Below are 144179 nucleotides of genomic sequence, written 5' to 3' on the forward strand. Positions count from 1 at the left end.
ATAATTGTTACCTGTGGAAGCAATTAATTTATCCCACAAAAACCAGAAGCCAAATTTCCTAAGATTACTATTATGCCACTAAAATCACACCTCTGGCCTCAAACGTCTCTGTTAGTTAATAGTAAAAGCTTTCCCTTGCTACATACGAATGCTAATTAGTCTGTGAGTTATAACTCATTATCATACATCAAAGATGCAAGTAGGATGAGCCATATATCAGGAAGACATAGATTACTCTGTGTAGTCTAAATATAAAGGGTAGGGATATGAAGACATGATCACCGCCCCCATAGAGGAAAAACAGACATACAAAACATCCATCAGAAAATCTACCACCAACCCCCACCTGAAGCACTCAACCAGATGGTTCTCAAAACCCACCTAGAAGTGTCCAGGAGCCTCACAACCATTCATATCCTGGCTCCAGCTGATCAAAGAATGAGTCCTCTATCACAGATGAGCTCAGAGGTTCCTTTAGAGGACAGACTACATGGTTTTGGTACAAGGTAACAAAAGTGACCTCAGTACATAGTCATGGATCTTTCTCTTCACAGTAGAGGAGAACTGAGAAGTTTGTGGTTATGCTGGGTAGACAAGAGGTGATCTAGGACAAGTGTCCCAAAGTACCCGAAAGGTAATGAAGACAGGGAAGCTAGAGAGCTTCAAGGTTAGCTAAACAACAACAACAACAACCACTTGAATGACCACTTTCCATACCTATCATATGACTCTTGAAACTGAAGCTCTTGCGAGTATGAGAGGAGCGGCCAAACCCAGTGTCTGACCAAGCTGTAGCTCCCATGAGAACACACAGTTCATTTTCAAGGGGCTTTTTTCCCATGTAGTTCACATTGAATAAATATCCATTGATTTTGCCATGGAAATATGAATTTTATACTAAGGATTGAGTCTTTGCTAATGGTATATGACATGGAGACCATACCCTTATGGGTTCTTATCCAAAATCCCTGTGATTGTCTTCAGCCCACATATTCTTCTGAACTTTTCATATCCAATCAATTAGATTTCTTTCCTCTCCTACTTGAGACTACGAGTGGCTTTTAATGACCGGCTTGATGAATAGAAATAGAAGTGATAGTATTTGACCTCCAAGGCTAAGTTGGGAAAGGTCCTACAGGTTCTGCCTATTTTCTTTCAAGATGCTTGCCTTAGCAACCGGGTCATCATGTTGTGACGAATCTCAGACTCTATTAACGTCATGTGGAGATGTTCAAATCTACAGCCTTTGCTGAGGTCTCAACCATCACCTAGGATCTGACACATCAGAGAGTAATACCTCAGGTCATCCTCCCTTTGGCTTTGAGTACCCCATACGTTGGCCCAGTGGAGTAAAGAGAAGCTGATATGATCCAAGGATCTCTGAAATACAAATCAACAAGAAAAACATGTTTGGGTTTTGAAACCCCTACTACATTTGGGGGTAACTGTTACATAACCACAGTAACTAAAATACCATATTACCTTGCCTAGATGTGCAACTTCCAAATTGTAAAACCCAACAAAGGTTGCAGATATGATATGGGCACAATAATCTTGTGTTTTAAATACATGATTTTGGTAAAATAAGAGATCCTTTGTGGGTAAGAAGTAAGTCTTTCCATGCTGACATTCTCAGGGATAGCATCTAAGATTTGTTAGGTCCTAAAGACATGGCTGTTAATGTTTAGTGAGTAGAAAAACAAATATGGTTCTAAGCAAGTCATTATTTAGAAAGTTTTTAGAGGTAGTTGATCATATTTTTACTCAACAAAGTCTGCTACCTAGAAATAACTTGGGATGTCTTATTATAATTATTTTCAGTTTATGAGCTAGAAAACTCATCAATTTTTCTTTCTTGGTCTTATAAAAATGTATCATGATTACATGTATACCTATCAAACTATGCCCCAAATCATCCTTGACTGAGTCCAAAACTCAATATATCTTTAAGAATAAAGGTTTTTTTTCATTACTGAGGATCACCAAATTAATTTAACAGAAGGTAATTTCAAAATGAAAGATTCCTGTGCTTCTAAACAGTAAAGTCTTCAAAGCCCATGGAAAGTAACAACGCAGAAACTTTTTAGCATCCATCGTAATATCTCTGAACAAGGAAAATTCTTACCATATTTGGAGTCTATGTTCTTATTCTGTAGGACAAAAAAATGTACATTTATTTTTCTCATGGTGATACTTCATGCCACACATACATTTAACCATATGAAGAGAAAGAAAAGCGAAATCTATAATGTCATAAAGGCATGAGCAGATAACACCCAATTATTTCTTTAGTGTTCTTCTGGAAATAAGTATTTTCATCCTTCCCGGGGAACGTCATAATGACGAGATAAATGAGGCACTAGTTTTCTTGCTTTACTGGCAAACACTTGTTTGATCAGAGTTTTATAGGTCCTTACTGCCTTGCCCTCCTCTAGCCTCATTTCATGTCAACTCCATAAAGGTGAGTTGCATATAAAAGAATCTCAGTATAACTCAAGCTCAGGGGAAACATCAGGGTGGCAGCAAAGTCCTTACAACAAATATAAATACTAACACAACCAACAAATTCAAGGGGGCACAACTCTGACAGCCCACAGCAAAACTGTGTCACAGTTTTGTACAGATGTCACAGAGCCCAGTGGGAGCACTGCCTCCAGACCCATTCCTTCCTGCTCTCCATAAATGTCATCATCTACATCTCCTGCATGTGTGTGTGAGTGCTCACACACACACTCCACATTCTTCTTTCTACCTCAGTTCATACACAGAATTTATTCTTTTCTCATGGGTGTTATCTTGCCACCTCTCCTTGGTCAACTAGACTGGACCAAGACCCCATTTATCTATTTCCTTCTCTCGTTAACTGGGTTCTTTAACGGAATTCTCCCTCTCAAGGCAAGGAGGGAGAAGAAGCTATGAGTCACAAGCATTGTCATATCAACATCTTCCACTGTAATTATGTGTTTGCTCAAGTGGTAGTAGAATATAGGTAGCATCATTATACATGTATACTGTTGGAACATCGAATTATACAAGACCTGGCTATACATTCAGATGAATAGGTCAGGGGATACATTTATACTTAAATATGATTTCAGCTCTGTTGAGGTCTGAATAAATTTTAGTAATGGTTTAAATATATGAGTAGTCTGGCATAGAGCTACCCCACTCATGAGGCCACCCCAATTTTACCTGATATCTCAGCATAACATTTTTAGACCAAAGCAAAAGTTTAGAACCTTAGAAACTGCCAGGGTCTTGTCAGTCAGGCAGAGTCAAGCACCCTCTTATATTTGTCCATCTTACTCCACCTCTGCCGTGTTCGGAGGCAAAGGAGGATCGGGCAGATATTCTTTGCTCACCCATTGAGTTATCTGTCTAGTTTTAAAATATTAAGGCTGTCTGATGTTTTCCATCTGCGGTGACTAAGATGGACAGGAGAAATGGCACAGCGGTTTGGCAGAGCTAACCATGAGAGGTGGAGGAAGCTTGGGCAGAGCAAGCATGTTTTTAAAATTACATGCAACCAGAGTGCATTTATTGGGTTTTCCTCTTAGATATCTGGTAGTCCTAGTAAGACTGCACTGGCTGGTTTTTCGTCAATTTGACACAAGCTGGAGTTATCACAGAGAAAAGAACCTCAGTTGAGAAAATGCCTCCATGAGATCCAGCTGTAAGGAATTTTCTCAATTAGTGATCAAGGGGGAGGACTCAGCCCATTGTGGGTGGTGCCATCCCTGGGCTGGTAGACCTGGATTCTATAAGAAAGCAGGCTGAGCAAGCCAAGGGAAGCAAGCCAGTAAGTAATATCCCTCCATGGCCTCTGCTTCAGCTCCTGCTTCCTGAGAACCTATTTGAGTTCAAGTCCTGATTTCCTTTGGTGATGAACAGCAATGTGGAAGTGTGAGCTGAATAAATCCTTTCCTCCCCAACTTGCTTCTTTGTCTTGATGTTTGTGCAGGAACAGACACCCTGACTAAGATATCAACCAAGGCTAGTATCTTGAGAATGGAAATTCTTAAGTATACGCTGCATCTAGAAACACACACAGACACACACACACACACACACACACACACACACACACAAGGGGGAGGGGGAGGGAGGGAGAGGGAGACAGAGACAAGACAGAAGCAGAGAAAGCACACAAATATACATGTAAAACATCAAGATATATATATATTTTTAATCTGTGAAAATAGTAGGGTCGGACAGAGACAGTCTAGAGCATGAAGATGCTTAAGTAGCTGAAAACATTGTATTTGTACAGTACAAATAGAAACTACATCAACCTGTCTTTTAAAAGAGTACTTGAGGTTAAAACCATATAAAATGTACTTGTCAGCAGATAGATACAAATAAGCTCAATCCCGAAGCAAAGTACTTATGGAAAATCAGAGGAAATTCTACACTGCCAAACTGAGAAAACAAGTAGATTAAAATTACAATCAAATGTTCACGAGCCAGGAAAACAAAGAGCGTTAGGGTAGGTAGGGCTCCAGAAGGGAGAGGGATGCTCTTCTTTTAAGTTGAACAACGCTAGTAGAGGTTGACTAAAAGAGTGGGCAGCAGAAGAGACTCAGGAGGTGAGTCCACACTCCCTCTCCACTGACTATCCTGGGAGAGACCGCCTGGAACTCTCAGGGCACAGGTATCAGTATTCCCTGGGAATGGACTGTTCAGGACCAAACCCAGAGCCAGCCCACTGCCATCGGAACTCACAGCCTACCCAAAGAGCCGAACACCCAGGAGAAATCTCCCTCCAGAGACCATGGGCCCACAGACCAACTGGAGAGACAAGCTCCAGTCAGAGACAACAAGATAGCCTAACATCACTTATAACAAGATGACAAGAGGCAAGCACAAGTCTCTAAGAAATGGAAACCAAGACAACCTGGCAACATCAGAAACCAGTTCTTTTCACCACAGCAAATAGTGGATATCCCAACTCATCAAAAACAACATGAGTTAGACTTAAAAATCATACTTCATGATGATGATGGAGAAACACATAAATAACATACTTAAAGAAGTACTGGAAATCCAGGAGAACACACACAATCAAGTTTAGGTCCTTAAAGAGGAAACACAAAAATCACTTAAAGAGCTACAGGAAAGCACAACCAAACAGGTGAAAAAATTGAAAAAAGAAATAGAAAGAATGAGGAAAACACAAAAGGAGACAACCCTAAAGTTGGAAAACCTAGGAAAGACACTGGGACTCATAGACACAAGCATCACCAACAGAATACAAGAGATGAAAGACAGAATCTCAGGGGCAGAAGATATCATGAAAAACATAGACACAACAGTCAGAAGAAATGTAAAAATCAAAAAGCTTCTAACCCAAAACATCCAGGAAATCCATGATACAATGAAAAAACCAAACCTAAGGAAAATAGATATAGAAGAGAACAAAGACTCCCAAATAAAAGGTCCAGTAAATATCTTCAACAAAATTATAGAAGAAAACTTCTCTAACCTAAAAAAGGAGATGACCACAAACATACAAGAATGCCAAATAGACTGGACCAGAAAAGAACTTCTTTCTAACACATAATACTCAAAACAACAAATGTTCAAAACAAAGAAAGAATACTCAACAAAACTGGAAAATCTAGAGGAAATGGACAATTTTCTAGACAGATACCAGGTGCCAAAGTTAAATAAGGATCAGATAAACTATCTAAATAGTCCCATAACCACCAAAGAAATAGAAGCAGTCATCAACAACCTCCCAACCAAAAAGAAAAAAAAAAATCCCAGGAACAGATGGGTTTGGTGCAGAATTCTATCAGAACTTCATAGAAGACCTAATACCAATTCTCTCCAAACTATTCCACAAAATAGAAACAGAGGGAACACTACCCAACTCCTTCTTTGAAGCCACAATTATGCTCATTTCTAAACCACACAAAGACCCTACAAAGAAAGAGAACTTTAGACCAATTTCCATCATGAATATTGATGCAAATATACTCAATAAAATTCTTGTAAACCGAATCCAAGAACACATCAAAATGATCATTCACCATGATCAAGTAGGCTTCATCCCAGGGATGCAAGGATGGTTTAATATAGGGAAATCCATCAATGTAATCCACTATATAAACAAACTCAAAGAAAAAACCCCACATGATTACTCTTTAGATGCTGAGAAAGCATTTGACAAAATTCAATACCCCTTCATCTTAAAAGTCTTGGAAAGAACAGGAATCCACATCTCATATTTAAATATAGTAAAAGCAATATACAGCAAACCAGTATCCAACATCAAACTAAATGGTGAGAAACTTGAAGCAATCCCATTAAAATCAGGGATTAAACAAGGCTGCTCACTCTTTCCCTACCTATTCAATATAGTACTAGAAGTACTAACCAGAGCAATCAGACAGCAAAATGAGGTCAAAAGGATACAAATTGGAAAGGATGAAGTAAAAATACCACTATTTGCAGATATCATAATATACTTAAGTGACCCCAAAAATTCCATCAGAGAACTTTTACAGCTGATAAACAACTTCAGCAAAGTGACTAAATATAAAATTATCCCCAACCAATCAGTAGCCTTCATCTACTCATTAGAAAATCAACACCCTTCGCAATAGTCACAAAGAATATAAAATACCTTGGGGTTACCCTAACCAAGCAAGTGAAGGATCTGTATGACAAGAACTTCAAGTCTCTGAAGAAGAAAACTGAAGAAGACCTCAGAAGGTAGAAAGATCTTTCATGCTCATGGATTGGAAGGATCAACATAGTAAAAATGCTTATCTTGCCTAAGGCAATCTACAGATTCAATGCAATTCCTATTAAAATTCCAACTCAATTCTTCACAGAGTTAGAAAGAACAATTTGCAAATTCATTTGGAATAATAAAAAACCTTCTGGGGGAATCATCATCTATGACTTCAAGCTGTATTATTGATCAACTGTGATAAAAATTGCATGGTATTGGTACAGAGACAGGCAGGTAGATCAATGGAATAGAATCAAAGACCCAGAAATGAACCCACACACCCATGGTCACTTGATTCTTGATAAAGGAGCTGAAATCATTCAATGAAAAGTGGACAGCCTTTTCAATAAATGGTGTTGGTTCAACTGGCAGTCAGCATGCAGAAGAATATAAATTGATCCTTTTTTATCTCCTTGTACAAAGCTCAAGTCCAAGTGGATCAAAGACCTAAACATAAAACCAGGTATACTGAAACTATTAGAAGAGAAAGCGGGGGAAGATCTTAGAACACATAGGCATAGGGAAAAATTTCCTGAACAGAACACCAGTGACTTATCCTCTAAGATCAAGAATCAACAAATGGGACCTCATGAAATTGCAAAGCTTCTGTAAGGTTAAGGACACTGTTAAGAGGACAAAATGGCAACCAACAGATTGGGAAAAGATTTTTACCAATCCTACATCTGATAGAGGGCTAGTATTTAATATATACAAAAAAACTCAAGAAGTTAGACTCTAGAGAATCAAATAATCTTATTAAAAATGGGGTACAGAGATAAACAAAGAATTCTCAATTGAGGACTATTGAATGGCTGAGAAGCACCTAAAGAAATGCTCAATATCCCTAGTCATCAGGGAAATGCAAATCAAAACATCTCTAAGATTCCACCTCATACCAGTCATAATGACTAAGATCAAAAACTCAGGTGACAGCAGATCTTGGAGAGGATGTGGAGAAAGGGGAACACTTCTCCACTGCTGGTGGGATTGTAAACTGGTACAACCACTCTGGAAATCAGTCTCCAGATTCCTCAGAAAATCAGACATAGTACTACCTGAAGACCCAGATATACCACTCCTGGGCATATATCCAAAAGAAGCTCCAACATCTAACAAGGACATATATTCTACCATGTTCATAGCAGCCTTATTTATAATAGCCAGAAGCTAGAAAGAACCCAGATGTCATTCAACAGAGGACTGGATACAGGAATTGTGGTACATTTACACAATGGAGTCCTACTCAGCTATTAAAAACAATGACTTCATGAACTTCCTAGGCAAATGAATGAAACTTGAAGGTATCATCCTGAGTGAGGTCACCCAGTCACAAAAGAACACTCATGGTATATACTCACTGATAAGTGGGAACTAGCGCAAAAAGCTTAGAATACCCTAGAAACAATTCACAGCACTTATGAAACTCAAAGAGAAGAAAGACCAGAAGGTGGATACCTCAGTCCTTCTTAGAAGGGAGAACAAAACACTAATGGGAGGCAATAAAGGGACAAATAGAGGAATAGGGATTGAAGAAAAGATCATCCAGAGACTGCCTCACTTGGGGATCCATCCCATATGCAGCCACTAAACCCACATACTATTGCTGATGCCAAGTAGTGCTTACTGGCAGGAACCTCATATGGTTGCCTCCTCAGAGGCTCTGCCAGAGTCATACTGATACAGAGGAGGATGCTTCCAGCTAAACCATCAGACTAAGCACGGGGACCCCAATGAAGGAGCTAGAGAAAGGACTGAAGGAGCTGACAGGGTCTGCAACCCCATGGGAAGAAGAAAATGATCAACTAACCAAACCCTCCACAGCTCCCAGGGTCTAAAACACCAATCAACATGTTCACACAGAGAGACCCATGGTTCCAGGTGTATATGCAGCAGAGGATAGCATTCTCTGGCGTCAATGAGAGGAGAGGCCTTTGGTGCAGTGAAGGCTCATTCTCCCAGTGTAGGGGAAGGCCAAGGTGCTGAGGTGGAGAGGGTGGTTTGGAGAGGAAGCACCTTCATGGAGGCAATGGGAGAGAGAATGGGATGAGGGGATGGGACTGGGGAAAGGGGATAACATCTGAAATGTACATACAGAGAATATCCAATAAAAAAAAAAAGAAGAGAGGCTAGAGCATAAGTAAGGCCTAATTGCTCTTGAGTTCCAATTCTCTATCTGTATGGTTTTCATAAAAAAAGAAAAAGGCTTTTCATAACTATCCTCTGCAAAGATGACCACTATGACAGAGTCACTTCTGGTGCCTTAGTCATCATTTAAACGTCAATATAAAACACGTTTCTATTTCACTTGCTCTAAAATTATAAATAGAAATTAAACAAGTAAGATTACGAGAGCAGTATAACCATGAACATGAATGCTTCAGCACATCGAATTGTGAAATCAGGAAATCACCCAAGTTCATACTGCAGTTCCTATTACTGTTGCTTCCTTGTTTTTTAAAAACTAAATTAACTGCACAAGATTTAGATCTCGCGAAAGTGTTCCCGAGCAGATTCGACTGTGAACGGCTCTGTAGGTGGAAAGTCTCTGGTCCCTGCAGCCATGATGGTAAAAGACATTTCCGGTTATGAGACCAGTAGCTCTGTACTGTCAGCTACTGCACCAGCGTAGACTGATCGTTAAGTGTATTCTGTGCCTCCAGGAGACTTTTCTAGAACTTTGGTCCATTTCTAATAGACTTTCTCTGGGTGTTCTAAAGCCCTTCCTGTGGTCAGGCACACCTTGAATATCTGATAGTTTTCCGGAAACTCTGACCTGTTTGTCAGGTTCGAATCTCACCTCATTTCTCTTAGCTGGATGTATGGGGGAAGCTATGGAAGGGTGAATCAGTGGTAAGATCTGTGTGGGCAGAGGCAGAGCTTCCCTAAGGACAGAGCAGGGAGAGGGAGAGGCTCGGAAGATAAGGAAGGCAATGGAAAAAACATGTTCCCGTGGGTCTCGAACAAAGGCTCAAGTGGGAGCAGATGAGGTCGTCCTGCTTTACCACTGCTCTGAAGAACTCCCAAAATGCTTCACGGCTCCCTTTCAAAGGAATGCTCTTTGCTTACATAAAAGGCAGAATAAATCAAATCCACAAAGCATAAGAGAGGAAATTAGCCCGCACTTACGTGATCTCTTCTCCTTGGCAACTCTCTCTGCTACTCTTTGTGCACCCTCAATCCCTGACCTGCATGAACCCCACTCCCGTCTGGTTTCAGAAGTGACAGCCTGTGACAAACACAGCAGGAACACCAGGCCTCCCAATGCTACGCTGTGCCACCGAGATACACCCCCAACCTTCTCCTCAGGTTAGCTTGCTCAGGATCCTACTGCCTGAGGGCAGCTCTCCTTCCATCTCAGTCCTAGCACTTGGGACCCAGAACAAACCACTTTGCACACAGAGTAAGGGACTGAGTCAGCAAATTACACTGTACAAGTTGCTAGCATCTAAACAATACCAACAAGGCCTGTATTGCTAGTCTCAAAAACAATAACATGGAGACCACCATGTTCTCAAACAGACACAATTAGAATGAGACCAGCACAAAAAGGTGGAGAAGCATAAACTCTAGCGTCCTCGGTTAGCAGTGTGGTGCCCTTCGCCAGCATTAAACTCACCAGTAAGAGGTGAGTGAGAGCCCAGTCAGCCCATCTCCTCATTGAGGGAAAGAACAAAGTGAAATCCTATTGACAAAAATGACTCCGTTTCTAGAGGACTGTTCACTTGCTCTTCGTGTGAAACCTTTGTTGACATCATTAACAAAGGGCTGAAAATGGAAGACATGAGACATGAAAGGCTATTTGTCTAGTTCAGTTTTTAGACCACCTGTACAACTACACATTCCCAATAATTTTTTTTCCTAGATGAAGTGGAAACTTCTAAAAATGTCTTTGTTAAGTCAGTTATGCCAAATGATGTTTTGCTGAGGCACACAGGTGAAAGGATGTTTTGCTGGAGCAGACACAAGATAGAATGTTTTCCTGAAGCAGACATAGGTGCAAGGATGTTTTGATATAGCAAACACATGAAAGGACGCTTGATGATAGGATATAACTACGACCCCACAGACAATAGGAGATGAGCACTGAGCATTGGTTTGGTTTGTTCCACCTCGCTATTCCTTGCTAATGATATATTGGTTCGCCTTACATAGCACTGTTGCACTCCACTAGTGGTGATACCAGAGAAACTCATTGAAGAACTCCTTCTGAGGTTCTGAACTGCTTGTGAGGTTCCTGTGGCAGCTTGTGGTTCCTTCAGGATGGAACTACAGCTGTTTCATGCCTGGTGTCTGCCTGCCAAAAGGACTGGACTGTACTTGCTGGTTCGTGCACGGTGTCAGCCTGCCTAGAGGACTGGTCTGCAGCTACTGAATCATCTTTGGTGTTTGCTACAGGACTGAACTGCAGGCAAAGGAGATGGAGCTTGCTCCCAAGGAGCTATAGATGAACAGGTCCACTTCTCTCACGTCTCTCTTCCACTACCTCTGCTGGGCGGTGAGCTGGAGGAAAGGTCGAATCCTTATTAAAAGTACATTGAAACAAATGTATGCCTATACCTAGAACTTTTTCTAATCCATTTCCACTAGGTTCTAGCATTGTGGTCTTTGGAGGAGGAGTTTATTACAGTTGGTCACTTCTCATGTACTTAACAGTCTTTCAGAAACTTTGATTCCAATTTGCTTCATTGAAAATTTGCCTCATTATGCTGCCAGACCCTCTTCCCCAGACCATCTCATAGATGGTTTTCATATTCCCTTTTGGGAGTAGTTTAACCACACTTCTCACACACAGTAACTGGAGGAGAAAGTATCTGGTATAAATTACAGAAAACTGCGTGCGATGTGTGAAGATGTTCTGTGGTGAATAAATTAAAGCAATGATTTCATGTAACACTTTTTATATTTGTGGTTCTTGTAGTTTTCGGGCCTAGTCCTGACGTCTCTGGAATGGGGAAATTAAATGGAAGAGATTAGTCTCAGACTGTATTCCACAGGCTGGAGATCAGCCAGCCATGCGTAGGAATATTTCAAAGTGGAAGCAAGTTTAACATGAAGGCCTTGCTAAGATTTAGGAGATGCTGGTATTCCGACAGGTGAAAAGAACTGATTTTAGCACCTCATCAGATACAATCAGCACTGGTCTAGTAGTTAAGGGAGAATAAAGGTAGCAACCGGGAAAGGACGTTAGCACCCTGAATATATGTGCAAATAGAATCACTAAATCAGAAGGGACTGAGGAACCCAAAATATACTTATAATATGAAGGGAAACTCAAATTTAATGAAAATGTCTATGTTCAAAAGGAACACTTTCTGATCTCTATGACTGATGAATAAACATGAAACTGCCTCCAGTGTAACACACACACACCACATACACATAGCACACATACACACACACACATACACAATCACATATACACATACACACACACACATACATAGAGAGAGAGGCCTGTTTGTTTGAGACAAGGTCTCTGGAGACCAGGCTAGTTCGGAATTTACAGTTATCCTCTTGCCTCAATCCCATCTGTGTTGGGATTAATTAGTGAGACTTAGAGTCAAGCTTTAAGTGCCGCCGATTTCATTTTTCAAAAATACTTTTATTTTTTTCTCCTCAGTACTTATCACTGAACCTACATTTCCCCCTTGATTTGCTTATTTATCTACTATCTCCTTCAGCCTAAGGTCTAAAATATAAGCTCTCCAAGGATGGAAAGTTTGTAAAATTTTTTTATTTACTTTTGCATACCCGGGCTTTAGAACATTGTCCCACCCAAAGTAGGTGTTGCTAGTCAGTCTTATGTCAGCTAGACACAGGTAAACCTGTGCCAATCATCATCATCATCGTTACCGATGACATAGGAGGACCCAGCCCACTGTAGGCAGTACCACCTTGAGCCAATGGTTCAGGATGCTGTAAGAAAGCAGGCTGACCAAGCCATGAATAATCTCTTGTGCACTGTGTAAAAGCAGCACCTGTCAATAAAGATCTGATGGCCAATAAGCTGTGGCAGGACTAGAGGGTGGGACATCTGAAGAGGGAGGGAGGGAGAGAGAGAGAGAGAGATAGAGAGAGGGAGAGAGAGAGAGAGAATGAGAGGAAGAAGGAGGAGGAGGGGGAGAGAGGGAGAGATGGAGGGAGGGAGGGAGGGAGAGAGAGAGAATGACAGGAAGGAGGAGGAGGGGGAGAGAGGGAGAGATGGAGGGAGGGAGGGAGAGAGAGATAGAGAGAGGGAGAGAGAGAGAATAAGAGGAAGAAGGAGGAGGAGGGGGAGAGAGGGAGAGATGGAGGGAGGGAGGGAGGGAGAGAGAGAGAGAGAATGACAGGAAGAAGGAGGAGGAGGGGGAGAGAGAGAGATGGAGGGAGGGGGTGAAGGAGGGTTGGGGATAATTCTGGGAAATACTCAGGCTCGAGATTCTCCACTGAGATGCTGGGGAAGTCAGACATAGGAAACTGAGGAGAGGGAACCAGCCACACTGCAGACATTGAATGGTCTAATTGGGTAATAAAGCTTAAGAACTACTTGGAGAGTAAGCCTAAGCTAAGGCCAAAACCATTTATAAATAAATGAGCCTCTGTGTCATTGTTTAAGAACCAGGGTAAACATTGACATGCCCAAAAGGTCGCACAAGAGGAACAGTCAGTCAGCAGCGTGCCCCAATGGCTTCGGCATCAGTTCGAGCCTCCAGACACCCGCCTTGAGTTCCTGCCCTAACGTCCCTTCAGGATGAACTAGAAGATACAAACCCTTTCCTTCCCGCGTTGCTTTGGTCATGGTGTTATATTACAGCGACAGGATCTATGACTAAAACGGTAGCAAATTGATACATATTTTTTAAAGCACAAATTCACTTATTTGATACTCATTCCCCTATACGAAATCAAAGTGACAGATATAATACACATTTACTGCCAAAATAGCTAGAGAATAAAAACGTGCAATCTGTTACTACAGGAAGAAGTTCCTTAAACTCACAAGGGTAGGCTTTGAGGTGGTATGAATTCTAAAAATATAAACTGGGAAGTACATAAGTAGGACTGTCTTCTTAAAGGTACTAGAGATGAGTTCCACGAGCACAGGAGTCATGCTTAATCATTTCTCCGTTTATATAAACGCATAACATCAGCTAGGGTAAGGTACTAAGAGCCAAATGGAAGAGCAGAGACAAGCCAGCCAGTAGACCAACCTGCTACATCTATTCACACCAGTTCTGTATGGGAGGTACAATTGTTGTCCCCAGATTTCAGGTTATGAAGTTATGGAAGAAGAGCATGCATTTCTACCAGCGCTCAGATGATGGTCTTCCAAGTTCTTAACCCACTCTTTGCTCCTGTGGTCCTGGAGCTGCCGAACGCTTAGCCGCCAACAGAGGGCAGTAGAGATGCCCGCAAGGCCTTCGCTTCAGGAAGACCCTTACACAGGCACTCACCCTATGCTATATACCTCCTGGGAGTCCCGCGGCCATCTTGGAAGGTTTCAAATACAAGGTCAGAACCTCAAACTTGGGAGTCCGGCATCATTTCTTCTCCTCCCTTCCTTTATTGTCTCCTTTTCTTTAGCCAAAAAAGTATTTTGTTTTGCCTTTTTTTTTTTTTTATCTGCTTTTGGCATCACTTAGATAGCACTTTATTTACCCAGTTTTATTTTTAAATCTTTTCAGACAAGGTCTCACTAATAAGCCAGGGCTGCCTTTGAACTGAGGGTCTCTGAGCTCTACCTCCCAGCCACCATGCCTGGGTTTTTTGTTGTCCTTTTGTTTTGTTTTCATCCCATGTAGTATGGCAATTTACATTCTTTTTATATATATACATATATATATATATACATATTTGCAGTATACATACTTTATACTAATTTTCCTTAGATGGAGTATTGTTAGGGGATTAGATCATAATAAATAAATAATAAATCAGAGTTTCAAATCCAGGTAGAAAATACTCTTCAGACGACTATGCGTGTCACCTGGCCTCTAGCATGTGAAATAACATTTATATTCACCCCAGTCTGAACACCTCGAATGTTGTAAGACTGAGAACTGTAATTAAAGGGGTCAACAAATTACTTCATCTCATCTCCTTATATATGCTATACACAAACACTATCCAATCTTCAATTTTTATTTTTCTAATTACTTTCACGTGCTGATTTCATCTCAAAGAAGTCTATAGCATTGGCGTGGTATAAATAATCGTTTTCACAGCAAAATCAGGGCCACGGGCAGCAGAACATCCGACAAGTCTTGTACGCAGGTCATGTAGGTCCTGTTGAGAACTCTGGGGATGCCATCTTTCCTTTCGTTCCAGAGATGGAGTGCAGATCGCAGACAGATCTTCCCACACAATCTAACCAGTGATACTGTAAACGAAAGGTCATTGAGCTATCACCTAAATGTGGTCCTTAAAAAAAAAACAGTATTTGTCCTTTATTTAAAAAAAAAAATAAAAGTATTTGCAGAACACAAACTGGACCTGGTGGGTTTCTTAAAAGGGAGAGTAACACGAAGGATGCAGGTTGGAGGAGAGGTGGGTGGATCCAGGTGGGGGAGGGGTGGGTGGGTCCAGGAGGTGTTGGGGTAAATATGATCAAAATTAATTGTATGCATGTACAAAATCCTCAATTAGTAAAACAAGACAACTGTATTTTAGAAGTTTGACAGACGGGAAACTCACAAAAGCACCACGCTGAAGACCGAGGCAGAGTTCATACTGCCGGAATGCAAGAAAAGCTAGCAGCGTCTAAAACCTGGAAATTTCTCTGGAAACTTTTAGTGGCGTTCACTAGAAACCTTGATTTCAGGCTAGTGGCACTGAGTTTAGATTGTTAGCCTCTAGAAATGTGTAAGAAGAGAACAGTTTTGAGATGTCAAGTTACAGAGATACGCTATAAGAGCTGAAGGAAACCAATATACGGAGAAATTTAAGTTTAAATGTACAGTTTTTTTTTTTTTGGTAGAAGATAATATCTTAATATGCCATAAGACTTAAAAACTCAATTTTATTAAAGGTAAGGCCATTCAGAATAAGAATATAAGATACATATGTAGTGAGGCCAATTGTAATATAAACATTCTATAAGGTTCCTATCCAGAGTCTAGAAAATCCCTAGGTGCTTGCATGACCAGTAAGCGTATGGAAATGTGTTCAGCACCACTTGCTTATTATCGGGGGATGTAAATGAACATCCCAACAAGACAATATACCACAAGCTCCGCATAACTAAAAGAGTTCCAACAGTACTGAAGTGTTGACAAAGATACAGAACAGCTCTCATACATTGTTAACGAAAATACAAACTGAAAAAAAAAAACCATTTAGAAAAACTGTAATTTACTAAATCTAAAACCATGCATATATTATAGTTCATCAGCTCTACTCATGTATATGCTAAGGTATGTTTTTATGCACCGGAAGATGGGACAAAAATGAGCAACAGCCATCATCGGTAGAATTTCTTTCCTAAGTGCTATAGTCCTTTAACACAACAATGTACAGCAACACAAAGAAATGAGCTGCTGATCCCAGTCAGGAGAGGAGGAAATCTCTGGGACATGGTAAGTAGAAGCGGCAATATGCAAAACAGTATATAATACATGATTCTACCAACATTTAATCCATCAATAGGCACATCCAATGACTGCTCTTCCAGAGGTCCTGAGTTCAAATCCCAGCAACCACATGGTGGCTCACAACTATCTGTAATGGGATCTGATGTCCTCTTCTGTCTGAAGACAGCTGCAGTGTACTTATATATGATAAATAAATAAATAAATCTGAAAAAGAGAGAGAGAAAGAGAGCTGTTAAAAAAAGAAAAGAAGATTCCATGTTTTCAATAGTGTGATAGGTGAATGAACATTTGTACTAGGAAAATAAAATGAGTGTCCACATAAGATTTATGTTCTTTACTATATTTAATTTAGATCTAAAGAAAAAACAGAAAACTTTAAAGAAATGGGACAATGGCAGACTAGCAATCACTTAAACAATGAGCATATGAAAACAAACATTAATATGCACTAAACTTGGAAACTGATCAAGAGAATTACATCCTATATAAGTACATTGAGTTCCTAAAGGAACATAAACATAAGGTCACACTTTTAAATAAAATTCCAAGAAATCCCATTTCACGGATATAATCTCTCCTTTTAAAGAAAGACTTATTTATTTATTTATTTATTTATTGTATATGAGTACACTGTTGCTGTCATCAGACACACCAGAAGAGGGCATCAGATCCCATTACAGATGGTTGTGAGCCACCATGTGGTTTCTGGGATTTGAACTCAGGACCTCTGGAAGAGCAGTCAATGCTCTTAACTGATGAGCCATCTCTCCAGCTCTGATATAACCTCTTATAAATACTTTCTCCACTATTTTAAATTACTATGTCTAAAAGTAAATTAGAATATGATCCTATATGAGGCCCAAGGATAAACTAAAAGACAAGGTCACTGTTGAGTTATCTATACTGTCTATGAGCCTTAGGACCAGCCATAACACTGAAAGCTAAGTATAATACTAAGGATGCCCAGAAACTATTTAGGGACTGGCTACACTTTCAGTTCCAGAGAATCCAAAGGTATTAACATCTGAAGATTGGTGATGCTCTTTTACTTCTTTCTTTCTGATTGAGGGCTAATGGAACTGTTGAAAGGTAGATAACATGAGGTGGTCACAATTATATACACAGCTAGTTCAAATCTTTAAGTTTCTCTAATCATAAGCTGTCTAGCATCGAAGCCACAGATTACCTGAGCTATTAAACACCTGAAATGTAGGTAGTTTGAATGGATTTGTTCTCCAACTGTAAAATAAACCTCATATACCAGCTTCAAAACTTTGTACAGAAGGAATATAAAACATCTCAAGAACATTCTGATACATGTCCAAATGATAATAGTTTAATGGGTTCGGTTAAATAAAATGTATTAATGAAATGAATTTGATTACTCTTTAATGTTAATACAAAAATTCAAATTATACATATGGTTCATGTTATATTTCTTTTGGGAAAAGGGGCTCTAAATAAAAATGGGAATTTTCATAATACTATTTATTTTTTTCTTACAACAGAGAATTTTAAGATTTATGTTACAGTTATTTAATGTTTTCTGGCCAAATTACCTGTCTTTGTCAAAGATTAAAACCTATGCTGAATCTTTATAATCAACCTGGTTTGGGAATGGTCATATAATAAGATGTCTGGCCTGCATGATGTCATGGAATACTTGCCCAGTCTTACCCCAAGCTCCAGAACATGTAAACCTGTGGTTCTGAAGTTTCTGGGAACGTGTAAGCAGTGAGCAGAGCTAGATCTGAAGAGTTCGCCAGGACACTTCAACCCAAACACTATATCCAAACAAACCAACACCGCTGACCCTCAAAATCTCTATGTGGAAGTCCCAACCTCTAATAAGACTGGATACGGAGATGGGGTCTTTAACTGATGATAATTAAGGTTAAAAGAAGTCAATAGGGCAGGTTCTTGTTCACAAAATTTGCAGCCTTATAAGAGGAATTGGAGGTCAGGGTGCTAGGGAACCAGCTTAGCAAGTAAGAGCCCTTGTTGTTCTTGCAGAGGATCCAAGTTTGATTCGCAGCCCCCACATGGAGGCTCACAGCCACCTGTATGTCCAGTTCTGCGTGATCTAATGCCCTCTACAGACCTCTGTGGGCACCAGACACACATGACGTTCATACTCACATTTGGACAAAACACACAAACATAAATTAATAAAATAACAAATCTAAAACATTCGTAAATAAAGGAGAGATCAATGGAGAACATGCAGCAGAAACGCAGCAATTTACAAGCAAGGAAAAGAGCCCTCCCCAGAAATGGACTGTATCAGACCTTGATCTTGGACTCCTTGCCGGGGTATGAAAGTAAAATATGTCAGGCCATCTGTGGTATTTTGTTAAGTTAACCTACACAGGCTATTACAGATATATACCAGTCGAGACAATCCCAGCTTGATATTACTTAACACTAACTGTAGATCTATATTTGTTAGATAAAGCCATGGTGGTGTGTACCAAGTAGAAAGTAAATAAAACTTATTGATTTTCCCTAAAATGCAATAGGACGGGCTGTTTCATATCCTCTCTACACCAACTCACTCATGAAACATCTTTGGAGAGTTTGGTCACAAGGGCAAAGAAATAGATTTTTAGATAGTCCCTTAAAATATCCCCTTAACTATAAAAAGAACATTCCCTTCTGCAGGTGCATTCCTACTTGAACTTAAAGTGATAACAACTTATTAATATCTTTCCTAGGAATTTGCAACTTGGGATGATACCTTCAATGATTTCATCATAGTTTAAGCATGATAAAATCTTACCTTATGCCCCAAGAAATGAATGCTCTGTATTATTCAACCAACATAGTACTCAGCCTGTGACCATTAGGATCACACTACACACACACACACACACACACACACACACACACTCGGTCCTGGGGTATAGAATGTTTTCTTGTTTTAGAAACATTCCAGACATCTTCGGGTTTTAAAAATTCTGGTTTTAAAAGGAGGTGGGGGAAGACCCAAGTGGGATTACTGCACAACGCATTGTCATACTGAATCCTTCATTGCCTCTTATAACTCTGAAGAGATCTAAGAAATTCACCAAGTGCACATTTAATTTCTTCCACACACCTTCCTGGGGAAGGGACTCCAGCCTCTGACGTCATCTCAAAGGAAGTAGAGAAAAGGAAAAATGAGAAGAATCCTCTCTTAAAGAATTTGCTTTATTGAGCAGAACGCAAGCTCTTAGTCTCATTGAGACCAACTTCCCATCCGCTTTCCCTTCATTTGCTCCATGTCTAAGGTCTATCTGCTGTCTCCAGTTAGCTTGATGCTCACTGGCTCTTTGGTTTTATTTCCAAGTAGGTTTGCACTGGTTGCTTCTAACATTCCCCTTTCCTTGGTAGTTACCCTGCTCTTAATGTCCCGGTTATATCAGAGTGGCTTCTGAATGGCTGTTCCATTTGACTATAACTCACCTCATCCATTCATCAGGAGAGCCCACCTCCAACCCTTCCCTGCTTTCCTCTCTATTCTCTGGAGCAACCTGACCTTACCAAGGTGCTGGAGCAGCAGCCCAGCCCTTCTTCCCCTTTGTACTTTAGTCTAGAAACCATAGATTTGAAGGAGGTACTTTTAAGCGTGTCAGATCATGTTCCTACACTACCATTCCCAGGTGATGTTAAAAAAAATCTTTTCTATTCCCGCTTAAAACATGGTAAGAAATGGGACCTACAGTAAGTGCACATTTGGCTCCCCAGAGAAAAATATAACATAAAACTCCCAATGGCCATTTGTGGACGTTGATTGTTTTGGTATTTCTGTGTCAAGTGGAGGAGTCTATGCACCTGCTATGACCACTGCTTCCCTAAGAGCCTGCACCCCCTTGCGTTCCTCACCTCTTACACCCCTGTTCCCAAAACACCATTCGAAGCACCCCCTCTGCATATAACTTCCCCCCTACAGCCCCCAGGATAGGGGTACAGAACTGAAGTTCGCTCCATCCCAAAGTCTTCTCAGCAGTACATTTTCAGATTTCTCCCCGCTTGCTCGCAGAGCGCGGATGGGTAAGTTTTTCACCCCCTGCTAAAAGTTGCCTAAAATCTGCGCCTGGCCCTGCCACCGCCCGGCTCAGACTGAGCGAGGGTTGGCCGCCAGGGAGCTGCGCGATCCCTGGCTTATTTCTAAAGGCAGGCTCGCCTCCCGGAGCGGCGGAGGGAGGCCCCGCAGAGCTCGGCGACCCCCCGGGGGACAGCCCCCCCCCCCGGGCCCGGGCCGCCACGGACGCTGAGCCGCGGCCTCCGGGCCACGCCGGCTCGCCCCGCGGCCGAGTCCAGCAGTGGCGGCGGCCCCCAGGGGATGGCGGCGTCCCGGCTCCGCCAGCAGGTGGCCCCGGGGTCCCGGCGGCGCCGCCCCCTCCGCCTGCGCGGCCCCTCCTCCCGCGGGGGCGGTCAGCGCCCCGGCCGCCGCTCCGCACCCGCCGCCGCCGCCCTCCCTCGGCTCGCCGCGTCCCCCGGGCCGCGTCCGCAGGCTGAGCCCAGGCGGGCCGCGGCGAGCACCCCGCGGCTCCGCGCCCCCGCCCGGCCCGACTCCCAGCGGAAAGTTGGGCTGCGGCGGGCTGCGTTCGGGCAAGAGCGAGGCGGCATGAGGGGGCACCGAGGGGTCGCCTAAGACACCGGGAAGGCGGCGCCGCGCGCGGGGACAACTTCGCCCGGGGCGCGCAGCCCCCGGCCAGCCTCGCGGTGGTTCCTCCCGTCCCTCGGCCTCCCCCCCCGCCGATCGCGACGCGGACCTTGGTCCCTGCGGCTCCGCGGCGGTGACACGAGCCCGCCTCAGCCGCCGCCTCCGTCTCCTGCCGCGCCGCCACCTTGCCCGCACCATGGAGTTCTCGGAGAGGAAAAGAAGCAGGAAATCCCAGAGCTTCAAACTGGTGAGCCGAGGTAAGCCGCCGGCCCGGGGACAGCGGCGGGAAGCCGGCGCCGCGCTCCGCGCACTCGGCCCCGCGCGCCCGGGCCGCCCGCGGGCTCCACGCCGGGGGCGCGCCCGCCCCGACCCCCCTCGTCCCCGCCCGAACCCCGGGCCCCCTGGGGCCGCACACGCCCCGCCGCGGGGAAAGTTGTGCCTGAGAGGGACCCACCGGGTGTTATTGAAGGTAAACAAGTCGGAGGGCACGTCAGGAAATTAGCAAACAATGACACCGGGGAGCCGAGCCCGCTCGGGGGTGCCGCCGCCGCGGCTGCGGCTGGGCTGGGGTGGCTGAGGGTTTGCCTGGCCGGCAGGCCGAGAATGGACTACGATTTGTTTTTGTTTTCGTTTTTATCCCCCCAAATATAAAAAAGGAGGGGAGGAAAAAGATGATCATTGTTCTTTTTAAGAAGAATCAGCTCATTAGGGAATCGAAGCTCAAGGCAGAAATTGTTGACATGCAGCATCTTTTCCAGTTGAGTGATTTGGGTGGAAAGGTAGTTTTAAGACTAGCTGAAATAACAGCCAGACAAGCGGCATCACAAGAGAGAGAAAAATCCAGCTAGGTCCTGCCGACTAACAGGTGCACAACACACTCTTTATAGGCGTTTCTTTTGACCAGGGAGGAGAAAGTTGTATAGCGTCTCCTTTGGGTTCTGCTTCTAGTTCGACTCCATCTTCCTGATTTGAGTCTTAAAAAATAGACAACTCTAGGTAAGGAACACACCTGTCAAAATGTATCACCTTAATAAATGAGAAGGGTGATACCTTTCCACCCCACCCCACAGTGGTAATGGTACAAGTCCTAATATGAGCCCACCCTCTTCAAACATCTTTGAGTCAACTTGGGTCAAAGCCAAATCACAGAAGCTGTCCACTTTGCTTGGGTGATTTTTTATCAGCATTATCTTCCGAGGAGAGAACCACATGATTGTTCCAAGGGCCCCAGCAAAAGTCACGTGTAAACAGGTGACGATTGGAGGGAGATCGCAAGGGATGGAGTTTTCCCGAACTCAGCCAAACTGAAATGAGGATTTTATAAAGCTCACTTTTGGCTAGCCTGGAAATGGTTTAATTATAGACATTTTTGAGAATCCGCTCATCTGTGTTTCCCCTAATTTAGTTTTTGCACTGTTTAATGATAGAGGCCTGAAAGACTGCAGTGTATGTATTCAAAATATTTGGCGACTCCTTGGTATCCACTTCTCCATCAAGAGTGTTGACTCAAGGTTTGTACTTAAGAAGTGTCTCCATGTGTGATGGCCCTGTTGATACAACAGGCTCCATTCTGGAACAGAGGCTGCTTCCGCATTTATGACCCCAGGGAACTCACTGCTCTACCCTAAAAGAGAGGGGAGTTTTGTCACATTGTCCTGTGACAGCTAAGGCAAACAACAAACGAACAAGGCCACCTAAACCTTGGATAGTTGTTAAAAGGCACCTCTATCTTCACACCGGGGTGATACTGCTTTGTAAAGAGCTACATTCCCAAAGTGCTGCGGCTTCCACGGGAGATTGTAAGATGTTGTATTTGAAATTTTCCTTTTTTTTTTTTTTTTTTTTTCTTTTCCTTTTTTAATCACACAGAGTGATTCTGCTGTGCAGGTGCTTTTTAAAAAAAAATTTTTTTTTTTGATGATAAACTAATGCATGTTCAGTAAGGGCAGTAGTCAAATGCAAAAGACTCGATTATGTGAAACATGAAAGTCATGCTTCTTTTCAAAGTATACATTTAAAAATTAACACATCAATATCTTTTTTAAAAAATATGTGCTTGCTTTTAAGATGAGCTTTTTCTGGGTAAACTGAGTAAAGAGGCCATTCTGAAACATACTGTTGACATGCTCACAAACATGAGTTGTGGAAGTAAATTTGGGAAACTCCTTTGGCATGTGATTTGGCAAGATTTTTTTTCCCCCCACAAATATACTGTGTCAAAGAACAGAAACCAGACTAATTGGTATCTGAGGGCAAAATTTACTATGGATACTGTAGCCAAGGATACCTGTTTTGTAAAGGCAAAGTAATATTTCAAGTTCCTGTGCTTTTCAGTGAGCAAAGTTTTGGTGATTACTATTGACTACAATTCCTGGAAGAGTTCTTGAAAATATTCCTGTAAATTATACATATGAGGATGGGAATCCTTAATTGCTTGTTCCTATTTGTTGAAGTCATTAAAACTCTAATTTTCGGTTATTTTCTCGTGCCAGATTATCACCATGAGGTGTATAAAATCCCAGGATTCAGCAATGATGTTAATGGGGAGACCAAAGAGACACAACCCATTTTCTTAGGTAGGTTCTTATGTCAATTAATTTCTCAGCAAAACAGCTTGGCATGGCCATTTGCAATTCCAGGGGCAGGGTGGTGGGGCGGGTTGGGGGGGGAGATTGGGGGAGAACGGGAAATGTCTGCCATTGCTTAATGCATGGCATTCTTTTCGAGACCTTTTATTTTACAGATTGCCAATAGATCCCTTATTAACATTGCTAAAAGTTGTAATTTCAGACATAAATGTTTATTAGTGTCTACACACAGTGCTAATTATCACTCAGTCACACAGCCAGATGCTGACTGCGCAGTTTCGTCACTCGGCGCTCACCCCATTTACATAGCGTATTCGCTGGCATGCTTCACTGGCAGTAGTTTGTGTAATTGGGGTATTACATCTTTGACATCTGGATAACAGAAATTCAATTTCCAGGAAGCTGCGATTTGTTTGGTTTTGCTTCTGCCTTGGGTGGGATAGAGGATGGATGTGCTGTCTTATTATAATGTCCTTTCACCTCTGTGGCCTGGTTGCTAATCCTGCCATGACACAATTAAATTAAATCTATAGTCCAAACATTGTAAGGAGAACAAAAGTGTGAGTGTCTGCCTCGACACCTCTTGACAGTGCCTCTTACTACTCAAGAGCTTTGCATTTCCTGGCTGTGTCTTTCTCGCCAACATTTGTGGTCAAAGAGAAAAGATGACTTTTTTCCTGTCACTACCCTTCCTGACTTACCTACCTTGGGGACAGAGGCAGCATCCTCTAAACCTTCTGACAAGTGCCCACAGATATGTAAGTAGCCCAGAGTACCCTGTTTGCCTGTGTATGTATAACTCAGGCGTGAGATGTGCACAAGAAGCATCCTAGGCGGACAGTTTGTTACCTGCAGCCTTTGAGCCAAAAATCAAACTGCCCAGGATGCTTCCTCTGAAAGTGCATAAAAGGCAAAGTGCAAGGTATATGGTGACATTCAGCTTCAACTTTGCCCATCCTGGACTCTCTACAACCTCAGGTAGTAGGGTGAGGGCCAGGTACTGCAGACACAGGAAGGAGAGCTTGTGGGAAATCAGGGTAAGAGTGGTTAAGAGCAAGGGCCAGAACTAATCAGTAACTGCGGATTCCGCTTAGATCCAGCTTGGTAGTTTTGTTTCCTTAGGATTCAGATTAAAACATTGTAACGACTGTGTATTTTCCCATGATCTCTTTCTCTGTTTTGGTTTAAGGGGGAAAAAAGGGTGCAAAGCTTGCAAAGGGCCAGGCAAAAGTTAAATTTACAAAGGTGAAATAGAGAGACGTGAGCCATTCCTACCAGAATGATCATCATAGACACTCGGGTCTCTGCAGTAAGGCAGGGAATAGTCCTAAAATCAGCACCACTCCCAGCACCTACTGACTATTATGAACACTGAACACCAAAATCAAGTGAGATGCTCTGGCCAAGAAAGAGACCCATCTCAGATTAGACTCCCTTCCCTGATCTGACCTGGGTAAGATAAATTCTCTGAGTACCACTTGAAACCATCTGAGCAAATGAATTTGCCTTCTGGTAGAAAATTTACATTTCTCATGCAAGTAGAACAGCATGTCCTGGATTGAGTTCTTGTCCAGCAAAGGTCTCCTGGCAGCTCCTTCCTATTAGTTGCCTGGAAAATAGTAGCGATGTTAGTAATAAATTGTGAGGCTGAAAGAAAGATGAAGATCGGGATGATGATGCTACTCGGAATTGAGTAAATGCAGGCTCTTGGACAGGACTAATGTTCTTTCTTCCTCGTTTGAATTGAAGATACAGGAATATCATTAAGGAATACCATGGAGTCCATCTTAACAGTGGTTTGTAAAAAAGCCTTTGACAAACAGTTCAGAGGCTAAGGAAGTACCTGGGGAAGATCAGATCTGGTTCCCAAAGACCCTCTAGGCCAATTAAAGAAGAAGTGCAGATGATTTGGAACCATAATTTCATAGAACAGGAAATAGAGACGACATCTGAAATTAAGAATTTTGATAAGAGTTTGTGTTACTCTTCTTAAAACATAGACTCCTATCAGGTTTATTTTGATATAAATAGGTATTGTGTGTTCATTTCTAGGGTTTGGCACTAGAAGAGTTTGATACTTAAATGCCTGAGAGTTGTAGAAAGTGCTAGCACATAGCTTCCTTGAATTTTCATAGGATGTTCTGTATTCAGACATGTGTGTGCTTTGCGACCCTCGTTATCTAGAAGATTCAAGTACGTGTCTCGGGGGAATAGAGAGTACCCTAGAATTTGGCAGAACTTCCCACGTCACATCTATTTCTTTGGAATATTTTTAGGCTGCTAACTAATGTAATACATCCGGAGTGGTAAAGTAGCTCCCTAGAATGATGGCTTGTGTAAGTGCTTTGGGAGTTGCTGACATGTTTTTGATTTGATTAAGGGTTAGAAAAGGTAACTTTACCCTGTGGACTTTTGACTTTCTCAAGCCGGTTCCTTGGAGCTACAGTAGAGACCTGAGCACTGTTTGAAGAGATACAATCTGTTTCGTCAACTCAACAAGTGTTTCTGTGAGGAGACTGTGAGCTGAGCCCTTTTCTGGAATGTGCATACGATCAGGAGTGGATAGGACAGGGACCCTGCTCTGAGGACTAAAGTCCTTTGGCGGGGTGGGAGTGGGGGTGTGTGGATAAGATAGTTCTGGAAGAAAGGTGCAGTATGCAGCAATCACAACAGCGGAAGTTGTTGAACGTTCAGATTTAGTCCCCACTGCACGTCAGTACCAGGGTCATCATCCTCATAATTAGATAAGGCTTAGAGATGTTGAGGAAGATGCCAAAGGTCACTCTGTGGGACTTAACCTAAGTGGAATCCTAGGGCAAGTTCTGCCTGAACTCCAAACGGTCCACTGTGTGTGTGTCTTCTGCCTGAACTGTAATTAAACGGCTGTTAGAAAGGAACAGGGAAAGGCTCGAGCTAGTTGCAAAGATAGGGTGGGGAGCTAGACCTTGAACCACTGAGATTTGCATAGGCAGAAGATTCCAGGTAGAAAGGGTGGTACGGGCCGACTGACTGATAAGCAGACAGGCCTGTCTACACTTAGATAGTAGGTGAGGGTTGCACTTGAGAGAGTATTCTGCTATCTGGGAGTCCTTTTATAATCAGGGCAGTTGTTCTTATCCCCAAAATAATGAGAACTGAAGCTCAGAGTGAAGAGGATGTACTACTAGTAGCAGAAGCTAACTCCTAACCTCTCTATCCAGCCACGCCAAGGATTGTTGAGGCTTTAGCTAGAAGAAAGACACTTTTCAATGAGGCAATGTATTCTTTGTAACTGTAATACAGGTATTAAATGCAGTCTCTTTTTATATGTTAGCTTTTAGTTCAGCTTTACTTTCCTAGGATATGAATCTGAGGTGTATTTCTTTTTCGGGTGTTCAGATGTTCAGGTCTCGTTAATTTATTCATTTAGCAAATATTTACCAAGCTCCAGTTGCATGTGTGCCAACCCCTGTGTGTGTTGGTCTTTTTCGTATTTCATTCAGGAGCACAGCTTTCAGCAGATGGAGTACACGGTTCAGTAGTGATGCCGTTTGACTGGGGTCCAGATCTCCAAATCTCGTAATGTCTTCCTTGCTAAGAACTGCCCCTACCGAGGGCTCGAGAATCTCCCTCGAGAGAAGACACATAAGACGACTCTAAAAGCTAGGGACTTGGTCTCCAACCACTATGCAGTGCTCCTCTGACTGCCATTCGATGCTCGTCTTTGGAGAGCTGGGATGGCCGCTCTTCACCTAGGCATTAAACATCTAGGTGCCACCTCAGTTCTTGGATGGCCCCCAAAAGTACTGCCTGAGGAAGGAAGGTTTAGGAAGGAAACCTTCCTTCCTGATGTTTCTTCATGTATCATGGCAAGAGTGGGGTGCAGCCTGAGGGTCAAGGGAAATGGAAATGGGCAGAAGCCTTAAATACCAGCATCTGGATCGAAACTGCTCCCATTCCTCTTGCCAGAAGCCTCACGCACAGCACCGCACGCACTGAATGGCCAGTGTACTGCCTTTGTATCCCTACAGCTTTTCCTCGGTGGCCCAGTGCGGAGACAGCTCTGTGTACTAAGAAGATGGCAAACATAGGTAGCGTTTATCAAAAGTCAGGTGCAGTGTAACACTAAGAACTTTGTACATTATTCCATTCATTGTCCTAACTAAAAACACTGCGGTTTCTATTCTGTGGGAGAATTTGGGAGTTTACAAAGAAAGCCAGTTGCTCAGAACTAGGATGTAAACTGGTGTGTCTTCCCACAAATCCCTCCCTTGGCCACATGCTATACTTAATTCCGATGCACTCCCCTGCAGGGTCCTTATCATGAACTACTGTCCCCAGGAGGGTAAAGGAGACTCTGAGAACCTCACATGCCCCCTATAGACCTGTGAACCTCTAGCTTGTTAGAGTACTGCAGTCCATGTTCAGTAAGCATTTGACGCCATGGTTTCTAAGAGGGCAGTCAGCACCAAATAGTGATTATATTCAAGCCCCCCCTCCCTAAAGACTTCAGAAGTGTTGTGGTCGGCTTCACTGTTAGAAAGTCTCCTGGGTACATTAGATACATTGTAGCTTCAGATGAAAAGTTAGTCATTCTTAAGTTGCTACTGTCTACCCAGAGGCAGGGGGCCATTACTCTAGCCTTGTCTGACCACTTGCATTAGCCACATAGTTACTACTACTGCTGTACTAGGAAATAGACCTTGGTCCTTATCCTGCTTTACAAATGGGAGACTCATCTTGGAGACAGAAGCAACTTGCATAAGGCCACACAGTGCTTAGCAGTTGACCACACTTAACTTCAGGTGTTTTGACACCCTGCTCAGAGATCTATTCTCCAGGACTGTCTCTAACCCTTTCCTTGTGAGCTGCTCATGTGACTTCTGCAGAGACCATAGGAGCATGTTTGTCTCTTAACTGCAAATTCAGCACCTATTGTTTGTCCAAGCCTGCTAGCACCTCCCTGCTTCCAAATGCCTGCTCCCCAGCAAATGGTACTTGTCTAGATAGAATGGGCAGCCCAGGGAGGGGGTACTGGATGGTTTAGACCTGGAGAAGCTCAGGAACCTCAGGAAGTGAGGGTTATTCATGGTCTCATGGACTCACCACGCTTCCGAAAAGGCATTTCCATCTGTAAATGAGAGATGTGGGTCTGCAGAAGTTGCTCTGAGTTGTGGAGCCAGTAACAAGAGCTGTGTTTGAATGTGGTCTGGCCAGATTCTTTCTGCTTCTGCTTCATATAGAAAGCGTGGCCCATCCTCCTCATCTTCCTGCTCTTTCTCTTTCTGGCTTACCTTTGCATTCTTCTTTTCTATTTTATTTTTCACTGGAAAAAAAAAGGGTCTTTTCTCATGGCCCCCAGGAGCTCCTTGCTTTTTTATCTCTGCCCTCTTACTAAGGCTGCTTCTGCTGTCTGCTCTCCTGCCATGCCTGTTCCAGTTCCAGACTCCTAGCAACATCCAGTCTGTTCTGACAGTGTTCAAAGTTCAATTCCAGTATTGCCTAGGCCACATTTAAAGTTTAATTCCAACATTGCCCAGGCCACAAGCTTTTCCGTTTATAGCCCAGTAGAGAGAAAGCAGACTGAGGTTCAGGAAACTTCAGTTTGGTCTCAGGTCAGCCATTAATGACCTTGAGTGGCTTCGGAGACTCAGTGAAGAGCACTGGCTTCTCTCGCACGGACCCAGGTCTGACTCCCAGCGCCCACATGACACTCACCAGCATCTGTAACTCCAGTTCCGGGGGAGCTGACCCCCTGTTCTGTCTTCCACAGACCCTGCATCCATGTGGTACACCAATACACATGTAGGCAAAACACCCGTGAAAATTTTAGAAATAAAAATTTTTTAAATGATAACCTTGAACAAAACCCTTGAGAATATTTCTTTATCGTCTATGATAGAGTAGCGCAGCCTGCCAGACTACTTCACCAGATTCCTCCTGAGCATATGCACAGTCCTAAATAGCATCTTTTCAAACTGGAAAGGTCTGTGCCCTTAATTTGTACTATATCTCCTTCCAAATTCAAAGTGTTTTCCTGCTGAAAATTCACATCATCCCCTTTCCGCTACTTACCATGCACTGCCTACCCTCATCTCTTTTTGTGCCTGGCCTTATTGTGGTCTAGGTAACGGTGCAGATCCTTTCTCGGACCTGTTTGAACAGTTGTCACATCAGACTGCTTGTTTATTTTCACCGTCTCTCCTGATCTGTCCTGATGTAGATGATCTAAACCTAGAGGCTAGTGTGGCCTAGATTCCTTTTCAGATCCTCGGAAGCACTTAGTACAGTGTGTTTATAATGGTGCTCGCACAGCAAGTCTTTGTTCATTTAAGTACATAAACATAGCAGACATTGCTGCATAAAGCCAGAGATCCATCTTAGAACATGAGACCCTATTGAAATTTTAGCAACAGCTGATAAACCAAACTTCCGTGTTTCATCGAACCTCGTTGAGGAACTTCTTGTAATCTACCATGCTTAGTGACTGTTCTGTTGCTGTGACCAAACGCCATGACCAAGGCAGTTCATAAAGTATTTACTTGGGGGCTTGCTTACAGTTTCAGAGGGTTAGTCCATGATCAAAATGGGGAACGTGGTGGAAGGCGAGTAAGCGGGGTGCCGGAGCTTTTCCATCCTGATCCTCAGTCAGAGAACAGATGAGACACAGAGAGTGCCTGGTTTCAAACTTCCAAAGCCCATCTCAGGATACACCTCCTCCAACAAGGCTGTACCTTTTAATCCTTCCTAAACACTTGGGAACCAAGTGTTCAAACATGCATGCCCCTGGGCACCATTATTGTTGAAACCACTATACGTGTTAAAGCTAAAATTTGGGTTTTCAGGTCTGTCAGATACAATTCGAAATATTTCCTTTTACAAATCCATAAAAATTCAAAACTGCAAAATATGCATGTAAAAGCTGGTGATATGTTGAAAATCAAAATTAAAAGGCCATGTGCTTTGCTAGTGCTGACATTGGAACCTTCATAGAAGCAAAGTGCTTGGGGTAACACTGATTTATTAGGAAACGGATCGTGCTCTATCTAGTTCTCAGAGTCCGCACCAAGCAGGTCTTTTTACTTAAAGAAAATAAAGCCGTGCGTCATACAATTCCAGCAATAAACCTAGCGGCCATCATCACCTTCCTGGGGCAACAGATCCCATGTGCAGAGTTACTAAAGCCACAGCGTTCCAGGGATGCCCTACAAGGGCCAGGAGAGACGGACATCACCCACACCCACTCTTGAGCACGCACACAGGTCATTATGTCTTCACAAAGGTTGCCTTTCCGGGGAAGGCTTTGTGTGGTCCAATAACTGCTAAGTGAGAACTGTAGATGTCATGTTTTATTTCTACATCAATTCTGATTAGGACATTAAAAAATATGTCCTCAAAGGGCAGAATATGAGACATGTTGATAATTTCTCCTTTCTGGTTCCCCTGATATATAGGAAAGTAAAGATTTTGGAACAGTGTATTTTGCACTAATTTTGGACATTGATACAAGAAACCTGGTGTGTGTGTGTGTGTGTGTGTGTGTGTGTGTGTGTGTGTGTGTGTGCGCGCTCGCGCGTGGATGCGTATTGCAGATTATTGGAGAGACAACAACCTAGAAAAGCATGTGCCAGAGCAGGGAGTCAGTCTGGGCATACCAGCAGCCCAAACATGCAGTCGTTGATTCAGGGAACACCTTTAGCTTCCTCCCGGTATCACACACACCTTGTCTTGCTCCCTGCCTGACAAACACTGTCATTTAATGCTTTCTGGTTAAGGCCACACTCCTTAGCATGATAAGGCCCCCAACACAAACTGTCTCCTTCCCGTTTATTTCTGACACTTCCCGTCTCAGCACCTATGCCCAGCTATAGCAGCCACTTTGTGCTCTCACAGTGGGCCTGCTTCCTCAAACTGTCATCCGTGCACCTTGCAACCCATCTGCCTTCTTCACTGGTTCTATGTCATTCCTGAAGCATCCTTTAGGTAGTCAGCGTGAACTCCCCTCCCCCCAGGCCCCAGCATTCATGGGATCCCTATTAAAGTAGAAATGTAAAAAGTGCAATTATGGTCCTCTGCTGCTACATTGTAACTAAGGGTTAGCTCTGTCCCTCTATGGTTCTCAAAAGGAAGGTCAACAACTGCTTGAGGAATGAAGGAAAGAAGAGTCTGATTTTAAACAGGTTTAAACTAAACATCCCATTTGAAACTTTGTTATTCAACTTTTTTTTTACCTCTTAAAAGTTCTTACCCTGGTGGAAATTTACACATATTTAGTAACTAACTAGACTCTCATTTCAGAAGTAAAACATGTGGACTCCAACAGTGAGATGTTTAGCTTTCATTGTGTATGTTTCCTATTTCATTAGGTTAATAAGAGCACCCTGCCCTAACTTGTCTCTCTGAAGTTAGAAGCTGTTCTGTGGCACTGTGTATTATTACATCTTCCACCTCCATGGCCTTAGATTCTCCTGGTGTGTCCACTGCTGACCTCAGTCTAGAGGAACCTCTTCTATCTTCTGTGTGGTTCTCTGTTATTTAACATCCCAGGCTTAGCAGAAGTCTCTTTATCAGGACAAGACTTACAGTTTTCCCAGTACAAAACTTGGCACAGGACAGGTTCCTAATAACTATTTCTGAGTGGATGAGTGAGTACCATGTTGAAACATGCTGACTATGATTTCCTACCAATTGTCAGTTAATCTGAGTGAGATACTACTTTGAGTAGAGAAGGTTATCCTGGATAGCAGTGTCCCGTGCAGTAGTGCAGTGAGCTCTTCTTTCTGTCCTTAACATGTTGGCAGCATAAGTGAGTATGAATGTCAGTGGGTTATAACAGTCCAACATGCTTTCCACGTATTTGATCTATAGCATAGTCCTTAGTAGGCTATGATGTGACATAGTCATTTGGGGGCAGTTTTAGCTTTGAACAGGAAAAACTACGGCTGTACGGCACCAGGCACGTCTGTTGTTGTGTGGCAATCCAAGAATATACGTACAGAGCTAGAATGCTGGACCACCGCCATCTGCCCGGATCTTGTCACCCATCGTTGCATATGTGGTTTCTCTGTGGAAACCCTGTTATGTGACATAGCACTGGCCCGGAACCCTCGGCTGGCTGAACATTCTTGGTTGTTTGGTTGTTGTCTTATCCTTCTTTGTCTCTCAGATGAGAGGCTCTGATGAACCAACTCAGTGTCAAGCAGGAGAGATGGCGGGCACATTCCATTCATGGTCAGGTTACTGTGCCTCCTCTCTGCACAAAGGACAGCTTATTACATGTGCACTTGACAACGTATTTAAAATCATTGCAAAGTCAGGACAGATTTTTCTTTCCTATTCCAGACAATCACTATCCTCGTAAATAAGAACCCATAAAATTGTTCTCTGAGCATTACATTTCTTTCTAAGCATGTACAAATATACTGTGTTGTTTGAGTTCCAAGGGTTTTTTACAATGTTTTTTTTTTTTTTTAACTTGGAAATCAAATTTTATATCTGAAAGGTTAATGGAGAAAACTAATTATGCTATCTGGTAACCAAATGTGTGATGAGACATTTGTCTCTGTAATTAACATCAAGGAACTTTTATAGTTGCATAAAATCTAGTGCTACATAGAGTATGCTGTGAGCATTTGTTTGGACGAGGTGTCCAAAACAGAGATGTTTATGGATGGTATAAAGTTGAGCTGAAATGGAATGCAGGTGTCTGCACATCCCTCAGCATTTCTCATTGTTGAAGTGGAAGCCAGAAGATTAATAACTTTACTTTGTCATGATGAAATAAGTGATCTGTTCTTGGAACAGTGGTGCGGTACATAAGTTACTCAGTAATTCCAAGAATTTATGCTGTTCCAGGAATAATATTCTTAACAATTTATTTTTACAGAAAAAATGTTGAAGCAACATAATAGACTGTGAAGTTGTGTGTGTGGTTAATAGAATTATATCTCAAACCTGACTTCACGCCTACAGAAAAATGCAGAGTCCTCTCCAAAAAAAGAAAAAAAAACCCTCAAGGTTAAGATACAACTAGAAAGCACAAAGTCAGGGGAGGCTAAGGCTCCTCCATTAACACTAACTCATTCTCATCGCACATATATAATTTTTTCGATTATGGCAAGACTTTAATGAGCACCTTAATATGCACCGCATGAGCCATGGCTGGAAGCTGCCGCCGTGGAAGTGCCGGCTTCCACATTTCTCCTAAGTTCAGTGTCCTTCCTTCGAATGCAGGAAGGGAGAGCCTGGTGCTACGCAGTGGAGATGTGTGGCCCCCACCTGACCCTGGGTTACTCTGATAATTCTTCATTCGTCTAGTCGAGGGAACTGTTTTTAATGTCTTCCACCTTGGATGTGCTAGTGGGATGAAACAGATACTTCCCTTGGGAAAAGCTTTCCTAAGGCAAGACGGGCAGAGGCAAACAGTGGCCCTGTGTGCCATCCCAAGCTTGCCTGATAGAGAGGAGAAGTTTCTTCAAAGATGGCACAGTTGCCAGTTTACTTCTTATGGATCAAAAATTTTTTCAAGCTTTCCTTAACTGAACCTTCCCTTCACGTCTCTTACTATAATTTACTTTCTAGTCATTGTACAGATGTCTGTTGAACAGACACCAATGTCAGACTAAAGAGATGGTAAACCCTGGCTTGAGATAAGGAAGCAAGGGTCCCAAGGAATTTGCAGCCTCTGGGGACTCAGGAACACAGCCCCCTAGAAAATGGCCTTTGCTTCCAGTTGAGTGTTTTTATTTGCTCCCTGAGTGTGTGAGTGAGGAGGTCTCTGTGTCTGTGTCTCTTTCTTGTGTTTTCTTGGTCTCTCTTTCATCTGTGTATTTATTTTGTCCTATTCTGATGTGTTCGTTTTGACCTTGTTTTATTAGATTTATTTTATTATTACCCCTTGGAAGCCTGTTTTATAAAGAGGGACAGAAATGGGGTGGATCTAAATGGGAAGGGAGGTGGGAGGAACTGGGAGGAATAAAGGGAGGGGAAACCGTAACTGGGATAAATTATGTAAGAAAAAAGTCTATTTTCAATAAAAGAAAGGGGGGGAGATGCCTTTTTAGCTAAGCCCTAAACATGGAGCATGAATGTGTGGCTGAGCATTTAAAGGGTCGATGGCACAAGTGCAGTGAGACAAGGAGGAACTTCAGACCGCTGGGACCGCCAGGACTGCTGGGACCGCTGGGACTGCTGGAAGGCCTTCACTGTATTTAAAGCAGTGGATCTGCTGGCTCGACATGACTGTCACTAACTAATTAGATCTATTGAGTTGTTCTGAAGGGAGGTCAGACATTACCTAGGTCATTCTAACCTGCACCCAGACCTGATTGCTACTTCCGTAGACATGGGGGTGGGGTGAAGGGAAATGAGCAAGGAGGCCAGATGGGGAGGCCAGTGAGCAATGTTGGGGGCTGGGGCTTCATCCTAAAGCTTTTGGCATTTCACAGCAAGGCGTGGTATGATTTGATTTGCATAGTTGGAAAATCCCACCAAGGTCAGGGTGAAACAGACTGGAGAAGAATGACGCAGAGGCTTAGTGATGACATCACTCGTCCAGTGATGATGGGAGTGGAGTTGTATGATGGGGAAGCATCCTGGCTGAAACAGAAGCTAAGGATTCAGTGCCTGGAGGAGTGGGGACAGGCGGAGGGGGGAAGGGACAGGAGGAAGAAGAGGAAGGAAAGGAGAGGAGGGGACAGAAGGGAGGAAAGAAGGGATAGGAAGGAGGGGCAAGGAGAGGAAGAGGGGAGAGGAGAGCAGGGGTGGAGGAGAGACAGGGAAGGCAGAAGGAAGAGGGAAAGGAAGGGGAGGACAGTTGAGGGGAGAGTAGGGGAGAGAGGAAGGAGGAGGGAGAGGAAGAGGAAAGGGGAGAAGAGGAGAGGAATAGTTCCCAGCTGTCTGACTTACACAGCCTATCTGGTAGCATTTACTAAGGCTTGGGATAGGTACAGTCACCGCAAAATAAAGCTGTGGTGTGGAAATTTTTAATCCCAGAGAGAAGAAGTTGGAGGAGGAAGGAGAAAACACGGTGGGTTAGGAGTCAAGAAAGCATGGCTCTCGGGGCTGGTCAATTGGCCAAGGGCAGAGCAGATAAAACATAATCAGTAATAGCTCGTGGTTATTGATAGGAAAGTAGATTCTAATAGCATAGAAGGTAGATTGTGAGATGTCTAGGAGAGGCTAGTAGACAACTGGATGTATGGGTCTGGGACCCATGCACTGCACTGGAGTGAGGTCTGCACTGGAGTGTACAGATGGTCAGTGGAGCAAGCGGGAATCAGTAACTCCAGAGAGAAGTGAAGGGCAGGAAGACACTGGAACAGGCATCCTGAAAAAACCAAGACATTAAAGGTAATGCTTTGCAGACCAGTGGTTTTGACATAGAAATGGGTTGTGATACCAGCTTAGTGGACTATCACCAACACTGAGAACAGTAACAGTAGCAGCCCCAGTAGCAGTAATACTATAAATAAATAAATGGAGATGTCAGCGTGCCTGAGTGCAAAGCTAATGAACTAATGAAATTCATGAAGCTACCATCACATTTGTGTGCAGGGTCTCCATGTTCTGGGTTGTCATGGAAATGTGTTTATTACTTGAATCATGGTCGGGAAGTTTGGAAGCTACTCGTTTAAGCTACTGTTGCTTAACTCTAGAGATTTCCCACTAGTGTCATGAAAGGCTGCCACCCTCCAGGTAACTTTGGGTGCAAGGTTACTGGACTTCATGTGATCTCTAAAGAAACAGGCAGCAGATGTGACCTGTTTTCATCATCATCAATGTTGCTTATACTGAAAGTAAAACCGTGTCATGGCATGTGCATTTACCTTGCAATATTTAAAGTCTTTAATTACTGAAGAAATGTCGGTCACGTTCATGTTTAGCTGATAGCTGATACCGATATGGAAATTAGCATCTTGGGAAGCCAAGCTTTGCGCTTGTGTATTAGAGTTCCGTCAGAAGATTTCTGTACAGTAGATTAGAGGATCAGCATTTCAAATGATATTGAAAAGGCTGTGTCTTTCCAAACAGTAAGTTATGAATATTTCATCTCTCATGGAATGAAGGCAAGGATTTTATTTACATTACTGTAGGAACTCAGAAGCATCTTGTTTTTGTCGTTGCTTCTCTCTGCATGTTTGTTGTTGCTTTTGGTTTGGTTTGTTGAGTTTGCATTGCTGTTTTTTCTTTTCTCTTTCTTTCTCTCTCTCTCTCTCTCTCTCTCTCTCTCTCTTTCTTTCTTTCTTTCTCTCTTTTCCCCTGTTGGTTTACTTTTCCCTCGCAGTGCTGGGATTTGGAGACAGCTCCTATCTACAGTCTTGTTATTTTTGCCCTGTGTGGATTGTCAGCTTTTTTTTTTTTTTTTTTTTTTTTTTTTTTTTGATGTGTCAAAGAATCACTAACATAAATACATCCAGGTTCTACTTCTCTGAATAAAACATTTGTTCTTCATAAAACTAACAGAATTTATATGAATCAAGTTTCTAATTTAAAAGGAAATTTATGAGCCTTGTTCTTTGACTGGATTATTAGCGCAGCTAAGTCAGAACCCATAAAGATGGTCCCGTAAAGACTCCATGGTTACTACCATATATGGTGACATAGCTGAGTGAATAGGGTGCTCATTAGCATCCAGATGATGTGACAGCAACTTCCCGGACACCACATATTATGGACACAGCAGGAGCCCCTCTGCCTTCACTGTCTACTTGAGTGGACTGGCACATGATGAAACACGTGAACCTAGAACCCAGGCACATCCCGTTGAGCTCTTTAGTCTGTGCTGCAGTTTTCTCCTGAGGGCAGAGCACAGACCAACACTGGAAGTTCTCAGCTAACTCTCAGACTGAGCAGATGTGTCTGGTGCGTATATCTCAGGATAGCCACGAATGCCGTTCAGCGTATCTGTAGATGATAATATGTTGTAAGGCCAAAAGGTAGAATACTTGCTGGAAAGCCTAGGACAGTGGTTCTAACCTTCCTAATGCTGTGGCCCTTTAATCCAGTTCCTTGTGTTGTGGTGACCTCCCCAAATATAAAATTATTTCATTGCTACTTTGTAATCATGAATTTTTGCTGTGATTATGCTTCTGCATGAATAGGGAAATATTGTCCCCGATATTTCCTTAAGGAAACAATGCTACAATGACTACCCTTGTGCCATGTCATACCCTTGTACCATGTCACAGACGGCTGTTGAACTCTTTCTGTAAGATTAATTTCAACAAGGGGGCTTGCCAAATTTCATTCCAAAAAGGTATTTTGTTTTGTTTTGCCAAATTATCTACCTACCTGAGACATATGACAGTGCATGTATCCCTACTCAAATATAGACTCTTATGATTCTGAGATTTTTGTTTGCTAAATTAAAGGACAGTGAATTTCACCTTAATTTTCATTACACGAATCATCAGAGACATAAGGAATGTAAAATAGCTATCAAATCCTTTATTCCTGTTGTGAAGTACTTTTTGTGTCTTGTCTAGTTTTCAGTTTATCAGAGCCCTCAAACATGCGACAGCATATTTACAGTCTGGATATCCTTATCTAGTATCTGACTCACCAGTTCACTAGTCTGTTGGCCAGGTTTATGCCTCTTTCCTGTTCAGTGGCATTCTGACTATGCTGTGTGGAGGAGCCCTTGGAGCTCTTGAATGTCCTCCAAGGCCTTACAGGAAGCTGGGACCTGGCAAGGCCTCTTCAGCAAAGCTTGCTGTTCATTATTTATCGGGGCTTCACTGAAAAGGGGGGTTAACATAGAAAACCGTTGCTTCCTCCTATCAACTGTTCTTTCTCAAACCATGTTTTGCTGAGTTGGAACCCCAGTCTTGCATGTTCATGGTAAGCACAACCTCTCCCCCTCAGGCCCACCCTCCTCCTCTCACACCCTTCCCATCACCACTAAGGATCGCTGTTGGGAACCTTGATAATATTTGCATGTTAATCAGAGTCTGGAATGAGGTGCTAATCTCAAGTCCTCTCATAGTGGAGTCTACTTCAAATTCCTTTTTTCCAATGCAGAGATTTATAGTGAGAAAAACTGTAGCACAGACATGAGGAACCTGCCTCCCTTCTGCCCTTTCCTCCCTCATGGCTAGCACTTGACAGCTTAAAGATTAGTCTTCACGAGAACATGGTTCCACACCAGCTTATATAGGTGTCTGAGGGAAACATTGGCGACCATTGGTATATTCCTGGTCAACATACCATTTCCCCCAATAAGCTCTGCACTCTTTGTGTTTACTTTAGCATGCCAATTCCTGAAAAATGCAAGGAGTGTGTGTGTCAAAAGGACTCTCCTGGTATTGTCAACCGTCTCCACTGTCTGGTTCCAGAACGTTTTCATCATTCCCAGCCGAAAAGCCTTCTCATTTTTACCTCTGTGCACTGCGCTCTGGCGCTGGAACTTAGGAACTGGAAGAGCTGGCCCTTTAAGCCTGTTGCCTACCCTCCAGCCTGGAAGCTATTTCTTTCATCTGCTTTTTTCCCTGTTGATAAAGAACAGTGTCCTACTCAGTCACCGATTTAGGCCTCTTTCCTGCTCAGTGGCATTCAGACAATGCAGCGTCATTAAGTCACTCAGTAATTACTTATTTCTTAAGTGAGACGACCCAATTCCTTTAACCTTCTCTTTGCTTCTTTTAATCATTTTTGTTGGGTTTTTCATTATCTCAAGTTTTTCCACGGCCTCTATAAAACAAAACTGGGCATGACAATGTAATACAAACCTGACCAAGAGGGAGGGAGCGTGGTAAGATTGTAACCAGCTTCCTGGGATTTGGGCCCTGCTAAGATGGATGGTTGCATACTGGGATAGGGAGAGTGAGGAGTGGAATTGTTTTTTTTTTTTTTTTTAATTGAACAACTTTATTTTAAAAAACAAAGATAAATGTACAGATTTTAAAAGCATTTTTGCATAATAGTATATGAATACATTTTTGTCAGTATTTAATTTTTTTTAAAGGTTTGGTAGTATGCCTTAAAATCTTACTAGTTACAATAAGCATAAAGTACATATAAAGCAAGATGTAACCTGGAAATAGTCAAAGTTTTCTTGGTGTGTAAAGATTAAGCATAAAGGCTTTTCTTTTCTTTCTTTCTTTCTTTCTTTCTTTCTTTCTTTCTTTTTTTTTTTTTTTTTTTTTTGGCCTTTGTTTTTCTTGAACCTCATATAGTCTGTAAGTTGTTTCTGGGGTGTTCAGAGCTTTCTGGGGTTAGTATCCAATTATCAGTGACTGCATATTATGTCTGTTCTTTTGTGACTAGGTTACCTCACTCAGGATGATATTCTCTAGATGCATCCATTTTCTTAAGAATTTCATAAAGTCATTGTTTCTGATAGCTGATTAGTACTCCATTGTGTAAATGTACCACAATTTTTGTATCCATTCATCTAATGAAGGACATCTGGGTTCTTTCCAGCTTCAAAACGATCATTCACCATGATCAAGTAGGCTTCATCCCTGGGATGCAGGGATGGTTTAATATATGGAAATCCATCAACGTAACCCACCATATAAACAAACTCAAAGAAAAAAACCACATGGTCATCTCACTAGATGCTGAGAACACATAGGCACAGAAATGATTAATTGCCTCAGGGACTGGGAGTTCAGGAGTAGGTTTCACACACCTTCTAGGTTAGAAACAAATGTAATCATACCACTGCTAATGTTTAAGTGCGTGTTTTGGACGGTCTCTGTGCTATTGTACATTAAGAAAGGATCTCCTATGTCTATATAAGGTGTTCCAGCAATTTTTGGAATTGTTAGTGGTCCTCAGATGTCCTCTGTCCAGAGAGGACAGACAACTGGGGAACTAGTACTGAAGTTTTGCCTCCTTGGTCAGCTTTACATGGCTACACTTTCAAGTGCCTACTTATTTTCTGTGTCTATCAGAACAAGGTTCTGGGGACAACATCATAGTTCAGTGGTAGCACAGATGCTAAGGCTGTAGCGTCAAGCCCAGCATCACAAATAAGTAAGCAAGGTCAGTGTATTCTCATGCTGTGTAACTCTCTTTTTGTAACTCCCTGGCTGCTGTTACTATCTATTCAGGTCCACAAGCTAGAAACCCTGGTGTTATCTGTCATTGGTTTTTCTTTGACATCCCTCCCAGGAGTTAATCACGAAGCCCTTTGGACTAAAGTTCTTTAATGTCTTCTGTCCTCTTGCCACTCCGAGTTGTGTCAAAAACTCATCCCTATGTAATCTTCAGCAACACTCACCTTGATTTCCCTCCACACATGAGTTTCTCCATCATTTTCCCAAATTGTTTTTCTAAAGGACTTATCTGATCATTTCTTATCTTTCTATTGGAACACAGTGAATTAAATTAACTAGTACAGTAGCTCATTGTCTCCAGAGTAAACGTCTTGCTCAGACTGGCATGTGAGGCCGCCGGTGAGGTGGTGACCTCGCTGTCGCCATGTCTTTTGGATTATGAAACTCCTGCCACACCAAGCTGCTACTCAGGAACAGTAGCTGGCAGCATGTCTCTGTGGACATCTAGCGTAAAGCCAGGTTCACTCTCTCCACCTGATGAGAAGGCGAGCAAGAATGACTTCGATCCAGGAGCTACAGGAAGAGCAGCATCTCCAAGGGAGAACCATGTTCTAGCTGCAGGAAGGAAACTCAATATGTCTCTGGCAGTTTGGTGACTAGGGTTCTAGGACACAGAAGAGAAGTGGTTGTGGGGCCTTGGAGAATTGGGAACGTTTCTGAGAGCAGCAAATCAATACAGACTGATTTGGGAGAGATGTTCAACTTGGAGGGAAGTGTTTTTCAGCTTGTGCCTGGTGATCATTGCATCTCTGAGACCCTGATAAATGCCTCCTGAAGAATTTATTTGATTACCTTCTCACATTTGTCCTATTAATATATTACTTTACTGCCTCTGTATTGGCATCAGTTTTCCCTAGGATGCTTTCTGTTTTATAAGCCAGTTCCTAATATATATATACATACATACAAACATACTTATAGATTGTTTAAAGATATATATATATACATACATACTTATAGATTGTTTAAGATATACATATATACTTATAAATTGTGTGTGTATGAGATATAGGTAGGTAGGTAGGTAGATAGATAGATAGATAGATAGATAGATAGATAGATAGATAGATGGATAGATAGATATGGGATCTATCTACATGTACACCTGCATGCCAGAAGAGGGCGTCAGATCCCTCCCATTCCATTACAGACGGTTGTGAGCCACCATGTGGCTGCCAAGAATCGAACTCAGGACCTCTGGAAGAGAAGATAGTGCTCTTAACCACTGAGCCATCTCTGCAGCCCCCTCTAGGGAACATTTACTATACAGTGGCACTCGGTGATCGGTAGTGCACATGCATGGTGACTTCACAAGAGAAAAGGACACATGAAGATGGAATATTATCTTTTCCTTGTGGTCCCCAGACTGAATGTCCTGTCAGGTGTAACCTGGCCACATTAAGAGCCATGCTGTGTGGGGCTGTTGTGAAGGAAGTGATGTAACAGTGTTGGCGTTGGATGAAGGGAGATAGAGTTCTACCTGTATTGTTTCCTGGGCTCGTCTCCTTCGGTTGTTCTCCTCCTTATTGTGTCCAGTCTCTTACCGGAACCTACTGACTCAGGTGCATCGGCTCACTGTGATACTCAGTGGGTCGATTATCATAGGTGACCGCTCAGATAGTAAGAGGCTCGAAGGACCCACCCATGTCCCTCTCCTCCCAGCTCCAGCTCTGGAGTTACAGGGGCAGACTGCCATGCTTAACTTTTGCTTGGTTCCGGGGATCTGAACTCAGGTCCTCACGCTTGCGCAGCGAGCACTTTGCTGACAGAGCCATCTCCAGAGCTCCAGTTACCCCAGTCTCAAAAGAATAAGGCAGCCATGTGGCATAGCTCAACTAGAATATGATTTCTTTTGTTTGTCTTTCCTAAGTAGATTAGTCTCTTGGAGTCAAGGGTAAGTGGAGATACGTGTAGGTTTGGGAAGACATCAGGAATTCACAGGTTTCTGTATAGAATCTTATTTCTCCAAATAACTTGCTTCTGAGATATTGTTTCCCAGGTACCTGTGCACAGAAAGGACACCGATGCATTAGACCCAGGAAGATTAGAAGCCAACAAATACCTTAATTTCAACCAAAAGAACCAAAGCACATGGAATCCACTGCGATAGATTAGGCTGGGGCCGATCTAATAAATGATTCAGAGGCATTAGGTGATTAATTAACCAGCACCTTGGAAACTATGGATAGCCTGAACCCCTTTCTGGACGGCTTCTGCAGACCCCTTAGGTTATCTTAGGTTACCAGAGCTCAGTTCCGAGGCAAACCTTCAAGAAACTAAATAATTTGTCTGATAGCCAGTGGCAAGTCAGTGCAGTTGAGAAATGAACCCAGATCTTGGGAAAAATTGCCCTACTCTATGTGTTCCACCAACTGTCACCTGCCCCTGTTGTGTAGACTGACTCGGCAGGCACCAGGTCTCATCCTGACCTTCTGCCCCATCTGTCCTGAATGTGCAAGCAAAGGGCTTTCCCTGTCTGCTGCCCGTCCAGGAGGCCCAGGGTTCCTTTTCCCTGGCAGCACCGTCAAAGACAGTGGCCTCAGTTTCTCCCCTTTTCTGGATACAGGGAGTATCCAAGCGCCTGTTCCTGAAGACTAGGTTATCCATTAAGGAGCCCAACGTGATTCCCAGGCCGTTCTTCCTCTGGACGTCCTATTGGTTTCAGAAGGGAATCCTGCATGTATATGCAGTTTTCTGTTCTTTAAAATGACCTGTCATCCGCCCACCTGGAGCCAGCTTCCTTCCTAGTCTCACTGCTATCACCCTCCCCTTCCTCTTCTGGAGCCTCCTCCTCCTCCTTTTGTATTAAATAAGATGTTTTTATTATGAAATATATGTTTTTTGGAGGGGGCTTAATTGGATATTTTATTTATTTACATTTCAAATGTTATCCTCCTTCCCGGTTTCCCCTCCGCAAGCCTCCTATTTCTGCCCCCTGCTTCTTTGAGTGTGCTCCCCCGTCCACCCACTCCCACCTCAACACCCTGGCAATCCCCTACCTACACTGGGGCATTGAACCTTCACCGGACCAAGGGCCTCCCTTCCCACTGATGTCCGACAAGGCCATCCTCTGCTACATATGCAGCTGGAGCCATGGGTCCTGTTTGGTTGGTAGTTTATTCCCTGTGAGCTCTGGGGGATCTGGTGGTTGCAAACCCCTTCAGCTCCTAGCTTTGCCTTTCCCTCGGAAGATGTCTTGACCTGGCGGCCACCACTTACTATGAGGCTCTTCCTGTATGCTTGCCACCTTCTTTCTTCCTTTACCTCAGGCTGCCTGGCATTCTAGGCATCAACACAGCCAAAAATGGAAACAAACAAAAGCCCCAAAAACCTCCAGTTGTACTTTTTGTCTTAATCCTCATGGGCTCAAGCTCTAGAACTTTGAAACTATATCCTTGACAAAGCACTGTTGCTCTTAGACTGTTCCAGAATCCTCATACCTTTTTATTCTTTTGTCTTTTTTCTAACAGTAGCACTTTATCATGGAATCCTATCTTGCAAACACAGGTGAACTTTGGTCACCAGCATCTCTCTTCCTGTGATGTATAATGTCAGTACAGGAGGTGCCCTGTGAGCCTGGCTGAGGGCTCTCTCCAGGGAGCCACAGGTAACTGGAAAGACAGCACTTAGCCTGTGCCAGTGAAGTGCACAGCCTTGGGTACCCCATGGCCAGTCTGGCAAAAGGATCAAGAGTGGGAACACAGAGGAAAGATGCTTTCTCCTGCTGAGCACAAGCTGTTAACTGGTGGGGAAAGCCCGTGCCTGATGCTGAGATTCACACTGCATCTGCAGGGGGTGGGGCTACTTTCAGAATTCCCAGGGACTCTTCTAGACACACCCCGCCCTATAGACTATCGAGAATGGTATAAATGTTGTTGACTCTGTGCTATTTAAATCACACTTGATCATTCATTATCATAAAAGATGGAATAGAATTTACTGTTTCTGGATTTTAACTTTGCTGGTATTTGAATTAGAAAAAAAAAATTTGTTTTTCCAATTAAGGTATTTCTCTTCTCAAGAATGTGTTAACACATAATATAAACTTTGGAATGTGTTTTTTCCCCCTGTATTCTATTCAATATGAAAGGCAGAATTTATATTTTTATTACCATTTTTAAAATTGAAGGGGCTGGGGTGGTGCTTAGCAGTAGAGCAGATGCTAGCATGAATTGGTCCCCAGACTCCACCCCTAAAATTTTGAAGTTACTTATTTCAAAATAGCTTATAAAATTTCCTTACACCGTAGTTGGTAAGAAAATACATGAATAAACTGAATATCTAACTAGATACTACAGCACCTAGGTTTTTTGAGCAACTATCAGGTTCTGCCTGGGAAATCTGGTTCATGTGATGCTAACTACATTAAAATATCATTATATGTTTACTTGTGATGTTACTTTGTTTCTAATAGTATCTTCTGTATTTTTCTCTTCCTCACATTTTAAATTTTAAGCATTTATTAGGATGACTTTATGACTGTATGTGTGGCTGTACTATGAAATAAGATTTTCAGTGTTTCAGTTAGAGGAAAGTACACTTCCTCTCTAAGATAATACCCTTACTTAGAGTTCCATGTAGTGTGGCAGTGTAGCACACATCCAGAACGGAGCAGGCCCTGGGCTTAACCTCAAGAGAGAAGACGGGGTATTTGTAATAGCTTGCAATATCTGTGCAATTGTGTATTAGTAGTATTTGTTAAATGTAGGTATAGCATAGAGGTACCTTAGCTCTCTGTTTTGTTTTGCTTGGGATGGGGGGACAGGGTCTCATGTAGCTCTGGCTGGCCTGGAACTGGCTACGTAGACCAGGATAGCCTCCAGCTCACAAAGATCTGCCACCCTCTGAGTGCTGGGATTAAAGGCATGCACCACCACGCCTAGCAGAATAGCCTGGGTTTAAAAAAAATTTTTTTTAAATACTCCCTGAGGGAAAAAGAATCGTAATAAAAGAAGTTGAAAATTTAAAAACAAATGAACCAACAAGCAAAAAGCAGGTCTGGAGTCTGGAGGCTCGGAAACTAACGTAAACAAATGTATGTTGCTGAACTGTGACTGAAAGTAATTAAAAGTAGCTAATGATGGTGATTTTTAAAACGTACCCATTTTTTTCATCATCAGAAAAGAATCAACAGCCTTTCTGTCTCTCCCCTCCCCCTCTTCCTGTCCTTGTCTCTCCACCTCTCCACATGTTCCCAGACTACCTCTCCACTTTTTTCTCTGTCTTTCTCTGTCCCCTTTCTTCCTCTGCCTCTACATCCTTCCCGAGACCCCCTTCTTATATTCCCCCCAAAACTTCATTTTATACTAGGAAAAAGAAAAAGAAGTCACCGTATGTGACATGAAGTTCAGACACAGCGTCAACCTTCGCCCAAAGTACAGAGTTGGCACGTCAGGAAATGTGCAATGGGTTTGGGTTGGAGGGTCCTTCGTCGGGGTTTGGTTTCCAGAGGACAGTGGAGAGGCTCCACTTCCCTTCTGCAGATACAGCCACTGTCTAAAGTGAGCAGGGATCCACGGAACAGCCTCGTTAGGACCCTGGCTTTGCAGACCTGCAGAGTGCCTGCCTTAAAGAGCTCCACTTGAAACCTTTTTGCTTTGGCCTCCGCTCGGCGAGGCTGAGCAGAGGGCGCAGGGTAGTTACCAGTTACCCGCCTGCCATCCACTGCAGCTGGACACGGGCTGTGGCTGAGCAGATGACTCTACCTGCTGGTCCCTCTTTGGTCTTCGGTCACCGCTTTTCTGATGACCCCCTCACTCATCAGATACTTCCAAAGAGAAACTGAAAGGTGGTTTCTGATCCTACACTAGAGAAAGATTTTTCTCAGAGAGAGGACCTGGCCAGGAAATTATTGAGATGAGGTGTGTCAGGGCTGTGATCTTCAGTTTTCCTTCCTTCGGAGTGTGGACCCCACAGTATCCTTTCCCGTTTCCACAGGGCTGTCTGCTCCGGAGGCTATGGTGGGGTACTGTTCGTGTTTTGTTTCCTTTAGCCAAGGTGTAGTGCTGACTTTGACCCTGTTTCCGTTAGGAGACGAAAGCATGGAGATTAAGAAACAAATCACGGGGATGAGGAGATTGCTGAACGACAGCACAGGGAGGGTTTATCAGCGCGTCGGCAAAGACGGGGAAAAGCTAAAAGAAGAGCCGCAGGATGTGGATTTGGTCTGGCCTCCGCGGCTGAACTCCTCCACCGAGGCCCCGCAGGGCCTCCACCCTCCTTCACGTGGCGCCTGGAATGAACTACCAACCCAAAGCGGGCAGTTCTCAGGGCAGTCTGGCCCGCGTTCTAGAACCTTCCAGAGTCAGCCCCACATCTCTGCAAGTTCCAACGGTATGATTATCACACAGTATTTAGAGTATCCTGGTGGGTTTGTTTTATTCCTAAATACTGAATTCGTCCTTTGAGATCAATCTGTGACACCCTCCACTGGTCACACCCGCCTTGCTGGGTTCTTTGTAATTTTCCTGTGTGGGGCTGAGGATAGATAGAACTCAGGATTTCACACATGCTCGACCACTCAGCACCAGCTCCCGCACCGTGTTATTTTTAAAAGGCCAAAGGGGAGGAGAGAAAGAAAAAGTTTGAAGTGTATAAAAACTCCAGAACTGAGAGTGTCTGAGGAAAGCCAGTGGGTCTGTGTTTAAAACACACACACACACACACACACACACACACACACACACAGAGCAGGTTTCAACCAGAGTTTTAATGGAATCAGAATTCTCATCCACCTATGATGCGCTCAGCAATGAGTGGGCACTAATTCAGAAGCAGCTCCCTTTCCCGCTAGTAGAAGCTTGCTGGCTACATTGTGTTACTAATGCAAGCTCTTGCTTAGCCCTTTTCTTCACTTCATCATCAGAGAGTCCGAGTTGGTGATACTTCACAGCTTCAACTTCCTGCGGCTCTTTCCTTTCCCCGGTCACGGCGAGTTGCTAAAACTCAAGCAAAGTTTGCCTTTAGAGCAACAATTCTCAACCTGTGGGGCTTGACCCCTGAGAGTCAACCGACCCTTTCACAAGGGTCTCCTAAGACCGCCCTAAAACACAGATATTTGTGATACAATTCATAACAGTAGCAAAATTACAATTATGAACTAGCAAAGAAAAAAAGTGTATGGTGGGGCGGGCACCACATCACGAGGAACAGTATTAAAGTTGTCACGGTATTAGGAAGGTTGAGAGCTTCTGGTTTAAAGTAAAATTTCTTTAAAATCACTGACTCTTAAGTTGGAAGGGGGTTCCATTTTTATTTTTCAAAGCTTAGGAGAAAGAATTGATGCTTTCCTTGATAATATTAATTTCCCATCTGGTGGCACTGGATGTTGTTTAGTTTATAAATTATGAGTGGACATGCAGATCTGTGGTTCTGATAGAGACTAAAGGAAAAATAAGGCATTTCAGATTCCTTAAAAAGTTAAGAATTTCTGTCCTCGAATTTTCATTTTATGAGATCTTTGGTAAAAAGAAAATGTTTCGATTTTTTTTTCTTACACACAATTCACAGTAACCAGTTCAGGGACAGAGAAGCCATCCTGAGACACTGCTGAGACAGTCAGGGACCCTCGAGATATCTGGTGTCTTTCCTTCCTCCCAGTATTTCATAGGCAAGTATCAAGTTCTCACGCTGGCAGGCTTCCAGGCTAGAGGGGAGCTGCTCTTTAAAGACTCCTCCATAAAAATAAAGTCAGTTCTCTTAAAAATTGGAAAATGATTTATAATGAGCTGAAAAGGGCTAGTTTTGTCCTCTAAAAAATCATAAAGCTAGTGCTTAGATTAGTGCCTAGGGAAAGGCCTCTTAACTCTGCCCCAATGAGAGAAAAAAGGGGCACTAGGGTATATAGCAAGTGTGACCCTCCATGTCAGGGATTTTGGGGTGACGTTCTACTCACCAACACACAGAGTGATGGATTTACCTTAGAAACTGATACTAATATCAAAAGTTACAAGCATTTGTCCAAATCAGGGTCAAAAATAGATCTTTTCTGTCTACTGTTTACATCATTCCGGTACAGATGCACTACACAGGGACTGAAGAGAGAGTTTAGTAGTTACAGAGTCTGTCACACAGCATGGAGGCCTGAGTTCAAATCCGAGTAAAATCCAGATGGAGTTTTGTAACCCCGGCACTAGCAGCATGAATTCAGAACACTGTTGGCCAGTGGGTCTAATCAGATCAACAGGCTGAGTTCCTGAGAAATCCTGTTCTTCAGGAAGGACACCTAACACGGACCTTTGCCCTCCACACTCATGTGCACATCCATGTGCATATAGCACATGCACACACAGACACACAAAATGTACTGTACAGTTGATCCATGAGTAATGTGTGCCAGAATTATATTTTGTAGAGATTTGCAACATTGGGCAGACCCTCAGATGAATGTCACAACCTAGAACCAATGAAAAAAAATATGTGGAAGTTAGACATCAATGCATAAAACATGTCTATAATATCAGTTCTTGTTTATCATTATCATTTATTGCCAAAATACATACACTTCTTATTATTTTAAAAGTCAAGATTTATTAGAACATAGGCACTCAAGCACTATATAGACTGCACATGACATAATTTACAGTGAGGAGAAATGTAAACGAATGTTAATTTATTAGCTGCCTCCTGTTACCACTGTCAGGAGTTAGAAATCAAAGTGGGATGTTTGACTTCACTTGGGAATGTGCCCCGCCCACTTCCCACCGTCCCTTAAGGATCAGTTGGATAGAGCTGTGACTGGCCTGTGTTTCTTTGGGCTCATTGGTGATTCTACAGCTGAGTCTCCTCTCTTGGCTTCCACTCGAAAATTAATGCTTATGCGTGTCCAGAAGTTACCTTTAATTCTCGTGTGGTTTTATTGTGGTGAATGTCAGTATCTACAAATAGTATCACAGGAGTTGGATTCTACCTGGTGTGTGATAAAACAGGTCATTGGAACAAAGCCTTTCACTTGACCACCCCTGCCTGCCAGAAACTTAAGCAGCAGCTGCCTCAGTGCATGGTAAGCAACCTGGGGCTGGAGAGGTTCAGCTGCCAAAGCATTTTACAAAATGTTGTGTTTTAGTTCACGGATGTGGGAGAAACAGAAGAGAACAGTTTTGTTAAGGAACATACACTAAACATAAACAGGGCGAAGGAGACTAGTTCAGGCATCATAAGAAACATGGTGGAGAAAGGAGGGATTGTCCTTCATGAAGAAGAGCAAAGACAGGCCCCTCCAAGCAAGAAAACGCTGGCCTCTCCCACCCCGCCCCCTGCTTCTCCTCACCCAGCCAGAGAGTTCTAGAAGTTTCTGTGTAGCCGCAGCTCTTCATTGCTTCTTTGTGTTGGGGTGTCTTAAGTTTTACCATGAACTCCTGTAGCATGCAGACTAGCAGTGGTTCTGCAAGGCCATCACAGAGCTGGGACCCCGTGTTTTCACTGTTTGAGAAGGCAGCGTGAGTGTGTATCGTGACTTGTCAGAACCTCGCAGTAGACAGGCCCACCTTGTGTGCCCGCATTCAGCCCCTGTGACGCAGCATGCACCTTACAAACAGAAGCCTGGATACTTAGATAAAGTCAGACACCCCACATTTAGGTCGTGAAAATTACTGGGTACGTTTTCTTCTGACAAAGTTTCGATGATAATTGCACACACTTCAAAATCCCGTCAAGATATATGTTTTTTCCCTTTTCTCTGTAATTAATTTTTGCATGCTTCGGAAGTGCATCATTCTTTTCTTTCATGCTTAGGAGAACTTCCAGGGGTGAATTCGACAGTTGGATCCAACTGCTGTACTTGTAACTGCCAGTCAACCTTGCAGGCCATTCTCCAAGAACTCAAGACCATGAGGAAACTAATGCAGTTTCAAGCAGGTACAAAGATCGCCTCTGCTGGTTGTGTGCAGCTGACGCCTTCGCTGTATGCATGGTCCTTCTGTCCCACACTCCTCCCGCCTTGCTGTCTGTCTGTCTCGCTGTGTCTTTTCAAGAATTCATTTTCTCTACTCTTTTAACAACCTGTGATTTTTGTCATATTTTATTTTAGTTTAGTTTAGTTTTAGCAAATCAAACAAATTTTGTTATTGCCCCTTATACCGCTGTTGGGCGCATATGCGCGAACTCGGCATACTTCATCTCCTGATCTCCTGGTACTTCACAAATGCTAGTTAATTAAATTTTGGAATATCTTATGTGAAAGAGCCCTTCAGGAAATGCAGGCTTCTCTGTTGAAGATACTCAAGGACATGAACAAATGAGAAACACTTACGAGCCCCAGGCTCTGCCTGTGACTTTCTGCTTGCACTAGGACAGAGATGTTTAGATCCAGCTTGTGTCTGCTCTGTGTGCTTCCTTCACTTGTTCTCTTTGTCACTGGGTAAAGGGAACAGCCAAATATGGCTTGTTCTGCTGGGGATCGAACCCCCAGTTTTTCACCTTCTAGCCGGACAGCTTCTAGTCTCGCCGCTGTCATATGTGAGCGAGTATTAATGTCTGATTCACAGGGTTGTTTTTTTAAGTGTGACAAACATAGCAACAGTCAGTGAGACTTGTAAGGCAGACTACACACCTCTGTTCTTTTAAGAGCCCCACAGCATGTGGGAGAAGTTTGGAAGTCAAGGTCTTTGTGTTGTAGCTCATTTCCTAATTGTCACAATTGGCAAGGAACCTGGAACTTTTATCTTGTTGCATACGCAGAAATAACGAGACCCTCTGGACAGCAGAAACTGTTTGGTGCTGTTCGTGTGGAACAGCAGGACAGCTGCCCAGGCCTGTGGTGACGGGCCTGCTGACCCTTCACACAGTTCACAAAGTCATCTCTCAGAAAGTGTGCCAGCTTCCAGTAAGATCCTCACATTCGGTGATGTGGTTCTGATATAAAAAGCTGAGTGCTTACACATATCAGTCACCTGAAATCACATTTTTAAAGAAAGCAGAAGGATTTATTTCTGGGAAATACCTTTTTAAGGACTAAACGTGGTTTCATCCCAATGCAAAAATGAGCATTTGGTCGATAAGTCAGTAAGCTCTTGAGTTGCCTTGTGCCACCATGATAATCAGTGTTTTTACTATCCTGGCAAAGGTTGGATCTATACACGGGCCACAGAAAGAAAGGTTACCTTATTCTGATAGGCTCTGTTCACAGAGGGAGAATTTCTTAGTACTTAAGAAAATATGCATATGAAATTATAATGACTTATTTTGTTACTTAAGCTCCTTACTACTGAAATGGCAAACTACGGATTGTGCCCGTGTAGATCTTTTACTGGAGCGTTTTTAGAATCTATTAAGTAAATGCTACCTTGTCACTGTGTTTTCTCTCCTGAGCCTTTGCAGATTAGCACAGCAAGTGGTTCCGGAGCTATGAGGAATAAAAAAAAAAAGCTTAAATGGAATAAATGACTCTCCTTTATTTTTCTTAAACTTAAAAAAAAAAAAAAAAAAAAAAAAAAGTGTGGGCAGATTTACTTAAGGGTTATCACCCATGAGATTTAGATTTAATTTCTATTTTGGAAGCTTTTCCTTTATATTCCAGGAGGATGAGGACTTAGGCCACTCAAGGAGAGCTGAGGGCAGGACTTGCGGGGAAGCAGGATTTGCTAGCCCTCTGTCTGGACACCAAAAGCACTGGAAGGAGTGAGCTTAGAAGGGGCTTGGACCTGCGGGCCACAGCTGAGCTGCTCCTCAGTGATTGCTGGAGTCCCTTCGACCCTGGGGACAAGACAGGCTATCCTGGAATCAAGATGCATCCGGCTGTCTGCAGGAATCTCTGGAGAAACCCTGTGGCCCTACCCCAGGGTGTTCAGACCTACTGAGTCCAGGACAGATGATTAAGGATTGGGGTACTTTCCAGAATGCCACACTGATTCTAAAGTGCCGCTGAGGTCTAGAACCATTGTCAATAAGCACCACATGCATAGTCAAAAAGGCCACGATCCAGACAGCTGCTTCCAGAACTTAGCGACTGCCTTCTAGTGCAGAGTTAAAAACCTATTTGAACCAATATAAATATTCTTGATTTTCAGACTGGTGAGAAATTAGTAAGAGGAAGCGATCCATGTTGATGTTCCTTTAAAGACTTAATTTTCTTTTTTAAAATAATTTTATTTATTTGTTTGTTTGTTTGTTTGTTTATTATAAGTACATTGTATCTGTCCTCAGACACACCAGAAGAGGGCATCAGATCTCATGGCAGATGGTTGTGAGCCACCATGTGGTTGCTGGGATTTGAACTCAGGACCTCTGAAAGAGCAGTCAGTGCTCTTAACCGCCAAGCCATCTCTCTAGCCCAGGACTTAATTTTCATGTGGCTTGTGTTTATAGATTTCTTTCTGTTTAGAAAAAAAGGCAGGCTTTTCTAGTGCTCTTATTTAGGAAGCCATGTTGACGGATGAGAAGTTGATGCAAATTGAAACCATATTTTCCTCTGTCCCATTTCATCAGAGTGGTTGATAAATGCTCCTTCTCAGAGTGTGCTTCAGAAAGGCAGACTTGCTCTCTTGGCTTCTTTAAGTACATGTTCAGTGTGAGTACTTGGTCATTGTACTATTTGTAGATTTGCTAATTCACTTACAACTGTGGTTTCCACTTCTCATTATGTAAAACTGAGGTCTAGAGAAGCAGGCAGCCTGGTTTGACACCGGGGAATGCCGTGTGTAGAGATGGTTGATGTGCAGAGAACGCTTGAGGAGGAAGGACAAGATAGCGAATGAGGCTTTTCCATGTGCTTACCCACCCAGACCTGTTCTAGACAGAATCCGTCCACACTGCTTCTCCCAGCCTGGCCCATGTGATCATCAGCCTGGCCCTTGTTGGCTGTAACTCATCAGCTCAACTCCCAGTGACATCAGGGCTTTTGCTAGAATGGGCTTACCGGAGAGCACGGGCATCTGTACCTAATTTAAGTTCTGGAGTTCTCGTTCAAGCCTGCCACACGGTTTCGGAGCCATGTTTTCCCACAGCTCTGAGCTCTTTGCTTCCGTACTGGCCCGATGACCCAGTGTGGTCAGTGCTGTTTCTCTGTAATTAGAACTTCAGGGTTTCCAGTGAGCTGTATGTACCTGTTCTTCATCTCAAGGGAGCCTCACCTCAGAGTCAGTTTGTAAATCACAGAGACAGGCCGGGGTAGGTTTTCCTCAGACACAAGTGCCTGTACCATATTTGTGTTTATTGTCCACAGTTGGAACTCAAAACAGACAACAACCCCCAATTTCCCTTATATGCTCCCAGCGAACCGCCGCCTCCCGCAAGAGAAATAAAAAGAAGAAAGTGCTCCCGAAGATTCTGGAACCTGTGACCACTGTGAAACCAAAGCCCAGTCCCTTGGAAACTGAGGAGCCAGCAGCCATGGCCACAAGGCCACCTGGTCCCCAAGCTGCAGAGCACACCTCCACTGAGGAGAACCATGTCTTGGGATTTGGCATTGTTCTCGAATCGCCATCCTCAGATGTAAGTTGATATATTCTGGCTGCCAACCTGGTTGGTAGAACTTTCTGGAACCTTATAGTATTAAGACACTGTCCACTTAACTAGTTCTGTCCCAAACAAGTAGGTCGGTTTGCATGTGTGAAACAGGAGGAAACTAGTGAGAACCTGAAAAACCGTGTGCCTTCCTTGTTCAAAGACATTCCGTTTCTCATCTCCAAAAGAAAAAGGGTGTGTTATAAACAATCTGCTCACTAATTTCTCTATGATTTTTAATTTCCAAGTGGCAGTTTTCAATTTCCTCAATGTAGAAAACCAAGGGAACATAATTAAATCTTTTGTGGATGGGCATGAGGAAGCAGAAGCATGCAGATAAGGTCATACCTTTGTGGAAACACAAACCAAGAATAAGAAAGGAGCAGTGGTGCTAATTCTGTTTTATAGATGCAAAGCCACACTGCTAATTAGGTGACAGTGCCATGCCATTTACTCCACGTAATGATAAGTTAATGCTCTGCAAAGGTTTGCTATTTTAATATCTCGGCCAGAACGTTGTTGCAGACTGGGACGGTAGATTGCATCCGAGATACCCATCTGACATGCTGTTTTATATTCATGGGCCCATAAACGAATTTCTATCATAACGTGCTGAATTTGCAGCTGCATACTCTACTTACAGTATCTCCATCTGAAGTACATTTGTATTGTGAATCCCAACTTGTTGTCAGAGTTCTTAAAATAAACAAGAAACCCTGGTCTGTTGTTACCAGATTGCATAGGACAAGACTCCTGCTGAGACCTCCCACAGACTCCTATGGGATTGGAGTTCCATCCGACCCTCCTAAACTTTAAATAAGAAACAAATTGCTGATTTCCTTAAGGAGTCTCTTTTGAGCTAGAGGAAGACAGTTTGCTAGCATGTATCTACGGTTGGGCCTTTGATGGAAAGAATCATCCCTGTGTTTTCAGTCTAGAAAATCTTTGCACTTTCACCCACCCTTCGTGTTATAAGAGGCATTTGTTTTTACCATATGGATGTGCTATAGCCATTAAACTCTTCTCAACTAATATTTAATCTACAAAGTAATGAGGTCTGGTATGGGACCAGCTCCCTTGTTTGATTGTATTGTGTCACTACAACAGCTAAGGCCTGGTTCAAACCCTGGGTGAATCATGTATTTGAAAACAGATCAGTCTATAATAATTCTAAATTCTTACAAAGTGCAGCTAGGCAGTTTTTGATAAACTGTCATATTTTCCTTCAATCTCTTTACATTCTTTTGGTATGTTAGAAAAAGTAGTTGAGACTGAAGATCATCTCCTGTGTGGGTATGTCTACTGCCATTAATAACTGAATTTTCCCCTTTTATTGCTCAGTTCCAAGTGCATTTTTAGAGATAAATTGGGGGTCTGATGAAGACCCTGTGTACATTTACAAAATAGATAGATTTTTTTTATTAGTTTTACCAGCATCAGAATTTGTTTATGTAACACATATAAACAGTTTACATTTTATTCATGGCTGGTTCTGGTACTTCTTATAAAAAAAGATCTTTAAATGATTGCTTGATTCTCAGAAAAAGGCAGGAGAGGTGAGTGTGTTATCTTCACAGCACCCGTCCGATCCCTTCAGTACACGAGTGAGCCGAGAACCTCACCTAGAGAACTTAGCAGCGAGTCCCAGTGTGCACTGTGAAAATGCTTTTCATGGATGGTACTCATAGGTGACATCAGGCTGTCCCGAGCGGTTCCTGGGAAGAGGAGCGGGGCTTGAATCCCAGAATGGACTCTGTGCTAAAGTGTCCAACTTGGGTCCCTTTCTGATCTTTTAGTACTTCTCAGCTGTGAGGCTATAAAGTTTTAATGGGAGTCTAGAGGGAATAATTCTAATTTTTATAGCAATTATCCTATAAAACACGTTGAAGAAAACACAGGACAATGGGAGTTTCGCACTTGAAAATGGGCCCTGAAAAGTCTTCAGTGTTCAGACACCTTGAGTCATTGTGTTGGGCATTTTGTCTGCTGTTTCTGGAGTAGTTGAATAGCTTTGGGGGGAAGGCAGGATGCTTTCAGGAGAGAAAACCTGGATGCTGCACGTGAGGTGTGGTCCCTCTCCTTCTGGGGCACCGACGAGCCTCTGGTGAAGGTTTCATGTAGAGAGACAATCTGCCTGTCTCAGAGTAGTGCCTGGAGTCCATTATGAATGACAGACAGACAGACAGATAAGAAAGGGAGAAACTAGAGCTGTGGTTCTCAACCTGTGGGTCTCGACCCCCTGAGAGTCAACTATGCTTTTCACAGGGGTTGCATATCAGATACCCCAGATGTCAGATATTCACATCACGATTCATAACAGTTGCAAAATTGCAGCTATGAAGTAGCAACCAAAACAATGTTATGGCTGGGGGTTACCATAGTAATCAGGAACTGTATTAAAGGGTCACAGCCTTAGGAGGGTTGAGGACCACTATACTGGAGTTTAGGCCAAATAAAAAAGATCCCTATGGTTAAGCAGACAAGAGTGGTAAGCCTGAAAGTGAAGTAAGGACCGTTGACGACAGACTGCTTGCTGCAGGCAAAGCAAATGCCTGAGTTTGGTTTGGGAAGGAGGTGGGTGGCTAGCGCTGACCAGCAGCTTTGCTCAAGGTAGGACTTCTGGTTCCAGAGAGGAAAGACAAGTGACTGTTCTGTAGACTCACAGGAGAAAAAGTAGTGTCAAGGACCATACCTCTGCTAATTGCTTTTGTAAATTAACAACAAACAAATATCAAACCTATGAATTATCCTTAATTATTCACAATGTGCTAAGTTACTCTTTTACCTTAACTTGTCACGTCACACAAATACAATTGTATGCATCCACAGCACAAGCCCAAGTGTAACAGCCCTTGTGGTTCTGGAGATCACTGTAGGTAACATGTCTTCTGAGTGACAACCATCCCTCCCTCAACACAGGAATGCACAAAGCTCTAACCATACCCACTGAAATATCAGCACATTAAATGATACGTCATATATAGGAAGATCCTTCTGCAGTGCTTTAGGTATAAAAGATCCTTCATAAATGTAATTTACTTAATTTACAAATAACAAAATACCTACTTACACATGAAGCACCTTCTACAAAAAAACCTTAAAAATATTGGGTCCAGATTTGGCTCCAGCTATAGCTCATTCCTCAGTGTTTCTGCCATTTGCTTCTTCTGTCCCTCCTTTGTCATATGCTGTTCCTCCTTTGTCATACACTGTCCCTCTTCTGTCATATGCTGTCATGGCTCTACTCAAGTCTGACACTGGCTGCTCAAAAGCAGGGTCCTATATTATAGAAATAACAATACTCATGAGAAATAACTCATCTCATTTAATTCTTACTGTTGTCCTCTTAAAGAGAGCCTGCTTGCACAAGTTGGCAGGATCAGATGAAGTTGAACTAATTCTTTACTCCAAGCCTGTCATCTGACCTTGTTGACTGTGAGAAAGACCCTGGGAACTCAAACACATGTACTTTGTTTTTTTGGTTTTTTTGTTTTTCTTCCTTTTTTTTTTTTTTTTTTTTTTTTTTTTTTTTTTTGCTTTTTATGTATAGGAGTTTTCTCTTCATGCATGTGTGCACCATGTGTATGTCTGGTCCCGTGGCTGCCAGAAGAAATGTGCTGGACTCCTTGGAGTTACAGACGGTTGTATAACTGTGGCTGCTTTGAGCCGAACCCCAGTCTTCTGGAAAAGCATCCACTGCTCTTAACCACGGGGCCATTGCTCCAGCCCTCAAGCACATTGTGTGGCCCGTGATAAGCACTCAGTAACACTTTATGACTGACCATTACTTGAAAGGGAAGCAGATGGTGAGACTGACTCTTTCATTCTGCTTACTTGGCACTTTCTCAGGGGAACAGCAAGCAGTTAAAAGAGCAGGTCACTAACTTGGGATCTCAGCTGTGTGGCCCTGAGCAGGGGAACCCTGCTCCTCCCTCAGCCTCCTCCCTGTAAATGGGGATACTATTGCTTTTCTCACTGAGTGGCCTCCTGGAAGACTAGATAAATACTCTCTCTCTCTCTCTCTCTCTCTCTCTCTCTCTCTCTCTCTCTCTCTCTCTCAACCTTACCATTCCTACCTAAGTACCTTTAGAGGAACAAATGTAAACACGATTAAGTAAATGTAGCTGTCTGTCTGGATGGTCAGATGCACGTGAATGAATAGCACTTTGGAGGAGGAAATGGCTAAGGGGTGTGGGGGTTCGCATTTGGAACATGATTATTTGACCCTTTTAAAGTTAACACTTCAATAGAATTCAGACCTATATAACACAGAAATGAAAGAGAAACCCAAAGCCAATTCTGAGATTCAATTCACAACACAACGCTCTTTGAGACAAAACAGTTGCTCCCTTCCTACACTCACCACTGTTTGATGCTGGGTGTGTTGATCACTGTTTCTTGGGGCAGGTTGTTACACCTGAACGGCGTTAGTTTTATGTTTGTCGATGGTTGACTTCTGTTTTGTTTTGTTGCTTTGCTTTGTTGAAACCACTCGGATATGCTTCAAAAACCCATTTCGTAATTTTAAATCATAGAAAATGTTTTTATTTGATGGAGTTACTGTAAATACTCTCCAGTAGTTCCAGATTGCAAAAATTCTGAGTTAACAGAAGACAAATTGATGAATATTCACCAGTTTAAAATAATTTTGTTAATCCTGGTTTTGTACGCTTCTTAAATAATCTTGAACAAATTGGTGACTTCAGCAAAAATGGCTTCTTAATTCAGAGTGCTTTCCTGATAGCATCTTATCTCAACAGATAAAATGTCCTGTGAGGTAAATCATGGAAACCATTTCCATCTACTCACTGACATTGGGCATGCGCATGAGAGCCTCAGTTTCTATGGCAAGCTGCTTGGGTTCAGATGCTTGCCCGGTTATGTTAGCTGGATGATCTTTTAACAAGTTAACCAATCTCTCTGGTCCTCATTTTTGCATGTGAAACTTCAGAATGATGATGGTAGCCACTTCATGGAATGGGAAAATTGATGTATTCTGTGTTTCTCCAGAGCATAGACTATAATAAGTGTCAAATAAATATCCGTTGTATCACTTTTCCAGGGCGCTCTAAAGAGAGTACCACAGTCTTTGCTCTTTAAGTGATACGTGGGAGAAGTTTGCAAACCGTACTTGCAGAACCATAGGATAGCCCCAGAACAGAGTATCTCCAGAAAACTGGGAAGACTGGTACTTCTCTACTTGCAAGGTCAGAGACAAGAGTCTCACCATGGGCATCTCCTCAGAGGAGCAATTTCCATGGAATTAGGGGAGAGGAAGCCAGACTGTGGTGTTAAACTCTTACCTACTGTCCATTTAACTCAGTCGTCTTTAACATAAATCAGGCCTTAATGTTCAGAACCATGATTTATTATCTGAGAAGGAAAAGGCTAACCACATCTCCGAAAGGCTAGAATCTCTCATTATGCAAATGCATGAAGAAACTTTTAAGGGACCAAATTGGACTGTCTTTCCTAAAATCGTAATTCTAACAAACTGTATCAAAGAAACATAAAAGAATAAGAACTTCAATGTTTTTTTTCATCCCAGTCAGTATTAAATATACGCTGAGATGATTGCACTTGCTTTGTCATAGAGATTTTGTTAAGCACTTTTAATATCGGTCTTGATGGAGTGTATCCAGTGGCTCTGTTCCGCTAACACTGGGGATGCTCGCTTCAGCCGTATCCGTAGGCCTCACCTGTGCTGAGCTGAACAGTAACAGAGGCGGAACCAGCAGAGTCAGCCAGAGCACACCACTCATCCCACATGCCCAGTCTCAGTCGACCGCTGGCCGACCGCCATAGACACTGCTTAAAACACGGCTGCAGTGGGGTTTGAAGAGATGGCCCGGCGGTTGTCAGCACTGGCTGCACTTCCAGGGGTCCCGAGTTCAACTCCCAGCAACCACATGGTGACTCACAACCATCTGTAATGGGATTGATGCCCTCTTCTGGTGGGTCTGAAGACAGCTACAGTGTACTTATGTATATATATATAATTAAAAAAGAATTGATGATAGTAAATCTACTAGGAGCATATTTGATTTGCAGGATGCATTAATTGTTCTTATAAAAAAGATAACATTTATGAACAGACAAAATCTGTTATAGGTTTTGTGTGTTTAAAACTTTGTTTTGGGCAATAGTGGCACATGCCTTTAGTCTCCGCCCTTAGGAGGCAGAGGCAGGCAGATCTTTCTTTGAGGCCAGTTTGAGGTCAGCCTGATTTACAGATCAAGTTCCAGGACAACCAAGGCTACACACACACACACACACACACAAACCTGTCTTGAAACATAATAATAATAATAATAATAATAATTTTTCTTTCATAAGCTCAAACTCATTTTTCCAGAAATAGATCAAAGACACTGCTGAATAAATCGGACAGAGGGTCATTATATATTGCAGTATTGTAAACAGGAAGCCTAACACTATCTTTTAAATATCATCCTCAATCCTGTTTTATGTTTTTCTGGGGCAGAAAATTCATCTTCCTCAGTAAGACCCACTTGCTCATCTATAGTTCTAAGGTTCCATCCTGAGCAATTCTGAGACTTGACCAGCTGGTCCAACTCCCTGGTCCTTACCTCATGTCACCTTAAGCAGACAGCCTTGGGCATGTGCTTGTGAATGTGAGTCTTGCACAACACAGAGCTGTGTATCATTTATCAATTTAACAGTTGAGAATCTGGCTCCACTGCCCACTAAAAGAATCTATGTACTTATTTCCTCTTAACCACTTACTGAATGTGTAGCCTGTTAATTGACTTACTACAATTTTGTACTGTTGCTATCAGATATAAAATAGCCTGTGTCAGATGTGTTCCCTGAGTGACTCAGTTATGTGAGCTCTTTAAGTGTTTTATGATATGTCCATAGGAACTTGTGGATGGCAGGGGACAGGGAGGTGGCCTTTCATTTATCTTGTTGTAAAATCTATCACCTAAACTACTTCAAATCGAAAGGAGCACCACACCGGAAATGCAAAGAAACAGCATAGTCAGTATGGTTGTCCTTGGTCCAGGGACATTTTCAAGAGCCATTAGGACTCAGCAGTTTTTACTCCCAGAACATCATGAGGATAAGATGAAGTCACACTGCTTAAGGCATTCCCAGTGCTGGTACGTTGTACTCGGTGGCCGAGGGACCTAAAGTGAGCAGGATACTGCACAGTGGGAATTCATAGTGAACCCTAAAAATAATGACTGTAAACATTGTAACTTGTGCCTACAATTCGGATGTCATCGCCTAGCCATCTTTCAGCAACAGTTGGTGCTACAGATGAGTTTATTATCTGTCTCGGCTTGAGCATCAAGAATCAGATTTGTCAAGGAAAGCCTAGAGTAGGTTTTACTTTGCTTATTTAGAAAAAGTGTTTGTTTTTATAACTGCTACCAGCAAGCAGAACTCATTTAAGCCACAGCCAACAAACAAACAAACAAACAAAAGATAATGATTCTACAACCAGAGAGAGTGTTTAAACCTGATGTTAGATATACATGGAGAGTTGTGGTTCATTACACGGTAATGATGTACTCTGATTATGCTGATAAAGTAGAATAGATGGCAAGATTTCATAGTGAAAACAAGATAATTAGTGTCATGTTTTTTTTTAGAGCATAAAGTTAGCCCTCCCCCTTCCTCTCTCTTAAAAGTCGCTTTGTGGTGCCTTTAACCATGCCTTGGTGCCCTGTTTCCTGCTAAGAAGTCTGAACAGGAGTCAGGGAAGAAGATGGGGAGCTGTGGCTCAGCCACCCTTGCAATTATGTCGCGGCTAATCAAGTCTGTGTGCCTCTGTCAGGTGCTCACAAGTGGGTGAGTTCATGTTCCCTGAAGTGGAAAGATCAGCTTAGAATAACAGCATTATCTGGGCAGTGGGAGGTAGACAAAGGCAACAGCTTTGGCCACCCCTGGCCCCTCTGCAGTCACACGCCATAAGCTTACAATACCGTAAGAGGTCCTGGTGCCACAGAAACCTCCAGGTGTCCACTTTTAGGCATCATAGCAGGTGCCACAAGTAATAGCCATACTGCAGTTTCCTGAATCTTCTCTTCAGGGTCCTGTTAAAGTGCCGTGCCATCCTGTTTCCTTCCTTTTCCCAGCCTGCTTTTTCTCCCCTCCACATCCTCTGCAGGCAGTCCTGCCCGACATCAGCACTTTGCTCAGAACCTCCCGGTAGTGTTCCTCTTCCCATGCAGCTGCAGGGCCAGCCTGGAGTCCCTCTCCACAGACGGCCCGTGGTGAGTCGGTACTGAATCGGGTGCCCACCTCCTCCTGGATCCAGCACACCATCGTTCTCAGACACCAGTGGATGCCTGGCCACAGCATGAGACGTGCAGACCCCTTTCTCTGTAGTGGGAAAGAAAAACTCGGACCTAGTCATTGGATTCCTACGTAGCATTTTCTTTATTCTGGTACATATCTGCTGGATGCCGACTGCATTCTTGGCACGAGAGATATAAAACCTGTGCATCCCAGCTAGATAAATACAGTGCAGAAAGTGCTCTGCAGACATGATGGGGGTGGCTAGTTCTGCCTGGTGTTCTGTTCAGGTTAGCATTTCTGAAGCTAGGGTGCAAGTCCTCCAGGGACAGTTTTGGGAATCTCCCAAAGTCAGATGTCTGAGTTTTAAGCATGCAGAGCTATAGAAAAGAAATAAATTGGAGTTCTTTCTCTGTCTTCTCTTGTGGCTTAAAAACTCCTGCGCCACCCTAGGTGGTCAAGTAACTATAGGATGCACTTGGCAGAGGATTTTAATGGATTCTACGTGATACAGGAACTCCTATTAAAAAATCTGAGATCAGTTCATGTAGGGTCAAAGTTCACAGGATGTACAACATGTAAAACCTTCTGTCAGGTTATGCTGGCAAAATTCTCTCCATTCTAACAGTTGCACACTGGGTGGCTTGTCAAGTGTTCCCTAAGTGCTTGCTGCATGCCCATCCATTTGCAGGAATTAGTATTGAGCCTCTGGCTCCTGTCAAGCTCCTCTAGACCTTTGGCCAGCAAGCAGCAAGATGCAAAAGTCAGGAGGAAATCTGACAGCACTGTGTTTTCAGTGATGTTTACCAGGCATTCAGAAGCCAAGCATTAAATGGCAAAGAGGAGCGGAAGAATGAGGTGACTTTCTGGATAATCCAAGCCAAAATTCCATTTTCAAGGGGCAAGGTGCAGACGCCTTCCTTAGCTGTCTGAATGATGTAGGCTATCCCGAATGCACTTCACCCTGTGGTGTGCTGGGCATACAGTAGGACAAACAAAAGGACTGAGTTCTGTTAGCCAGGAGAGACTCTTACCCCAAGTCCTCACATCTTTTCAGGGCTGCACATATGACATCTGGGGACAAGCTGTGATTGGCAGATGAACAGCTTGTGTGAGGAGGACACTCCTTTCCCTGTGACTCAGTCCCCTCCCTCCACTCCTAGTCATCCACATTATCACCGTTTGTAGGCTTTCATTGTAGCTGATTGAAGGAGTGGGGGCGCATGGGGATAGTTCTCCATTTCACCTTAGATGAAAGAAATTATTTGACATTTGAGTTATTTTGAAGTCATTTTTTGGTACAAGCTTTTCAGGCCTTAGTTTCACCATTTACAAAATTAGGGCGTTGCATATAGGTGATTCGTGTCTTTTACCTGCAGGACTGTATGACAGTGTAATTACCCAGCCTTTTCTGAAATATCTGCATGACTAGAAACATGTAAGCCTTGCTGTTGGAATTATCGAATCCCCTTTTAGGAGTTGAAAGTGGTCATTGATTTTATAGATTGCAGAATCTGGCACACAGAGCCAAGACTGTATAATTTAACCACTGCCTATTTTTTTTCCTTTTGCACTTATGCCCAAAGTAAAATGATTCACATCTTGCTTTTAACGAACTATTTCTCTTTGTATTTTTTTGGTAGCCAGAAGTGCAACTTGCTGAAGGCTTCGATGTGTTTATGCCCAAATCTCAGCTGGACTCTATACTGTCAAACTACACTCGCTCAGGAAGCCTTCTGTTTAGAAAACTGGTGTGTGCATTTTTTGACGACAAGACTTTGGCTAACTCCTTACCCAACGGGAAGAGGAAAAGAGGACTCAATGACAACCGGAAAGGACTAGACCAAAACATTGTGGGTGCAATAAAAGGTTGGTCTGTATCTTTTCATTTTATGGATTGTTTGTTGAGTTTTGCCTTCATTCCATCCGGGTACAGTTTTTTAAAAAAATTTTAAAAGCTAGGCTAAATAAATGCTAATTTAATTTTCTGTTAGCAGCGCCCATGGGTGTGGCTCCTGTGTGTAAGCTCTGTAAGTCCCTCCCTCAGATACTCTAGAATACTACTCGGTGTGACAATAATTGCTGAACTCATAGCTTCAGAACCAGTTTTATCTGTTGCAGAACCAAAAATACTTGGTAAATGGAAGTTACATATAATTTCCAGGAACTTTATTGAAATATGATTTTTGGCAAAATTTAAGCTTGAAAGTTTAAGTATAAATAAGAATAAAAGTGTGGGGTACATTTGTAAAGTAGTACATTTCTTGGGAAGTTTAGAAACTTCGATCAGAACATTGCATCTGAAGATCTTTTAAATATAAGTGAAGCCACTTACTGTCTCTCCCCACATATTCCCATCACCTCCTTTGAATATGTGTCCACTCCACCAAGGTGTGGCAGGTTCATGGAGATGTGTCTTCATCCCCAGCCACTTGCGTATCTTACATCTAGCTCTTTCCTGTTCAATATCTGTGTTCAGGACTGTGATGACTTTAGAAAGAGAAGTATTTAAACGTTATCATCAAAAAGAATATGCTCCACGTCTCATTCAACACAACTACTGTGAAAATGAATTGGGGCTTAACTTAACCTCGAATCTGAATGCTCTCCCATGGCTCTGTCTCTCCCTTGTCACGACTGTCGGTGAAGCTGACTCGGAGCTCTCTCTGCCTCCTCTTGCTGGCCTTTATCTCACAGAATGAGTAAATGAATTCAATAATGCTTAAAGGATACTTGGAAATTTGCAATTAACTTTACAAAATAATTCAATTTTTAAATGGAGTTAGCAAGTACCAGACACCCTTTGCTCGTGGCCAGAAGGACATGGCCTTCATTAACAGGACATTTCTCATGGTCCGTCAGAATTTTTTTCAGTGAGAGTGACAGTTGAGTTCTATCAAATAAGAAGCACCACAGAGATACCACAGCCTCTGCCATTTATGAAAAGGATGATTCAGCCTGCAGTGGCACTAAAGACAAGATTATAGAATTTGAAAACCAGTCAGTAATGTGACTAGACTCTGAAGTGAAGAGGGAGGTGTTTCCATGTCTGCGGACTGGGCCCTTCTCAGACTGAGATCAGGCTGCCAATCTCTGTAGACTGGGCCTTCTCAGACAAGGGTCAGGCTGCCGAGTTATTTCTGCAATACATGGGCATTGGTTTGACTTTATTTTCCAAATCAGTATATTAACATTGTAGAGGCACTTAGAAATTGGGAGACTGGGCTGGAGAGATGGCTAAGTGGTTAATAGCACTGATTGCTCTTCTAGAGGTCCTGAGTTCAAATCCCAGCAACCACACGGTGGCTCACAACCTTCTGTAATGGCATCTGATGCCTTCTTCTGGTGTGTCTGAAGACAGCTATAGTGTACTTATATATAACAAATGAATAAATCTTTATAAAAGAAAAGAAAAAAGAAAGACATTAACTTCAAAAAGAGAAATCAGGAAACTACAAATGACCACAACTTATCTGTGTGACATTAGATTTTATATAATAGATGGTAATGAAATACATCATTACAAGTAGACTGGTATATCATACAAGTGTTTAAAAATCTGTTACAAATAGTATGAAACTAGACATCAGACAAGAGTTAAAAATATACTACACATGTTAAAAGAAGATATAACTTAATTTTTCAAAGCTCTCCTTTTTAGCTTTTAATAAATATGGCAACAAGACCCCTTTTTCTAATACAAAATAAAGCAAATCAGTCTAGTGAAAGAACTCAACATTTTCAGCCTGCCCACAACCATATTTAAAACTCTGTTCTAGTGTTATTCTGTTGCTGTGACAAAAACATATTTATAGACATATTCCAGTTTCTTTCTCTATTACAAAAGTAATTCATCCTGATAAAAATCTAATTCATAAAACTGAAAGAATTTCCACTTCAGAGAGTATTGTTTGCCCTTCCGCCATCTAGATTCGGCTGTGAAAACAGAACTTGCCTGCTCTGTAAGACGTTTTATTTATTTCACAGGATTCCTTATAAGGTCCTTGAAAATGCGCTTTGTCTGAAATGTTCTTATTACCTGGACCACTTATAGGAAGTCAGGAGACGCCACTGCCAAACCAATGACCTACCAATGACTTCAGCTGAGGGCGGGGGGGGGGGGGGGGGGGGGGGAGCAGCACGTGCCAGCAGAGGCTTTGTGGGAGCGTCCCTCCTGTGCCCTGAGATAGGACCCCTGAGACACGCCCCCCCAGACACGCCCCCGAGACACGCCCCTGAGGCCCTCCCCCTGAGAAGAGTCCTTTGTCAACAGGCTTGTGGAACTCCCTCATCATCTTACTTCAGACCCTAAGACAGGAGAGCGGCACACACAGGTACAAGCCAGCACTTATTCTTTGAGCCCACTGAGCTCGCTCCCAGATCCTTTGCTCTCCCTAACAGGAACAGTTAGAAGCTTCTAGATCTCACTGGTTGGGGTGTTCACTCTTCTTTCTGTGAATACTTACCCTCTTAACCTGCCTGCTGTTAACTTACTTCATTCTCAGTCCCTGAAACATTTCCTCCTCTTTGCTTCTGCAGTTATGTGTTGAGCGAATGAGTAGGCAAAGCTTCTGGTTTTCATCCTGACTTCGGTCTTACTTCACTGACATAATGTGTTTAGTGCCAATTAGTTTCATACTTCTTATAGCCAGTTTGGGATGGCAGACATCAAAATACACTTGTAAATGTCTAAATCTCTTAAGACCACACTTCCCAATACATCTTTCTTTGCCATCGTTTTCTCTCAGTTGTAGCATACGCTTCACAGATGAATTTTGGAAGTGGGTATCACTAAAGGCCCTATAGAATAACCATGTCTGGTTTTTCTTACTTTCAGTAGAGGTAAGAGGGAAACATATTCTCCTAACTCTGGTCTTTGCATCGTAGTGAAATGACCTCTTCCTACATCCCAGTCCCAAGGCTGGCTGGATTGTCGTTGCCACGGCCAAATATTTGAGAAAGATTGTGTGTGAATGTGTGTACACGTTAGTGTATTTTCCCTACTCTGTCTCTGGAGGTAGTAAACCCACTGTGTATTATTTTGAAAAGTCCTATAAACTAGGAGCAGAAAAAAATGGTTAATTTTATAAACTCTCACATGTTAAAAAAAATAGCAGTGAAGGAACAAAATGGATTAGATTAATTAAAACACCAGTTGTAAAATGATCCAGTCTGTAGAATGCCTGTGAGCGGGAACAGAGATGTCACTGCAGATTTCATGTATTGATTTATGTATGTGTTGAACCATCTTCTAGTCTCTGGAGTGAAACCAGTTTAACTGCGGTGGCTGACCATCTTTATGTGTTCTTAGATTCAGTTTGCAAGTGTTTATAAAGTTAGATTTTTTATTTTATGTTTATGAGTGTTTTGCCAGCATGTATGTTTATATGCCACATACATGTGAGAGTCAGGAGAGGGCACCAGGTCCCCGGAGCTAGAGTTTCCGAGTGCTCAATAAGGAAGAGCAGGAAGTGCTCTTAACCACTCAGCTCTTTCTCCTGCTCTAGTTTGCAAGTATCTGAGATTTCTTTCCTCGATATTCATCACTGAGATTGGTTTATAGTTTTGTTTTTTTATTGTGTCTCTACCTGGTTTCACTGTTGGTATTATCCAGCCCTCATAAGAGAAGTCCTGACTCTGAGACGGATTATGCAAGGTGATATTTATTGTCTTGAAGAAGCTAGCTTTGACTGTCAGTCATCTTTTTAAAATGCACCAAGGGAAAAGTTTATTAAGGAATGATGAACAGAGCTTTTTGTGTGATGATTCCTCCCTTGACAGTATCTCAAAAGCAAAGCATAAGCCTCTTTGCAGAGACGGTACTCTTCACATAATTTTATGCATTAGGAGTGACTGATACCTAATGATGCTCCTTTAAGAGATTAATGGGGAAGTACAAACTAGGGTATTGCTACTGAAAGGACCCTTAATTGGAAAAACTCATCTGAGGCTTGGGAGTGTGGCCCCATGGTAGAGCACTTGTGTAGCATATGTGAAACCCTGGGTTTGATCCCCAGAACAAAACAAATGAAGATATAAAAACCCTCACCTTAATATTTTGAGCAGCAGGAAACAGCATCTCTTTAACTAGAGATTTAGAAGCGGTGCTGGGCAAAGCATAGATGGGACTTATAACTGACTCTGTAGCCAGACCTGGAGCCAAAAAGGTTAGTACTTCACCCCCTCACCTCCAGCATGCTGTCACTGCAAAGGCTGCCACTGGCCCACCATTGATTTTCTGTGATATGCTCACCAGACCATGCAATTTAACTTAAGAGTTACCTATACATGATGTTGACTGTCTGGATGTCCTTCAAAAATAGTTACAACAAAGTATGACCATAGTTGTGATTTTTAATTTGGCTTTGTAGTAATTAAGTAAGAAAGCTTTTGCTATGTAACTGGGCTGGAGTTTTGACTCTCCTTGCGTTCAGCTGATAGCACCAAAGTCTACCAAATGGAGGAGATGGTTGTTTGTTGGGTATCACTCTACCCTCTTCAACACAGTTGGCCACTCTTGTGAGAGATCAACAATGTCTGTCTAGAGCGTTCTGAGGACTACGGGAGGGACAGTTTGTACATAGGCGTGTTCCATACAGTTCAAAGTTAGTGCCAAATATCTTTAGTTTGCACGCTCACATACTTTACAGAAATGAGCATCAAAAGCTCTCACTTTATCTCATGACTCTAGACGCTTGAGGCCATGTCTGTTGTTTGACAGGACCTCCATTTCCTGTAGTTACTGCAAATAATCACTTTATGGTGAATTGATTTAAAAAAAAAAAAAAGGAAGAAGTAGCTGTTTGAATATAGGTTAAATATAATCCTCTAGCTAAAAATATTATTTAAAAAGCCTATTATTGATTATTATTATTTGACCTCAAAGATTTTAATTTATATAAAAGTGTAGCTTATATCTGGTTTATTCTTAGTTTTTGATGGTAATTTTCTTGTGTTCCCAGAACTCCATGATAGATTGGCTACAATTCGCGTATCTCTATAGTGATGATTTTATTTCTTTGTACAAAGGACAGAGGCTATGAGACATTTGCGTAAATTTACTTAGCTTTTAAACTTGCCCAACATGGTGGCATTAAAGTGGCCTCTGACTCCAAAGTCATTTCCTAGTATGTGGTTTTTATAGAGACGTTTGAAATTAAAACATTTCTCTTTTAAATTTTAGCATTTTGGATTCCTTGTAAAATCTCCTTCGAAGTTGGCTCTGCTGATGGTCTGAGACCAGTTACTTATTGATGCAAAGCCTGTTCAAAGTGAATTTCTAGTTAGACGTAGCTCTGCTTCAGTTTATTTCCTGAATTCAAGGGCAGGTCTTTTCCTGAATATACAGAAAACTAATTCCATGATGCTGGGGAAGAAAATCGAGGATTTCCCTTCTCTAGTGAAAGAAACACTTCTGATATTTTCCTCCCTCATAGAACTGAATGTAACAAAAGCCTGAAAGCAAATATTACATAGAGCTTATCTCCCTCAAGTTGTATGTAAATTAAGTTTGTGATTAGATGCTAGGCGACTAGAGGCAGTTAGTGACTGCTTTGCTTCAAGAATCCTTTTGGAAGATGAATAATCAGCTGCTAATTTACCTGATCATACTTTTCATATATAAATCTGCTTAAAACAGATCACAACTGTATAATAGCCACAATATTACATGTAGAAAGCTTGGCTCTTATCTGCATCATTGAAATGTTTTGTTGCATTCTTCTTGGTTTGGTTGGTTTTATTTTTGTGAGTGGATATTGGGATTTAAACCTAGGGCTTCAAGGCTTCATCCACACTAGGGGAACAATCAGCCCTCACCTAATTTTTGTTTTATTTTCCTACCTTTTTTGGAAGCTCACTGACAAATGAATCGTACTGAAGCTCAACAATGATGCAGGCAACCCTGAGTTTTTGGTTCCTTATTTTGTGATATGAGCGGTTCTCATATTTTGTATCAACATCATCTAGGGTGTTGGTTCAAAATCTAGACTCTGGAGCTCCATCCTTAGAGATTAATGTCACAGGTGTGGGACAGTCCTCAAATCGTGATCCTGAGCAGGTGGTACTGATTGTTTTCAGCATTCCCAACTCCCTTGGAGAAGCCACACCTATGCTCAGGTTCCTGCTTGTCACTTTAGATGCCAGCCCCACAGAGCTGTCTACCTGTGAGACTCAGTTCAGCAGTGCCGAGTTTTCTGAAGGCTCTTTTCTTTATCGTCTGGGGGAAATGTTAACATAGCGTTACCTCAGCAGAGTCCTTCTTCTCCCTTCTTTGAACTCAAAGACTCGCTTTTTGGTTGTGTTGTTTTGTCTTGTTTGAGAAAGGGTTTCACTGTATAGCCTGACTTGCCTGGAACTACCTATGTAGACCAGGCTGGCCTCCAGATGCCTCTGTTTGCCTAGTGTTAGAACTAAAGGCATGTGGCTTAAAGGAATTTTTGTTTGTTTAAAACCTGTGTTGTGTTATGCAAGCTTCCTGGTTTCAGCATCCTTGAAGTGACTCTGTAGGACTAAACCAAACAACATCTTCATCTAATTCACTCATAGAGTTAAAAAGGCAGAGAGGCATTTTCAGATCCAGACTTAGGAATCAGTAACCACAGCCCAGCAGTATTCTTCCTGGTCTTGACCTTACAGTCTCCATTCTTGGCAGTCTCTTGACTCAGGTTCCCTCGGCTCCATGGGAAGTGCTTGTTCTATCAGCTTCTTCACCACACGGAGTGGTGGTTTCTACTGCTGATCACACTCTGTAGACATTACAAGAACAGCTTCACATAAATCTATAAGCACAGGCATCATCAACATGCATGAGAATGACTTTACTTTGGGTTACATAGATACGAGTAAAATCCTAGCCCCTGCTCATAAGGAACATTCCATTGCTATAGTTACAGACAGGCTATCAATAACCAATAGACCCAAACTCCAAGCCAGAATAAAATACAAGCCACATGCCCATTACCTAAAGGGGAGGAAGTACAAAGGAATAACCCTCACTAGAAGAAGAGTTCACCAAACAGATGATTCTAAAGTAGACCTTGAATGATGAGCAATCTGTCAACTATGAAGGGATTGGGCAAAGCTAGCTATGGACTGTTTAGCGAAGCTTAAATTTAATAACATGAAATGAAAGCCTTTTGCCTCCACAACTGTTAACACTAATTTTAGTTGGTCGACCTTGAGCCCTCAGCAACCTGTTTGCTGAAAAATTTAACTTCAGAACTATAAGACCAATGAAATGAAGTCAGACATAGTTTACCCACGACAGTTTTCAGTGTGTGGTACTTTGTAAATTTGCTTCTTAATGTTACACAGGTGCCTTGTCATACCTAATAAATAGGAATTGTTGAAATTGGGGCCACGGTGAGTTTGAATGTGTGCCCTGCTTCATATCTGCTCTTCCAAAAGCTCAAAATCCCATCTCCTTTAGAACTGTTGGTGCATCTGCTTCCCATATAAGGAGCAATTGGAGTCGTGGGTAAACCCAATAAGTCGGTGGTTTTTCCTGATTTTTCTTCAGCTTTTCACATATGAGTAGAAATCATCTTTGGATTAATTCACAAAATCTCAATTTTAATTCCCAGTTGCTGAATTCTTACCAAGCATGCATTTTAACACTAGTATTGGAGTCACAGACAGCCTCCTGTAGAGAGAAACTTTAACAGGGCCATTGAGGCATGGCTGCATTGTGTAGTATGACAGACACCATTGTTCTTGTTGACGTTGCCAATCTGTATTTATTATGAAATTTTCTCAGCAGATGAGAGCAGGGTCTTGAAGAACACTTATCTTCAGAGGGAGACTATCTGGGAGAGCCGTGGTCCCAAACAATATACAGCAATGTGTTTCGACACAGCCAACCTTCTTTCGTTTCAGGTTCCTGAATTATCTGCGTATCATATATATATTCGCTGGCAGAATTGTATAGTAAGTCCCACCTTGTCCAGTCACATTCCCGGTGGCTTTTTCTGGGACCTACAATTGATGCCAGAATATCTTCAGTTCAGTTCCATAGGCTACTGTTGACTTGGTCATACAACATATGCATCAAAAACATGACTCAGACAATTGGTGTTGGTTAGTATTTCTTCCCTAAATGTCTGAATACAAATCATCATGGAACATTTGTCATCTTTATAGATCTTACAGTTTTATAGACTAATGATAAATCCACAGAAAAACTAAAGGTGTATGTAAGCATTGAATTAAAAGGGGGCACGGGCTGGAGAGATGGCTTAGTGGTTAAGAGCACCAACTGCTCTTCCAGAGGTCCTGAGTTCAATTCCCAGCAACCACATGGTGGCTCACAACCATCTGTAATGAAATCGGATGCCATCTTCTGTTGTGTCTGAAGATAGCTTCAGTGTATTCATACAGTAAATAAATAAATCTTTAAAAAAATTTAAATCCATAGTCATTTAAAATGAAACCAAAAACCATCATTAACTTGGAGGTTGCTCCTAAAACATGCCTTTGTGTCAGAGAAAGCATGGCTGTATCCATTTTGCTGAGAGCCCCACAGAAGACAGGGCTGAGGCCTTTTGTAAATGACTCTGGGCTTCTCACCTCTGCGCCCTTCCAGGTTTCTGCAGTGTGTTTCTTGCTTGCTGCTCTGCCTTAGCTCTTGACCCCGCTCAGCTCACAGTAGTTCTCCGAAACCTTTGTGTACTCAGACTTAGCAGCTTCTCGTCTACCCCGGTCCTTTGCTCGGAGCAAATCCAGTATTTAAGTGTACCCCTCCCCCATGACTTTGTAGCCAGGTGTTCCATAATCAAAGTAGCTTAGTCAGGTACAACTAAATAGGAGCATCTCCTAATGAGACCTGTGGACACAAGGCAGGAACAAACGAACCAGCTAGCAGTCCAGCATAAGACACGTGGGGCATGTGTGGTATGTAGGGCCTGCCTTAATCTGACATAGCCATCCTCTGGAAGGTAGCCTGAGTCTTCTAGCCCTAGCACAGGCTAGCCACGCTGTCTGTAACAACAGCACTGACCAGTGTACTCCTCAGGGTTGAAAACAAAGGGTTATGTTCGGTGCCTTTCTTTGAGACCCATCCTGCTTCCTGACCCAGCCCTGCCCCCTCTGTTTTTCCGACTTCTTGTACCCATTTTCTGTTTAGTTTCTCTGTCCCCATTAATCTGTGCATCACTTTGTTCTCAAGTGTCCCCGAAAATCTCAGCATCTCCCCTTGTCTGTGATGTCATCTTTCACACTTAGCTTCTGTTCGCTGACTAAGTCAAGTCCAGCCCAGTCTCCTTCTTTTCCAGTCTGTCCCAAGCTTGGTTCCTCTCCTGCTAGGGGAACCACTGACCTTGGGCACCATTCCTCAGACACTACACGTTCATGGGTTTTAGCTTTGGACTTTAGAGTCTCTCTAAGGCTTTCTCTTTCAGTTCTTTCTGGAGCGATCCAAGCCTTTTTTTTCTGGACAGGCCCAAGTATCAACCATGAGACTTTCTTGAGATGCCCAACTATAATGGTTGCATTTCTCTGAACCCCTGCAGTCCTTGTTGCCTCTCTGTGGTGTAGCAGTAAGTCTTAACCATGTGCTTTGCTATTGATGGTTTGTGTGGGAGGCGGCCTAAAGGGAAGCAGTTTGGGAATAAAAACTGCTGTTACAATCTCCTTGGCAAAACAGATCATTGAGGATCCCTGGATCCTTTTGATGTTTGAGCGTGTTGTCTTTCCGTAAGACTGTAAGTTCCTATGGGCAGAGAATACAGGTTCTATTACTCCTTAAATTCTTTGATACATGAAAGTATGCCACTTAGTATAACAAATAATAAACCCAGGAAAGGGGGAAGGAACCAAACAGTCAGTTTCTCTTCACTAGAAAGGATAGTTTCTTAAACACGAGCTGGAGAGATGGCTCAGTGATTGAAGCCTTTGATCTGCAAGAGTGAAGACTGGAATTTGGACCTGCTGGGCCATGTAAAACCATGGTGTGGTGTTAACTGTAACCCATCACAGAGAGATAGAGACTAGTGAATACCAGGGCCTTGATGAGTCAGTTGAGTCAAACAGCAAGTTTCAGATTCAGTAAAAAAAAAAAAAAAAAAAATATGACTAAAAAAAATTTAAGCAATTTAGGAACGTGCATCCTAGACACACACACACAATCAAAACACAACTCCTCCACATTGAATATGTATCGAGGTTGGTATGGATGGAAATATAGCTTCCTATACCCAGTTGGAAAGGGCAGCTGAAATTCTGGAAACTTGGGTATAAGTGTGAAGAGTAAGGTAACAGCAGCAGATCGTATATCTTGACCAAGGATGATATATAAATCTTGTTGATAAAACATCAAGGTAGTCCAATTATAAAACCAAATCTGTATCCTGTGTGGGCTCTGAAGACACGTTATTGCCTGAGAGCGGAGAAAGAAAGCTGTACTGTACACAAAAGAGTCTGTTGTCATCACCTTGGAAAGGTGAACTACGGCAAACTTACTGTAGGGCTTGGCTTTGAGCCAGGCCAATGATGGAATCTATAAGCAGGCTTCATTCATTACTTCCTGTCTTTTCTGTCTCAAGACTTCTTAGTGCATCATTATACATGCAGAGCTCTGTGTGTCGCTCAGAGACAGGATATCAAACTAAAAAGTGTGGCAACTTGACTGTAAGCCTCAAAATGTGAGCCCAAAATTTTCCTCAGACTGATCTCAACTAGAAAAAGAAAGAAATGAGAATAAAGAAGAAGCCAACCTATAAGACCTGGTGCCTTTGCTAACATCCGCTGTGCAGATAGGGTGCGGACGTGCTGGGAGCCCCTGATCTGTCCTGGGGGCGGGGCCTTCTCACTGGTTTGTTCTCCCGGCGTCTGTCATGCCATTAGGATTTTTTTTATGTGTATGTTTTGTTGGCATGTACATATGTGAGTCATATGTGTGCCTGGTGCTCGTGGAGATCAGAAGATTGGATTCACTAGAACTGGAATTGCGGACAGTTACAAGCTGCCATGTAGGTGACGGTAGGTGAGGAGAAGCTCAGCGAGGTCCTCTGCAAGAGCAGCAAATGCTCTTAAACACCCAATATCCATCCCTCCGGCCCAGCTTTGCAAGACCTCGAAGACCAAGTGGTACTCCACTTTCTCACTAGTCATAATTCCACTGGCATTGGCCAGTGCTTTCGTTAGACTAATCAGCCATGGCATGAGTTCTGTCACCCATGGACCAGCCTCTTAAGTCCATTTACCCAGAATCCCTAGCTTTAAGAACGGAGAGAAACTCATTACATTCTCACTCAGGCGTGTGTCTCAAGAGCAGACAAGCAGAGGTGAGTTCCGTGGGGCAGTACTTGGGCAGAGAAGGATGGTACAATAAAGACACCCCACTTTATGCTGCCTGCCTGTGTTTCTGATCATTCTCAATCTTTAAGTTTTGTTTTGCTTGAAATGTAACTTGTTGGCCTAGAGAGCAAATGAGTCATACTGAAGATTTCCAAGGTAGTTTTCAAGTAGAGTTCCTACAGATCTGTCATTTTCAAACATTTTCCTTTGCTGGAAAGTGGATTAAACAGTAAGTTGCCGTTACATCAAAGCTTGTCATCATTCCGGTACTAACACTGCAGAGATTGTTCCCTCGAACTACACAAGATGCATTAGACAAAGGGAGGCTGTACCATGGCTTGCCCACGGAAAGTATTGATCATATTTCCCAATCTCTGCGTTACAAATGAGCTCTGCTGAGGGCTTTCTTAACTGGATATAAATTTAAATTAGCTTTGTTTAATTTGAGAACCTCGCTGTAGGCGCTCTTTGGGTCTTCCATCCCGACAGGGATGCCACTGTAGCAAACAGAGTGAAGGCAGGCAGAGAGGGCCGTCACATTCCTTCGGGCTCTGCTGGGCTCAGGTCTCTGAGAATCACTGTGATTAAACAAAATTGTCTAAACCTCACATTCCCCACAGGGCTGAGAGTAATGAAAGAAACATTGTAAGCATGCAGGCTTGCTCCCGAGCACCGTTTAAGCTTTGGAAACATCACCTTTGCTATGATAATGTGTGCCTTGATTGGTCTTCAAAGTCTCCGAGTCAGGAATTCTGTGGTCCAGAAGTTTTGGTCCAGTTCTCAGTAGTAAACCTACAGAATTGTCTAAATATGGCTGGGAAGCAGTGTTATATATGTCCAAGGCCCCTTGCATAATGGCCACCACCTTAAATAATAGTCCCGTTCGGTTGGGTAGCAGTAGCTGAGTGGGCGGTGGATTCCGTACCTGCCTGCTGACCTGTACAGTGGACTGCTCGGTTGATTCCCGAAGCAGTCTCTCATATCTAATGCAGATAGCATTCTTTTATCATTAAGTTCACAACTGCTCAAACCACTACGTCTCCTTAAAACCTTGGTTTTAGGGTGCATTAGTTTGTGAACTATAATAATTGCTGCCAATTCAAATCTGAAATGAGCTTCTAGACACTGTATACTTTGAGACCTGTAGCATTTAGTAAATAAATTCTTCCTTGGGGCTGGGAAGATGGCTTAGTGGCTTAACAGGTAAGAAAACTTGCTCTTCAATCGTGAGGACTTTGAGTTGTGATCCCAGCATCCACATAAGTGGTGCATGGCTACCCGTTCCCGTAACCCTGGAACTGTAGGGGGCAGAGGGAAGGGAATGGCTAGAGCTTGCTGATCACCAGCCTAGAAACAGGATCAACACCTTTATTGAAATAAGGGATAAGGGTCTGCTCAGTGGTTAAGAGCACTGTCTGCCCTTCTGAGGTCCTGAGTTCAATCCCCAGCAACCACATGGTTGCTCTCAACCATCTGTAGTATGATCTGCTGCCCTCTTCCAGCCTGCAGGTGTAAATGCTGGTAGAGCACTCACATACATAAATAAGTTAAATCTTAGATAAGGGATAAGTCTGGGAGCAAGAGAACAGGACACCGATGTCCACCGCTGGCCTCTGTATGTGTGCACACACTTGACTACATACACCAAACACTCACGGGTATAAAAATTTAAAGAACCCCTTCCTTTACTTCTTTCAGGCTATGCATGCGCCAGAGGCAAAAGGTTTCCATGTGTTTTTTCATGAACAGAGTGTTCATGTCTGCCTCCTGTGGGTCAACGGTGAATGAGAGCCATGAGTTCTGCCCTTGCTAAGCTCCAAGTCTAGATAGATGAGAGCCGTTGTTATTGGGGGAAGAGGGCACCCTCTGGCGGGAGGAGCTCTGGGAGGCCTTATCTGAGAATGTTGGCACCCTGAAGGGTGAGATAGATGCTGTGTATCTTCTGGCATTCACTTAAGAGAAAAGAGGGAGCCTTCTCCTATGTCCCTCTTAAAGATAGCTTCTGGAGCTTCTCCAGACCAGTATCTTCTATAAGGCGTTTGGCTGAGGTCTGGTCAAAATTAACTTTAGTTCTTTATTTCAGACAGTGTATATTTTATTATTGATTTGGTTGTCATGCAGAGTTTATGGTTTATCAAATCTGGACATCTTAATTTTTCCTTTGTTGTCTGGTTTCTCTCCCTCTGAAACATCTCTTGTTTGTTGAACTATTTCGGTTTTTTTTTTTTTTTTGTATCCTAATCTTTTTTGTTTTGTTTTGTTTCTTTGTTTTTGTGTGTTACAATGGGTTTTTCTTTGTATCCTAATCTTTTTTGTTTTGTTTTGTTTCTTTGTTTTTGTGTGTTACAATGTATTTGACTACCGTTTCCCTGATATTTGATAATATTAATTCTTTGATTAACTCATCCTTTGATTTTTAAGTTTATTGTCATTTTATATATTTTATTATTTATGTTGTGTGGGTGGAGGCTGAGAGCATACCATGGACTATGTGGCAGTCAGAGGGCAGTTTGTAAAGTTGATGCTCTGCATGTGATGTAGAGCTCAAACCCAGGACATCCGGCTTGTGCAACAAGCCCCTTAGCCATCCATCTTACTGGCCCCACTCTGATTTTGTTTTTTTTAATTTCAACTACTTTATTTTCTTCATTTCTCTAAATTATATCTGATCCTTTTTTGGTAGTTGGTTTTGAGTGTTTGTGTGCGTGCGCATGCATGCGTGCACCCACGTGAGCCAGCACGTGTGTGTAGATTAGAGGACAATTTACAGACATCATGGTTCTCCCTCTGCATATGGCTCCTAAGAATCTAACTCAGGTTATAAGGCTTGGCAGGAAGCTCCTTCACGATCTGAGCCATTTCTTTGACTATTATCTTGATGAATGAAATTCCTCCTTTGACATCGTAAGCAAACTTCCTTGCTGTTCCTCGTCTTAAGTTAGTGGGAGTCTGATTCTGGTTTCTTGTGTCTGGCTTAAGGCAGATGGTTTCCTCCATGCTTCGGTGTTTGAGAATAATATATGTGTAGTGGGCTTCTCATCTCTTCTTCCATCCCCTCCCTTTTTTCAGTGACACTGACTGCAACAGCTCTCCTCAGCGTCCCTCTTCTCTCCCTTTTGTCTGGACCCAGGGACACCAACAGCAACTCATACTCATCCATAATTTCAGGATAACCTCAAACCCCAAACCTCCTCCAGCTACAATCTAAGCATTTATAATTTTCAAAGGGGAAGTCTCCTCCCTGCGAAGGCTAGCTGGATCTTACCTGCTGCTTTCTCCCTGTCGGGCAGAGGCTTGGGTTCCTTCTGTCTCGGTCTCCTAGGACCTCATTTCCTTCTCACTCATCCATGTGAAGACTGCAACTCCGTGATTTTTGAAACTGAAGCTACCTGGTAGAGCTTCAAGGTGTGCCGTCACTTCTGTGCATAAACTTACCTGTACTCTAAATATGCATCTTGATCATATCCAACCCAGATCCCCTCTCCCACCTTTACTCCACCCCACTCTCCGCCCACATGCTGCCTGTTTGTGGATATAATGCACTGGAACATTGGCAGCCTTTTCTACTCTAGCCCCCATTAACTGCCAATGGCTCCCCATCTAGGCCTGGAGCTACATGAGCCTTTTCCCATCCATGATGGAATGTATTCTGGCTAAATTTTACACAGGTCTCCAAAGCTGCTATGTGTCCATGGTGGAATAGTTGTGTGGAGCCTTGTGGGGTTTGATACCAGTGTCCCACTTGGGGCTAAGCACTCAACTGTCACTGACTTTTGGCGCTTTGATCAGTTCTTAGTCTCTGCAGTGGCTGGTTTTGTCTTTCTTCAGTGTCTGTTTTCTCTTACAGTTCAGCTTAGCCACCACTTTATCCAAAAGCCTTCCCCAAATGCCTGCCCTCCAGCCAGAGCTTGGTAAGATGTCCCCTTCTCTCAGATCTTGTATAGGTTTTGTTATATTAGCTTGATCTCTGCTAACTGTGAGTGGTTCAGCCGGCTTTGAACTGGCAAGTCCTCCGCCTTATTCCTTTTATTAATTATTTTATTTATGTTCCAAAGGCTGCCACCTCCTAGCCCCCCTTCCCAGAGTTCTTCACCTCATACCCTCCCCCCTTCACCAACCTCACCCACACTACCCCACACCAACCCCATCTCTACTATCACTCTGCCCTGGGTATCCCTCTTCTCTGGGCATCAAGTCTCTACAGGATTAGGCACACCCTCTCCCACTGCGGCCGGACAAAGCAGTCCTCTGCTAAATATGTGCCGGGAGCCACAGACCAGCCCTGCTCTTTGGTTGGTGGCTCAGTCTCTGGGAGCTCCAGGGTTCCAGGTTAGTTGACACTGTTGGTCTTCCTATGGGTTTGCCATCCCCTTCAGCTCCTCCAATCCTTCCCCTAACTCTCCATACGGGTCCCCGACCTCGTCCAATGGTTGGCTGCATCTGCATCTGTCTCAGTCAGCTGCTGGTAGAGCCTCTCAAATGACAGCCATGCCAGGCTCCTGTCTGCAAGTACAACATGCCACCAGTAATAGTGTCAGGGTTTGGTGCCAGCACATGGGATGGATCCCAAGCGGACTGTTCACTGGATAGCCTTTCCTTCAATTCTTCTCCATTTTTGACCCTGCATTTCTTCTAGACAAGGAACAGTTCTGGGTCAAAAATTTTGAAGGTGGGTTGGTGACCTCAACCCCTCCATTGAGGGCCCTGCCTAACTCTTAGGAGTGCTGGATTTACAGACATGCACCACCATGCCCAGCTTTCTCCTGTTCTTGACCTCGTATTTGTCTTTATCTTCCACTTCACCACAGACTCTTTGAGAACAAGAGGCTCTTTATTCATTAGCACCTAGTAAATCCTGGCACATTGTGGGTGCTGGGTAATTATTTCCTGAATGAGCACATATTATTTTTCTAATAAGGCCAAATGGTGTCAGGGTTCAAGATAAGAAGCATCACCCTGTTTATGCAGAGGGTCGGACAACATCATCCTCTTTAACAGCCCTTAACCATCAACAGAAACGGATGAGAGAAACTGTGTGCCAAAGCAGTCACACCTCAAAAGGCCTCTTGTGACTTCATGTCTCACAGTGTGCTTCTAAGATGTGTGAGTGCACAGAGGCCAGTGACAGGAAAGAGCTGGGGCAGTCTGTCAGAGACCTGGTGGCATTGGAGGATGTGGTCTAATGCAATCCATGGTACATGAAGACCTGGGCTTTCCCCAACCTATACAAAACACTATGAAAGCACTTTAGTTTCCAGATGTGGGTATTACTCGGGTACCCATGGGGACAAACTGACTTGTGAGCCTGCATGTAAATATGGTAAGGACAAGGGTTGCCCTAGGACCTGCATCTGTATCTTGTGGCCCCATTCCCTGTAACTCCATGGCTTTGCTTCTCCTCAAATCTCATCTCTATCAGCTGGACTCTTCCCCTTGCTCCCCAACTCCCTGCCCCCGGCTCTAGTTTTATATCTGATGTAGCAGGGTTCCCCACACTGTGACTCTTCACCTCCACACAACATGCCTCAATTTCATTTTAATTGCTGCAGTGCCAGGGGGAGGGGCAGCACCCGGTCCTGTCCCTCTGTAGGGTGTGGGGCTTCATCAGGCTCAGCTTCCATGTTTGCTTATCCTGATCTACTCAAGTGGTCTCTACGGTCAATAGATTAGTGTCCAAAGGTCAGGAGATCTGTGGGATTCATCCAGTTTTCTCTCCCCAGATGTCACACTTCTCTTGTGTGTGGTTGAAAAGTAACATCAACATGCTCATCTTTGATGTGGAAATAATTACTTAATTATCGCTTTGCCTCTGTTGAGTATCCAACCATTTTTTCTCTTACAATACCTATATGCTCATCTACAAAATCAGAGATTAAAAACCCAGTAATTTCTATGGAAAACAATCCTTTCTGGCTGTGTGATTTAAACTCATTTATTTAGCTTGCACATACTTGGATCTTGTCATCTGTAATTAAGATCACAGTACCCACCCTACTGGTTATTGTGAAGATTAAATGAGCTATCTAAACTGCCTAGCACATGGAAAGCCTAAAATAATAGCCTTAAGAGAACAGAGGAGGCTGTGAGAAGGGAATAATGTCATTAATTCCGATGCCCAAGGTTCACTCTGCTTTTGAACACCCCTGGCCACAAGTGGTCCCCAGTTGGGACTCGACTACAAATACTGTTGTCCCTAGCTCCTCAAGGCTTAAGGAATTTGGCAACTGATGAAGACCCACTTTTCACGTCTTCTCTATCCAAACCTCTGCTCCCATTTGGCGGCCTGAGTTATAAAGTCTTTGTGGCTGGAAGGGTTCTATCACTGCTGGCCAGAATTCTTAACCACAGAGAGACTGCATCCCTACAGATCTCCACTCCTCAGTGTGCGCATGGTACAGTGATGTCCTTTGGAAGACCATGTCCCACTGTGTTTTCCAGTACAGAAAAATTCAAATCAACAATCCCTTGCTGTTGGTTTTGGGGACAGCGGCCAGTCTGCTCTGTTTGGATTGTGGGACACACTCTCCAGCACCAAGCTCATTGACGATTGCATTAAAAGCCGAATTCCAGGGAAGGATCAGCTCAGCCACCACCAGCCTATTCATTATTTATAAACAATTAAAGGGCACGGTTCAGATGAATGCAAGCATCCGGGAAAGTCATCATTCCTGTACCAATCGACTCAAGCATTTGTCATCTCCCCGGTGACTTAACATACTCCCTGTGCCTCGGGACCTCAAATTATATTAAGCAAAGTAGATGCTTAAACTCTTTTATTTAGTTTAATCGTTGGTCTCATTCCGCTTGTTCAGATTATTTGGGCTCGTTTAAAACTAGCCCTCCTGTTTCCTTGACGCATTAAAATAGGAAGGGGGGAAATTCCTTTTTAGAACCTATTGCATTCTGAGGATGAATGCAAATTATCCTACTATGATTCTTAATGACCCGCTATTAACGTAGTAGGAATCCGTGCATTAATGCAATACTACTTCTCACATCATTACTCCTAATGGAAGTGTTACCAGGATAATAGCTTGACCTTTAGCTATAGATTCCAATAGCAAAATACAATCTGCTTACTCCATACCTCTATCCGCCGCCGTCCCATCAGCACCATGACAGTCTTCTGGCCTTGTTCTGAGGTCTCATCTGCGATCATAATAGAGAGAACAGAAGTTCATCTTCAATAGGTAAATTCTAGTTAAAAGTCCCTTTGAAGTTTGGATGTAATCCATGAGGCAGAATGTCAATAATGTGCCTAGTGGAAGTATTTGTTTGTGTAGGCTTTTTTTTTTTTTTTTTTTTTTTTTTTTTTTTTTTTTTTTTTTTTTTTGAAAAGCCCCTGCTGTGCCTTCAAAGGTCTTAGTCATGAGCCCAGGGGATGGCAAACTTTTCTATTGAAGGCAGAAAAGTTTTAACTAAAAGAAGGAAAAATAAGCAGGAAGTGTTGCCTTTTTAAGTGAGCGGTGAGTAACTGAGCTCAAGGTTAGATGGCAACTCAGAACTGCAGCCCTCATGGAATGAGAGAGAACGAGAGAGATTTTTCCACAGCCTTCCCCTTGGTTCTTCCGAGCCGGCTGTTGGCGCACATGGAGTCATTGGGCACTGGCATAGCCGAAATCTCCTCTGTTACTTTGGAAGCACAACTTGCTAATGTGTGATAATTTGGGCACAAGCATTTTACAATTTTAAGAAAGGAGGTTGCTATGGAAATTAATTGTGTACACAACTGGAAAGGTGTTTACCTCAGAAGGCGGTCTACTCGGTCATTTTTATAGTATGCTTTTTCATTTAAATGAATAGAATGCTAGATACAAATGCATTGTTTTTTAAATTTTATTTATTAAATCGGAACTCCAAGCACCTTTTGACAGTTCTTCAGTTAGTAAATGTTATTGTGGGCATTTGATTATGATGAAGCCTTTCTTCTTTAAATACGTTTTGTTGATTAAGACTTCCTTCTCATTCAGAGAAGCCTTTAATCTACATTTTTTTTTTAACTCCTATTTTTTGCTGAGTTTAGCAACAAGACTGGGAACTGTGTTGATTTTCTCCCCTGTTTCTTGAGCTTCTTCACTCTATGGGGTGCTTTGAGGGAGACAAAGAAATGATCCTGGTATAGGAAGGTGAATATGGTGCGTGTGTTCTGTGTTTGCTCTCATTTGCCCGGCAAACCCTAGTGTGGCTCACCCGACTCACGTAACCCTACTTCTCACCCCACTTCCTAACCATCTCTCCTCCCCCTACTCACCTGAGCCTGTGACAGAACTTCCCATTTAGGCTCTGGGGAGATCTGCACATCTCCCTCCAACCACATCATCCGGCATGAGTCACTCCCCTGTGCATGTGAAAATCATCTGATCCCTGGCCACATGGTATCAGGACCTTAGAAGTCAGTGCCTTCCACTTCTGCTTGGTGGTACCCACGGAGCCAGCTCATCTCGGCATCCTTCCACACAGCTCTTCCACCTTTGCTGTTTACAGCCCAGCGTCCTACCAGGCTATTCTACATGTTCTCTACTGCCATCTAACCCCTGCCTGCCTGCCTGCTGACCCACGGGTGTCTCCACTTACTGAACTGTGTAGCATCTCGTCTGTCTGGAAGCCCCTCTCTGCTCTTGTTTTCCTGGTATCTTCACGTGCTTTAAATCTCCATTCTGCTGTTGAGCTGGTTTAGCCAATCCTAACACCAGTCCATTCCTTCCACCCAGAGCCCCTCAGTAGACTGCCGTACCCCACCCATCAACCCCCTAGTAGACTGCTGCACCCCGTTCACTGTTTCACTTGTCCTCAGTCTGCTACTTGCCAGTCGTCAACAATCCACACCTCCCCACACTCTCCATCTCCAGCCTCACCACTGAGCTCTCCGAGTCTCCAGAGCCTGGAACCTCGGTCTAGAACCTTTCTTGTTAGTACATATCCTCATCCTCTGGCCTCCCCTCTGGTTTGAAGGTGACACCTTTACTTCAGTCCTATATCCCACCACCCCTAGTTCCTCCAAGATGGTTCTTTGATTCATTCCCTCTGTTCTCATGTATCCTGTATTCAGTTACCATGCTGCCTACTCCCACCACCCACAAGCCATCCTTCTTACTCCCTTCCCTCCTCCTTCCTTCCCTTCCCTCTTCCTTTCTCCTCCTTCCTTCCCTTCCCTCCTCCTTTCTCCTCCTTCCTTCCCTTCCCTCCTCCTTTCTCCTCCTCCTCTCCCTCCTCCCTCCCCTCCTTCCTCTCTTTCCTCCTCCCTCCTCTCTTCCCTCCTCCCTCCTCCCTTTCTCCTCTCTTCCCTCCTTCCTCCCTCATCCTTTCCTTCCTCCCTCCCCTCTGAGCCCAGGTATTTCTAGAGGGATGTTAGTAGCTCTTCCCCCGTAGCTCTCAGCAGACCCTCTGGAGCCACCTGTCACCCTTTAGAAGACTTTCTGCCTGAATCCCTTGGCTTTGCAGTTATCCTGGTCTTCTTAGTGGCTTCTCTGCCTCTGTATTTATTCCTGGTGTTCTCCGAAGTCTGCGCCCTTCATTCTGTATGTTCTCTGTTGGTCAGCTTTTCTCTTTATTGTTCTAGCTACCACGTATACAACAGGCTCTTTGTGTTAGGTGACTTTAGCATCCACAGATTTAACCAAGCAGGGATTGCAGATAGTCAAGGAAAAATAAATAAATCGGAAAACCTTTGGTGCTGGCAGCATAGCTTGGCAGTAAAGTGCACGTTTTAAACGTGTAGACGTCTGGTGGCGCACACCTTTCCTAATGCTTGGCAGCAGAGATAGGTGGCTCTCTGAGGTCAAGGACAGCCTGGTCTGCAGAGCACGTTTCAGGACAACCAGGGCTACACAGAGAAACTCTATCTCAGAACAACAACAATAAAACCAAGCATGTAGACTTTCTCCTTGTGGTTATTCTATAAATATAACAATAGCATGCATAGGTAACGTGTAGGAAGGTAATTGCTATATGATTATCTCCCAGGGTCTTGGAACTGGTCCCAGCAGACCCAGACCTAACAGTGTCTTAGCCCAATTTCTTTCGCTATGCCTCTCCATCTAACCTGCTGGCCACGTCATGTGGATGCTCCTTACACAGCCTACCCCAGGCCCATGCCTTTACTTCACATGCCTTCCCTTCATCCTTAACCTCACACACCGACCACAGAATGTCACTCACCTGCCCTAGATGCTTGACTAACTGGAACAAGTGTAGCTTACGAAAGGAATTCCCATCTCCCTTTGGCCCTGCAAGGCCGTCCATACCTGGAGTCTTTTCCTACATGACTGGACTGTGTGCATCTGAGTTCACACATACAGCTTCTTTCCTCTTTCTCTATTTCCTTAGGACATGATTCTACCATTGCTGATCAGGAGTGTAACCACTTTATGGATCTCATGTATTTTATTATTTCCCAATTTAAAAATTCCCAGTCTTATGCTGCTAGTATAGTAATACTTGCCACAGTTTTGCTACACAGCCCTTTTATCATTGTTTTTCTAACATAGGATAGGTATACAACATGTGCTTTGCAGTCTATTGATTTACATATTAGTTGAGCCTTCTCTGTAGTATTTTATACTTCAGATACACTATTGATCTACAAGACTATTGAAGTCATACTTTTATATGAGTGTGCTCTTTAAAGATATTGAACATTCTGTGGCACACATAATGTGACCAGGTTCTGTAGCTCTCTTAAGATGTTTGGTTTTCATTGAGTGGGAATTTCAATTTTTGTATAGTTACATCTGTCAATATTTTCCTTTGTCATTTATTTTTGAAAGAGGTCTTTTAACACATTGAAATTACCAACACTTTAAATACCACAAAGGCAGTAGGACATGGCTGCTCACTGACCCACAGGCAGCGAGGAAAAAAGGCAGGTTGAAGAGTCCTCAGGAACAGAAATGTCAACTGCACACCTCACATGTGGTCACACACTGTGTGGTTTTCCTGGGGTCACTGTCCTGCCTCTCTTTTGTCCTGCCCCATGACTTCCCATGGCTTAATAGGACAGGTCTTTCCTCATATCTAATGCAGTGTGCAGGGTGTTGACTCCTGCCTGGAGTCAACTGTCTTAGAATTCCAGGAAGAAGACAGCAGTATTAGTTGAGTCCCGAGTCTGTAGTTATCACCGTAAGAAAATCTCTGTGTAACGCTGCACTTGGTGTTAAATTAACAACACAGACAAGTCATTCAACACAGATTCTCAACTCTGACTGAGCTATATGAAACATTTCTCTCTTTTTTTCATCAGACACATGTGCACACACAAAAAAGAGCAGTTTCCACATAAGATGCTTAGTGTTTCCAACCAGTTCATGCTGAACCATAAGCCATCACTTCCTGCCGTCTTTACAAAAACAGCATAGTGCTGCTGCGGAGAACTGTCTAAGGGTTTTACTGCTGTGAACAGACACCGAGGCTATGGCAACTCTGATGAAGGACATTTAATTGGGTCTGCCTTACAGTTTTCAAGGTTCCATCCATTGTTGTCATGTCAGGTAGAAGCTTGAGAGCATACAGGCAGACATGGGGCTGGGGAAGAAGCTGAGAGTTCTACGTCTTCATCTGCAGGCAGCAGGAGGTCATTGACACACTGGGCAGAGCTTGAACATAGGAGACCTCAAAGCTCACCCTCACAGTGACATCCTTGCTCCAACAAGGCCACACCTCCTAATGGTGCCACTCCCTATGGGCCAAGCACTCAAACACATGAGTCTGTGGGGGCTGCCCCTATTTAAACCACCACAAGGATGTACCCTGTGGATCTGACCTCCTCAGAATTCACTTCAGGGATGAGGAAGTCACTTGTTATAGAACACATACTTGGCACATGCACGTGTTTAGGTTTAATTTCCAGCACCAGGAAAGAAACAACAAAAGACATAGACTTGTTTTCTCCTTGGAACTGTCTTCCTGTTTTTTTTCTGCACCCCTTTGTTGTGAAAGTGTTTAGTAGCATTTCATGTTTTCTTTCAGTCTTTACAGAAAATTACTGTACTGCGAATCATGTGGATAAGCTTCCTGGCCCCAGAGACTGGGTACAGATTCTACAGGATCAGATTAAACTGGCCAGAAGAAGGTTGAAAAGAGGCTCAGGTATGAACAAGCTATAGACGGAGTAAATTCAAGGGTGTCTTTTTGAACCTTTATGAAGGAGATGTTCTGTGTAATGTGATGTGTTGGCTCTAGTGAATTTTTAAACTTGTCTTAAGATTGAATAGTAAAGGTGCTGGAGAGATGGCTCAGTGGTTAAGAACACTGGCTGCTCTTCCAGAGGTCCTGAGTTCAAATCCCAGCAACCACATGGTGGCTCAAAACCATCTTTAATGGATCTGATGTTCTCTTCTGGTGTGTCTGAAGACAGCTACAGTGTACTTATACATTAAATAAATGACATTTAAAAGACTGAATAGTAAAAATAATGTAGGCCAGTTGCTTTAAATAGCCCAAGAGGAAAAGATTACTAATATCACCTGTGGTCTGATGCTTCACTTGTAGAACTGAGTCTTCTGTGGTTTGCTTTTATCTGACTGTTGATGTTTGGTTGTTTATATCTACATGAGTTTTTAAAATGACTAATTCCTCAAAGTTTAAAAATAAAAAAGTTAAAAAAGTTAAAAAAAAAAAAAAAAAAAAAAAAAGGCAGTTGGAAGGTACACACCTTCCATGCCAGCTTGGGGACAGAAACCGAAGGGTCTCGTTGAGTTTGAGGCCAGCCTGATCTACAAAGTGAGTTTCAGGACATGTTTCAAAACTTTATTAAAGAAAAGCAAAATTCATTGTGTCAGAAACACCACATCAAGGTGAAAGAAATTTAAGGAGAGTGTGTGAGAATGTGCATGTGTGTGTGTGAGTGTGTGTATGTGTGAGTGTGAGAGTGTGTGTGTGAGAGAGAGAGTGTGTGTGTGTATGTGTGAGTGTGAGAGTGTGTATGTATGTGTGAGTGTGTGTATATGTGTGTGTGAGTGTGTGTGTGTGTGTGTGTGTGTGTGTGTGTGTGTGTGTTTAAGATTTGAGCATTGGCAGTTCGGCAGCTGTTTTCCTGGGCAAATGGATGCAGTTGGATAGTGACTTTCGTCATCGAGTCTCCGGCCTCTCAGTTCTGACAGGGCACCACCTTACCAGCAAGAACTCTCCTTGAGATTGATTTTTTTCCTACCATCTAAGAATGGTTATCTCTACTAGATCACAGATCTCTTAACTTTTATTTATAAATTTTATGTACATTAGTATATATGTTATAAAAAACAATATGGTGATTTCTCAAAAACAATCAAAACAAGGCCTGGGGGGACAACTCAGCTGGTAACAGGCTCGACTTGCAGACACTGGGAGTTCCCAGAACCCAGGTAAGAATATGAATGAGTGAGTAATAAATAAGCATGTCCTTGTGATCTCAGCTCTGGATTCATGGGGTGTGCAGGCAGCCATCTTACCCTTAAACCAGTGAGTGACAGCACTTGAATAACACTATACCTGAGATTGTGCTCTGGCCACACATAGTACACACATGCACACACACACACACTCACACACTACACACACATATACACACACACACTCACACATGCACACTCACATGCACACACCTGCACATTCAAATGCACACACGCACACACACACATATACACACACCCACATACACACACACACACACACACACACACACACACACACACGCAGGAGCTACTAAACTCATTTCTGGTATATCCCCAAACAAACCCAGTGTGTTAGAGAGACATATGCATTCCTGCATTCACTGGAGTATATTTCCTAACAGCTTCTAAATTCTGTAATCACCATAAGCATCCACTTTACTCCATCAAGTAATAATGAAAACGCACTGTGCATGCTAACTAAATGCTTTTGAACCTTTAAAAAGAAGGAATTCTCTTGTTTGTGTCAACATGGGAGAGCCTATGCTGAGTAAGCCTGCGCAGAAACACAAGTGCTGTGGAACCTCACTGAGGAATCTGATGAGGTAGGGCTCACAGAAGGAGAGCATAGGATGTAGCCAGTCACCAGGAGCCTGGGGTCTGGGAAGGTGCTAGGCAAAGGAACAAAATTTCATTTCAACACAGAGAGTAAGAGTGTTCACGTAGCATGACTAATAATGTTATTATCATATACTCAAAATAATTGAGTCCACATCACATATTTTCACAAAGTATAATACATAGATTAATTCATGCATTTAACCATTCTGCATGTGTACAATTTCAAAATACCATGTGGGTTTTTTTAATTAAGAGAGAATTTATCGTTTGCTTTCAACTTGTGTTGGCCAGAGTAGTCCAACAGTGGAGAGGCTCGGAACCCAGTGGTTGCCCAGACTGTCATGAAGCTAGAGACCCCTGCGTCCCAGTCTCAGTGAGGGCCTGGGATTCCTGGAGAGCCTGTGCTCAGCCCGTGTGGGAATCAGAAAGAAACTGCTTCTGATGTCAGCAGAGGAGTCAGCACCAGCATCACAAAGTAGAGGAGTTCACCAATGAGACTGAAGGCCAAAGGAGGAAAACACTTAGTGCTGTGCTTTTTATCTGGGCAGCACCAGGAAGTGGATGTTCCCACATAAATAAGGCAGACTCCGAGGCCACTTGATCTAAACAGCGCCTTGAGGTTCTTCCAAAGCCAACACACATGCATGTATTAGTGTTTGCCCCTGCAGAAAGGGACTACCTTGGAACATGAACTTACTTGTTTCTATTATTAGTATTATTAAATTTATGTGTGATTTTTATCAGTCAAATGAAAATAAAACTTAGATTGTCTTGACAGCAGGCTTTGGGAACTGAGCTGCTCCTCACTTAAGATGTTACGGAGGTGTGTGAAGGCGCTGCTGCTAATAAACATCTGAGCATTTGATGATGCAGGAGCAGAGCATCTCAGTCTCATTCACCTTAATGAATGGGACTTGATTGGCTGTCAGTCCTGGAGGCCGGAAATCCAAGACTGAGGGCTTTCTTGCTTCATCAGCCCATGGCAGAAAGACAGAGACACAGAGAAAATAGGAGTGAGATGGAGGAAAGCTCTGTGTGTGCATACATGTGCGTGTATGTGTGTATATATGTGTATGTGTGCGTGTGTGTATAGATATGTGTGTATATGTGTGTATGTGTGCGTGTGTGTATAGATATGTGTGTATGTGTATGTGTGCATGTGTGTATAGATATGTGTGTGTTTGTATATGTGTATGTGTGTGCATATGTGTGTATGTATATATGTGTATGTGTGAGTGTGTGTATAAATGTGTATGTGCACATACATGTATTTACATGTGCGTTCATATGTATGTGTGTATGTGTATATAATATGTGTGTAGGTGTATTTCTGTATGGGTGTGTATACATGTATGTGTGGGTGTATATATGATTGTATGTAAGGATGGATATGTATGTGTGTATGTGCGTGTACATGTGTGTGTGTGAAGTGTTTCGTTTATGTGTATGTGAGTGTGTGTACGTGTATATGTGTGTGTGTGTGTGTGTGTGTATGTGAAGTCACCCTTCATCGGTGACAACATAACCCACTCTCAAAGGCAGGGTGAGGTTGTGGCCTGGTACATAATTTCTGACTGAGCAATGATGTGTTAATTTAGTTTTACAGGCAAAGCAGGTTCCCAGCCTTAGGCCTGAGCAGCAGCTCTGTATAAAGCAGAGCGTTGGTTTGTGATTTCTAGCTTCTGCCTTTAATGGCTCAACTGCCGATACATAAGAACTTCCGTCCATGTGCCTACTTGTTAATTTAAAAGGGGAATTTGTTGGCTCAAAATACAGAGACACCAGATAATCAGATTTAAGAGAAATCTAAAATGGGCCATGGTAAGAAGACATAAATGTAGTATCAGCAAGACAAAGGAGCAGCAACCTCGAGTCAGCCTCCTTCCTGCCTCTGCTCCTCTCACAAGGTGCTCGCTGACCCGCACTGATGCTGAACTACCTCAGGCCAGCAAATTCCTCTGCATGAAGCTGTTCCTGTCCTACTTACCAGGACTGGTGGAGACAGACTGTTCATCAGCTCCTGAGAGTCTGAGGAAAGGAACTGTCCGGACTCAGACTTCTGATGCCTTTAGTTGTAATGCTACCACAGCTGCCTGGACCAGACAAAGCGTTTGTGTACCGGGTCCTGTGCCTCGGGAGGGGGGGGGGAATCCTATAAGATCTAAATTTTTTTAAGTCTTAAGAAAACCTTTAAAGGTAGGAGTCATAGAGAGTCAGGAGACATTGGAGAAGGACATTTCTATGGGAGAAAAAGACAACAGTCTTGCTGAACTACAAGATGAAAATAAGTTTCAATTTCTTCTTCTAGTGCCTTCTCTGTGTTTCCTGTGTGGACTTCTCACTGGGACAGAGTATGTGGCAAAGGCAGCTCAGGGAAGGTTTTATTTCGGTTCATGGTTTGAAGAGATGTAGTTCATCATGATGAACAAGGTGGCTGATGGCCAGAGCATGTGATGTAAGCCAGCTGGTGTAAGCCAGCTCCCAACTACCTGTGTCTGCCAGCTAGCCCCCCTAAAGGTTCTCAGACCTCCCAGAACATGGGAGGTTGCCATGGATACATGTTAGGAGCCAGGGATTCAAGGACAGGAGACCAGTCCAGAGCAGGGGGCTGCAGAGCTTAGTCCTCTTGTTGGGTGCTGAGACCAAGGTCTCTCTTGCCGTTCCCTCTTTACTCCAGCACAGATATCTGCACAGAAGGGATGTTCCTCTGCGTTCTCCACCCTCCCCCAAACTGGCCAGTGACAGTTTTTTATGCATCACAGTATTTCTGCTTCTAATCTTCATGTCAAACATTTTGTACGCATGCGCACACACGTGGCCGTTTATCCAGAAAGAGACCCAAACTGTAGCATGGTCCCCGGTGCCTCCTTTCCTGTGACGCCTTCTGTTCATGCACCCAGGAGATTGAGACATCAGGATGTGACTTGGGACATCTGAACTTTTGATCAGCAGGTCTACTGCGGCTCTAACTGGATATCTATGATGGGTAGTAGGCCATCTTGACCGCTGGGAAGGAAGCTGACTCTTAAGACAGGACAAACCAGATCTAAAGGATGGCACCCCAGCCTTAGCAGACAGCGCCCGTGTCTGTCTGTGAAACACTGGCAGAAGGGATAGCGAGAGCCACTTGTCCTTCCCGGAAGAACCAGGATCTATCATGTGACTGGCTCTTGGGTTTTTCATCTTGATTATTTTCCATCAAAATGGTAATACAGACAGTGTGTTAAAGATGTTCCACAACTTCCACAGCCTTACTTATCATACTTGGCTCAGTTCCTAGAGTGCGGTGCAGACTCTGACTGGACCGAGCTGATCAGCTCACCGCTCAGGGAAGTGTGTGGGGACTGTCGGAGGGAGCGATGCCCAAGATTGCAAAGGTCATTATGCAAATCCAAACAGCTTCACTTGGGGCTCTCATCACACACAATAATTTTTTTCTATAACTAGAATTCCCATCCTGGTGGGGATTTTTTTATCATCATTATTAGATTACTTCCTCAGCACTGAAATCACAATTTATTGTTTGCGTTAGATCCAGGAGTAAAACTGTCATTGCTACTAAATTTTGATTGGACTTGCTCAGTCTTTTCCAAATTTTACGGCTTGATCGTTGCCAGAGGACAGCAGCTATGAACTTGTTGTTACAGACAGGTGCTTTAATTAAGTTACACACTCAGCTCTGCATGTGCATGCAGTACATGCTAATATATATATTACCACTTACATGTATTTAGGTCACATATGTTCTGTTCTGACAAAAGCACATAATCGTATCAGCCTTCGTAAGAAGTCTGGGTGGGAGCCAGAGAGATGGCTCAGCCGTTAAGACCATTAGCTGATCTTCTAGAGGACCTGGGTTCAATTCCCAGTACCCACATAGTGGCTCACAGCAGGCTGTAACAGCAGTTCCAGGAGATCCAATGCCCTCTTCTAACCTGGCCCCAGGTCGATGTGATGGTGGTTTTGTGTAACCTCAGCACTAGGATGCTGGTAGAAACAGGCTGATCCTACGGTTCTCAGCTCGGCCAGTCTAACTAAAACTGCAAGCTACAGCTTCAGTGAGAGAGCTTCTCCTCAAATGATTTTATGGAGAATGGTAGAGGAAGGCAGCTGACCACAACCTGGGTCCTCTGTGTGTGTGTGAAATGGCAGCATACAAAGTCAGATGTGCACACATACAGAGTCCCACTAGACTGCCTTATGCCTTTAAATTTCTGTAAATCGCCTTACCCAACTCAATCCTGCCATTTCTCTCTTGGCCATGCTATTAAATATTATATCATTTTTGGTCGTATCTACTCTAGTGCAACCCAAACTGGCCTTGACTGTTCTATCTCTTCTCCGTTTTCTTGCTGCGGTAGACCACATGGGCCAGGGGAGGCTGATGCCAGGTCTACCCACCTAAGAACAAGATATTAGAGACTAAGCTAGAGGTAGAAAGTTTGGAACATTTCTGGCGATGTCTGTCCCTGGTCATGTTTAAATCACCAACAGTGAAAAGGAGACAGTAGTGTTGCTTTGGCCTTTCCACCATCCCTGTGAAGCTATAGGCTGGCCTCAGGGTCCACAGGAGCAGTCTGAAGGAACTTTGGAATATGGGCAGGATATAGAGGATGCCACCAGAATTATCCCAGCAGCCATAGACCAATGTTTCCTCCATCCGTAGCATCCTAGCATGTTAGGGGAGACTCAGTTCCTTGAGTTAACAGGTGTACAAGCCCTTCTCTTTGCATTTAGTAGGAGTGTGCTCGTGTGTGTGTGTGTGTGTGTGTGTGTGTGTGTGTGTGTGTGTCCAAAGAAGAGTTACCTTTGCAAAACCCCTAAGGAGACTGAAACCCATATCAAAATAGCAAGGCTTATATCATCTGAAATCACAAAGGGGAGTAAATGTGTATTTTCTCTTTGTGGCTTCTTCCTTCATGACTAAATGGATCCAGGACTGGCAGTTCCAGAACCGGGCATTTCCAAAGAAAAGTTCTTTCTGAGGATTCCCACTATGCGTGGCTCTCGGGGATGTAGAGTTCTACAGGCAGAAGGCAGTGACACACCTGCTTTCAGCGCGTGGTTAAGCAGTCCACCCTGTTGCTGCCGGCTGTAGGCTTAGGCTTAGGAAAATAAGAGAAAATGAACCGAAATCACCCCTGATTGACAAAATATGGTCAGAAGAGTTCCCAGGTTTTTAATCCAGGAAGGTTGACTCCCTGTCAGGACCATCCGAATGAAATCGTGCTTAAATAATGATGCTCAAATCTGTGAAACATGAACCAAGTGAAGCGAACCGGGAGAAGAAGGATGAGGCCACCGCGTGCGCTGGAGTTGCTTTAATTGTGTTCCTGTATTGTGCAGAATGAATGTGTTCCTACAACTAATGAGGTTTGTGTTTTATGTTTGTAACCAGCAGAGGTAGCTGACGGTGATGAAAGACTGGACGGCATCTCTCTACCCCCAACAGGTAAAACACATTTGCTTCCCATCACCGGCTGCAAGGAAACATTTGCATTGAAAATGCTTTTACCACTAGTGATGCAGGAGCTTGAGCAAGCTGCTTCTGTAATAGACCAAGGCCCTCTCATTCAGAGTTACGTGGGGGCCTCAGATCAGATCTGTTTTCACACTGAATATGAAAAACAACACATTATTTTTATATTCATAAACATCTCAGAAATGCAACTCCTAAGGAGTTAGTACCACCATACGCTGCCTCGCCCAAGCCTTTAGATATTACAAGGTGTTTTTGACATAAAACAACATTTAGCTCTAAACCAGGATTGTCAACTTTGTATGACCAAATTCAGGCCCTTTTTGTCTTGTTTCACCAGAGGCCTTTGAAAGGCAGATGTCAGCAGTCTTCATGGGGTAACTGTTTAAGCATGGTTGAAAGAGTGGTTGAATAAGCGTGGCTGAAAGAATGGTTGAATAAACGTGGTTGAATAAATGTGGTTGAATAAGTGTGGTTGAATAAACGTGGTTGAATAAATGTGGTTGAATAAGTGTGGTTGAATAAGTATGGTTGAATAAGCGTTGTTAAATAAGTGTGGTTGAATAAGTGTGGTTGAATAATCGTGGTTGAATAAGCCAGCTCAGCCAGGGTGAGTGACACATGCCTGGTATTTGAACCAGATCAGCAAATACAACACTTGTACTGACGCATTCACTACACAACTGTGTTCAGCTGTGGGCTTGATTCTGACTCACCACAGGACTCCATGTGATTGGAGCTCTGATCCCAGCCTCCTACCTGAGTTCACACCCAAGAGTAGAGTAAATAGGTGCCTGACCAGTGAGCTTTGAGTCAGAAAGTTTCCCCAAACTAATCCCCCACTTGTTCTCAGGACTCCCATTTGACAATTCTTCAAAGATTGTCCTAAGAGTCCATCTGTAAAATCCAGACAGTCCAGGCTCAGTGGTTAAGAGCACTGACTGCTCTTCCAGAGGTCCTGAGTTTAAATTCCATCAACCACGTGGTGGCTCATAACCATCTGTCATGAGATCTGATGCTCTCTTCTGGTGTGTCTGAAGACAGCTACTTATATATAATAAATAAATAAATCTTTCAAAAAAATCCAGACAGTCCAAAAATACCTTGAACTATATAAAAGCTCAGTTCATTGTCAGTAGTAGGGTTTGTTTGTTTGTTTCCTCTAGAGCTGGGACTGTAAGACTTGATTTAAATTCAGAAAATATGAGTGGAGTGTAGTATGTTGGCAGGAACTCTTGGTAGTGTCTCTACTGGCCACATGGTCTTGTGATGATGAACCCTAAGACCACGGGGTCTTGAGGCCCAGAAACATTAACATGTATCTTGGAGTTTACTTAAAGCAGAGTTCATAGGTAAACTTAGAGTTGCCAGAGCCCCACCCCCACACCCCCATGTCAATCACACCTTGCTTTTCTCTGCCTTGAGTAACCAAGCAACAAGTCAACAGATGAATGAAATGCGTCACATGGTGCACAAAATCCTGTCTGCAGCCAGTTCTTAGGTTCTATCGAAGTTCTGTAGAAGGGATGGCTCCTTGTGTTTCTGTTTCCATACTCGTAAGTCAGGAGAGTGAACATGTGATCTCTAGTGCTCCTTGCCATTCTCTGAATATCAGGACAACTCATACTGATAATACTTTGTCACCTTTGACCCAGCAGATGCAGGAAATACTAATCATAATGATGAAACTGTTGCTCAGGGCCCTTGGGGAGGAAATGTCATACCTCTGTACTTGTCCCCTGGGCATCTGTAGCAGCTGTCTTCTGCATCAGATGATGCAGTGGGTGTTTGCTTTATTATCTTGAAGTTACACCTTTGCATTCAACTGTCTAAAGATGGAGGCAGAGAGTTTTCAGAGAAAAAAAAACAGCCTGGGGTTGCTAGAGGAGCTTCACGGGAATCACAAGCTCCCAAGGAACTGGAAGATGAAGGGCCTTTGGGAGCTCATCTGGACCAACACCTCCTTTTTATCCAGCCTTTTTATTTCAAGGGGGTGGGGGATCCTGGAAACACTAAATGACTTTTCCAAGGTGTGGCAGCTGGGGATAGCCTGGTTGGGCCCCATCCCCTTGACTCCCAACCCTTATAACACAGAGCTTTCTTATGCCTAAGCCAAAGCCAGCTCTTTTCTGTGTGTTTATTAAAGATCCCAGGAGAGTTGGATGTGTGGTACCATTAAGATTCCATTTCGGTGACTCAGCTTTTGTATATATAATGTTTGACACAGTCTGCCCAAAGTCCACCTCAGTTTAGGCTCATTGCTTCTATTCCTTTCTTAAATTGTGCCCCAAGGAGTGTGAGGTGATAAGAAAAAGACTCTGACCAGATGGACACACACTGAACAACATTGTGGGTGACTTTAAAGTATTTGTCTTTTTGGAACAGTAGGGAAGAGGTCACAGATAGGGTCTCAGATTTTAAGTTTCAAATTAAATAATCTTGATGGCACGCTTCATGGTTGCCCTCCAAAGTAAAATCGGAAGCCTGGCACGATTCTCAGAGTGTGGCATTGCTGCGGTTGACCCCTCCACGTGCACTGACACAGCCTTCGGAAGGGTGAACTCCGTGTCTCATACACAGCTGCAGTGCACTCAGCCCCACCGAACAGAGCTGTGGAAGCAACTAGATGTGAGGTCCACATCTCCAGCTCCTTGTTTATCTGAGCTGACCAAAGCTGATTTTTCCTCGAGCGTCAACAGTGCTTTTATTACTTTAACTGTCTTTTTTGTTCTTTTACATTTTGTATCAGGGAGAAGAGGAGGTCCTTGTGTTGTAGTGAGCCTGTACTGATGAGGGTAGAATTTACGCTCAGGTAGTCAGATGGCATTTGTCCCCAGCCACTATAGTTGAGTCTCAGAAGAGATCTTGTGTAGCCCAGGTTGGCTCTGGCTTTGAGTTCCCAATCCTCTTTCTCCACCACCCCGGGTGCTGGGGCAGCATGCATACGCGATGCTGAAAGTGTGTTAACCTGTGCAGTGAGCAGCAGTCAGCATGGGGGTCCCACACAGATTCCACCCTCAGACCAGGGTGAGAGACAGAGGCAGCTACTTACACACCCGGCCTAGACGTGGAGGAAGCACTGGACCAGAGACCGCGCCCAGAAATCTGGGAACAGCTGATGTTATGAAGTCAACCAAAGTAATTTCTTTCCAATTTGTATTCTCGGTTGGCATTCTTTGTACCGTTATGTTTCAGAAAGCACAAGTGAGCCAGTTTACTATTACTACTCAGAGACAACTGTTACTGATATCCCCCTACACACAAACCAAAACAATACACCTCTAACAGTAAGATATATTCAGGGGCTTTTTAAAAAATCCATTTCTAATTAAGACGTAAATTTCTCATTCCTGAAATTACTCACTTAGCACAATTGAAGTTGATGTTCAGTGGCTTGACATCTGTGATGGGGGGGCACAGGCATGTGCCCCGCCCTCAGACACTCCAGTTAACTCCTGCTCTGCACCGGACCCCTGGCCATGTGATAAAATGTGCATCCCTGCTGCAGCGGAGCAGTCTTTCCTCACGGTCTTGTTTCTGTTGCAGGTCATACATTTGTCACCAGGAGAGAGACCCCAGAAGACCCAGAACCAGGTTCCGTTGCCTAGACTTGCATTCTTAGAACACTCTTGTTTCTCCACGGTCCGTGTAGCAGTTGCAGATCCTGCAGTGTGGGTGTTCTGTGGTGGCTTGTCCTGTCTGAATAATTTCTTTGTAACATGTGGTATCACAACTCCAGTTTGGCACATTTTTTTAAGGAACCATGCTTACAGTCTCTTACCTGTAAGCGTCCAGCGCGTGTGTGACCCGTTGTAAAGAAGCCATCCCCTTCCCATGTCTGTCCATTCACAGCCTCAGTGTGAAGACCGGGTCTGTCTGAATATATTTATTTTATGGTGAATTGCTTAGCTGCATGCAGAGAAAACCTTCTCCTCCAGGACTGACAGAGGTTACAAAGCAGCGCTAACTAGCCCCTCTTCAGCGTAGAGAAGGAAGCAGTTGTTCTGAGAGACAGCGCTCCTACCTGGCCAGTGAAGTCATTTAGGACATCAGCCATAGTAACCGAAACAGACATCGGAACTGGGGGACCACAAATGATGTACGAATTTTAGGAAATAAAAACCTTTCACATAACTGATGATGTAATGGCAAAGGCAGTAATAACTCAAAGTGACCAGCCGTCTGCTCAGGAGCCAAGCCTTTGAATACGGTTTCAGCCGAGCAGCCTTGGCTTTCCCCTGTTTTCCTGTTCATTCTGCAGTCTGTTTGGTCCCTCACACGCTTGCCATCTACTTTATGTAAGACTGAATAGGAGGAAGAACATCTCCGTTTATTTTAAAGAAATCTTTGCTGTGGAGATACTTGTCTCACAGACATATTTACCTCCACGTTTGGTTTGCTAATGAAATCGTGCATTGAAAATGCCACCTTCGAACGCCATGCATCACACCTTATTTATTGTGTAAAGCAAATTGCCTCAGATCTTGGGCACTTGACTCAAAGACCAAAAATAGACATAAAAGAAAAAAATGTGACTCTCATCCACCAAACCCCAGGGATAAAAGCCTGTCTTGGCAAAAACTTAGCCTTTTCCCTTCTGTTGCTGCAGCCACAGGTTAAAGGCAACAGAGTTCAAGCACCCAGTTCCACTCCCTGCTTTGCCAGTGAGAGAACTGAGAAGTGGGGAAGAGGTTGCCTAGGACCGGGGTACCCTTTGTGACCAGCTGGCCACAAAACCTGAATGTCCTTAGGAGCCTGTCCGGTGCGCTGCGTCACACCACACGGAGCACGGAATGTTAAAGGTAGGACCAGAGCAGTATTTCACTGACACCAGCTAGTGAAGATGATATAGGACATATCCCTGGAATGTGACAAAACGTGCTTCTGGGGGTTGCTTGTGCAGTCAGTCTCGAGAGTAGACAGCAACATCTCGCAGGTGCACCTTTTATTTCTCTCAGTTTGGAAGCTATGGGGGCCACTTGGAAATTACCATTAACAGTTTCTGTTCCCTGCTGCCCCTGGTCCCTTTGTTTTATCAGGTGGTCTGATACTGCAGACAGACATTCATTCACTTTGTAGCAGATCCCGGGGAGGGGGAATGTATTCTGCCCCCCAGGGTGAAAGGCTCCTCAAAGGGACTAGAGACACTGAATTGGTGCCCTTCACTCAGTTAACTGATGGTGAGTTTGTTTTTTGTGCAGGGAACATAGACTTAGAACTGGAGGTCTGTTCTGTGTGCCCTATAAACTTTCAGAAAACACTTCCTTCCGAGCCTGGGAGTTTTCAGTACTGAGGGGCGCAGGGATTGTTTGACTCACAGATAAGTAAGTGCAGTGGTTCACAAATGGGGAAGGCAGATCAAAACTGTAACAGTAAAACCATATTTTGTAAGTTTACATTGTATTCGTGTTAACTTACTGTGACTACTGTTCAGCTTTGTTTAGAAACCCTTTTTATAGGCTTTCTTAGCAAAAAAAAAAAAAAAGTCCCTATCTATGGATGATATGTCTCAATCTTCTTGTACATATGTTTTATTAATATGTAAATACTCAGATTTTTTAAAATTATTATGTTCTTTTAAAGGAATTCGATGCAAAGCTAGTTGTGGAAAATGGTGTGTAACACTGTGTTGTGATTTCAACTCCCAATATGTGCTTTATGTCCATTCTGGAAAAATACAATAAATTACTTTAATTGAATGCACATGCCTCTTTCTTGCTACCGAGTCTCCCTGTGTTTATGGAGTCGGTGCTGTTCATTAAGTAAAAGCCATTTATGAATATTCTGATGATTTTTTTCTCAGGGTTTATGCCTGAGTGGGGTATTATGTTTACAAATAAAGCAAGCAGATTTCTAGCAGAGAGCTAGATGTCACAGTCCCAGCTCTGTCTGGCAGTCGGATCAATGGCTATACCCGAGTCCCACGGAAACACTTGGGCATTAAGCACTGAGATGCTCGAAGCCTAATTTTAAATGAGTTAGATAGCCTTATAATCTTCACTTAAAAGGTTAAGCCCCGCTTCTATGGAAACAACACACCGGAAGGCCAAATCAATCTTCCCAAGTACGGTGGCTGCTGAAGCCCCAGTATTGCTCTTCCCCCAACACAGCAGGGTACTGTGCCCGGGTGGTGCTGGCCTCTGTTCCCTAAGGCATCATCCTCAGTCCCCAGCCTGGAATCTGGCTCCCTGGGAGATTTACTTCAGTTTCTGTTTGAGCTGCTTAGAACTTGGGCGGTAGGCTTGCGAAGGCAGCAGGTGGCTGCTCTTAGGAAGCCAGCTGGACGGGCATGGGGGTGGGGAAGCACCAGGATGAGCTGTTTGCAAAAGAAACTCCACAGTCAGCACAGATCTTCACTGTCTTCGGATCTGTGAGCTTGCCACAAGCCATCCCTTCCTACCATATGCCCGCTCCTCTGCAGGCTCCACAGGTATCCATGAAAATGTTTGCCGAGGGACCCGTGCCTGCTTTACTGCCCAGGGCCACAGGGATGGACTTGCTCCCTTATTGTCAGTGGATGTACAATCACCCCCTGAAAATTGACCTGGGGCCCTCGACTACAAGGCATGAGCCTCTGGGAGACAGTCTAGATCCAAACCCTCCCACCCAGAACTACCCATTATGAAAACAAGTCCCCTCTCATCAACCCAAATGCTGAACCTTTTCTCAGAGAGCTGAGAAGAACCAGACTGCTTGTCGACATTATGTTGTGTTGGCCTCTGAGTGAGGGAAGGCCAGGCAGACAGGCAGACAAAAGGACCATGGACAGATCAGAGACCCAACACTACACTGTCTAACCTTTTTCATCCTATAATCCAGATCATGTGGGCTACCCTGTCACCCACCTACAGCTTCCATCAACATTGGTGAAATCATGACAATTGGTGGTCAAAGAGACACTGGCCACCATGTCTCTTTGGAACAGGACCTAGGAACAGGACCAGGGGTGGGGGGTTGGGTAGTGAGTAGTAATGGGATCACATGATGAATCCTGGGAATTAGACTCCAGAGACCAGCATCAGGGTGCAGATCTGAGTTTATTGTACATCGCATAAGCTTATAAACAATATTTGAGCCAATCCCAAGTCCCAAAATCCTCAGCCAATGGTGTCTCATCACAACATTACCATACCCCAATGAAAGCCCTGCCAGGTGAAGTTATTCAGGAGTTGGAGGAGGGCATCATCACCTGTTGGACTTCTGTGAATACTGGAAGCTGGAGACAGGAAACAGCCACCACACTGACCTCAGCTCCTTTTTTGCTGTCTTACCAGTGTTCTGGGAGCCATCTTAAATCTAATGCTGAGTACAGCAAATCAGGACTCTTGAAGATGTCTCAGGAGCCTGTGGCACCTTGATCTCCAGCCTACCTTTTCCTTCACAGAACTGATTTGCTCATCCCTGCAACCTTGTTTGATGAGAATTTCATAACTCAGGATTTCAGCCAGTGCTCTGTATATATGTACACAGATCAACTATATTTTGTAACTCAGTGCATGAAATTGAGCAGTCCCCCAAAAAACAATATATACAGATTATGTATTACATGCATGCATAGGTACATATGTTTACTGCTTACTTTATTATTAGTGAAAATGACTATACAAGGGATCATTAAAAGGCCAAGGAAAGTTCTAGAAACAGAATTCAGACAGTATGATACCCAGTACACCTTGGATGTATAGAACCGATGACCCAAATAGAGTTGATGTTAAAAGGCCTTTTTGACCGTTTTGCTCATTAACAAGTTGGACATTTTACATCACAAAACTGGGGAGAGGAAGACGGTTCTATGGTTAAGAGCAATGGCTCTAAAGGATCCACCTCACCTCCTAGCACCCACATGGCAGCTCCAAACATCTGGAAATCCAGCTCCAGGGGATCCAATGGCCTCTTCTGTCCTACTCGGATACCAGGCATACAAGTGGTACACAGAGATACATGCAGGCAAACACCCACACAGACAGATAAAATTAAATTAGGTTTTGAAACCTAAATCTGAGACTAATGTACTTAGGTCTTTCCTTTTAAATACTCTTCCAAAAGGGCAGCTGACGCTGGTGTGTTGAACACTCTCTGACCAGCTCTCTTTCTCCCTGGTATGTGAACATTTCCATTCAAGTTTGAGACAGATTCAAAAAAAGGTGGAGGGCCCTTGGTGTGACTATGAAGTGAAAATCAATTTTACAGAGGAAATGGAGCATCCTAAATTGTTACAACTAAGTGACTAGTGCCAATTGCATATTTTGTTAGAAAAACTGCCTTCTGCTCTCTTGTAGCATGAGTGAAAGAGACTGTCATAATAGAGGGCACTCACCCGGCGCCAAACCAAATTAACTCTCATCCCAAGGCGATGTATTTCTAACCACCTGATAAGGAAAATCAGAAGTAACTCAATTAACAAGAGTTGTGCTGGCCCCACCCCACTCCGGTTAGGAACATGGTCTCCTGTTGCATCCCGAGGGCACGTTCTTCACCTCATAGAACCATATTCACTGTGTCCTCTCTTGCCCTTCACCAGTGCCCCTTGTAAAATGGGCACAGAAAGTGTGACTATGTGACTCTCCTGAAGACACCTGCTCATAGTTAAGAGGTGTGTGTGCACTGTTAAGGTTTGTTCTCCTACCCCACTAATGTCAGGGTTTCTGAATGGTCCCTGTGCCTTCCTCCAGCAGACCTGGCTGGCCAAGCTTGGGTGTGAGCATACTGTAAATGTTACACTAACTCCTGTATACAGGCTGCAGACCATCACACACACCACGACTGTGCCGTTCTAGTTGTCGCTTATGACAATAGAGTTCTGGAAAATGAAATCCAAAACTGTGGGAACAGAAAGCAGAGCATGAAGTAGACAAGTTTAGTCTGGAATACTATTGGCCCATGCAGATGAATTTTACGAACGTGAGAGACTTCAGCTACTTTCAGTTAAATGTTTTGTAAACCTACGGAAATGGAAACTTTGATTGCCTTCTTAAATCAACAGACTTTGGCTCGGGAAGATGGCTCTGCCATTGACATATTTCCATGAAAGCTGGAAAACCTGGGTTTCACCTCCAGTACCCGTATTTAACAACAAATAAATAAAACTAAATCTTAAAACTGAGCACAGTGATGTGCGTTCATAATCCTAGTGCTGGGAAGATAGAGACAGCAGGAGGGTGCTCCTATGTGACAAGCCCCAGGCCAATGAAAAAAATCTTGTCTCAGACAGGGTGGACAGCATCTGAGGAAAACATCTGGGGTTGTCCTCCGACTTCAATATGCACATATGAACATACCACACACACACACACACACACACACACACACACACACACACATGCACACACACGGGATGGGGGAGAAGGGAGAGGGAGAGAAGGGGGACAGATATAAGACAAAACCTAATCTATAAAAATGTACAATAAAGGAGACATACCATTCTGCATAGTATGTAAGCTGCCATGACAAAGCCACCACCCCCTGAAGAATGTAGATTAACTAAAACGGCTTTTCCTCTAACTGGATGGATGAATCGGAATCAGCCCCTTTCTCACCCCTGGGGGACATCCAGAAACATGGCTCGGTCCATTCTGATGTTCTGTCATTCTGTTAGATACCCACCTGTGTATCCTCGAAGCTGGCTCGCATGCTGTGCACTGAAGCCTTAGAGAAGAGAGAAAGGTTAGCAGAGAGGAGAGGCTTTGTGAAGATTTCCCTCCAGGGCTTGAGCGTTCACTTGTGCTTCCGTCTCCCAGGCTGGGACTTGGTCAAAAGGCTACACTGAGCAGCAAAGGAGGCTAGGACACAGAAGTTCGCACTGGTGGCTCTGTGCTTAGGAAAGCTGGTTTAAGGACTACAAGAAGGAGAAGAGCAGATGCCTAAAACAATATTATTTGTGCCACGGTGCCATTTTAATTGATGGAAAGAGGATAGTGTTTAGGAAACTGAAGAAGTCATTGGTTAAAAGTAAAGCTAAACATACACAAAGATCAACTGGAAAAAGAGTTACACTATAAAGCTCTTTGAAGAAAATATACATGTGTGTCTTCATGCTTTAGGGTCAAGTAAGAGTGGCTCACTGATGATGCCAAAATCACAAGTGACAAAAGAAAAACAAGCTGGACGTCATAGGAATGAAAAGGGTTTGCACTGTGGAGTGTATCGAGGAGCTGGAAGAAAACTCACAGAATGGGGTGAGGGAGGGCTCTTGATGCACCTGAAAGCCAGGCATGTGTGGTGGCCACCAGTGACCTCAGCCATTGGGAAGTTGCCACTGTAGAATCCTGGGGCAAGCTGGTTGGTGAAGACACCAAACTAGCAAGCTTCAGGTCCTGCAAGAGTCCTTCCTGCTGCGGGATGTAACATGGAGCACAACTGAAGCAGGGACTTTATGTCAGCTTATCACCTCCATGTACATGAGCACAGGTACACATGAGTACACACAACACACATGTGAACACACATAAACAGACATGTGCATCACACATATGCAGACAGGAGTCATACAACATACATGTGAACACACATAAACACACATGTGCATCACACATGCAGACAGAAGTCATACAGCACACATGTGAACACACAAAAACACACATGTGCATCACATATGCAGACAGAAGTCATACAGCACACATGTGAACACACATAAACACACATGTGCATCACACATATGCAGACAGGAGTCATACAACACACATGTGAACACACATAAACACACATGTGCATCACACATGCATATATGAGTCACACAACATACATGTGAACACACAAACACTCATGTACATCACATGTAGACATGAGTCACACAACACACATGTAAACACACAAAAACATACATGTACATCACACCTATGCAGACATGAGTACACCATCATGGCTCATCAGAGAAATGGAAGTTGAAATCACAGTGAGATCCCTCTTCACAATGATTGAGCTGTTTATAATCAACCAAAAAAAAACTTAATAAGCATTAGCAAGACTGGAGAAATTAGAGCCCTTCGTAGACACTGCTGTTGTGTGTGTAAAGTGGTACAGGCTTTGGGGAATCATTTTGAAGTTTCTCCAAAACCAAGATAGTAACCATATAATCCAACCATATTGGGTATCGATGCAAGAGAATGTAAACATATGGCCACACAAAGTCCGTACCCAGATGTGTGTGGCAGCATCATTCACTGGACGTGCTGGCTAGTTTTACACCAAATTAACACAGGTTAGATCAGACTGAAGGCAAGCCTGTAGAGAATTTTCTTAGTTAGTGATTGATGGAGAGGGCCTAGTCCATTATGGATGGTGATATTCCCCAGCTGGTGGCCCTGAATTCTGTAAGAAAGCAGGCTGAGAAAGCTGTGAGGAGCAAGCCAGGAAGCAGCACCCCGCTATGGCCTCTGCTTCAGCTCCTGCCTCCAGGTTCCTGCCCTGCTTGAGTTCCTGTCCTGACTTCCTGTGATGGTGAACAGTGGTTTGGAAGTGTAATCTGAACGAATCCTTCCCTTGCTAAGCTTCTTTGGCCATGGCTTCTCATCACAGCAATAGAAACCCCAACTAAGACATTCACAAAAGCTGAGAACTGGGAATACTGCCAATGCCTGTTCGTTAATGAGCATGAACCCCAGTTTATACCCCTTCCTTTGAATACTAATTTTATGACGAAAGACAATGAAGTGATGATCCATGCTAATGCAGATGAAGACCTTGATGCATCTACACAACCAGACACATAAACCACACGTTGTGTGACAGTGATTAATTATCTAAAGCCACCAGGACACACAAGTCCAGAGAGGAAAGTAGAAGTGACTCTGGAGGTGGCTGCTGATGGGCGCAGGGTTTCTTTCTGGAATGATGAAAATGTCTGAGATTAAATTATTTTAATTTCACTGTAGATATCTTCTAAGAAACTAAGTTAAAACTGAAAAAAGCGTAAGTCTCGTGATACGTTAATTCTATCTTGAAAAGGCTGTTGGAAATACGATCATTATAAAGTTAGGCCTTCCTCCCACTGTGGCAGTTTATCCTAAATGTTTCAAAAATTTAAATAAAATAAAACCATAAAAATAAGTTTAAAACATTAAAAATATTTCCATAAGCTAAGGGGGGAGGGAATTTGAAAACATGGCATAATTGAAATTACTAAGTAAAAATTAATTTATTTTATTCAGTATAAGTTTTAAATTCATGTATCAAAAACTTAACTGAATAGTGACAAAATGAGAGAAAAATTTGCAAGATGAATGCTTACCATATATAATGTATATGTATATTATATATATATATATATTCAACTTATTATCAATGAATAAACAACAAAATGTTACAATTAGCCAAACAGATTGGTACACATCTGTAATTTCAGTACATGGGAAATTGAGGCAGAAGGGTAACTTTTAATACCAACCTGAGCAACATAATAAAAACCACATATCAAGAATAAAATAAAAATCTTGAATGGTCAAACCGGGGCTGGAGAGACGGGTCATTGGTTAACAGCACTTGCCGCTTGTGCAGAGAACCCAGACTCAGTACCAGGCACCTGCACGGCCGCCCATATCTGTTCCTCCAGTTTCAAGAGATCTGGTGCTCTCTTCTCCCATAGGCACCAGACATGCACAGGGTACACACAGGCACAGGCAAGCAAGCAAACAACAACAAAGAATAAAAATTTTACTGATAAATTAGCTCATTTTAAAGATTTATTTAACAGCGTGTATGTGTGTCTCTGTATAGGGATACGCACATGTGAGTACAGGTATCTGTGCATGTGCTGTGCAGGTTTGTCAGCTAAAGAAGGACAATGGATGCCTTCCTCCATGGCTCTCTACCTTATTTTTTGAGACAGGGTTCCTTACTGAACTCAAAGCTTGCAGCCCCAGGCAGGCTGGCTGTCCGGTTCGCTGCCAGGATCCATTCGTCTCCACACCCAGATGCGGGTACAGTCCACCTCTTCTTCCTCTACCTCCTCTTCCGCCACCTCTTCCTCCTCTTCTTCCTCCTTCTATTTTCTCCTCTTCTTCCTTTTTTCCTCCTCTTCCTCCTCCTATTACTTTTTCCCCTCCCTCCCTCCTTCCCCGCCCCCTCTCCATTCAACATCACTTTACCACAGAAGCATCTAGGTCAGAAATGATCAGACAGCAGCAGTGTGAGTGCTGAAGGGAGCTTCTTTCTGCTTGTCCAGACGGCCATTTCCTGGTCCTAGCCTTGCACGGCAGTGATCAGAAAAAGACTAGCAAATTCTGCCTATCCTTTAAAAAAAAATCTTTTTATCGATTCTCTGCGTTTCTCACCATGCACCCCAAGCCCATTCACACACACCCCACACCCCCCATCCCTTGGTATCCACCATCTGCCCTTGCAACCTTTCTCCAAAAGAAAATAAAAAGCAAAAATAAAAAAGTAAACAAACAAGGCATTAAAAAAAATCTCATGGTGGAAACTGGAGTGCGTCCCTCAGCTTCCCCTTTTGTGCACACATCTTTACTTTAAATGTTCACTGCAGTGAGTCATTGGTCTGGTTCGCGGCCTCGGGCTTCTGCACTATCAATACTGGATCCTCACGCGACTATCCTGCTGTTGCGGCGTGTCATGGAGACCCCACAGTGTTGGATTGAAGGACTGGTTCCTTCACGTGTTCCAATAGTTCATGGATGGAGTAGATGCTGGGGTGGGCCAACTCAACGCCTTGGAACTGGGCCTGGGTGGTAGCTGAGTTCACCCTCCAGGTCTTCCGAACCCGCACCACCAGGGCGAGCTCTCAGGCACTGCCCCAGCCAGCTCACCCAATGCTGCAGCCAGCAAGGGGAAGAGTCAGTACTCCTGCTCCCAAGCCCACAGGGCCGGCTCACCAGCATCCACACCACCAGCGCCAGCTCTACTGTGTGGCCCAGTCGAGATGCAGGGCCCACCCTCCCAAGTGCTGCAGTCAGCGAGGGGTAGATCTCCCACTCTCATGACCCCGGGGCGGGGCCGGCTCTGCCACCGGTGCTGGAAGGGGGTGGGAGGGGGGAATCTACCTACTCTGCACATGCTGCCTCTTGGCTGGAAAGCGGTGGGGGCCAGTTCTCAGTGCTCACACCCTCTGGGCTGATTCACTCGAGCCCCTCCTACCAGGCCCAGCTCTACTGGGCTGCAGGGCCTGAGCTCCCAAGTGGTTTCCTGAAAAGGCACTAATCCCATCAAAGGGGTCACCTTCTGAAGCCCTCCTAGCAGCCTCGCCTCCTGCTATCATCTGGTGTTAATATTCAACGTGTGAACCACGCACAAGGATGTGGTCCACAGCATCACCATCCTCACAAATTCCTTTCTCTTAGGAAATGGTCCACGGCCCAGCCTCTACTTTCTCAGCTACATTATGTCAGCCATGTAGACAAAATAATAATCGTGATGATGACGATTATCATTGTTGAATTTGGAAAGAATTTGGGCACTGGTGATTTGTTTCAGGTGGGCTGGACCGCTGGCCCTGGAATTCGTACAACATGGAGTCTTACTGGGAAGGCAGAGAAAGCTATAAAACCTCTACAAGGTTCCCGACCCATCCCTACCCTCCCTCCAGTCCATCCTGCTTGGAGCAAGTAGAGAGCACATGTTCAGGAGGTCTGACCTTTTTGTCTTCTGCAAATTGAATTCACAGATATAAGGTAAACAGGCAAAGATCTTCTTGGAACAAGGTTGGTATGGAAGCTGACGTTTGATGGACTCAACTCGGGGAGGGCTCATCCACTGAGCTCTCTGCATACATTTCCCCATCTATAAAATCCATAAAGGGGACTAGAGAGTTGGCTCAGTGGCTAAGGACTGCTTTTCCAAAAGTCCTGAGTTCAACTCTCAGCAACCATATGGGGGCTCACAAGCATCTGTAATGGGACCCAATACCCTCTTCTGGTGTGTCTGAAGAGAGTGACAGTGTACTCACATATGTTAAATAAATAAATAAATCTTTTAAAAAATTATGAAGACCCTGAATCTGGGACACATGTCAGATATGAAGGAAACAAGAATTAGAGGACAGTTTGACAAGTGTTAGAGAACTGCCCCACGGCTGAAATGTATTGTTGTTGTTGTTGTTGTTGTTGTTTGTTATTGTTATTGTTGTTGTTGTTGGGGGAGGTTCGGGGAGGTTGGGTTGATGCAGAAAAGCATGCCATAGCATGCATGTGGAGATCAGAGGACAACCTTGTGGAAGAGATTTGAACTTGTTTTTACCAGCTTTATACTACAAGCACCTTCACCCACTGAGCCACCTTGCCTGCCAGTCCAAAGCTGAAACGCTTAACCACTTACTCCAACATAGAAAACCCAGGCCCTCCTTTCTGCCACATACTGGGAGACCAGTTTCAGTGAAGCTCACGGATGTCCTCAGCATAGTTCCCCACTGACAGAGAGGAGTGGAAATCTTCAGATAGTTTTTCACAAGCGAGACAGGTGCAATTTATCATGTAGCAATGCTAACAAATTTTGTGAGTGCAAAACTCACAGTATGCGTGTAAATAAATTAGCTCGGTGGCATAAAACCTGATTCCGTCTTTTTTAAATAAAATGAACATACATGTTTTTTTTTGAGTTGTGATATTTATTTTCTCTCCTGGATTTTTTTTTTTTTTTTTAATTTGGCTCACATTTGCCAGTGGAAGCCAGTTCTGATTCTAATTATCCTGAGAAAGATCAATCAAATAAATCTGAAGTCAGATGGGCTTTCAATTTTGTTTAGAGTCAAGGGTTCCCCCCCCCCAAATAGTCCTTGACACAAAGAAAACATGGGCACATCATTTTTATCCTTGTCTGCTCTTGTTGCCATTTGGGCTCTAGAACACACCTGCTTCTGTGATTTCAAAGGACAGCCAACCCACTTCTGGTGGTCACTGGTCAGTTCCAGTGTCTCTGGAGGAGCTGCTTCAGGAGAATGAGGATCTCACGTGGGAACCGTGAGTTCTGAATCAAGCCTATGGCACTCAGAGAGAATCAACAGTGTACTTCTTAGCACTAGGTCCACACAGCGCCATCTTGATGAAGGAGTGACAGCCGGGCTTCTTGATTTGAAACATTGTTCTGTTGTTGCTGTTCACCAGCCTCTTAGTCTGTCCTGAGGACTAATTTGTTTGGCTTCCTGAGGCATCCTGGCCACAGCCGCCACTCAAGGCTTGGAACATTCAGGGAGATAAATGTTATTTTTTTATCATCTGTGTGTTGTAAGAAAGCTTTCGCCTGGAAAGGTTGCAGGCATGCCTTAAATTCCAGGAAAGCCAGGCTCAGCTCTAGAGTAAACTTTTCTTGTATGGGGGCAGAAGGGGCAGAGGGTGTTGGGGAGGGAGGTTATGGTGTATGTACATGAGCATGTTTATGATGTGTTTGTGAGTGCAAGTGTAATTGTGCCACAACAAGCACACGGAAGTCAGAAAACAACCTAGGGGGATGGGGCCACCTGGTTCTTAAAGCAGTCTCTTAAGTTTGTATGTTCACGGGCTTCCAAGAACAGCCATCCACTCTTCTGTCTCCGCTGTAACTCTGCTGATAGGACAGGGGTGTGCCACCACTCCAAGGACTGAACTGGAGTCATCAAGTGTGCATAGCAAGTATACTTGGCCACACCTCCAGCCTGGACTTTCAAGAGTTTAAGATCAGGGGAATCAAAAAATAACCCAGCATCACTCCATACTGAGTAAACTGAGACCAGATGAGCTCTTCCCTCCCCAGACCCCAAGGATGCATGTGCTCACACCCTCATACGCCCAGTGTTTCAGAAGTGATAATGTTTGGAGTTATGGTGTTTGAGATGTAATTAAATTAAATGAGGTTATTGGGGGCAGCCCTCATCAAATCCCAATCCCAAAGATATGTCCTGTTGAGAAGATTTTTTTAAGATTTATTTTTAAGTACACTGTAGCTGTCTTCAGACACAACAGAAAGGGGCATCAGATTTCATTACAGATGGTTGTGAGCCACCATGTGGTTGCTGGGAATTGAACTCAGGACCTCTGGAAGAGCAGTCAGTGCTCCTAACCACTGATTCATCTCTCTAGCCTGAGAAGATTTTAAAATGTATTGTTTCTATTTTCTTTTTGATAATTTCATATGTGTACACATGTATTTTGGCAGTATCCTCCCCCTTTCCCTTCAGCTCCCCCTGAACCCACCCAACATGTCCCCCTACCAACTTCGTGTCCTCTTATTATTTTATAACCCATTTGCACATGAGGGTAGGGAATTGCTGGCATACGGGCAAGCTACCAGTGACCACACTCCAAGGAAAAATGACCCTCCTTTCACAGCAGGCATTGGTTGCCAATAGCTCCTTAGGTAAGGATAGGGTCTTATGGATGCCACGCCCATCCAAGCTGGAGTTTTCATTGACTTGATCTTGTTGCTGGCAACCTTAACTGCAGTGAGGTCTGGAATGTGATAGATGTATGCTATCCAAAAGCAGCGAGTGCTTCACAGTGCTCATCCTCTGCCTCTTGCATCCTCTCTGTTCCCTCTACCTGGAGCTCTGAGGGTGGGAGTGGGGACTTGATGTAGACATCCTGTTTAGAATGGAACGCTCACTGTTCTCAGCACTTACACAAGCTGTGAGACTGTGCATTAACCGCGTTCCAGTGTCAAAAAAGAAGCGTCTATCAACAACGGCAAGAGCAGAACGAATACATGTATGTAAACGTAGCTAGTCAGAAGGCAATTTGACAACGTGACCACTTAGCAAAGCAACAGTCAGTCAGGCCTCCTCTCACCTTCGCACTGATGGCCTCTCACCTTCATGGTGATGGTTTTGACCAGGTTTACAGTACTAGGCATGAATTCCTAAATCCAATCAGAAAGTAGTTGGTTACTCTCATAACACCCGTGCCACTATTGTACCAACAAGGCATATCTTGTTTGGTGGATCAATACTGTAGCAGGTCCCATCGCCAGTAAGACCACCAATGCTTTTTTCTTGCCAGCAGTCCACATAACTCCTCCATCAGTTATGAAAGCTAGTGAGGATATGGTACTCTGTTGTTATCACTATAAGCTGATTGCTGACAAGGCTCTGCTTCTAAACCACAGGCTAGGCTAGGGCAGCACCTCCTCAAAGGGTGAGGCCTCTTGGGGCACCCATTTCTTCCTTCATATCTTTGTCTAATTAGCCTGAGTTTCTGATAGGACGAAGCCAATTCTTAGAACACTGGCTGCCTACACATGGTGCCTCGCTTACACATATCCCAAAGAAAAGCAGAACAGAGCTCCTTCCTTCTGTGACCCAATAGGGTCACCATGCCATGGCCTTGTTTTTACTCAGTGCCAGCCACCCCAACAGGTTTTTGCATTAGGAAGAGGAAAAAGGAGGGGCTAGGGCTTTAGAGTCCTTCCCTCCAACATCCCTTTTCCCACCAAGATTCCTTTGAGAAACATTTCTACTCTGACCTCATCAACCTCAACACGATTAACAGTACGGCCTCAGAGCAGAGACTGGGGACTTAAAGGTTAACACAGAAAGGGAGCCTTGGCTGAGAAAGCCTGGGCTTCAGACTACAAGCTGCTCTGGAAAAGCCCACACCTAACAAGCAGAGCACGGGCTCCCTTTCTTTGCACCTCTTCTGATGACTGAGGTTACAGGGTGCCCCTGGGGATGCTTCCCACGGATGGGATTACAATCTGATGACAGAAAACCAGGAGCCTCGAGGGTTACACCAGGGAGTTAAATGGGGTTTCAGATGAGATTCCTAGAAAACTACTGGCGTGGAGAGGGAAAGGCCTTAAGTAAAGGTTCATTGTTTTGGGATCCGTGATTCCCAGATGGTGAGAAACTGACTTTTTTCTTGTCCTTGCCATTTCTGCTGTCTTTCTATCCTGACTCACAATGCTTGTGCTTCCTTAGATTCCTATGTTGAAAACCCAAAAAGGGAATGCTGTTAGGGGGTGGGGCCTCTGGGAGGGGGTTGGGTCTTAATACTGGAGCCCCTCAGGAGTGGGCTTGGTGTCTAAAACCTTCCACTAAATGAGGGCACGCCTGAAAGGTACCATCGATGAACTCTTACCAGAATCCAAGTGGGCTTTGATACTGACTCCCAGATGTGAACAGTAAATGCCTTTTGTTTATACGGCAGTTTGTGACATTCTTTATAGCACCCTGAATGGCAGAAACGGGGGAGCTGCCACGTCCGGTTTAGAGGGGCCTGGAGAATCTTCCAGCAAGGAGGTTCAGTAACTACCCCTTGGCAACTGTGAGAACATTCAGATCCTGTGAGTGGCTGGGTAGGTCAGGAGTCAAAAAGGCTGGAGAGGCAGCCTGTGGCAATGCAGGAAGAGCAGAGAGAGTCACCAGGAAGGAGAGAGTACCATTCAAGGAGAGGGAGGCCACTGGGGGCAGGAAAGGTAAGGATCAGGGGAGCAGAGATGAGATTGCATTCTGTAGGGACTAGGACTAGGGCAAGCACTGGCTTTTTGGGCAAATGATAGGCCCAAGTTGTGACTTGCCTCTTCTCTTCTGGAACTCTCATCTGATGGGACCCTAAATTCCCTCGGTTGCTTATCTTTTGGCTGCTTTAACATCAACAGAATATCCTAAAGACATAAAGAAGAAAAGGGGGCGCTATTCTTTCTGTCCATTTCCTAAGTTAGGGTACATGCACTGGGGTGTAGGGTCAGGGAGATGCGGAGCAGCCCGAGGCGTTCTCTTCAGAGACCTCCACTCAAGCAGAGATGGGATTGACAGCAAAAAGTAACCGTTGGGGCTTATTAAGAAGAGTATTGTGCTGGTCCTCAAGGACATGAGAGCAAGAAAGCTGCCCCGTTCCTCACCTGGGCAATCTAGGAGAGCTGGGCCCAAGGACAAGAGAGCAGGTGAGCTCGCCCCGCCCCTGCCGGGCATGTGGCTGGCCGTGTGGGCGCAGGGAGAGATCCCCACACACCCCTCTCTGTCTGGTGGGAAAGATGACCCCGCTTCTCACCGACTAGCACTCAGGAGAGCTGCCCCGCACCTCACCTGGGCAGCGAGAAGTAGAACCGGCCCTGGTGGGGTGGGCATGGGAATGCTGGCCCCACCCCTAGCCAGAGCAGTGCTGAAGGGCTGGCCCCGGTGGCTCAGGCACAGGAGAGCTGGCAGGAGTAAGAACATAGCCACCACCACCCAGATCCAGGGCTTTAAGTTCGCCCATCCCAACATCTACCCCGTTATGAACTGCTGGACCTCTGTGACACAGGGCAGCAACAGGACATCTGAGGGGATCCCCAGTGAGGATCCAGTATTAATAGTGCAGCAGAAGCCAGAGGCCTCGAACCAAACCAATGACTCAATGCAATAAACATTTGCAAGCAAAGCTGTCTGGGCAAAAGGGTGTACTGTGTGGGACACACCATAGCTTCCACAGCGAGATGTTTTCTCCGTTTTCTTTTGATGTTATTTTTTTTCTCTCTTTTTTGTTTTTATTTTTTGTTTTCTTTTGTGGGGAGGTTGTAAGGGCAGAGGGCACCTATAGAGGGACAGAGAGGCAGAGGGGAATTGGGTACATGCTGTGACATTCACAAAGCACGAATAAAAAGTTTCCTTTTAAGGAGTATTTTTATTGTTTTGTGGGTTTTATCGTACAGATGTTAGTGTGGGCATTGATACACACTGCTCAGGGAAAGAATAAATGCAGGGCTTCTCAAAGGTGTCTTGGGGTTGATGGGCCACAAGTCACATCTCAAACATTTATTAAGAAATTTCTTTCCTTTCTCCTCTGCCTCCCCCCCCCCCAATAAATGAGATTGTAGAGCAGTTACCGAGGTGCCTCTGAATTATATTAAAATCTAATGAGATAAATCCGGGGTCACGGGGTTTACACAACTGAGTTAAGGAAGATCTACTGTAAATGGGGTTTCTGGTGAGATCCCACTAAATCACAGGTTAGTGGTGTTAAGGAAGAAAGGCCACATCTGAAGGTCATCGACACTCGGACCTCAAGCACAATTAATTGCTATTTTAACATTCCTACTCAAGATCTCTTTATAAACGGGATATGATCTCTATAGGAGAAACCTTCACATCAAATGTTAGTTGTGAGGATCTCTTGACTCTGAGCTGGCAAGAGGTTTCAGCCAGACTCTAGGTACAGGTACTTGTATATAATAAATAAATAACTCTTTAAAAGAAAAAAAAAAAAAAGAGCAGACCTTAATCCCAAGCCTCTGCTGAAGTACCACCGCAAAGGACTGGACCAGGGATCCAGAGTGAGAAGTAGGAGCAGAGACGGTTTATTAAGTAAAGGAAAGCACTCGAGAATGAAGATGGTCCAGAGAGCAGAAAGAGAAGTGTTAGGTTATAAGCCACATGGCCCTTAGAAACCCATTGACAATGAAATTCCAGAATTCTCCAAAATCCTATATACAGTCATTAGTAGAGCACTAGATCACACTCTCCTTTGAGAAGCACACATGCACACACACACACACACACACACACACACACACACACAAACAAGCTTGGTGTCAGGTGTGTCCTATTCTATCTCTGAGCTCATTTCTTTCTATCCTAAATAAACTGACGCTGCTTCATACTGGTTCAATTTGAAATTATTTTCCAAGTAAAATCAGGGACCTAACTCTAAGTCATGCATGACAGCACATGCCTTTAATCCTAGCACTTGGGGGGTCAAAGGCAGTTACAGCTCTGAGTTCAATGTAAGCCTGGTCTATATAGTGAGTTCTAAGCCAGCCAGAATGACATAGAGACCCTGTCCCAAAAGTAAATCTAACTTTACCCACATGGAGGTCCCCAAAAGACTGAGGGAACTTCTCAGGCTGCTGGCAGCAATGTGGCTTCCCATCAACAATGTAATCATGATGTAGCAGGTGACTGGGCGACAGTGCTTTATGCCTCCTGGAAGGCTTAAAACACCAGGAGCTGAAATGTAGCTCTATCCTTAACAGAGGACACGAAGCTGTTTATCTTAAAAAGAAAGAGCACTTGTGTCGTGGACGGTGGCTGATAAAGAGCCTCACACCCAGTCAAAGTGCACAGAGCAAGTGTCTGTGGAGGCTCAGCCTTAAATGGAACACTTCTATTGCACCTTCTCTCCTGAGGCTGGGGGATAGCAAGGCTGGGGTGGAGGTGTCATTTTCATGAGAGAGGATGACTGTAAGAGCCAGAGGTCAGGGAGTACCCGAAAAGAACAATGTCTTCAGGACATGACTAGGCATGGAAGCTTTGACTGTCTGCTCCAGAACCTGTACAGGATCAAGCTTCCACCCCTAGCTGAGGAGTTGGTGACATTCAGTGATTGCTAGGGAAAGGTGTCAGTTTTCCTTAGGGGTGTGGTCCCTGATAGGTTGTGGTTCTGCTTTTCACTTGATTGCTGGTGTGTCCAGACACTGCTGGGGGAGCCAAAACTCAGAGGTGCTAGACTACATTCCAGTCTCCTGGTTGGGATGCTGACACACTGCCCAAGGAAGTGCAGCAAAACTCCTTTACTCTGGTGAGAAACAGGATGGGCTGGGGCGGGGTCTGTAGTTCTCAAACTCCTGGGCCAGCAGGCACTGCTGCTGGGAACCCCTAAAGAGTGGGTGTAGGGGTTGGGGAGGTGGGAGGGGCTGTGATGAGTCTGGGGAGGGTGAGTGCCAGGAGTAAGGAGGGACCTTCTGTGGAAAACTTAGGTACAGCTTATGACGAAGGACCCCACAGCGGTCCTTGAGGAAGGAGACAGTCCTTACTTGTCTAAAGTGTTTATTCATGGTGGGAAAGGATGTGTACAATTTACTCAGGATGGACCAGAGAAGATGATGCCTGGGAAGGGAAGCTTATTGGTTAAACCCCCAGGGCCTATCTAGACACCTCAGTAGCATGGGGAACTCTGGGCTCTATGCTATGTGGCCACTTCTCGTAGCCCTCTTAGTGGGCGTCATGATCACAAGGTGCTCCAGGCTGGTCAGGAGCGGATTCAGACGCCTACCGTTCTCAATTATGAGAGTTGCCAGAGTTTCTTAATCTGCTCGACCTTCGCAGGTTTTCTGCCTGGTGACACAGTTCCACTTGCCCCACAGTAGGCTGACCATGCTCCTTTGTGTGTGCATATGTGGGGAGCACTGATTGGACCAAGTGAGTGATTTTTAAAAAAGAGAGAATATATATCAACTGAAGGGGGATGTGGGGAGGGGTCTGAGAGGAGCTAGAGAGAAACAGTGAACAGAAATACGACTGGAATACATTCTATGCATGGATGAAATTCTCGAAGAATAAATTTTAAATATTCTAGGTAAAAGAGGGTGGGGGAGACGTGAGTGTGTGGTGGGGAGAGATGTTAGCTACATACTGCAGCCCAGGGCCAGCTCGGAACCTGTAAGAAATAGGTTCAGCTTAGTCTATGTAATGCCAAAGTCCTCTCCTCTATTTGGGTTTTATCTTCTCCCTGGCTACCTGCCCACCCATCCCTGTAATACCTAAACTTACCTTACTTACCCTGTTATGGTCTGTACATCAAGAAGCCCCCGGAACATAGAGACCTAGAGGCCAGTGTGTAGCTCTTCTGTGGTGCCAGTATAGGAAGGGGGTCCAACCTGGAGACTGACTTCTCCCAGGAAGCACAGAGGCCTCCTTGCCATCCAGAGAGCAGATTGGAGGCAAGGCAGTGCAGACCTATAATAGATCTATTGACTAGGAAGCCGTGCGGACATTGTTTGGGTTGAACCGGGTTGACTAGCTTATTATTTTAGATGTAGAGTCACTCCAAATGATGCTTACCAAGGTATATTGAGCAGCTCATGCAAAGCAAAGATTATGCCCCAAACTACCAGTAAGACCCCCGGGACAAACAGCCATTTCTCCTTCTGTATTCTCTTCCGATAATCACCTTGACATTGACCCAAAGACACAACCCAGTGCTTCTGGAGTTCCTGGTCTGCTTTCAGGCTGCTGAAGGCCAAGACACTCAGACACATGTGACCAGATGTTTATGTGCTCAAGACTGCTAATCTCCTTAATTGAAATTGATTGGCCTCTTGGGAGCCAGCTCCCACTGGCCCTGAGCTTCACCAGGTAAGCAATGTTGGCTTATTTCTTTTAAAGGCCAATTGACCCAACATGGTGTCTAATCTTTCCTTAAATATCAACCCTTTTCCCAACTAGGAGCCAAATCAGAAAAGGCACACCGTTACAAAACAGCTTAGGAGCAACAAAAGCACCAGATAAAATCTGGTGAGAATATTTGGAGAGAATATTCTTGTCTTGTTGTAGTTTAGTGCCGTACAAAAGACAAAACACCATTACCAAGAAAAGATTCAGTCAAACTGGGGTTGGGGGAGGGGGCGATGGCAGAGGGAGGGGGAGAGAGTGTGCCTTCCAAAGCTTTCCAGCTAAACAGGCTGGCCAAGCATATCTAAGAACCAGGCAGGAAAAGAAAGGATTAAAAGGGGAAGAAAAGTGAAGGCTCAGATCAAGTTAAAAGAAAACCAAACATAAGAGAATTGTTTGAGCGGACAGATTGCTGTTCGCCCACAAAGCCTGTGAAGTGGCTGTAGGTGGACTACAAACCGGTTTGACAGGTTTGTATCCTATATCCTGGCAAATCCTTGCTTGCCAGACTTATCCTACACCCTGGAAAGCCCCCTTGAAATGCTATCCTGTGTCAGGCTGCTGGGTCATCATAACCAGTGGGGACTGGGCTTGAATCACTGGGTCGGGGGAAGTCAAGTTACCTTTTAGCTTCCAAACTCCAGGCTATTTTCCTGCTAGCTGCCAGGACACAGTAGACACACACACTCACACACACACACACACCCTCACACGCATCTTTGAAGTGAGTTACCACAGCTTTGACAAGTGAATAATCATGGATAGCAAACCCATTCTGATAGCTAAAGATCAAGTCTAGAAGTCCAGATTTTCATTTACTTGTGTGTGTACACACCAGTATGCCTCTGTGTGTGTGTGTATGTGTGTGTGTGTAACACGATCACGCATTTGTGTGTAGGCCACAGAACAATTTAAAGAAATCAATTCTCTTTCTTTTTTCACCATGTTGGCCAGGGGATTGAACTCAGGCCATTGAGCTTGGGGCTTTTTAATAAGAGAGAGAGAACCGGCTTGTTTGCTGTTGAAAAGCTCAATTCTCCAAGCAATTCAAGGGGAAGGTAGTAATTAGTTTCCATGTTCCGTCCATAGACAAAGCAAAACATGTCTCCTTTCTTGTATTCAGCCAATAGGACCCACGAATTAAATTGACTGACTCGAGGAAAATCACATGGTGCTGAGATATGTAGTGAGAAGAGCTTCACAAAGGGCAGTGATCGGGAAAAGGTAGAAACATGCGGATGGATCCCTGGTGCTCACCGGCAGGCCAGCCCAGCCTAAGCTGAAAGCCTTAGACACCAGTGTGAGACCCTATCTCAAAGAAACACAGAACTCCTGGAGAAGAACACCCAAGGTTGACCTCTGCTATATGAACGAACACACATACATGCACACACAAGAAATGTGCCGAGAAGTAAGACTTGGGGGCTGGAGAAAGAGCTTTGCAGGAAAGAGTGCTTACTGCTCCTGCAGAGGGCTGGTTTGGTCTCAGCTCCCCTTGGGGAAGCTCACAACTGCCTATAACTCCGTACCTGAGGATCTGATGCTCTCTTCTGGCCCCAACAGGCACCTGCATATTTGTGTGTGTGCACAGACACACAAACACTGAGAGAGAGAGACCACACACGGAGAGACACAGACACACACACACAAATAAATCATTTTAAAAGAAGTCTGGCTTCTGCTTGCAGGAAGCAATAAATTGAAGGAGTGACTGGACAAAGGGGCTGGATTAGAGATGGCAGCTGTGGGAAGGCAGCTAAGTTGTGGTGGTTGTAGGTTGTTGATTAACACTTGCTATGTGAGCTTATCTTGGTGTCAGGACCAGAATCTGCCCAGGTGCCTTCCAATCAAACCCAGATAAGGCCTGAGTGCTGGAGTTTTAGTGTGGTCTGCAATTCCTGGCCGAGTGGAGGCACAGGGCCTAGTGGATGCTGCCACGGGGAATTGTACGTTTTAAGTCCTGCCCTCCCGCCTCACACTATTGGTGACCGTTGGTGTCAGATGAACAAACCTGCTTTGGGAGACTAATGTGTGATGTTGCAGCTCAGACCAGAGCAGTCCTTTGAACAGAACGGATTTTTCATATATGGATGAGAGAAAAACCGAGCGAGCAGTCTTTATGGTCCCATCTCCATCAAAGTACATGCGGGCAGGTACAGTACTGGAGAATGAACGTGCTGCTTCGAATGCTCTACCACTAGGCTTCGGCCCAGGTCAAAAATCCGATACCGTAAACAAATTCTTAGAGGCTACACATGATTAAGTGACCGTTGTCCAAATGTTGCACGCTACGCAGGTGTATCTTCCATCATCAATTGCTATAATGAAATAGCTAAAGCTGGGCTCACAGACACGAGTTTATCTAACTCATGGTCTTGGAATCTAAAGGTCCACGATCACCCAGCCCCATCTGCTTAGCTCTGATGAGAGCCCTCTGGTTACTTCACAGTGGGCCATCACAATGGCAACTCATAAGAGGAGAGCATTGAGTGGCAGGCAGAATGCCAGAGAGATTTCAAAACCCAGCTTGTTCAGGGACCCATCCCAGAAACCAGTATTCATCCCTTCCAAGAACAGTATGGCCCTGTGATACCCTGCTCACTGGCCTTCATCTCTGACAGGTTCTATCACCGAGGGACTTTACCACACCCAGTGCCAGGACTCACCACATGAACCCTTGGGAAGATACACCCAATCATAAAGGGTGACCGTAGACCTAAGACTTGTCATTACACTGTCACTCACACCTGTAACCAGCACAAGTACCAGACAAGCCACAGAGCTATGGGCAGGCGAGATAGCACTGTGGGTAAAAGTCTCTGCCATCATGCCTGACAACCCAAGTTCAATTCCCAGAACCCACATGGGACAAGGAGAGAAACGACCACCACAAGTTGCCCTATAACCTCTCCTCATTTGTTCTGGGATCCACGCTTCCTTCCATTAAACAACAAACGTTAATTAATTAATCAGATGAGAGGAGCTTTCAGCATCCAGAATTTAACCACATGGGTATTTTTTCATCTTTCTGTGCCCCCACCTCTGCCCCAGTCCTCCATTATCTCCATAACTTAACTTCTACATTGACTCCTCCTCTTCTCTTTGAAATATATAGTTATTTCTGCTTTTTAAAACCACTTTCTGAAAAGCTGTCTTAGTATTTCCCCTCCATATATACAGTCACATAAACATGTGCATATGCTTGGATAGGTCCCTTGCCTTTGTCTTTCCTGCTGAGTTCTTCACTTGACCTTTCTGCTTTTATTTTACTTATGTATGTATGTATTTGAGCATTTGTTGTTTATTTATTGGTGGTGCTTCTTCTATCAACAATTGGCAGGCAAACCACACTCAGGAGTGTGCTCCCCTTTCTTTTGGTAGCCATTCCACTAAACTGAATGAATTTGAAAGAACTGACCAGGCCCAATATTTTCCCCTGGGGACATCTCTACCTTCAAGTATTTTTTAGTATTTTGCTGTATTAGGTCATTAGTGGGGAAATGGGCGGATCTGCCACAGCAGGGCTCTGACCCTGAGGCTGGGAGCTATGCATAACTAATGAACAGGAAAATTGGTATCAGAACAGTTTAATCGGTCTCAACATGTCTCTAATAATTTCCAAGTCTCCCAATTTTCATTTCCCTGTACATTGTCTTTCCTTCCTAAATGAGTATTCCAAATCCTCATGAGCCACAGATATTTTTTGAGTCTGCAGATCCTCTTCTTTCATCCTGTATTCTCTGTCAAACTGTTCCCATTCTCAGTACCTGGCTTGGAAACAAACTGTGAAGGCAACAATGTCATAGATAACCAACAGCCCAAGAGCAGACGGTAACTTGTTCTGCAAATGCCACATGGATTGAATAACAGATGCTTATTTCGAACATGGGTAACAATGCTCAGGATGATTGTCTGCTCGTCCAAAACCACATGGATGGAAGGAGACAGATCAACCTATAAACCAGGTCCTTCTGATTTTACAGCTTCTGTCAAAGACCAGCCAGCAGATGGATGCATGGATGGATGGATGGATGGATGGATGGATGAGTAGATGGATGGATGGATGGATGGATGAATGGATGGATGGATGGATGGATTGATTGATGGATGGATGAGTAGATAAAAGAGCTGGGTTTTCAATTCTAATAAAATGCTGTCAGCACTAAAACCTAGAGTTCTTCTCAGATGAACATTTCATTCAGGTATTTCTCGGTAAGCCTAGAAGCAGTACCAGAAAGACCTCCCAGCTTAGCAGTTCTTCAGAAGTCAGCTCTCCTGACAGACACATGGACGCACTTGGAAGCTAGTCATGCCAACAAGGATGAGCTCACTATGTCAGCAGCCTGTGGGCATAGTTTTCTTGCATCCTGACAGACCAGAAAACTGTGGCTAGAACAGGAGACAGATACAACCAGTAAAACTCACCTCTAATAACCTCCTCCCGCCAGCCTCCCCAATTCACCATTCTAAAGGCTTCTGCAACCTTGAAAACAAGCAGCCAAACAGGTGCTGCAAGCCTGAGTCTGTGGAGATATTTCAGATTCATAAATAACATCCTCACACTGTTTTTTTTTTAATGTGGTGTATTTGTCCCAGGGGGAAGTAAACCAAAGAGTTTATCAAAAACTAGAATAAACATACTTTATATTCTTACCAAAACAAGACCTGCCAAGATGGAGATTTTTATTAGAACCTTATTTCTCCTCAGGGACAAATGTGCATTTTACTGTCCTAATATTTACTTGTTATTATAGTAAAACTTTGGGTAAGCCATCAGAGGCTGAGTTGTTCTGGACAAGTGTTTTGCCTAACTGGAGTTTATACATTTAGGTATTAAAATGCTATTTGCTTTAAATGCTTTGGAAAACATTAAACATTGAGTAGGAAGCATAATAAATGAAACACAGTGACATGAGACACCTTCCCTTGGTGATTCTGGATTAATCTTCGTCCCTAGAATGTGCCGTGCTCCCTGCAGGGGCTCCCACTGTCTCCACTGCCTGAGACAGTCTTTGCTTAGTTAAATCATTATCGTCTTTTGGATGTCAACTCAAAGACTTGTTCCCTCGGGCTCAGCGCTATACATTTCCTAAGACTCATCAAACTGTTCACATAAAAGAAGTGAAATTTTGTGGCAAATACATTAGACCTCAATAAAACTGTTGAAATAAAAAGTCGTAGCAGGCCGGAAGTATGGCTCAGAGGGAAAGCATTTGTGTAGCTTGTATAAGGCAATGAGGCCCATCCCCCAGAACTGATTGATAAATAAAATCAACAAATAGATAAATAAATAAAATTCTGCCAAAGAGACAACCCCTTCCTAAATGTGGACTGTATGTAGCAACTTCCTAAGGTTGGGAAAAATGGGATTGAGGGGCTAACATCAATGTGAAGAAAACTCTACATTAGCTGAGTGACCCAGGTGAACTACAGAGGTCATAAGTCATACTGATAGTACCCACCCTTGATAGGATTGGCTGAAAGTGATATCTGACCCCTGAGGTCTTTCTCCTGAACACCCTTACCTCAGTTTTCTTCTGAGAACAAATTTCAATAGAAGGGTACTCTTCAATTAAAGAGAGGAGAAATGAATCCCCCATTCCTCAAATATGGATTTTAATTATTTCATTCCAAGCAGTATCGTAAAGAAAAAAAGGAAGAAGAGTCAGAAACTTGCAGAAGAGAAGGATGGTGAACAATACCTAAAACACAAATTCAAGGCCAGCATCCCAAGTGACAAGTCACTTTTGTAGCTGCCCATGATGAGAGAGATACTTTACTTCTGTGATCTTCCCCCCAGTGCCCAAAATACTATTCTAATCATGAAGAATCCCAAGGGACTCGGGTTGTAGCTCTGTTGGTAGGCTGCTTGCCTAACAAGCATTCGGTCCTGCGTTCAGTGCCTGGCACTACATAAACTTACATATGGTGGCTTGCGCCTGTGATGTCAGTATCTGGGAGCTGCAGGCAGTAAGATAAGAAGTTCAAGTGCATAAGATGCTACCTCAGAAAGAAAAAGGAGACAGGGTCACTGCGTATAGCAGGACAGATGAAATTTCCCTGCATTTGTTTACTCAATTTCTTTCATGATAGAAACACAAACTAGGAAAGTGGAACAACAACAACAAAAAAAAAAAAAAAAAGTCAACCCTGAATAGCAAGGTCACAATCATGAAAATGTGGTCAGTTAACACACTACCCCCTCCCAGTGCTTGCACTGTTGGTAACTCGTGTGTGTGTGTGTGTGTGTGTGTGTGTGTGTGTGTGTGCACGCGCGCTGCTTTTCCTATTTTATTTACCATATTTTTTTTAGACAGTCCCTCTATGTAGCCCTGACTGTCCTGAAACTTGCTATATAAAATAGGCTGGGCTTAAAGTCACAAAGACCCACATGCCTCTGCCTTCAGAGTGCTGGGATTAAACGTGTGCATCGCCATGCCTTGCCGTGTTTATTTTCCAATGTTATTAAAAGCCCTCCGTGTACATGTTAAATATCTTCACAACAGTGTGTAGTGGCTGTCCCATGCTGTAGTTTACACAGCCATCCTCCAACTGTCAGACATCTGGATTGTTGCTAGCTCTTGACGATTATACATAATGCTGACAAACATCACTGATGGAATCCTTTAGCCCAAGTCTCTAGATGTGAAATTACTATGCGGAATGTACACATACTGACTTTTAAGGCTTTAGGTGGGCTGGAGAGATGGCTCAGTGGTTAAGAGCACTGACTGCTCTTCCAGAGGTCCTGAGTTCATTTCCCAGCAACCACATGGTGGCTCACGACCATCTGTAATGAGATCTGATGCCCTCTTCTGGTGTGTTGGAAGACAGCTATAGTGTACTTATATGTAATAAATCTTTTTAAGGTTTTAGGTGATGTAGGAAGTCTCTAGTGTGCTCAGAGTCAGGTACTTTGACTCTGTCAGTCAGAAGATAACCCATCAGGCCCTTCCTTGATGCTAATCCAGCTTTTGATGCTAATGTACATAAGCATTCTCCTGCCTTCCACCTTCCCATTCCAAGTACAGTTGTCAGCTCCAGAATTCCCTTGGTGCTGTGAAACCTCCTGGGAATAGCTAGGCAATACAGCCTCTTATTGTTGAGAAAGGTGAGGACCAGAGTTTGGTTGCCAGCATCCACATCAGGGTGGCCCTCAACCACCTGTAACCAACTCCAGCTCTGTTAGATTCAATGACCTCTTGTGGAGTTCACTGGCACCCACATGCACATATACATACATGTAGACAGATACACGCATAAATACATTAGTAAATAATAAACATGTTTTTTTTTAAAAAAGGAGAAAAGTGCCTGCATGTGTGCCTTTTTGATTGCTGTGAAGAGACACCATGACCAAGACAACTTATAAAAGAAACCACTTAATTGGGCTCGCTCACAGTTTCAGAGAGTGAGTCCATGGCCATCCTGGTGGGTAAGCATAGCAGTGTGCAGGCACACTTGGCACTGAAGCAGTAGCCGAGAATTTACATCTGGTCCACAGGCAGCAAGTAGAGAGAGTGAAAGTAGGCCTGGTGTGGAATTTTGCAACCTCTGAGCCCACTCCCTGTGACACACCTATTCCAACAATGCCACACCTCCTAATCTTTCCTACAACAGTTGCACCAACTGGGAAGCAAGTATTCAAACATGTGAGCTTATGGGGCTCATTCAAGTCAGCATGTACATGAAGCACTTCTCTAAACAGCTCAAAGGTTCTCGGGGACATGGTCCATTCATCTTTATATGTTTACTACATTACTCTCTGACACAGACCCAAACATAACTTATACATTTGGATTGTATGACATATCCACTAAGCTACTGTTCTCCTGAAATTCCCTAAAACAACTTTTAGTCTTGCAATCTCTGATCCTATAGACAAAGGAAGCCCCCAAACTAAGTCTGCTTGGTTTTTTGTTTTGTTTTGTTTTATCTTTTTCCATAGAAGAAAAAGAGGAAAGACAATCTAACTGTAGAATTTTATAGAGAAGTAACCCACCCCATTTAACCTTGACTGAATTAAAAAAAAAAAAAAAAATGGACTTCAGGTCTGGGTTCTGGAGCAAAGTTGTACAAGCAGGTCTCTCTGTCTTTCCAACAGGCTTGCTTCCTCCTGCCTAAGTAAATAGATTTACAGTTTCTGACCTTTTAGATACTGCTTTTCATGTAGATTGCAGAAGACAGAATAATGCCCCCCAATGCCAAATGAACTAGGCAAACACAAGAGGTCAAATATTGGGGGGGAGGGTTGTTTGTTTGTTGGGTTTTTTTTTTTGTTTTCTTTTTGTTTGCTTGTTTTGTTTTGTTTTGTGGTGGTGGTTTTATATTTTTATTTATTATGTATACAGCATTCTGCCTGCATGTATGTCTGCAGTCCAGAAGAGGGCACCAGATCTAACTACAGATGGTTATGAGCCACCATGTGGCTGCTAAAAATTGAACTCAGGACCTCTGGAAGAACAGTCAGTGCTTTTAACCCCTGAGCCATCTCTCCAGCACTGAGGACAAATATTTTATGTTTCTACTTACTGAATACTAAAGCAGGCAGGTTCATAGACACAGAAAGTGCCACAGAGGTCACCAGGGCTGGGAAGAGGGAAGAGGAAGGGATTACTTAGTGGGTCCCGTTAACTCTTATGTTTATATTTTGTTACAGCAGCAAACAGAAACTAATACATAGAAATGATTAAACCTTTATATTTCAGTATAGATCTCCAGCCATGATATACTATCTCAATTTATAAATTACCTAAGCAGCTTTTAAGATACCGCATCAAAGAACCCTATGGTTTAGTTGCAATAGCTAATACTGGGTAGAAAGAGCCCTATGTGGTTTGAACGTGTTCTGCAAAAGTTTGTGCAATGAAGCTTTAATCCCCAATGGGGTGGGATTTGATAATGGTGAAGCTCTCAGAAGTGACTGGATCATTAATGAACAACGACGGTCCCGGTTAATTCCTACGGAATTAATCTCTGGAAACTGGATTAGTGTTCCTGAGTGTAGATGATGATAAGGCCAGGCCAGTCCTTGAGTTCTGCCTCTTCGCCCACTTTCCCACTGAGAGGAAAAGCAGCAGGAGGTACTTGCCAGAGTTTCCGGTCTTCAGTCTCCTACAATCTGTTATAGCAACTGCAAATGGACTAAGACAAGCCAGAGGAGCAAGCGGTCTGGAATTTGCTGAATGACTGAGGTTTCAGACAATGATGCCTTTCTATGAAAACATTAGGTCTAGAATGAATTCAGTGAGTGGCACCCTAAGGGGGAAAAAAACCTCTCCTTAAGAGAAAAACCCTGAAACCCCTGCATATGAGAGTAAATAATGACAGTAGAACAAGTGTGTCACCATACATCGGGCCACCTTCCTGTGTTTCCTGTCTCCCAGGTATAACCTCTTTTGCACAAGTCCCCCAGTGTATGGCCCAACCTGTTGTGTGCTTTTCAGAACCTCTGGGCACTGGACCAGGTGTGGTTACACTCGGCCTCATAGGACAGAATTTACATTTTCATTGATGAATTGGAGACATCTTTCATAGTCTTGAGTTTTTGAACCTTTGATTCTAAGCCAGCGGTGATGTTTGGGAAGGTTGTAGAACCTTTAGAACAGTGGTTCTCAACCTTCCTAATGCTGTGACACTTTAATACAGTTCCTCCTGTTGTGGTGACCCTGCAACCAAAAACTTATTTTCGTTGCTACTTCGTAGCTATAGTTTTGTTACTGTTATAAATTTTAATGAAAATATCTGGTTTTCCGATGTCCTTGAGCAACCCTTGTGAAAGGGTCATTCCATCCTCAAAGGGGTCACGACCCACCGGTAGAGAACCACTGCTTTAGGAGGTGGAGCTTGCTGGAGGAAGTACGTCACCAAGGGTGGGCTTTGAAGCTTTATAGTCTGGCCCTACTTCCTGTGTGGTGCCTGCTGCCCTGCACCTCTGCTGCCTTACCTTCCTGGGTATGATGGGTTATATCTCCAAACTGTGAGCCACAAGAAACTCTCTCCCCTTAAGTTGCCTCTTGTCTGTCTGATCATAGCAGTGAGAAAAGTAATCAGCACACTCCTTAGTTCTAATCACAGAATGCGAAGCTTTCTGTCGTGTCCTGACCTTGGCAGAGCGATAACACCCTCCGGAGAGATTCCTACAAGACTAGAAAACTGATGGTCCAAGACAGATCGTTGTGACCGAGTTCCCGACACAAGCAATTGAAGGAAGACAGATTTGTGTTGGTCCACAGTTCGGAGGGACAGAGCGAGTGGTCCAAATGACTCCGCAGCTTCAGAACAGCACGTCCAGTTAAGGACTCAGTGTTCAGACACGAACCTGTGTGGAACCATTTCATACTATAGAGGAATAGAACAGTATCAGCCCCAACGCACCTCAGAACGGTTCTCTCTGACCTCAACCTCTCTGCCAACACCGAGATCTTAGACATAGCCAGGTGGGATTTCCCTACCACCTCAGGCCCACAGGTGACTGAAAGGCCGTGAATCTCTGGGCTACATTCCAAAGTAGCCTCCTGTTTGTTTATGCATGAAGCTGCTGTCACTGGAGCCACATATAGGTATGTGGGCTGTCCCCAGAGCTCTACTCCAAGAGCTGCGTGCCTTCTACATGCCAAGGCACTGAGCAGGTATGACATCATAGGTTCTACCCGTGATGTCATAGCCACAGGTACTGACTCCAGTGTATCGGAGCCCTCAACAGGGCCACAGCAGCCTGTGGTAGAAGCAGTGGGTGTCCTAGTTATCCCAGAAGTGTTCTTTGTTTAGTGGAGATAGACCCACCAAAAGAAATGGAAATTAGGTGGGAGTGGCCATTCTCAGGTGTTATTGGTGTATTAGTATGTGCCGGTGTGTGCTAGTGGTCATGGAATGAAGGAGCAGGTATAAGATTCCCTGGAGGTCAAAGTGTTTGTGAGTTAATGATGGGGAGCTTGGAGCCCAACTCTGGTTCTCTGGAAGAGCATCCAGTGCTCTTAACAGCTAAGGCATCTCTCTGTGCCCCCACTTTAGTTAATTTTGGAAACTGTTGTATTACTAAGAGCCTCCAATGGGTATCTAAAATACAGATGAATTTAAAAATCATTCTCAACTATAGTCAACTTCAGTTTTCGATCAGTTACTGTCCAAACACCGGTAGCCTGATCCCCGGAGAGCCAAAGAGCAATAGGGATGTTGATGTTCAAGCCAGGCCTAGGGCCTCTGCAGTCCTGTTGCTATGACTGCAGCCCCTGGTTAGCATAATGAAGGTATTGGTATGTGCACAGATAAGCAGGAGGGTGGGACAAGCAGACCAGAGGAGATGGAAGGTCAAGGGGGTGAGGACACCAAAGGAACATGGGAGAAACAGGCCTCTGGTGGGTGGTTTCCTGGCCATCACTTTCACCCAATTGATTTTCATGCTCAGATCTGAATTTACATGAAAAGAGCCCAAAGTGTCTAATCACATCTCAGTGCCAATAGTGTTCTGACACAGCCCTGTGTGTGTGTGTGTGTGTGTGTGTGTGTGTGTGTGTGTGTGTGTAGGTTGGAGGATAACACGTGTCAGGCTCAGTTTGTTTGAGACACAATCTCTTGTTCACTAATGCACACACCAGGCTAGCTGTCCCATGAACCTCTGGGAATTCCCATCTCGCTGTCTCCCATGTCACCACAGTTGAGCTAGGATTCCTGCTGAGATGCCTTTACCCTGGTCCAGGGAACTGAACTCAGGTCCCAGGCTCGTGCATAGAAAGTACTTTGCCCACTGAGCCATCTCTCCAGCCCAGTGGTGTCAAGAGCAGAAGTCTTTCCTGCCTGCCTCCCTCCTTTCCTCTCCCTCCTCCCACCTTTTCTTTTTTCCTTTGCTTCCTTTCCCATTAATCAGTCTCTGTGTTTATTTATCTTTTAGCAATGTCTCCTAACCACGGCATCTGCTCCACCAGCCACCTCCCCCACTATTTATCTGTTCATTTTTCCTGGTGTGTTAATTCTCCCTCCTTCTGTGTCAGTCCTTAATCTATCCACCCCTAAGACAATTCAGAATCCTGATTCTATGAGTGCCTTCTGCTCACCTCTTCCCTTCTCCTCCGACCACTGATGGACAGAGTCGACCCTCTGGTATCCATCTCCCCACACTCTATCCCGTTACCCACACCCAAGACCACCATTGACCTTCAGGTTGTTCTGCCTGAGAGTCTTATACAGCTTGTTGCTATAGTTACTGTCAAGTACAATCTCCCTAAAGCTCCTCCCTCCTGCTACATCCTACATATTGAAGGAGTCCTTCCAACTATGTTCTATAAAAGGATAGCTTTGCTTCTTCCCGCTTCAACCCATGCATCCCGGAAACAAATATTAAATACAATGGGCTACAACTTCACTGGGACAGTGAACAAATATCTTCCTTCTGGAAGAGAACGTCGACAAGCAGGAATTACCTCACAGCACCAAAGGTTTTCAGAGCAAGAAACAGACTTCTCTGGTGTGAATGATACCAGCAACCCTGGCAGGGTGGGCATGTGGCTCCCAGGGGTGACAGTCCTTGGTGGCTTGGAATGCAGGAGTCCTTACTCCACACAGGAGAACATGTTCTGTACTAACATGCAGCTGTCTGAAACCACAGGCAGAGTCACTCCCTGTACTACATACATTTTTCAGTTCTATTTCTATGTACATATGCTAAAGTAGACATGGAAAGATAATAATAATAACTAATAAATACCAGACAACTATAATGCAGTTACACAGTTATAGGTACAGTGGTGTGACTCGATATGATGTATATACTTAGCAAGCATGAGGCCCTGGACTCAAGCCTCACAAACAAACAAAGATGAACAGTAAGTACACAGTCATAAAGATTACTTAGAACTTAAAAGAAGCTTACTTCTGGAATTTTCTATGCAAAGTTTTTAAACCATGGCTGAAGTCTTAGTTAGGGTTTTACTGCTGTGAACAACCCCATGACCAAGTCAAGTCTTATAAAGAGCAATATTTAATTGGGGCTGGCTTCCAGGTTCAGAGGTTCAGTCCATCATCGAGTCAGGAACATGGCAGCATCCAGACAGGCATGGTGCAGGCAGAGCTGAAAGTTCTGAAGGCTGCTAGCAGAATACTAACTTCCAGGCAGCTGGGGTGAGGGTCCTAAGCCCACACCCACAGTGACACACCTACTCCAACAGGGCCACACCTCCTAAAAGTGCTACTCCTTTGACCAAGCATATTCAAACCATGACAGCTGACCACAGGTGACTGATATTGAAAGAAGGCAAGCATCAGGTCGGGAGCCACTGCTGTACAATGGAGACTGGGCTTGACCCACTAATATGCTGAATGTGTTGCCCATTTTCCTTTCCATATTTGCCTCTACTGTGGTAGGAACAGCAGGCAGAGGCAAGTATCTATCTTGTCACATGCTCAGAGCCCAAAGAGCCTGGAACAAATGGCTGCTACAACCCCCAATATCTCCAGCACACGGGCCGTCTACCGTTGCTCTTATTCTGCATCCCCAGTCTTTCTCCTTTAGGGCTCCTCACCTTCGTACTTCAAAGAGCACTGGGTCCCCTGCTCTCATCCCAGGGCATAGGCACCAGGCACAGGCTTGCTTGGGGGGCAGTTGTTCTGTCCTCTCTGACCGAGATAAACAATTCCATCACTTTTCTCAAGGTCCTCAATGAATCCCTATCAACTGCACAATTAAGTCCCTGTTTCTCAGCCTAACTGACACAGGGTCTTCACAGCACAGCCCTAGCACACCAAATACTAGCATGCACTACTAACCTAGCTGTTTTACACAGGCTCTGGGAACTGAACTCAGGTAAAGTGCTTGCCTTATATGTGTTAAGCCACCTCTCCTTCCCCCACTTTGGCGTTGGGTTTCCAGTTTCCATTTCTGAAATCCTACTCATATTCCCATGGAAGGCTATTTTTCTATGCCTCAGTCGGTAGAGTGCTTGCCTAGCATTCACGACACCCAGGTCCAATCCCCAGCACCTATAATGGCTCACAACCATCTCTAACTCTACTTCTAGGTGATACGATGCCTTCTTCTGGCCACCAAGAGTACAGGGCTCACGAGTGATAAGAGGCATGCGCACAGTCAAAGCATCCATACATTTGAGAAATAGAAGGAGGGGGAGGAGAAGGAAGGAAGGGAAAGAAGAAGAGTGGATAAGAGGAGGTAGAGAACAATAATAAAGAGAAAAACAGTAACAAAAAGGAGAAGGAGAAGAACAAGAAGGGATGAGAGGCATGAGGAACTTTACAAGTTCAAGGACATCCAGATCTACACAGAGAGTCCAGGCAACCAGGACTATATAGCAAAGCCTTGTCTCAAAATGTCAATAATAATAATTATAATACTAGTAATAACAACAATTATTACCTTTTCTGGTTCTTGCTGTGGCCATATATACCCCCAAACAAAACAGAACTAAGGATTAGGGGCTGGAGAGATGGCTCAGGGATTAAGAGTGTTCTTTTTTTATTTATTTTTTATTGGATAGTTTATGTATTTACATTTCAAATGTTATCCCCTTTCCCAGTTCCCCCCTCTTCCATCTCCCTCCCCCATACTAAGAATGTTCTTAAGCACTGTTCCTGCAGCAGATTGAAGTTTGATTCCCAACTCCCACACTGAGCAGCTCACAATTACCTGTAACTCCAACCCCAACAATAACAACAATAATAATGATAATTATAATAATAGTAAATAAGTCTTGTATAAAAAACAATATTTGAGGCTGGAGAGATGGCTCAGCAGTTAAGCGTACTCATTGCTCTTTCCCAGGGCTCACAGATTTCAGTTCCCAGCACCCACACTGGGTGTAACTCCATCTCCAGGAGGAACTGATACCTCTGGCCTTTACGGATGCCCACATTTATGTGCATATAAACATATACAAATATATATGCACACACATTAAAATAATAAAAGTATTTGAAAACATCAGTTGGTAATTCAGAAGATACAGAAGGTAATATTCCCATCACAGCCACTGGGCCTCCTGTATGCAAATTACATTGTCCACACTTTCTCATAGCCTATAGTCTTGCTGGCATTTTATGATGTGGAGTTGATCCGTGCTTAAAGCAACATTTCTTGGAAGCCTTTCTGCCCCATCTTAAGCCTGGGTCAGGTGATCCTCTCAGATATTCTCAAGCTCTCATGTAGTAGAGCAAAAATCAACTTTTTGATAGTTTCTTCCTCCGAGGCTTGGAATGAGCAAGTATCTAGCAAATAAAAGAATTCGATGAATCCATGGACTTTCCGAATAACTATATGTTATGACTTGACTTTAGGACACATCTAAAAGCTTTCGATGTTAATTTGAAGGGTGTGGTGTCTTCAGGGGTGGGGCCAGGCTAGAGAAAGAAACTCACAAGGAGAGGTTTTTCCAGGTTAGTTAGTAGTCCGGCCTTCCCTCTGCAGTTCTCTGCTTCCGGTTCTCCACGATGGGAGGATCCTACCACCGCAGACAGAGCCTCGCCTGCCCATTCCTTCTTCCCTACCTTCCTCCCCACTATGGACTCCTGCAACTTCCAAAATCACAAACCAAAAACACATCCCCCTGCTGTGAGCTGCTTCTGCCCGGTTATTTGGTCACAGCAATGAGAAAAGTAATGAACGCCGTAGCACACGAAGAGAGTTCCGCACCAGATCCCGGGAAAGCGCCACTAAACAAAGCATTGTCCCAGCCTCTCCTCCAGCCTTCTAGCATCCTCAGAGTGCTCACAAACAACAGGAGGTGTAAAGAAGGCTGGGGATAGCTCAGAGGGAGTATCTTACCTAGTATGCCTCTGGTTCAATGTCAGCACCATAAACAACACAAGAATTTTTACTCTGATGGGCATGAGGACACCTTCCTGTGATCTCAGGAGGATCATGGAGAGTTCCAATCCCCATCCCCCACCCCACTCCGGACCACAAAGAGACAAAGCACATCTACTGATTCACAATGTGATCATCAGTATCTGACCTGGTCTCTCTCATGTGGTCACTGAGTCTCTTTGGTCCCCATTTACAGTCAAGTGAGGCCTAAGGTTCCTATTATCTCAAGTTTACGGAAGGGTTAGAGGCTGAGCACGCCTTGCACTTTTTCCTATTGCTGGAGTGGTTTGTAGTTCTCCCGCACCAATGGCTGAGATTACTGGCAAGACTTTCTCTGGTGCAGCTTGGGGACACTGCTTTGTCTGGAAGAGGGCTTGCCACACAAGTATGAAATCCCGAGTTTACATCTCCAGAACCCATGTGAAAAATCTAGGCATGGTTTTCTGCATCTGTAGCCCCAGGGTTCTGGGGGCCGAGGCAGGGAATTTACAGTGGCTTGAAGCTCACTAGGGCTTAGCTCCAGGTTTGCAAAAGGAATGAAGTACCTACTCTAACTTCATTCCTCAGGTGGGCACACCTTTACACATACACAGAAACTCTTGAGTAAACACGTTCTTTAAAAATCACAATAAATTAACTGTTGAAAACATTCCACCTATTCCTAAAACTTCCAAAAAGTTCAGCTGGGCGTAGTGGAGCACACCTTTAATACCAGCACTTGGGAAGCAGAGGTAGAGGAAGAGGCTCTTCTGTAAGTCTGAGGCCAGCTTGGTCTGCATACTGAGTTCCTAGAAAGCTGAAACTATGTAGGGATATTGTCTGGGAGACAGGATGGAGAAACCACTTTTTAAACGTTACATCAGTTTACAAATAAAATGTCTCAAAATGCACTGAGAGATAAAGATACCTTGAGCTGTGAGAGTAGTTTGTTATTAAGGAGGAAAACTCAGGAGTCAGCTGAATCCCAGCAGGCCCACCTCTGACTCTCCACTACTAAGCAAATGAACAGCAATGTCTCCCACACTAGCAGATAAATATGGCTGTCACTACACTGTCGGACAGGTACCTAGGGCTTGGAATTACTAACATTTCATTGGCCCTATATGTATAAATTATCTTCAATTTTGAAGGTACTTTAACTATAACAGTAAAGTACTTAAGTAAAATGACACCTCTGAAGATCACAATGAGTCTGGAAAAGCCAGCCTGATTAGAATAGTATCTTCCTCGTCCAATAAACAACAAAGTGGACAAGGGACACACATCAGTGGTAGAACTTGTGTGTGCCCACAACACCAGAGTCCCTGGCCCAGCAATGCAGGGGAAAAATGTTTTTTCAAAGATGAAATTGGGTTTAAAATATTTATACAATCCCAATAGACAAAATAATCAAATACAATAGGTAAACAATAATTGGATTCTTATTTAAAGAGTGAAAAGGTGTTGCTGACATTTAAATAGGACAACCTCTTGAATACTAACTACCTAAATATTAACTTTCTCAGAGTGGTTCTAGTTCTGAGGACACAGAAACAGTGTTCATATTCAGAAAAATGTGTACTTGAGTCCCGCAGTGTTCAGGGAAAAGACCTCGTGTGTGTCTGTGTGTGTGTGTGTGTGTGTGTGTGTGTGTGTGTGTGTGTGTATTTGAGTTTGGGTGTATGTATGTGTTTATGAGTTTGAAGTGTGTGTGAGTGTGTTATGTGTGGAAGTTTGGTATGTGTGTGTGTGTGTTATATATATGTAAATTTGGGGTATGTGTGTTATGCATGAGTTTGGTATGTGAATATGTGTGTTATGTAAATGTGAGTTTGGTGTATGTGCACATATATTTTGTATAAGTTTGGGGGGTGAGTTTGGGGTGTGTGTGTGTGTGTGTGTGTGTGTGTGTGTGTGTAGAGTGACTGGGAGAGAGAAGCAGAGCAAATACAGTTTTACTTGCTGTCATTTCAAATCTCCAAATGTGCAGTAAAGCCTAGGGTGATAGCTAGGCATGGTGGCATATGACAAAGGTGGCCTTTAAGGGCCACAGGGGCTTTCACTCCTGTTTCAGGCAGGTATACCGGTTCTGGACAAATAAAGGCCACCAAAGCAGCATCAGGCCAGTGACTTTGGGGTCCTTTGTCTTATGACTGGAAGAGTAGAATTCACAGACAGGAGGATGACTTTGGAAAGGAATCTTACTCTAGGATTACAGCTGGGAGTTTGAGGAAAGAAGCCAGAACTGCCAACAGCAGAAACCAACCCCAGAAAGCAGGTGCCACCAAGCTGTTAGCCCCAGGGCTTCTTAGTGACAGAAGCTAAGGCCTAGGGGGTGCTGGCTCCTGCAGCTGGCCCATCCTGTAGGCTCCTTCCATGCCTCCCTCCTGTAGTTCCCTGCCTCCTTCCAAGTCAGAACCACAGAGAGGACAAAGGGCATTTCCTGCTTCCAGACAAAGACAAGAGTCAAAACTGTCCATGTTTGGGGACCTTACCCTAAAACTGCTTGATCAATGCCTATCCTCTGCTTTTCTCATCAGCACTCCAGTGGCTGAGACAGGAGGATTGCTGTGAGTTTGAGTCCAACCTGAACTACAGGGTGAGACACTGTCTCAAAGAAACAAAACTCAAATAAAAACCAACTAATCAACAACAACAAAAACCTCTGGAGTATTGATAGGGATGCCCTGGATTCCTTGCACTAAAAACAGACAAAAACCCTAAGCAAATACAAAAAACAAAAAACAAAAAAGTTTGTAAAACGTCAAGTGAGTGGGGCCTAGGAATAAGCATTCTTCTACCATGAGGCCTTTGGTTCAGTCCTCAGCACAGAGTCTTGGCTTTTTATCTTGCTAGAATGTTAACACCTAAGCTCATTTATTCTTCTGCATCCTCTTAAAAGGAAAGCCTGAAAACTTGTGGGCACATTAAAAATGATATCTTGTCAGTACTGTTTTTGTGAGTTGTCTCAAGGATGAAAGGAAAAGTCATGGGGCACCAATGTTGTTGTTATAAGATGACGCCCTGGGTTTCGGCACCAATGTTAGAAAAAGGATGAAGAGAGTAGGGGAGACATGGCCCATGGAGGTGTGGCAAGGCCTGGGGGCAAGGGAGATGCCTCTGGGAGGTCCATGTTGGGAATCCCTTCCCCCTGAGGGACCAGCCACATGACAGAATAGAATAGAATAGAGTTTATTCAAGTCATGGGAGAGTTAAGAGGGTAGTAGAGGCAGAGAAAGAGAGAGAAGAGAGGAAGAGGAGTAGAGGAGTAGAGGCCGGCCATGAGCACATGGAAGGGGGAGAAGAGAAGAGGGAGGGGGAAGGGGGGAGGGCAAGGCTGCAAGACCACAAGAGGCCAAGAGCAAGAGAGAGAGGAGGGGTCAAGCAGCCCCTTTTATAGTGTCAGGTCACTGGGGCGGAGCATACCTGGCTATTGCCAGGTAACTGAGGGGTAGGGTTTATAAAATCCCAACATTCCCCGGTTTTGGTCTAATTAAAAAAAGAAAAATTAGAGGTGATGGTGGACCAGGAATAGGATCATTGTGATCTCTTGACTGCTTCACACTTGTTTGGGGCAACGTTTCTAGAAAGTTGAGAAAAGCGGGAGTAGGGATGTTTGTCCAGTCTTAGAGTTGGCTGTTCCCTTGTTGTCCAGGATCTGTGGAACCATCTGAGGACAGGTCTGAAGGAACAGGTTCAATAGAAGCATCTGTGTCAGTGAGAGAAGGCTAAAGCAACTATAGGTTGCTTCTCTGGAGCTGTTCTAGATGTAATGAGCGCCTGCCTGGACTTGACAAGATGCTGAAACACACACATGTACACATTATAGGTAGAGATTAAGTACATTTGGAAGAAAGAAAAATTTTGCAGGAACAGTTCTAATGCTGCAGTTCCTCCCCTTTTCTTATTATAAAAAGGAGGAAAGGGGGAGGGAGTCTGATGGTGAAAGGGGAATAGGGACACAGAGAGTCTCATTGGCTACTTCCTGCTGTCTTGGGGCATCATAGAGGGTGCAGCTGGCTTTCACCATCAGGGTCCACCTGGCAAATGTTCACATCAGGCTCCTCTATGGACAGTGGCTGGTAATCCTGTAACATAGACTAATTAATGGCTTGGTTAGAAATTTTTTTGTATCTATCATTGAAGGAATGTAAGATTGATAAGGTTTGGAGCAAATTTTTACAGGAGATCTCCTGGATGTCTTAAAACAGTTTTCCATGCCATGAAGAGGGATAGAGGAAAGGTGTGGGGTCATGGCAACATCAGAGTCAGGGCAGCTGAATTTTGATATTACTCACTGGGGACCCTGGTTGGTTTTTATGGTAGAGCTTACCAACAACTTCTGTCTCCCACCTGGGATCTCATGGATCTTGTATGTGGAAAAAGAGCTGTAGGCGTCTCGAGAATCACCTCAAAAGTATCCTGATAGGGTCTAGTAATTGGATGACAACAGAAGAATGATGTTTAGCATCATTACCTAAGAAGCTGGTAAAGGAAACATGACTGGCTAGAAGGAGCAGAGGGGTTGCTGGCGAGCTTGGGTTCAGTCGAATGGGGGCAGCAAAGGAAATAGAGGCTCCCAACTTAGCTAGAAGATCTCTTTCCCAATAAGAGGACAGGACATGTTGGCACTACCAAAAAGGAATGACTGAGAGGTACACCCCTAAAAATGTAAGTGCTGGGATCTGGTGAGGAAGGTAAGGTTGTCCTCCTACCCTAACAATAGGAAAACGGGAGGGAGAAGTGTGTCCCCAAAGCTCTGTCAGGACCGAGTAAGTGGCCCCAGTGTCCAAGAAGAAGGAGATGGGCTGCCCACATACCATGACAGCTACCCGTGGCTCCCTGCTAGTGATGGCAGTGGTCAGGTCAAGGGAGCCTAGGCCTCTTCAGTTGTCCATAGCCAAGCCTAGAAGGCTGGAGGGCTATTTGGGCATGCGACAGCCTGATGTCCCTCTGACTAGTACCTAGGACATGGCCCCTTTTGGCTTGTGTGGGCTAGGGCAAGCTTTTACCCAACGACCTGTTGACCACATCTGTAGCAGTGGCCCAGTGATGTAGCAGTGGCTGGGGCTGATTGGGAATTTTACCTTTATCATAAGTACACTTTAAAGGCCAGCACCAAGACTTCTGCCTGTGGAGTTAGGGTCCCTGGAGCTGCCTCACCATGGGCTCCTGCTTGAGTCTCCATCTTAACTTGAGTTTGTCTTCTTTTGTTCTCTCATAGCCATCATGGGGACAGAGCAACTCTGTCCTTGCTAAAGATGTTTTCCTAAATTTTTGCCTCCTGTCCCATGCACTAATTTAATTCTCTAATCTGCCTTCCTTCTGATGACTTATTACCTCACATCTTTTCATTATGTGTTACATCTTCTTCCTGGTCAGGAAGAAAAACACACACAGAGAGTCAGCCCTGGTGGCACTCTAGCAAAAAAGAGAAGGCTCGAGAGTCTGAGACCAGCTAGGACTAGTTGAGCCACCTGGTGGGTTCAAGGACCTGGATTTGAGTCTCGAGACTGCAAACTAAAACAACATGAATGTTTAAAGGTTTCTTATAACTTTAATTTTTTTCAAACCCTATTTTAATGATGGTTCTTAAATGTTTTAACCTTCCTTGTAGCCCACCAGAGGTAGCAGGGAAAGAAAGGATGCAGGGGAAGTGGGCCTGTTTAGGAAGGTTCTTTGGAGTAACTCCCATCAGTGTTGTCTGGAAATCAGCAGTTCGGTCCACAGGTCAGCAGGCAGCGGCTCAGTCCACTTGCAAACACTTCGTGGATACACCAGCGGTCCAGTTCCATAAAATCCAGTTGGCAACAGAGGTGACACAACCTAGCAGACCGGAGTGACACCAGGAGAAGTTCTCGGCTGGGCCTCTCTCAGGGAAGCAAAGATCAGCAAAGATGTAAGACCCACAAGCACTGCACAGCGAGCTGTACCAGCAAGCCAAGCTCTGTCTTGGTCACACCGTGGAGTCCCATGCATACCCTCCAAACATCACATGTCCTCCACAGGCCTTGCCTGAGCACATGCATCCAATCATCCTGAGTCCTTGGAAACAGCAACAAACTGCAGCACACCACCAAAAGTCTTTTGGTGCCTTTCTCTCTAGGGAGTCCCGACAGATGCCGCTCAACTCATGCGTGTCTTTAGCAAAGAATCTCTCATCATGTGTCCTTTTATATGCTTGTTTTAGCAAAATATCCTCTTTCCTGTGTCTGCTTCAGCAAAACATTCGTTTTCGTGTTTGCCCCAGCAAAACACCATCCAACTGACTTTCCAAAGAGCTCTTACGTTTTCCCTTCAGTGTCTTTGTTTTTGAGACAGTCTTACTATGGGGCCCTGGTTTGCCTAGAACTAGCCAATATAGACCAGCTAACCTCAAACTCAGAGATCCACGTGCCTCAGAGATTAAAGGCATGTGACTATTAGGTGTATGTGGGGGGTGGAGGGATAAGCATGTGAGTACAGGTGCTCCTGGGGACCAAAGGAGGGAGGAGGATACCCTGGAGCTGGAATTGTGGGTGGTTATGAGCTGCTAGCCTTGGAGGCTAAAAACCAACCTGTATCCTCTGCAAGAACAGTATGTACCCTTAACCGCGAAGCCTTCTCTCCAGCCGTTTGTTTCTACCTAAACAGTTTTGAAAGGGACAGACACACAGAGACACAGAGAAAAGACAAAAGGATTTTTCTCCCATAATGCAACACGGAGGATGTCGTTCAGGGGTAGTGCTGGGAAAATCTTTCTTGTGCACTGTGTAAAAGTATCACCTGCCAATAAAGAGCTAAACAGCCTATAGCAAGGCAGGGGAGAACGGGCGGGACATCCAGTAGAGAGAGAGGAACTCTGGGAAGGAATCAAGTACCAAGAATCGCCATCCAGACTCTGAAAGGAAGTCACACATAGGAAACTGAGGCGAGGGAACCAGCCACATAGCCAACATCAGGTAGTAAAAACGGGTTAATTGAGTTACAAGCTAGATAGAGAACAAGCCTAGCTTAAGGCCTAGGCATTAATTCATAAATACGCCTCTGGTCATCATACCCGAACTGGGGGCAGATATAGAAATGGTTATAGGGTGGAGTGCTTCCTAGGTTCCCTTCCCAGCAGGTCGAAACAATACCTTGTGTGCACTTCAATCCGGCCATGTTTAGGAACTTCTGTGGTGGCCCAGAACTCTGCAAGCAGAAAGCTGCACGCAGAGTCCGGCCACCCCTGAGATCCCTGCCTTCTCTCTGGCAGCCCTGAGGGGCAGCTAACCCTGCTGTCACTGCGTCCCTCTTCCTCATCTTCCTCATCCTCCCTCCAACCCCCTGTCTTAGCCACTTCCAGATCCATTACCATCTCACCTTTTCCGTGGTTCTAACAGCCCTATAATCCTCTTTTATTTCCCTGAACTTTTGACTTTTTCCAGCCTTTTTTTTTTAACCTCTGCTCTTTGGCGATCGGCCCTTGAATTATTTTATCTTTTTATCTGTCCTTGGTCACACTGAAGTCTTTCCTCAGAGACAGGTGGAGTGGTTAGTTTTCACCAATCCTTGGCTATTTCTCCTCTCTGATCATACAGACTTGCCGCGACTGGTTTACTTTTCTCCTTCTTTTAAAAACCTCCCTCTGGGGCCAGCAAGATGACTTGGCCAGTTAAGGTACTTGCAGCAGAAGCCGAGAGACCCAAATTCAATCCCTAGAAATGATGTAAAGGCAAAAGGAGAAAAATGACTCCATACAACTGCTCTGGGCTTCTATACATGTGCTGTGGCATTTGTGCCCAGTATCATATACTAATGTACACACGGTAACAATTAATAAAATAAAATCTGTCAGCTTTCCACTGTTACATTTCCAGTGCTCCCCCACCTGTGCTCCCACCTCCTCAGTCTGCTCCAGACAAATTGGCTCAGCCTTTAATCCCTATGAAACGGATACCATCACACACACACACATACACACACAGAGAGAGAGAGAGAGAGAGAGAGAGAGAGAGAGAGAGAGAGAGAGAGAGAGAGAAAGAGGATTTATACTGTTATACTGTCTGGTCAGTTTTAAAAGTCCCAAGTTGAAATTCACAAGCCACGCCTGCCCTAGCCCTGCTCCGCACCCTGGTCACCTTCACTCTGTTCCAAGGTGGGAGAGTTGTCCCCAAGCCTTGCCCTGAGCACTCCCAGGAGCTGGGTCAAGAGGCTGATGGCACAGCACCTCCAGTATTGAGCCATACAGCGATCACATTCTTGCCTAGCCATTTGCTTTCTCGTTTAAGACATAAATTGGTCATTTCCTGTTCAACTCAATGTGGTGCCATTTGAAATTAAGGCAGAGGTTTCCTTTTTTTTTTTTAAATCCTCGAACTTTTGAAGGCATGCCAGGAATTCTTCGTCTCTGCACCTAGCAATATACTTTTTTTCTAGGAATCTAAATTTCACGTTGTGTCTTTGGGGATGAGAGAGTCAAGATTTTGTGATTAAAATTTTTCTCACAAAATTCCTGTTGTAGAATATTTTTTTCAGATGACAAAATAGCCTTTCTAAATGGCCAATGACCTGACAACTGGCATTTCATTTGGTGAATTTCCCTTTTTAATCTCTGGATAAATTAATAACAGTAATAATAACAGTATCACTCTGAAGCCTTGGCACTTCTCAGTAAGTATTGTTTTTCTTTTCTCCCACCTCATGGCAACCTAACTATTCTCTACGTTTATTTATTTATTTAATTTAATAGTTTGTTGTATTATGTTTTTCTAGTCTGTGACCGGAACTCATTAGAACAACATTGTTCCTTACTCCTTTCTGAAAACCTAAGAATCAGTCGCTCGTCCAATCAACAGCCACGCAGAGGCAGGGAATGAAAGAATTTGTGTGACAAACAGAATATAAAAATGCAGGTTTATTTAGTGAAATACAAGAGCATATGGGGCAAAGGCAGCAACAGAAGAATTCACCTAACCATAAATTTTGTGGGGGAACAATTCTCTTTTTGGTTGGGGTCAGAACTACAAAATGCCTTTTATGCAAATGAGAGTGGCCCTGATTGGTTGGTGTTTGACTATGGGCAGGTAGCTAGGTTCATAGGGCAGAAGCTCTGAGGTACCTCAGACAGTAGTTTTCCTACAGGGAAAACGTACTGATACTACTGGCTCGTGTATTGTGCAATGGTAAGTCTTAGCTTTCATTAGAAAAGACAGGAAGAGACAAACGGGTGAATACAATTCAGATCCAGATCAAACAGGTTACACCTGATCTGTGAGTAGCAAGCGCACACTCCTTACCTGCTGATGAGGACCAAGGATCAGATACTTTGGTCAAACTCTCAGAGTCAGAGACAAAACTGCCTTCAGAGGTGGGCCCC

General features: G+C 43.8%; 1 protein-coding gene across 3 annotated transcripts; it reads left to right on the top strand.

Moving 5' to 3' along the window:
* The first annotated feature begins 20794 nt into the window (after nucleotides 1–20794).
* BEND7 (BEN domain containing 7) lies at nucleotides 20795–100671 on the top strand. 3 transcript variants are annotated; one of them, XM_080918044.1, is made up of 9 exons: nucleotides 20795–21213; nucleotides 23449–23532; nucleotides 46617–46919; nucleotides 50319–50441; nucleotides 53746–54014; nucleotides 63935–64160; nucleotides 87549–87668; nucleotides 94968–95021; nucleotides 98595–100671. In XM_080918044.1, the coding sequence occupies exons 1-9, from the start codon at nucleotides 21153–21155 to the stop codon at nucleotides 98654–98656; spliced, it is 1302 nt and encodes a 433-aa protein (XP_080774170.1). In that variant the 5' UTR covers nucleotides 20795–21152; the 3' UTR covers nucleotides 98657–100671. The 3 variants fall into 3 exon arrangements, with proteins under 3 accessions (XP_080774170.1, XP_080774171.1, XP_080774172.1); XM_080918045.1 differs by having other exon boundaries at nucleotides 94971–95021; XM_080918046.1 differs by lacking the exons at nucleotides 20795–21213; nucleotides 23449–23532 and adding an exon at nucleotides 24241–24302.
* The last annotated feature ends 43508 nt before the right edge of the window (nucleotides 100672–144179 follow it).

This window comes from Micromys minutus, assembly GCF_963924665.1.
Source record: "Micromys minutus genome assembly, chromosome: 6".
NCBI lineage: Eukaryota > Metazoa > Chordata > Mammalia > Rodentia > Muridae > Micromys > Micromys minutus.

Coding starts and splice junctions, on each gene's coding strand:
- BEND7 (XM_080918044.1), top strand. CDS start 21,153: ATGGAGTTCTCGGAGAGGAAAAGAAGCAGGAAATCCCAGAGCTTCAAA. Junction 21,214..23,448: donor CTTCAAACTGGTGAGCCGAG/GTAAGCCGCCGG, acceptor TTCTCGTGCCAG/ATTATCACCATGAGGTGTAT. Junction 46,920..50,318: donor CATCTCTGCAAGTTCCAACG/GTATGATTATCA, acceptor TTTCATGCTTAG/GAGAACTTCCAGGGGTGAAT.